General features: G+C 39.0%; 1 protein-coding gene across 5 annotated transcripts; it reads left to right on the plus strand.

Moving 5' to 3' along the window:
- Positions 1 to 1,671: 1,671 nt before the first annotated feature.
- disp3.2 (dispatched RND transporter family member 3, gene 2) lies at positions 1,672 to 116,237 on the plus strand. Of its 5 annotated transcripts, XM_031905828.1 has the most exons (22): positions 1,936 to 2,017; positions 24,085 to 24,204; positions 27,270 to 28,188; positions 29,242 to 29,461; positions 51,655 to 51,791; positions 52,576 to 52,710; positions 53,685 to 53,845; positions 57,317 to 57,456; positions 58,933 to 59,078; positions 75,946 to 76,101; positions 77,721 to 77,882; positions 81,954 to 82,076; positions 82,448 to 82,584; positions 84,819 to 85,000; positions 86,157 to 86,278; positions 89,020 to 89,192; positions 89,292 to 89,418; positions 100,392 to 100,537; positions 106,640 to 106,799; positions 108,853 to 108,966; positions 113,578 to 113,744; positions 114,760 to 116,237. In XM_031905828.1, exons 3-22 carry the CDS (start codon positions 27,273 to 27,275, stop codon positions 115,120 to 115,122), a joined length of 3,987 nt encoding a protein of 1,328 aa, XP_031761688.1. In that variant the 5' UTR covers positions 1,936 to 2,017; positions 24,085 to 24,204; positions 27,270 to 27,272; the 3' UTR covers positions 115,123 to 116,237. The 5 variants fall into 5 exon arrangements, with proteins under 5 accessions (XP_031761689.1, XP_031761687.1, XP_031761688.1 ...); XM_031905827.1 differs by lacking the exon at positions 24,085 to 24,204 and having other exon boundaries at positions 1,934 to 2,017; XM_031905826.1 differs by lacking the exon at positions 24,085 to 24,204 and having other exon boundaries at positions 1,938 to 2,017; positions 27,267 to 28,188.
- Positions 116,238 to 144,179: the final 27,942 nt, after the last annotated feature.

Here is a 144,179-nt window from a genome sequence, read left to right on the forward strand (position 1 = left end):
CCAACCAAAGGTGGCCATACACATTTGCCCATGTATGGGGCCTTCCCTGAGCGATATCTGGCCAAAAGTTGATTGGGCAGGCTTGAATTTCCAATTGGATCAAGGACTGTATCTGCTCATTGATGTGGTGCTCTGGCTCCAACCCCCGTTGTTGAAATTCAATTGTTTGACCAATGGCCAAACAATCAAATATGGCCACCTTTATTCTCACAGCCACTTACAAACAACAGTCTTTAACTCACAATGTTACCACCTATAGAATTTAAAGGCTGAACTCTAAATACTGTACCTGTCCTCTTGGCCCAATTTGCATCAATGTGCTTTGCTTTCCTTCATTTTACCCATTCCAGTGCATCCATCCCTTGCTTCCACTTTTACACTTTTGTAACCCTTTCTTGGCACACTCACTTATTTTGGGCTGTATACTTGCTTAAACAGGAAATTTAGTTCTCTTTTGCAGATAAAAGGTACTGGGAACTGGGATTTTAGCGCAGTGCCTCCACCTAGTGGACACTGAGGAGCACACCTCAGGGAAATTTCCACTAGGAAAATAATCACACACAGTTTGCAGCAAATATAAACGTTATATATATCAGTGTGGAAATGGAATAACTATAACATGCAACAGTATTAAACCCTGCTTTGGGAAACCTGTGTGGTTTTAGCCACTACTGGCTCAGTCTCTCTGAGGACACAGTTCCACTGTCCACTCCTGGAAGAAATACCCTTTCCCAGTTCAGTCCTGGCAAAGTCCCTTCCCCAGAGCTCTTTCAATTTCCCCAGGTAGCACTACCTGCCCCAAAGTACCTCTCCCTTTGGAATAAGCAGTTGCTCCCATGTAGCAGGCCACGAAAAACACCTGTCCTCACCCAGGGGGACACACACACAGACTCTATACCTTTTCCTCAGATGGATCAGGCACTGGGGATCCGCAGGGGTAAGACATCCAACTGCAGTGTAGCAGATCTCTCTTTACAGGCACTCAATCCTTCCCCCTGTCACTGCTTTCTGGATGGTCTCTGTCTCAATTGCTGGCTACCTTTATAAGCTGTGGGCCGCCCCTGATCTTTGGCTCCAAACCTAGGCACACCTTTCTCTTCCAACAGCACTTGGACACCCAGCCAATCGGGTTTCTCCCCAGTGTGTAGCCGGTTGTGATGATGTCACAGACAGAAAAATAGGGGAAAGAGTTCTCTGATCCCTTACACTATGTTCATAAAATTATTATTACATAAAATATTGTTCATGGCAAAATAATTTAATCTGCTTTATTGCCATGTGCCCCCCCATGGCTCCTCCTGCCAACTCTAGTAATCAGAACTAAGGAGCTTCAGATATGCACAGAAATATGCACCATTGCATGCAGTCAAGCATGAGTACATGTGCTAAGAAAATAGCACAAAAAATATATCATTTAAAAGCATCACACACAAAATATGTTATAAAGTACATGCCAACAATTTATCTTTACAGATACTGGAGAACGGAACGGAGCTTTTTGGCAGAGTTCAAAATTAAAAATACTGGCAGGGGGCTAGTTGAAAGTGAATGCTCTAACATCTCCTGCATGCACTCGAATTCCCTGGCCAGCGCAGGACTTTGTACACCAGCTGTATTCACCAGCAGAATATATAGAAGGTTTGTACCAACCTCTAGGAGAGCAGGGAGATCTTAACTATGCAGGGACTGCATAGAAAGAGCTTGTGCTGCGTAGCTGTGCTAAACATCTGCGCTGAAGATACAGTATTGGAGGAATTAGTCAGGTCTCCAAGAAATGTAGTGTTTGAATATTATATTACTGAATCGTGACCCCTATGCCATTTACCTGAATGGTAGATGCCGATATCTAAACAAAGGAGAGCGCCACATAAAAGGATCTGTTCCGTTCTTGTAGACGGAGATTTAAGCAGCAGTCAGTGGGATGTGTGGAGGGGGAAGCCTGGCACTCTCAGTCATAGGGATATTACATGGTATCTTGCATTGTTCCAGGGAGCAGCACAAAAAGAACGAATAAGAGGTGAGATTCAGTCCCTCATCTGTTTTGTCACATGGTTGAGTCTACTGTGAACGGTCTGATATAGTCATCTTAGTTAAAGATTTAAAGCTTTTTTAAAAAAAAAAATGATGCTGAATCTTTACAACATTCTAGTGGAATTTTTCAATGGTTCATTTATACAAATGTAGTTGTTGTCAGCAGGGTTTTAGTAGATTGGTAAGGTGTGTGTGTATGTACATGGGTTGGAAGGGTGCACGCATGGTTTTGCAAATGCATATAGTATGAAGTCTATTTGCTTATGTCTGGGTTTGGGTATGTGTGCCCTTAAGTATGGTTATTTGTGAACGCACAGCTCCTTCACCATCGGAAGCTTACTTTTTTCATAGGGCCTTATATGAGTTCAAAACTTGGGGCCAGCTGCGCAATAATAAACATTAGTCGTTGGTTTCAGGGCCCCTGTAATATTTAGACTGCCTACAGTTACACTGGCTATAACTCCTTATGGCTACAGAGTTGGGGTATGTTCATGGGTTGGCGGGTGTGTAAGTATTTGTATGCATTGGTTAGCGGGTGTATGTGGATTTTTAGGTGTTCAAATACGTGGGTTGGCAGTTGCATGTGTGTGCACTTGCGGGTTTGGATATATTTCCAGAGGTTTGTGAATGTGTGCGGGTGGGTTTGTGTGTATGTGTGTGGCATGGATTATGTATACAAGGTTTATGGGTATGTGTAGGAGCAGTGGTGAGGGACAAATGACAATGTAGTACTAAGTGTTATATCAAGTTGAGTAGGAGGAAGGGTAATTGCAGGCACATATAACAAGGAATCATGGAGTGGGGTAGAAGGAAACAAAGGCTTTTTTGAGGTCCTGCTATCCTCTGATATCCAGCTGCCAAAGATCAGAGAGTAGCAGTTAATCTATAGCTGTAGGATATCTGTTGTTTAAAGTGTACTTGTTTTTGTCTTATTGTTGAAATCCAGTTCCCAGAATCACCTGATATTGGAGCTGTAGTTAACAACAGCCCCAACCCATCTACTCACAATGATGTTGTGGCTAATGATCATTGGTGGGGTAAGTTGGTAGAAAAAGGATGCATGGTACATGGCAATGCTGTGGCTAGACACCACATAAAGCAGGCTACAGAATTGCGCTGGGAACCAGGCTTCACAGTTTGCTAATTTTCAGAGCTCTGCTGCTTCTTCATCTCTCCCTCCAAAATGACAGATGCTGGTGGGGAGTGGGTTTTTACTGTGATTTATTCAATGAAGCTTAAAAGCTGACACCTTGCTTCTTTGTACCGATCAGCCACAATTCAGTAATGTCAATTTGTATAGAGAGAATGGTTAAGACAATGAATACAGTCTGTCTAACAGATAAGGTTAGGCTCTAATTGCACCCTCAAGAATCCAAAACTATCAAATGACTTCTTTTCCTGGAGCATTCACTTGCCTAACAACTACTACTTTTAACATTATACACTTCTACAGAATGTTTTCTTGCCTGTCTTGCTTGCAGAAAAGATCAGCAGTAGAGCTGGGAAGAAAAGTGGTGCAGATGTCTATTTACTGTCTACATGTCACATAGCCTGTCCTAGTGCGCATTATTGGGGCAGGCAAAACGTGTTAATGCCAATGGAAGTAGCAGCACGTGTACCTGAGTTTGGGGGGGAAGATACAACCGCATATGAACACACTACACTTGTATGGGAGAAGGGAGGGTGGAAGGAAAAAGCCACATTTAGGACATATACTGGAGTGGAGGGGCATAGGTACTGACTGTCATGGACTGGGGAGCAGCTTCAAAAAGGGACCAGCAGTCATGTACTATACATGTATGTAACCTATGATTAAGTACCTCTAGGCATGAAACACATAAGAATCCCCTAAAGCAGTGCTGTCCAACTGGCGGCCCGCGGGCCGCATGCGGCCCGCGACCCCCCTCTGTGTGGCCCCCACCTGTCTGGCTGCTTTGATGGCTTACTCTTGTGTAAGCTTTAAATGGTATCAGTACTGTGATTAACTGCCCCTGCATGGTTCTCACCTCAGATTCAGGCTGTAATCCCCCTGTATTGTTTAAAAATGTAATCCCCTGTGTTTTTCACACTTTTTAATCCCTGCATTGTTCACCCCCTGCATTGTTCACACCTCAGGCTCAGGTTGTAATCTCCCACATTGTTCCCCTGTTCACACCTCAGAGCAGTAGAAACCCACAAATAAACCCTACACACTACAAAAAGAACATATACTGAAGTGGTACTGCAATTAAAAAGTTTTTGTTAATATATACAGTAGTTATTGTGCAGACTGTAGGAGCAGTGCCAGCATTGTGTCACTGTATGCTGCCTGTGTGTGCCATCACTGGGCAGGGTAGGGCAGGCTGAGTATGGCACATACAGGCAGGGTAGGGCAGGAAGAGTATGGCACATACAGGCAGGGTAGGGCAGGCAGAGTATGGCACATACAGGCAGGGTAGGGCAGGCAGAGTATGGCACATACAGGCAGGGTAGGGCAGGCTGAGTATGGCACACACAGGCAGGGTAGGGAAGGCAGAGTTCGGCACATACAGGCAGGGTATGGCAGGCAGAGTATGGCAGGCTTTTGCTGTACCATTGCGTATGGTCATGTGATAACATGGGTGTGGTTTCAAGGGGGTGTGGTTTAAAAAGGGAGTGGTCAAAACTGGCTTCCATTATCGGCCCTCCACCACGTAGGTCGGAAAAATTCCGGCCCTCGGTACCACAGAAGTTGGACAGCACTGCCCTAAAGGGCTGTTATTTCTTTACTAAACATAGTAACATAGGAACATAGTAAGTTGGGTTGAAAAAAGACATACGTCCATCACGTTCAACCATAATGCCTATATATAACCTGCCTAACTACTAGTTGAAACATTATTTAATTTGCACTACATTTATTCTATGTGTGGAATTTATTGAGTTCCAGACTCCTGTTTCAATATACTTGGGCTAGTAATATATATAATAATTAAACAGTGAATTTTTTTTAGTAGTGTGATAATGTAACCAAATAAATACAATGCAACAGAATCAGTTAGAATGAGTTTTTTTTTTCAACCTTACCATCTATGTTACTTTGTCCCCAGTATACTTTAGTCTGGAATTGAAACATAGTGGTGACCTGTGAAGAATTTAAATTATTGGAAATCAGTGCGTGTATTAGGGCTCTGGCATGCCTGCGTTTTTTCCCCCTGGTGCTTTGGCGACAAGTCGCCACGACAATACCCACGAAGAGATTTCATGCGAGTTGAGCTCCAGGCGATCTGCTACCCATGGTACACTCAACAGTTAACCCCCCCTCATGTTTACTGAAGTCGCTCAGAAAAGGGTCTGTGTGCGATTTGAAACAGCAGGCGATTTGAAGTAGCCTAGTATGTTTTGACGCTGGCGATTTCCATTGATTTAGCATTGGCGTCTTGTCGCCAAATCTCTTTTTTAAAAATCGCCGGTGACAAATCTCCTCGTGTGCCAGAGCCCTTATGACAGCCTGTAGCTTCTATATGAAAGGCTACATCTATAGAAATAAAGACATCCCTACAGACTGCGGTGTCTTTTTATTTGTATTGTTATATGATACAATTCGCTGCTTCCAAGGGACACTTTATTGATCCTGGTATATACAGGATCAGCAGTGTTCTGCGGTCTGGTAAATAATAGCACATCACTTTCAACATCAAATAAACAGAGGCATTTTGAATTTGTGTAGAATGGCATATTTTACCCTTGTTAACTTGAATAACCTATTTAATCTGCTATTGTAATATTTTTCCATCCTTTGTCTCATTTGGTTCTGTATATTACACACTAATTTTGCATAACCAATACTTTTTAATGCAAAATATAATAACTGTTTAACATAAAGAGTAGAATTCAGACCATAAACATAATTAAAACATTATGTTTTAATATGTGTGAGTAACTGCATTGGCATCAGGCATCAAGCTGGAAAAGGCATTTTCTGTTATTATTTGATGAGATGGCCCACAACTCTCACCTTTGGTGTAATAAATATATTTTGCTTTAATTGTTATATTACCATAGACTGTAGAAATATAACCTGCTTTTGCATGTACAGGTACGGGACCCCTTATCCGGAAACCCATTATACAGAAAGTTCCAAATTACAGGAAGGCCATCTCCCATAGACTCCATTATAAGCAAATAATTCTAATTTTTCAACATGATTTCCTTTTTCTCTGTAATAATAAAACTGTACCTTGTACTTGATCCCAACTAAGATATAATTAATCCTTATTGGAGCCAAAGCAAGCCTATTGGGTTTCATTACTGTTTAAATAATTTTTTTAGTAGATCTGATTTACGAAAAGACCCCTTATCATGAAGACCCCAGGTCCCGAGCATTCTGGATAACGGGTCCCATACCTGTACTGTATTTCGCGTTAGGTCTTAAATTAACTACAAACCTTCTCTTTTCAGTCCTCTTATACACAGTTTAGGATTGAAGTCATTTGCACAAAGAAGAGGCCCTGTTTCATAAAAGTTTATAACATATTCTTTCCTATAGGACAGTGCTGTCCAACTGGCGGCCCGCGACCCCCCTCTGTGTGGCCCTCCACCTGTCTGGCTGCTTTGATGGCTTACTCTTGTGTAAGCTTTAAATGGTATCAGTACTGTGATTAACTGCCCCCCTGCATTGCTCACACCTCAGATTCAGGCTGTAATCCCTCTGTATTGTTTAAATATGTAATCCCCTGTGTTGTTCACACCTTTTAATCTCTGCATTGTTCACCCCCTGCAGTGTTCACACCTCAGGCTCAGATTGTAATCACCCACATTGTTTACCTGTTCACACCTCAGACAGTAGTAGAAAACCACAAATAAACCCTACATACTACAAAAAGAACATATACTGTGGTGGTACTGCAATTAAAAAGTTTTTTTTTAATATATAGTTATTGTGCAGACTGTAGGAGCAGTGCCAGCATTGTGTCACTGTATGCTGCCTGTGTGTGCCATACAGGGCAGAGAGAGTATGGCACACGCAGGCAGGGTAGGGCAGGCAGAGTATGGCACACGCAGGCAGGGTAGGGCAGGCAGAGTATGGCACACGCAGGCAGGGTAGGGCAGGCAGAGTATGGCACACGCAGGCAGGGTAGGGCAGGCAGAGTATGGCACACGCAGGCAGGGTAGGGCAGGCAGAGTATGGCACATGCAGGCAGGGTAGGGAAGGCAGAGTGTGGCACACACAGGCAGGGTAGGGAAGGCAGAGTATGGCACACACAGGCAGGGTAGGGCAGGCAGAGTATGGCACACAGGCAGGGTAGGGAAGGCAGAGTATGGCAGATGCAGGGTAGGGAAGGCAGAGTATGGCACACACAGGCAGGGTAGGGAAGGCAGAGTATGGCACACAGAGGCAGGGTAGGGAAGGCAGAGTATGGCAGGTATTTGCTGTACTACAACCATTAATATGGGTATGGTCATGTGATAACATGGGTGTGGTTTCAAGTGGGTGCAGTTTCAAAAAGGGGAGTGGTCAAAACTGGCTTCCATTATCGGCCCTCTACCACGTAGGTCGGAAAAATTCCGGCCCTCGGTACCACAGAAGTTGGACAGCACTGCTATAGGATATTTAAAAGCGTATTTATCAGTGGGTGAAAGTTAGAGTTTACCATTCACACTATTCAGACTGTGGGTGAATTTTTCTTTGGTGAGCTCTAATCTCACAACACTTATCCAATTTAAAGCTTTACAAGCAACTGTACTTATTGATAACTGGTTTCAGTAAGTTTGCAGGTGTGTTTGTGGATTTGTGTAGTTTGATGTATGGGTCTGCATATATTATAAAATATATTTAAATACTTAATGGAGGTTATAATTGTTTACCTCATTAAGTGCCAGAATTTCTTTTTTTACATTTTGTGCTCTTTCACTTTAGGGACATTTGCTGGGGGGGATTTTAGTTTATTTAGGAAATATATACATTGTTTTTGTGTAATTCTAATTCTGTAATAAGATATTAGTCTCTAAATACCAAATAAAAAGTAGAAAATTGTTGCTTTTTATAATATAGGTATATCATTCATATCAAACATATACCAGATATGTATCATTTTATAGGGGGGAAAAAAAAAACCTTAAAACCCTCTTTCTACTCCAAACTAACAGTTTTCATAAAAATGTATGAAAAAAAAAAAATCACATCACCTCAATTTGCATCTTTGTATCTTCCACATGTCATTAGGTACCAAAATAAAACATCATATATATGAATGCCAGAGGTCCATCAAACAGTTTAATGTCCAGTATGTTTAGGCTCTTGCGAGCAAGGCCCTCTGATCCTATTGTTACTCCGTATAACCTTGTCTGTTAAACTTTTTAAGATCCCTGTTTGTTTAAATTTATTGTGAAGCGCTGCATATTTTGCTGGCCCTATATAAATAAATGATGATGATGATATAGTAGCAAAGTATAGGCCCCTAAATTACAACCGTGCATGCAAATTGTCATTGTAATGACTTCAGCTAGAGCAAAATCAGGACATTTACTGATTTGGAAAGAACACATTCTTCTGAACCAAACTTAATGAGTAAATACAGTATGTGTCTCTACCCCATACTAACAAGCCGCAAAGCTTTCCTAAAGCAAGCTTTTTTTGTAAAAAAAAAAAATCAGAATACTGCCTCATTTTAAAGCAGTTTATTTCCCACATATTATTATGTACCTAGTTAAAACATCATATAAAAAAAAATAATATCTTTCTACTCCAAACTAACAAACTGCAAAGCTGCTATGTTTAGTGGTCTGTAAAATTTCTGAAAATTTCTGCTTGCATTTTACAACATTATTTGCCACCCATATCGTAACGTACCAACATAGGACATAACAATTATAAATGGAATGAGTCTGAACAGTTAGATACCCAGTATGCATAAATATACTAAGCTATGTTAAATGTAAAGACCCCTAAGTGAGTCTGGAGCAAGGCCCCATCATGGGCAGGATTGTGGGGGGGGGTCATGCTGGAGAACACAGTAAGTATAGGCCAGTTTTGATGCAGTTTTGTGCTAACGGGAGCACCTGCCCAGGATATCAGGTAAGTGATTACAATCACTGGGGGGTGCCTAACATCTGGCACCACCCCCAGTGATTTCTCCTTAATTCCTCCTTTAAGAATAAAGGATAGTATACAATATATACTGTAGCCCTTTAGATTTGAGATGACTGTAGCCCTAAATATTTTAATTTACTGTATGCAAGAATTCCACAGCCTCATCATGGTGAAAAACTATTTGCGTTGCTTCAGCTGAAAATTCTGTCCCTCAACTTTAAAACAGGCATTTTTGATGGGACAGCAGCAACTCTGATAGTCTTTCCTCATAGAGTAATTGTTCCATTCCATTTACCTGCATGCTCAAGGCCTTACCAGGGATGTACAATTATATTTTCTTCCTGCGAATCAATGCTCTTTTTTATATAACAGTGTGTACTTTAATAGCTTGGTAGACACTGCTTAGAGTTGCTAAGAAACAGAATGCCACAAATCCTCCAAATGCTTTTTAATTACAGATATTCCCCCCAACATAGGCACATTTATTGTAAAACTAGCATTCTATTAAAGTAATTATTAAAGGCAGCAAATCTCCTGAAAATACTATTCCACCAGCAATAATTTAAATCACTGGTGGGAAAACTAACGTGTTGCTTCATTTTCCAAAGTCGCCCAAAGTCTCCTCGTGGGACAATTTATTATTTACCTTTTATTTACCTTTCATCCTCTAAAGGTCCCCTACCTTGGCCCCTGGGGCCAAACGATCAAATTATATTGGCGACAATAGGGCAGTCGGTTCGGGGGCCGCATCAACGAGCTGATGTGGTCCCCGATCCGACTGAATTTTTTAACCTGGCCGATCGATATCTGGCCAATTTCAGGCCAGATATTGGTCTGGCAGGCCCCTCGTTTCTGCCCCTACACGGGCCGTTAAGCTGCTGAATCGGTCCACAGGACCGATATCGGCAGCTACAATCGGCCTGTGTATGGGGACCTTTACAGGCTGAAAACTGGATCCCTCTGGCACCACAATGGTGATTTGCACCATTGCAGACATCCTTTAGAACCTAGATCCTGGAGCTTTGTTTACTTTTTCAAAGATCCTCATAAGTCCCAGTTACCTAACCTCATTAAGTGGGCAGCATGGTGGCTCAGTGAGTAGCACTTCTGAATAATCTTTGTGCTGTATAAATACGTCTTTATGAATAACAGGAAGTAAATTAATTAACTGAATTTTGTCTGTTAAAATTAAGCCTTCATTAAAAGAGAACAATCCCCAAAATGAAAAACTAACTAACCTCAGCAATTTCTCTCTCTTCATTTAAGAGTTATAATCTGATTTTGATTTTGACAACTAACGGAAAGACAGTAATGCTAATACATTTTATAATGTAGTTAACCTACTTTATCTGTCAATTGTAACCTGATTCCTACATGAGAGGACAGATTGCGAGGGGAATAGTAAAGAGTAAATATATTACTCATATGCCAAGGGTACCACACCCTGTTGCTACATTTTTTTTATTTATATATATATATATATATATGTGTGTGTGTGTATATATATATATATATATATATATATATATATATATATATATATATATATATATATATATATATATATATATATGTATATATGTGTATATATATATATATATGTATATACAAATAATTATATTTATATATCTTTTAGGGATTAGCGGTACCAGGATGTTGGTCTCCTGAGACAGACTCTTGCTCAGACAAAATAAGACTGTCCCAATATTGGGTACAACTGACCTACGGTTTATTTATTTATTTATTTAAAATAAAAACACAAAATAACTTTAATTTTTCTTTCTGGTTTGACACTGGTTTTTTGACTTCACCTTCACCTAATCAATTAATATTATATACTTTTTTGACTTTTGTAGTGTGTCATGATTGAATGATTGCTTTTTTGTTGACCAACTTGTACATAATACAGTTTTAAGCTGAACCACCTTATTTGAATACTTTTCCCCTATTAGCCTTAATAAACCAAGAAAAAATATACAAAGAGGCAGCTGTATATTCACCATATACATAAGGGCCCGTGCCTAGGGTGGTGGCTTTAGGGGGGTGACCCTAGGGTGACTATATGGCAAATTAATTTTTTTGCCAAAAAAAATCTCCCCCGCCATCGTTGAATACTTCCCCACTAAATCTGGCAGATAAAGAGGTGGGATACCTGGTGGAACCACGCGGAACCAAAAGTGAAGTAACGCTCACTCACATGATTTCACCGTAATTCAGATGTGCTGAGGGATGCACTGATGTCTTGGGTGTAACTGGACCAAATTATAGCCCTGCAAAGAGGAATATTTGTTAAGTAGCATTAGAAAGACAATTTATTTACATTCTTTGTTTAACCCTGGGAACAACCCTGTTACAGAGATGCCCTTATACTTCCAAAGTTTAGTCTTAGTCACTCTGTTATACGATCGTCACTTCCCATACCTTAATGGAGATGAGTTCAGTATTTTAGTTATTACCAGATTAAAAAGAGTATCTTTCCTGCTGGGTTTGTGAATGCAGAATAACATCCAAATTGCAAACCCATCAATATAAGTGAAACCATTTGCTGACCTGTACACATGGACATATATACCAGCTCACATGCATACTAACCAACCCATAACAAAGAATTATGCATTCTGCATTATTTTTATGACCCAAAAGGTACCCAATTAGAGGATAGAAGGCAATTGGTCTCTTTCCAGCAAAGTCTCATGGCTCATTTACATTATGCTGTCTTCACTTTATTTTGTCCAGCACAAACATATTTCCCTCTGCTGCCCAGGTTAATGGACATCTTCTCTTCAGACTTGCAAAATTGCCAGGTGAGAATTTCACACAAGTAATTAGTTTCATAGCTCTATAAGGACATTATCACAATACACTTATAAAGGAACAGCATGTTTTACATGGGGGTTTATTCACAATCACAGCAAGCAGGTGCCCATGGAATTTTGAGATGATGTTATGCTTGCCTTAAAGGACATGTAAAGCCTACATTTGCCTACACTGTATATCAGTTGGGCATGCCTCCCCCACCCAAATGGCATTATTTGTACTGCATATATCCCCTCCGCTTGCCAGTACCATCACATTTTTCTAAACCAAATAGCAGCTTTCACCTGGTGGCCATTTTTCCTTTGATACATAATCAGATACATTTAAATCTGCAAACAGCATAGACACACACAGACCCTTATTCAGCGTACATTTCATCAAGAATTCAGGCTCACACAGGCACAACTATCTTTGATAAAAGTTCTGCTTTTTTGAGCTGAACTCAGGCGAGTTGGTTGGAAGAAAAATAAATTGAAGCAGATAGCTAGAGCTGAGTTTCTATGGGAACCAGCAATGCCATCTCTTTACTGGCTGCTAGACTGGGGGGCGTGTTTGGTAATCTGAGCTTAGAATAAATGAGCATGCCCACAAGCCAACAGCAAAAGCAAATTCCTGAGGGTTAGGGCCGAATGGGTTACAGGAAGAGACGGAAATCTAAGTGATTAAGAGGATGCTGCAGCCTTACTATTAACCTCTGGACAACCAGTGTGGCAGGTATTGAAAGATTTCAAAGAGGCTGTTCACTGATTAAATTTTTGTGTGTGTGGTTTACATGTCCTTTAATAATTGGGACTTCAGCCAGGATTCAAACACTGGTTGATGTGTTTCTTGTCACACTCCTGGTGTTCTCTGTCTGCTCCCTTTCTTCCACCCACCTTATTATTCTCATGTGTTTCCTAGTTTCATATCTAGCAAGCTTGTCCCTAACCTTGCTTGGTCATTGAGTTTCTTAAAGTGGACCTGTCACCCAGACATAAAAAGCGGTATAATAAAAGTCCTTTTCAAATTAAACATGTAACCCAAAGTCATTTTTATATTAACACATCCATACACATTATAAAGGCATTTAAAAATCCCAGCTGTCAATCATATATTGCTTGCCCCACCTCTATGCCTTAGGCATAGAGGCGGGGCAGGCAATAACTTTAGCTTTCCATTCAGCACTACCTAGATGTCACTGCACATCTCACTTTCCCCCTCCCACCTCAGCATCTAATTATGTAGCCAGCGCAAGGGCATGAGCATCTGGTCCCCCTATACTGGCACATACAGAAGATTTTGGCATGATACAAAGTTTGCCTTCAGAACAGTGCTTACTAACAGGCTGGTGGCTGGTTGAATCAACTTGCTTTTCAATTCAACAAAAAAGGGATAAGTATTCTTTATTAGCTTTATTCCAAATCATTGTGTTTTTTAACTGTTGAGTTAAATTTTTTCAAAAGTAATTGTTGTTTTTGGTGCTAATTTACAAAGTTTGGTGAACTATAAAGCTTACAGCAGGTTTGCCAGAAGTTCCTTTGTAATTAACCTCAGTTTGAGGTGGGTGGGGTTTGATTAGTTGACCTTAACAGACTGTATAAATAGAACCACTGGCATTCCAGTGGAGCTTGCTCTTGTGGTAGGTGCTCTGTAAGTGCTTGCTCTTTAAGTGGGGGCTCTGTAAGTGGAGTTAAAAGCACAGGAGTTAGTGGGGCTCTGTAAGTGGAGTTAAAAACACAGGAGTTGCAAACTAAGGGAGTTTAAAACAAGGTACTAAGTTTGTATTTACTACAAGTCTTTTCACCTAGTTTTGTTTAACTGTTCCTGTAACTGGGAGAATGAGTGGCAGCAACATTGAAGGTCTGACACAGTGCACAGCCTGCCACATGTATGCAGTTGTAGAACAACAGTTCCAAAGTGCATACCTCTGTTGTGGATGTGAGCGAATTGCCACTTTAGAGGCTCGCATTAGAGCACTAGAGGAACAAGTTGCAACACTGCGTTCGATTGACAATCTTGAGAGAAGTCTCTTGCTTACTGAACAAGAGCTAGCGGGGTCAGATAGTATGGGGGAAGGGGAGCAACGAAAGGATGATAGGGCAGTAAGCTGGGTGACAGTTAGACAATCTAGTGTGGGGAAAAGGAAAAGGGAGGCTGCTCCAGGGTTTGCGCATCCCAACAGATTTGCCAGATTGTGTGAAGAAGATGGGAGTGTGAACTCTGGATTGGCGGTTCTAGGTGAGGCTGATCTCTCTAACAGCCGGGAGACCAGTTTCTGTAGTAGTGGTGGGGAGGAGAGCAGAGCTAGGCCTAAACAGATGGTGGTTATAGGGGATTCAATCATTAGGAAAGTGGACAGGGTAATCTGTCGAGCGGATCGCTTCAACCGAACAGTTTGCTGTGTTCCTGGTGCCAGGGTTCGGCATTTGGTTGATCGGGTTGACAAATTATTGGGAGGGGCTGGGCATGACCCGGCTGTCTTGGTACATATCGGTACTAATGACAAAATGAACGGTAGGTGGGGGACCTTAAAGAGTGAGTTCAGGGATCTAGGCTCTAAGATTAAGGAAAGGTCCTCCAATGTCATTTTTTCGGAAATTTTGCCGGTGCCACGTGCAAGTTTAGGGAGACAGCGGGAGCTTAGGGAGCTAAATGCGTGGCTAAAGTCTTGGTGTAGGAAGGAAGGATTTGGGTTCCTAGAGCACTGGGCTGACTTTTCTTTGGGGTACAATCTATACAGCCGTGACGGATTGCACCTCAATGGAAGGGGGTTTGCTGTGCTAGGGGAGAGAGTGGTTAAGAGGCTGGAGGAGTGTTTAAACTAGACAAGGGGGGGGTGTGCGAGCTAGAGTTCCATAGGAAAGCTAGTGTAGACGGGGCAGTGGGACTAGCAAAGGGTTGTGGGGGAGGAGTGAGGGGGGCATATAGTTTATCAGATAAGGAGCTTCTGTTACAAGGAAAACAGTCTAATATTTGCCTTAGCTCTAACTCTCAGTTAGCTAATGTAAACATCAGAGGGAGAAGTAGTAATCTCCAGTGCATGCTGGCTAATGCGCAAAGCTTGTCGGGTAAATTAGGGGAGCTGCAAGCTATTGCATGTATTGAAAACTATGGTATTGGTATCACTGAGACCTGGTGGGATGAAAAATGCGACTGGGCCGTGAATTTAAATGGTTATACACTTTTTAGGAGGGACAGAGAGATTAAAAAGGGTGGAGGGGTTTATCTTTATATAAAGTCAGATTAAAAGCCATGTAATAAAGCCATTACCAATGAAAATGTGAAATCTCTTTGGGTAGAAATTTCAGTAGGGCTGAAGGTCACAATGAAAATGATCATTGGTGTATGCTATAAACCACCCCGTATATATGAGGGGGATGAGACCCAGCTATTGTTGCAAATGGAGGAGGCTTCACAACTGGGTCAAGTTGTTATTATGGGGGACTTTAATTATCCGGACATTGACTGGAGTAATGGGGTGGCTAAGTCAGTGACAACTTTTTATTTCAGGCGGTTCAAGAACCTACTAGGAATGACTCTATTTTGGACCTGGTAATATCTAATAATACTGAACTCATCTCTAACAATTGTGTGGGTGAGCATTTGGGGAACAGTGATCACAACATGGTCTCCTTTGAGATAATGCTGCAGAGACAGCTCTATAAGGGAGTAACTAAAACACTTGATTTTAGACGTGCAGACTTTGCCAGTATAAGGGCATCTCTGCAATGTGTCAACTGGGAAAGGCTTTTCAGGATTCGTTGAGGTCTGGCATGGTGCCAAGAGACTGGCGAATTGCTAATGTGGTGCTGTTATTTAAAAAGGGATCCCGTTCTCAGCCTGAAAACTATAGGCCTGTTAGTCTGACATCAGTAGTAGGAAAACTTTTGGAAGGGGTAACAAGGGATAGGGTACTTGAATACATTGCAGTTGATGTCATCTACTTGGACTTTGCTAAAGCGTTTGATACAGTACCTCACAGAAGGTTAATGATCAAATTGAGGAATATTGGCCTAGAACATAATATTTATAATTGGATAGAGAACTGGCTGAAGGATAGATTACAAAGAGTGGTGGGAAATGGAACATTTTCTAATTGGACCAGTGTGGTTAGTGGAGTACCGCAGGGGTCAGTCCTTTGCTTTTTAACTTGTTTATTAATGACCTGGAGGTGGGCATAGACAGTACTGTTTCTATTTTTGCTGATGACACTAAATTGTGCAAAACTATAATTTCCATGCAGGATGTTGCTGCTTTGCAGAGCAATTTGAAAAAATTGGAAAACTGGGCAGCAAACTGGAAAATGAGGTTTAATGTTGATAAGTGCAAAGTGATGCACTTTGGTAGAAATAATATAAACGCGAACTATCTTCTGAATGGTAGTTTGTTGGGGGTATCCTTAATGGAGAAGGATCTAGGGGATTTTGTAGATAACAAGTTGTCTAATTCCAGGCAGTGTCATTCTGTGGCTACTAAAGCAAATAAAGTGTTGTCTTGTATAAAAAAAGGCATTGACTCAAGGGATGAGAAAATAGGTCCTTGGTAAGGCCTCACCTTGAGTATGCAGTGCAGTTTTGGGCTCCAGTCCTTAAGAAGGATATTAATGAGCTGGAGAGAGTGCAGAGACATGCAACTAAACTGGTAAAGAGGATGGAAGATTTAAGCTATGAGGTTAGACTGTCGAGGTTGGGGTTGTTTTCTCTGGAAAAGAGGCGCTTGCGAGGGGACATGATTACTCTGTACAAGTACATTAGAGGGGATTATAGGCAGATGGGGATGTTCTTTTTTCCCATAAAAACAATCAACGCACCAGAGGCCACCCTTTTAGATTAGAGGAACGGAGCTTCCATTTGAAGCAGCGTAGGTGGTTTTTCACATTGAGGGCAGTGAGGTTGTGGAATGCCCTTCCTAGAGATGTGGTAATGGCAGATTCTGTTAATGCCTTTAAGAGGCGCCTGGTTGAGTTCTTGAACAGTCAGAATATCCAAGGCTATTGTGAAACTAATATCTACAGTTACTATTAGTGGTTGTATATATAGTTTATGTATGTGAGTGTATAGATTGGTAGCTGTGGGTTGTGTGTGCTGGGTTTACGTGGATGGGTTGATGGACTCTGGTCTTTTTTCAACTTTATGTAACTATGTAACTATAACAGTGTCCACAAAATGGTGCCTGCCTGCTTGCTTTGAGTAATTCCAAGACGGAAGATTTATATTATTTATATAGCGTAAGTAACATTTATTTTGCTTAACCAACAATATAGAAAATAATTTGGAGTTATGTCTTGGGGTGACAGGTCCCCTTTAACCCTTTTAGTGCCACAGGACGTAGAATCTACGTCCTGGGTACCTAAGTGCTACAGGACGTAGATTCTACGTCCTGCTGCACTTCCGGATTTGGGAGCGGAGAAGCGGCTTTTCAAGCCGCTCCTTCGCTCCCCGCTCGTTCCCCAGCCTCCAGACAATAGTCAGAGGTGGGGAACGAGTGGCCCCTGGGGCGCGATCGCCCAGGGGCCCCATAAGAAAAGGCAGGCACGTGAAATCCATGCCTGGATTTCACGATCGCCTTCTGCCTTTCTCTGCTCCCCCATCTGCTGGCCCCCCTGCTTCCTGCTGCTCCTACTCACTGCCGGACTGGTGCTGGTGCTGTCTCCCTGCAGCTCCACGATCTCCTACACAAGTAAGTGGCAAATACACACAAAAACACACATAATACACTAATAATACACTAATACACACTTATACTCACATTTACACACAAACATATACATTTTAGGGGAGTTGGGAGATTTCAGACATTCACAACACTTACACTTACACACACTTACTTGCATACATGCACACAAAACACATTTTACAATGTGTACACACTCACTTACACACTTATGTCATTTTGTATTTTTTTTTTTTTATCGCATCGTTTTTATTCTTGCCTGAAAAAAATGTTTTATTGCCATTGTGGATAGCGTATTTGCTAACAGTACTGTGCAATACCTTTTGTGTATTATTTTTGTGTTTCTACTACATTTTCTGTGATTTTGGTGCATTTTTAGGTATTTTGGTGCATTTTTAGCCATTTATTATTGCATTTTCACTTATGCATAATTGTTGTTCACTTGACTTTGTCTGTAAAACTTATTTGCCCTAGCCAAAATACTCAAACTGTTATTCTGACCACAGATATTATTAGGCAAAAAAAGAAAATGATTTTAGTGATTTTTATCAATTATATTGCATTTCACATTGTTTTTTTTATTACTTGTCTTTGCACATGGATATTTTGTCTGCTGTATTTCAATTTGGCATCCTGTGTACCCCACATAGTTTTGTAAATCTATGCATATTGGGCATCAAACTGTTCAGTAGACCCCTGGCGTTCATGCTTAGAGTGTTTTATGTTGGTACGTTACTAAACGTGGGGTACATAATGGGGCAACATGCAAGCTTTGTGCCGATTTTCAGAAATGTCACATAAAACCGTTCTGTTTAGCATAGCTTTGTAGTTTGGTAGTTTGCAGTAGAAAGTTGTATTTGTCCATTTTTGTTTTGTCAGAATGTGAACTTTCGGAAAATACATGGTTTTCTAGGGTCTTCGTACTGTTAGGGGTTCTTATGCCACATAATACACATATCGGGTGCAAAAATTGTATGAGCCGGAGTGTCTTATGTGAAAATTCATATGCAATTTTTTTTATTTGGGTGCCCCTGTATGGCACGTAGTTTGGCCAATATATGCATATAGGGCATCAAACTGTTCAGTATACCCCTGGCGTTCATATTTAGAAAGTTTTATGTTGATACATTACAAAATGTGGGGGTACATAATGAGGTAACGTGCAAGCTTTGTGACAATTTTCAGAAATGCCATAAAAACTGTTCTGTTTAGCATAGCTTCGTAGTTTGGTAGTTTGCAGTAGAAAGTTGTATTTGCCCATTTTTGTTTTGTCAGAATGTGTACTTTCGGAAAATTTATGGTTTTCTAGGGTCTCGGTACTGTTAGAGGGTCTTATGGCACATAATGCACATGCCGGTAGCTTATATTGCAGCGTATACACTTTGTATGCACTAACTTACTTTTGGGGTCTCTAAATGCCAGATACATTAGTGATCCTATGCACAATGGGCATCAAACTGTTCAGCGAACCCTTGGCTTTCATATTTAGGGTGTGTTCTTTTGGTACCTAATGTTATGTGGGAGATAAGATGTTTGAAAGTGGAAGATTTGATGTGATTTTCAGGTATTTTACCAAAACTGGCCATTTTGGGAAAGCACTGCGACTCTGTAGTTTTGAGTAGAAAGACATGGGTACCAATTTTGAATTCGTCCGAATGTGTACTTTCCAAAAATATATGGTTTGGGGGGTCAATGTATTTTTTTGTGTTTTTATCCCACAGAAAATGCAGTAAATGTGTTGAATTTTCAGTAGCTAAAGAGACCTCTGGGGCAATTTCTATGCACTAACTTCCTTTTGGGGTCTCTAAATGCCAGATACATTGGTGATCCTATGCACAATGGGCATCAAACTGTTCAGCGGACCCTTGGCTTTCATATTTAGGGTGTGTTCTTTTGGTACCTAATGTTATGTGGGAGATAAGGTGCTTGAAAGTGGAAGATTTGACGTGATTTTTAGGTATTTCATCAAAACTTTCAATTTTGGGAAAGCATTGCAACTCAGTAGTTTGGAATAGAAAGACATGGGTACCAATTTTGAATTCGTCCGAATGTGTACTTTCCAAAAATATATGGTTTGGGGGGTCAATGTATTTTTTTGTGATTTTATCCCACAGAAAATGCAGTAAACGTGTTGAATTTTCAGTAGCTAAAGAGACCTCTGGGGCAATTTCTATGCACTAACTTCCTTTTGGAGTCTCTAAATGCCAGATACATTGGTGATCCTATGCACAATGGGCATCAAACTGTTCAGCGGACCCTAGGCTTTCATATTTAGGGTGTGTTCTTTTGGTACCTAATGTTATGTGGGAGATAAGGTGCTTGAAAGTGGAAGATTTGATGTGATTTTTAGGTATTTCATCAAAACTGGCAATTTTGGGAAAGCATTGCAACTCAGTAGTTTGGAATAGAAAGACATGGGTACCAATTTTGAATTCGTCCGAATGTGTACTTTCCAAAAATATATGGTTTGGGGGGTCAATGTATTTTTTTGTGATTTTATCCCACAGAAAATGCAGTAAACGTGTTGAATTTTCAGTAGCTAAAGAGACCTCTGGGGCAATTTCTATGCACTAACTTCCTTATGGGGTCTCTAAATGCCAGATACATTGGTGATCCTATGCACAATGGGCATCAAACCGTTCAGTGGACCCCTGGCTTTCATATTTATGGTGTGTTTTCTTGGTACCTAATGTTATGTGGGAGATATGATGCTTGAAAGTGGAAGATTTGAGGTGATTTTTTAGAATTTTCATAATTTTTTATAGAAAATGCTAAATTCAGTAAAGCATTGCCGTTTGGTACTTAGGAGTTGGAAGACATAGTTACCCATTTCGGATTCGTCAGAATGTGTAGTTTTCAAAAATGTATGGTTTCCTGGGGTAAACCTAATGTTCCAGGATTTTTGGCTTTGGAATGTAAAGTATACCGTATTCTGCTGTAATGCTTTGAAAATTTAGTAATTTACTGCTGGGAGTTTTTGATCTATAGAAGTCAGAAATCTCCATAAAACTATACATATCAGGTATTGGCACGTTCGGGAGACATGAGGCTTTCCAAATCAGTTGAATTTTTGTCCATAAAATAAAATATGTTTCTGGTAGAAATCCTTATATCATGAAAAATAGCATTTTTTCTTTTTTTTTTTTTGTATTTCAAGCTCTAAATCTTGTTCCAGAAGTGGAAATACACAAAAACTCAGGTAGATTTGGAAAGCTCAGGTTCTCCTGAAAAAAACAATATATAGTTTGCCTACCTAAACTTAACCCTGCCCCCAGTAAAAGCCCCTAAATTGAGAGAGCACAGAATGTTTACAAAACGTCTGGCACTGGGGGGAACTGAAATGACGAATTCGTCTGGCACTTAAAGGGTTAAGCTGTTTCTGTGATCTTGCCTCTGGTATTCTGTCCTGTTCCTGGTCCCTGCCTTCCAAAGTGCTGTTCCGTGGCACCAACCTTGTTCCTTCGCTCCTGGTCCCTCCTTGTCCTGTTCTTTGGATTCCACGTTACTGACCCTGGCCTGTTCATAACTTTGATTGCTGCTGGACCCGACCATGGCCTGATTCTGGATTGTGTCTCTGCCTGCTGTTTTGAACTATTCAAGTCTGTATATCCATAGTGTCCACTGTTACTTGTTTTGACTTCACTATGTTTATTAAAGTTTTCTTTTATTGATCATCATGGCCCCTGACATAAGTTCCGTGGTATATGTTTACACTTGGGGTTACCCTGTCTTTAGGCTTCCAACTTCCTGGTATTTCACAGCGTCTCCACAGGGAGATTGTGAGAGGGACCTAATGCCCATTAAAAGGATGAATATGGATAGACATTGAGTAGATAGGGGGAATGTCAGGAGTCCAATGACATCTAGACATCAAGATTTCTTAGAAAAATACAGACTAGTCTCTACCATTACTGTTTGATATTGCTGCAAAGTCAATGCATGAAAGGACTTTAGACCACAACCCACTGAAACACATGATTTTTTCTTAAATATTTTTCAGATACTTTTCTCAGCTCCTATTCAGGGTTTCATTTAATGTTGGAATTGTTGTTTTCACTGGTCATTGCTTGATTTTTTAACAAGTCTAAATATATGCCTGTATTTACCCGTTAGTAAGATGGACGAAAAATGGGAGGGAATTGTTGAACAAAACATACTCTGTTAGTTGGTATGTTACCTATCACTGCAGGCAACTCAGCACCCAATCAAAAAAAAACAGTAATACCAGTAATGGTTGAGGCCTCAACCACTTACAGTAGAGGTGATTTCTGGTCAGACCTCTGGTACATTTGTAACTTGCTCAGTTACATCCCCAGCACATCCAGTTAAACCCTAACATGCCCCATTAAGTCCTAACAAAGCGTTATGCTCTTCAAGAGACCAGTATATAAAGGAGGAGTCTTTCAGAAAATGCAGGAGAGTTGTCAGTTCTGATAATGGCACATGAAATTAGACCCCTGATTAGTAAGTAGGGAGCACACAATTTTAAATAAATTAAAAAAAAAACTAAACATTGGTAAAACAGCATATTTTTGTGTAAAAAGGAGTGTCTTTAAACAAAATGGTTAGAGACAATTTTCTACAATACATAAGCTTGGTGTGCTGAGAATTGTTTCATCAATATCTGTACTTTTTAAACCATTGTGATTAAATGGGAATCCTAATACTAAACCTGGAGAACAAATGGTATTTTTTTATCTAAAATCTGTCTTTACATTTATCCTGAGCATATAAAATCTATAAATTATTGTAATGCAGTAGCACTATAATAAAACAGTAAAAATAATTGGAAAATTAGCATTATCAAAAAAATTATATGTTCAGCTATTATCTTTATTGCACAGTTGAGAAACTTTAAAACATCTCATGTGAGTGATTACAGGCATGTTCAGGTAGTGCAAAATGTATTTTTCTCCTGATGATTGTAAAAATCAGTAACAAATCAATGATTAGTAATCTGGATTGTTCTCGTGTTGCTTTATAATAAAAATACATTTACTTTAATATATACAGTAGAAGAGGCAGAGATTTAAAGTTCAAGTTGAATTTAATGAATATGGCTTATGCTTATCATACTGCTAACCTTTTGTTTTAATCATTGAAAATCTATGTTTTTGTTGTTTCATGAGCTAAATGAGCAAATGTAGAAATTAAAGCTACTGCATGTTTGACGATATACTATTAATTTATATCACAAGAACCAACTTAGAATAACTTAAATTTTCCTGTTTGTCCTGTTTTAGAAAAAAAACTGATTGTTGAGATTGAAACAGGCAAAAATGATATTATATAGAACATTAAGATATTCTGTACATTAAGCTTCTAAAAGACCTTCAGTTCTCTCAATAGTGCCCTTAAGTCTCCCCATATTTCTCCCGTTCAGAGGATCAGAAGCCAAACAGTAAGGAAAAACGCTGAGCTGGGTAGAGAAGATTCCCATAATGCATCGCTGCTCCCCAGACTCGGCGACTTAGAACTGTAGGTGGCGCATGCGCAGAAACAGGAGGCTCCCCCTAGAAGCGACAGCATGAGACACAGGTGCTGGTAGGGGGAGAGGCAAGGGGGGACGCGAGCAGAGCGGGTGGCAATGGAGGAGAGAGGCACTCTGAAGGGTAAAGGCGGCGGGGGCAGCGGCGGCGGCGGACAGGAGAGAGGCAGCTCCTGTCAAGGTAGAAAGCGGCGGCAGGGGGTTTGGGGTCGGGTGCTGCTGGACACAACACAGGAGAGAGGCACTGTGAAAGTAGCCGCCGCCGGCTGCCGTGGCGGGAGGGGGCGGGGGATTTGGGGTCGGGTGCTGCTGGACACAACACAGGAGAGAGGCACTGTGAAGGTAGCCGCCGCCGGCTGCCACGGCGGGGGGGTTGGGGTCGTGTGCTGCTGGACACAACACAGGAGAAGGCACTGTGAAGGTAGGCGGCGGCGGCGGGGGGGGGGGTGGGTTGGTGCTGCTGGACACAACACAGCTCCAGATAGGAGAGAGGCAGCTCCAGACAGGAAAGAGGCAGCTCCAGACAGGAGAGAGGCACTGTAAAGGTAGAAGCCTGCTGGGGGGTTGACACAGAAGGACGCAGGGGGAGAGGGGGGGAGTAAAGATGGTGGCGCCCTTCACTGAAACAAGTATGTAGAATGTAGCTGGTGTATCTCTATAAATCTTTCATTAGGCAAGCTAGAAATATAGCATTTTTACATAGCAATAGTACTGTTTAATAGTGTGGTTAATAGATTTTGACTTTCCTTCTCCTTTAAGCAAAACAGGTATTTTTTGTTCATATATCACAATATATTCAAGCGAGCCAACTACATCAAAGTAATCCCCGGTCTGGCCAGTCCTACACTCACTGTTTAAAGGGAATGGCATTTTTTTGTAGCTGCACACCCTGTCTCAATATCCTATATATATACAGTATATTGATAATGGGTGAGTGCAGAGGGCCTTTTGTCTTTGTATGAATTTTGTGGTCACAGCCTCATTGCACCCCCACCTAATGGTTTAAATTGTAGTGGTGAGCACAACTTTCACTTTTTTTCTAAAGTTTATACAGGAGCAGCGGCCAGATTCTTTTTGTAGCTCCCATCAGTTCCAGTTCCAGTCTGGTGATCCAAGGGGTGGCAACCATTTGGGAGTCTCTACCTTGAAAGCAAGCGAGTTGCAGGTAAATTTTAGTTCATATAAAATGTATAATAAAATAGTAGAATTCTTAGTTAATCAAATTAAAGTGGGTTTAGGACTGGCCAGACCAGGCATGACTGAGATAGTTGGCCAACTTGAATATATTGCAGTATATAGACAAACAATCCCTGTTTTGTTCAAAGGGAAGGGCATTTTTAGTAGCATGAAGCTAAACTGTCTGTATGAATTTTATGGTCACATCCTCATTGCACCCCTAATGAGCACAACTTTTCTCTTTTGATATACACACGTAACCCTTTCTAATGAATGTGAGCACAACTTTCTCCTTTTTATGTTTTGTGGATAAACGTACTAAAGTGCCAAAGAATGTAGATTCTACATTGTGCTGCATTTCTGGGTTTGGGAGTTTTACGTTGGTACGTTACAAAATGTAGGCTATAGAATAGGGTAAAATGCAAGCTTTAAGACAATTTTCAGAAATTACATAAAAAATTTGCTACATTTAGCCTAGCTTTGCTGTTTACCCATTTTACATTCAACAGAATGTGTATTTTCTGAAAATATGAGGTTTTCTGTGGTCAGCTTACTTATTTCCCACATTTATTTCTACTACCAAAAAATTCACCGCCCGATTTATATGCCATGAAATGGGGTCTATAAATGCCAGTTACTTTCATAATCCTATGCCCAATGGGCATCAAACTGTTCAGTGGACCCTTGGCTTTCATATTTACAATGGTTTTTCTTGGTACCTAATGTTATGTGGGAGATAAGGTACTTCAAATGGAAGGTTTGATGAGATTTTCAGGTATTTCATCAAAACCGCTAAATTTTGGGAAAGCATTATGACTCCGTAGTTTGGAGTAGTTTTGAACATGTGCACTCAGCAAGATGCATGAGAACAGGAAGATTGCAGTATTAAGTACCCTGGGCTGTTGCAGTTCTCAGCTAACCCAGGGTATCAGGTAAACGATTATAATACTATTGTTTGGCACCCCCCAGTGGGTGGGGGGAAATGAGTGGAGTGGGCAGGGAAATGGGCAAGGGTATAAGCAAGTCTGTACTTATAAGGAGTTATCCTTTAGCGGGAAGTGTCAGGAAAGGGAGGGATATGTAGGGTATTATAAATGTATTACCGGTAGCTGGTGATTTACCGGCTGGGCTGGTCAAATGCCAGCCGGTGGCAATGCTAGTCTAGACTTTATGGCCTTTTCTAATAAAGGGGGTGAACCTTTATTAATATTAATAATTTGTATTAATTGACATTAATGACAAATGTTAATACATATGCAGGATCAATGATTAAACCTTCTGATATACTGTTAGTGAGCAATAACTTACACGCACACAAGTAATAATACAATTAAATAGATTTACTTATCTTTGTATGATTATAGTTACAAGCATAGCCAGTTCTGCATCAATCCAACACAATCGGGGAGCCCCACAACCTTTGGTGCAAGACCTTAAGGTTCCTGATAACCAAGCGATGATCCAAATGTCCCGGCACTCGTTCAGGAGTCCTAGGCGAAGCTACTGACAGATTGTGGAGGTTCCCTTTTATACCAGAGTTCTTAGCAAACCCCCAACACCAAGTGATGACTTTTGTCATGAACAAAACCTATTAACTAGACTTTGTAGAAGGCCTTATTTGTTGCTCAAATAAGTTGTACATAGAGTGTATTGTCCATATGCTGTCTGTTTGTTTATTCCAAGGATATTTGCTAGGTAACAATACCTGTGTTTACTGTTTACCCAGCAATATACATAGAACAAAGACATTGTACCTTGAACAATGGACAATAGCTGTCCCAAAATCTGCTGCTTTTACTTGACTCAAACCTAAGATGATTCATATGTCAAAGCAGATGTATATATTGTAAATCATTATAAAATCAATAGAAAATCCACCGTGCTACACATTTGAAGCACAGAAAAGTATCAAAAATACTTGGCTGTGTTTGGTAAGCAGAGGCACATTAATTTAACAAATCTTACATGCAAGATAAAGTATTTTTAGTGTTTTGGCTGCTTCCCCTGGGCTTATATATCTCTTACCTTGCAATAACTTAAGTAATTTCCATTACTAGCCATGCATGCAAATGATTATTGTTTTCTTATTCTTATTCTTAGCATATTTAATGTGTTTGTTGTACATTTCCCTGAAGCTGGTTTTAGACTATCCAGGTGTATGAAACAGCTTTGTTTTTATCTTCTCTATTCATCCATATAAATAAATCTTTTGAGATGTAGCTTTTAGACGTCTGACAAATACAGTAGAGACAGCAAACATGACATACTGTTATCACAAATATTTTTTAAAAAGCCCATGCATGTAATTCTGCATTTTAAAGACAGTATTTTCATTTTTTAAAGTAAAGTATTTAATCACAAAATAGATTTTATTTGATGTCAGGGATTTCTCAAACATAGACCTTTTTTGTTTAGGGGGTGTGATTTCACATCATGCCCCTGCACTCAACCAATTCACCATGGTATATTGAAAGTTTTGAAGTCAACAGTACTATGCGTCAGACAACATGGGCCTGTAATTTTCTTGTACTCCCCTTCTCTGGTTCCACTGGTTCCAAGTAAGTGTGGCCCTGTTACCTGTCCTTAAAATGTTTCTATATTTCTTTGGTTCCATTGGTTCCACAAATGTGAGTGTGGCCCCATGTTACTATATATGTGTGTGTGTGTAGTATTTAAACACTTTATCTGAGCATAAAGCATAAATTCAGTTTTCTCTGTAATTATGTGCTTAACTGTTTTTTATAATTTTAGGCTATTATTCACTGATTTTATGCACAATAGTTATTATTTGTTTAATGCCTATTGCACTTGCTGAACTAGAGGAGCCAAATTTCCATTTTAAAAAACAGAAATTCGGCTATTAAAGTAACCAGAGGCGGCTGGCCGCTTGCTGCAAACAATTGAAAAACAACCAAACAAAGGTTAGAGAATGAAACAGGGTTAAGGACATTTTTGCAATGTTTTAAAACAAAACTAATCATATACAATAGAATTTACTTTTCTTTGCATAACAATTCTGTCGTATATTACAGGTTTTTTTTTGCCTTTTAGCAGAATATGGACTCAGATGACCCTCTGTTACAAGATGCTTGGTTTGATGACAGTGAACATGAGGAATCCCTGAGGTCTCCAATATGCACTAGCTGCCATTCAAAGTCTAGACCTTTAAAGCATATCATTCCTACTTGTGGATTTTGGAACATAGTAGGCTGGATTTTTACCAATTCTTATTGTGCAGCATTCTTGCTGGCCTTAGGATGCTTGGTTCCAGTGATACTCTCCATTGTTATGTTCCTTTATTATCCTACTCTAGACATTGATATTTCTTATAATGCATTTGAAATTCAAAACCACAAATCCTCTCAGCGATTTGATGCACTCACTCTTGCTCTAAAGTCCCAGTTTGGAACTTGGGGGAGAAACAGAAGAGATGTAGCAGACCTTACATCTGAAACATTGCAGAGATTGATCTTTGAACAGCTGCAGCAGCTCCACCAGAATGCCTCTCAGCAAGGCACTACTGTGAGAGTGAAACGCAGCTCTACTAGGCACAACACAACACAAAGTATCAATGATACAAAAACAGAGACATCGGTGTGCATTGCTGGGAATCAGTCTCGTCACCCAAGAGGAGATTCTAAAAGGGATAGTGCAGTAAATTTTGTGACTCCTATTACCCAAAGCCGTGTCCATTGGCGCATTGAGCTTATATTTTTAGCAAGAGGAGATTCTGAGAATAATATATTTACAAAAGAACGCCTCATGACTATTCACAGTATTGAAAGGAAGATCATGGATCATCCACACTTCAGAGAATTTTGTTGGAAACCTCATGAGACACTAAAGGACCTTCCACTTGGATCTTACTCATATTGCTCACCTCCCAGCTCTTTACTAACATATTTCTTCCCCACTGAAAAAGGTGGAAAAATCTATTACGATGGAATGGGTCAGGACTTGGCTGATGTTTATGGTATGTTTAAAAAGATGAACAATAAACCAAATCTGTGGGCAGATTTAGCTACTGTTAACTTTTTAGAAGCAGCACTAATGTTAAAGGACAAGGAAAGTCAAAATCTATGAAGCACACTATTAAATAGTACTACTATTGCTGTGTAAAAACGCTATAATTCTGGCTTGCCTAATGAAAGATTTACAGAGATACACCTGCTACATTCTACATACTTGTTTCAGTGAACGGCGCCGCCATTTTGTCAGCACCCCCCTTCCGCTCAATCTCTCTCTCTGGTCCGCTCCTTCCTTGCCTCTCCCCCCACCAGCACCCACTTGCTTTGTTTCATCAGGACCCTACCCCCCCCGTCCGATCTCTCTCTCCGGTCCGCTCCCCCTTTGCCTCTCCCCCCACCAGCATCTGCTTGCCGCTGCCACACACCACCCGCTCGCCGCTTGCCTCTCTCCCCCCTGCCTCTCCCCACCTTGCCTCTCTCCCCCTGCCTCCCCCCACCTTGCCTCTCTCACCCCACCAGCACCTGCTTGCCAGCTGTCTGTTCTTCTGTGCCGCTTCTGTTCTGTGCCGCTGCTGCTGCCATGGCAACCAGATGCTAGGGGGGGTGTGCATGCGCCGCCTAAGGTCTCAAGTCGCCAAGTCTGGGAAGGAGCGAGGCATCTTCTCTACCCTGCTCAGCGTTTTTTCTAATTGTTTGGCTTCAGATTTTCTGAATGGGAGAAATATGGGGAGACTTAAGGGCACTATTGAGACAACAGAAGGTATGCCTGCAGCTTGAGATTAACTCTTTACTAGCCTTTCCTTCTCCTTTAAAAATGTTAACTGACTGTAGTTTTAGATATAACATTACATTTTCCACTTTTTGTTTCATTATGGAATATAATTGCCTAAATTATTAATCCCCCTATGTGATTTGCATTAGTAATTATGAGAGGTGGAAGTTCTGTTCTGCTCGATGCCGCCCAAAGAAAATGAACGCATTTGACTGCTCATATCTGTTGAACACATTGAGACGGCATATGCTGGCAATTCAAACTAACATTTTTATTTGTATTGCAGGGTCTTTAAAACTGGCAATGACCCATCCTGAATTTTATTGGTATGTGGATGAAGGACTTACTACTGAAAATCTTAAAAGCTCTCTTCTTCGCAGTGAAATATTGTTTGGGGCACCACTGCCTAATTATTATTCAGTAGAAGATCGATGGGAGGAGCAACACAGGAAGTTTCAAAATTTTGTCACTTCTTATATTAATATCTTGTCAAAAGAATCCACAAGGTAAAACATACTATCTATGCTTTCTTTTTTACATTTCGTAAATTATTGGAGCAAATTGGAGAATATGGGTTTGCAGTGTATACACGTTTAGTTGGTGTGGTGCTAGCATTATTGTAGGAGCTGTTAATCAGACTGCTGGGAGATGAAAAAAGAGGAGTATGTTAGTGGTTTAGGTAAAATTAGGTTTATGAAATGTACTGTATGTGCTTTAATTTTGGGGGGGAATTCACAAAAGTGGAGAGATGCCTTTTTTGGAGTAAAAGTGGTGGAAAAACTGGTGGAAAACACTTTCTCCAGATTCACAAACAGAAATCCGCCTAAATTTCGACTCAACCGCCACTTTTTCGTTTTTGGTGAAAGAAAGAGACAGTTTACAGACACTTTTGTGAATTTGTCGTTTAAACGACATTTATACAACATTTTCCCGACATTTTCAAAATGGAGTAAAGGTCAGTTTAACTCTGTCAGACCAATTTTAAGCTCTTCTGTTTTGTTTCACCCAGCCTCCATAGGGGCTCATTAACATATTAATGGGGATTAGCAGCCTATTGTTAGGGGACAAGTTTCTGTCTAAAAAGCGTCGTTAACATTTTATAAACAAGTTAAACGCTGATTAAAAGAAAAGTTTAATTTATATCATATATAAAGTTTTTACCTCACATTTGCATGATTATGCTAGTTTTGGCTTAATCGATGAGGCAATAATAACATTTTGTGTGAATATATTGTAACCATTTTTATTCAAAGGAAAAGTAAAGCCTCCCAGGCAAATTTTTAGTTTCAGCAGCAGTGTGCTTCACTGACATTTGCCCCACACTTCTTCACCCTATAGCGGAGCAGGTTGCTTGTGCTTTTCTAAGCGATCCCACCCCCTGTCTTTTTGTGGTGACTTTGACAGGGAGGATTTTCAAACTGCTGCCATGCTTACAGCTTTGAAGCTACACTCCCTAAACTTAAATAACGTAATCATGGGGTCACCTTGAATAAAATAGCAACTTTGTTGGATGACTCCAAAGTGGGAGGGGCCAACAACAGCCAATCAAATTTCACCCATTGAATCACATAGTCATGGGATCAGCCTGAATGAAAATATGATGATTGTTGGATGCCCAAAAGTGGGGGGAGCTGTGAACAGCCAATCAGATTTTACCTATTGACTTGGTGGAAATCCAACCTGCTGCCATTCTCACAGTAATAACACCGAGGTCCCCAAACTTTGCAGATTTAGGCACCAGGTAACTGTGGTTCAAGCTTAGGAAAAGTGGGCGGAGTCACCAACAGCCAATCAGGGTTTACGTATTGACTTTTAATAGGTCAATTCAACCTGCTGCCATTCTCACAGTATTAACCCCAGGGTCCCCAAACTTTGCAGATTTAGGCACCAGGTAACTGCGGTTCAAGGTTAGAAAAAAGTGGGCAGAGCCAATAACAGCCAATCAGATTTCACCTATTGGGCCCGATTCACTAAAGTCCGAAATAAGGAGTGCTATTTATAGCATGCGTTAAAAATCTTATCACTTCTTATTTTTCGCTCGATTCACTAAAAGGACACTTGTCATAATTAAGAAGCGATGTTCTTGGCGTTATTTATCTTGCGACGACATATTTTCAAGCAATATATTACGCAGCGCACAACATATTACGCAGCGTGCGATATTTTACGCAGAGCGCAATATATTACCCACGTAACCATTACTTTCTGAAGACTACCGTTCTGCGTAAAATATCGCGTGCTGCATAATATGTTGTATATGTATGAAAAAGTGGGCGGAGTCAACAAAAAATGAGATTTCAACCCAACTTGAAGTTTGTTCTCAAACTTCCCTTTCAAGTTACAAGTGTAGCTTTAAACTTAAAAGTATTTCCATACCTATGAACCAGCTGGTGTGGTGGCTTCCACCTCTAAGAGGCAGGCCAGCAGCACTTCTTGGAATTTAAAGGGAATATTGCAGTGCATTGTGGGAGCTCTGACTTCTATAAAAGGCTGGAGGGCTCTGCAGGCACGAGAGTCATTGTAAAGTGTAAATGGGAAGTGCTGGTTCTCAGAAGAGCTGCTGTATGTTGTGAATAGCAGGGTTTTTTTTGTTTTATTTTTCTTTTTTGTAACAAAGTCTGCTTTGCTTTGCAAGTCTCTGATATATGTGTAAATAAGAGCCTTGCTTATTTGTTTTTTTTATGGAGGTCTTATGAAATAACATAAACCTCTGATTTTTACATCAAGACAAGAATTATCTTTGTAAAAAATTCCCTATGCCTCACACTTTTTAATTACTACTGATTGTAAGTGCTATCCACCCGTGGCTGACATGTAAATTTATTGTAACTATAAGTGCTATAATTATATAAAGAGAAAAAAATGAGAGCCTAAAGGGTTGGCCTCTCAATGAATGAGAATATTTTGATTATAAGTACATATCTGTCTATGTTGGGCCTATTCTGAAGAAGAGAAGTTCTGGCCAGGGTACATATTCAGTGCATAGTACCTGTAAGTTTTCTGGACTTTCAGACTTCTCTTAATGTGGATCTCTATGTCTTGAGGTAGCTAATACACATTTAAAAAAAATTTAAAGTAAAATATAATTGTTATGCCATCAAAATGAATTTATGCTAACATAGTTAATTAGATGCAATAGCTTTCCTACTGCCTAATTAGATGCCATAGCTTATTATGTATGCATAGTTGTAATTACGGCTTATAAGAAATAAGACTTTCTAAGGTACAGGAAGTGCATTTTTCTTAAGATGGCACATATCCACAAAAAGCTTGGTTTAATTTTTTTTTTTATATCCGTCTTAGATACTCTCATTTATGTACAGTGCCAGCACAAAGTCTAGGGGATAATACTAAATAGTAGTCAGTGTGGATTTACAACATTTACAGTGGAATATAACAAAAATCGCAAACAAACAAAAAAAAATCCACACAAATAAGAATAAATGTTTGTAATGTAATATTCTTCATTAGACAGTTATTGCACTGCAAATTTTAATTGTGCATTGCAAATTTCAAGGCATGCTTGAAGGGAGTGTAATCTTCTGGAGCAAACATAACTCTTTCATTAAGAAGTTTTATTACAAACACTCCGCAATGGTGCAAACAATAAAATTAGCGATCTTTTTTCCACTGTCATAAATGGTCGTTAAACAGTTTCTGCGTTTGCAAAAGCTTTGTAAAATTCATGCAAACGTAAATTTGTTCACACAGATGCATACATTTTTGCATTTTGAATATATTTTCCATTACCAACTTACAAGTACATTTCCGCCTTACATCTTGTTAAACAAGTTCAATAGATTTTTTTTATGAATTGAATAGAGTAGTGAGAAATTAGATACTAATTCAGATTAATAATGCAAACTGCATACAGAGCCAGTGTTTGAAATGATGCACCCCTAGGTGCTGCTTATGAAAATTTGGAATGTTCCATCCCCACTCGCACTCATTTCCCCCCTGCCTGTTACTCGGTTCAATAGAAACTCATCCCCTAGTTGTCCTCCACAAAACTAAGAGTGGAGGATGAAGCTGCACATTAGCAGAAGCTTATGCTTGCAAAATGTAATACAAGGTATTTGAATTAAAGTGGGCAAATATTTTTTAGAATACTCCAGACCTGATTTATGCTAAGGATAAGATCATTGGCTGCCTGTAACTGCATGGGTTTGTACCTCTATTTAATGATTCAACCTATGTGTTTTTCATCTTACAATTTCTAAATATGAATAAAGAACCTGAAAGGTGCTTTGGGCTTGGAATACTTGCAGAAATCTGTGCAACATTATCACAAATATTTTAATATATATATATATATATATATATATATATATATAATATATATATATATATATATATTGCAAAAAAGACCAGCAACACCGGATCTATTGTGAATAGTAGATTCTCATGGTTGCCTTGAGAAAGGTCCCGATGGGGATCGAAACGTAACGTTGGCTGTTCATGCATTTTTTAATATAATCTACTATTCACAATAGATCCGGTGTTGCTGGTCTTTTTTGCAATATTTAAATCTTTTACCGTGCACCCGGGACAAGAATTGAAGCGGTGTACCATCCTTGGTTCGAGATATATATATATATATATATATATATATATAGACAAGCAGAGTACTGCACACATAGGGACTTTAAGAAAATAAAAACGTTTATTGAAAAAAATCCGACGTTTCGAGCAACAAACTGTGCTCTTCCTCAGGGACAACCAGTTTGTCCCTGAGGAAGAGCACAGTTTGTTGCTCGAAACGTCGGATTTTTTTCAATAAACCTTTTTATTTTCTTAAAGTCCCTATGTGTGCGGTACTCTGCTTGTTTATTGAATCTTTTGACCAGCACCAAGGGCATTTGATTTTGTTGGATGGGTGTGCTCCTTTCTGTTCTTGTATGTATGTATGTATATATATATATATATATATAGACAGTGTACAGGCCCAGATTTGTGGCAAGGCTGTCGTATGCTTATCTGATCTTAACTATTCCACCCAGTGTGGAAGGTCTGCTTTCATTTATCATTTGGTGAAATCAATATTCACTTACTGGGTAAAAATCTACAAATCTTTCTGGTATAAAGCATATGTTATATATAAAGCTTATTCCTACAAATGTTGTATTTCTTAATGTTTTGTAAACAACTTGCATAACTATATGTATATTGAATTCTTTAACCCTTTCCCTGCCAAGCACGTAGCTCCTACGTGCTGGCATCAAAAGATGTTAACCGCCAAGCATGTAGGAGCTACGTTTTCTTTACCTTGCGCTCGTTCTCTGTGTCGTTGCTTAATCCGAGTGCAGAGAATGAGCGCAAGGTAAAGAACCCCCTAGAGAACGAGCAGAGGGGGGTTACTAGTGGCCCCTGGGGCTTGATCGCCCAGGGACCCCATAGAAAAAGTCGGGCACGTAGATTCTACGTGTCAGACTTTTTCTGCTCTCTCCCTCCCTTCCTGCGCTCTCCCCTCCACCCCCCCGCTTCCTGTGCTGCCTACTCACCACTGCAGCTGCTGTCCCTGCATCTCCTGTCTCTCTCCAGCAATCTTCAGCTCCTTTGACCCCAGGTAAGTGCCACATACACACACATACACACACATATTACACTAATACACACTTATACTCACACTTACACACACACACACACACACACTTTTTGGGGGGGGTTTGGGGGTTTCACACATTTACAGCACTTACAGCACTCACACTTACTTGCATACTCACACACATGCACACAAAACACTTTGCCACACACTTATGTAATTTTGTAAAATGTATTTATTTTTTTATCGCATCATTTTTATTCTTGCCTGAAAAAAATGTTTTATTGCTGATAGCGTATTCGCTAACTGCACTGCACAATACCTTTTGTGCATTTTTAGCCATTTTATTGCATTTTCGGTTATGCATAGTTGTTGTTTGCTTGACTTTGTCTGTAAAACTAATTTGCCCAAACCAGAATACTCAAACTGTGATTCTGACTGCAGATATCACTAGGAAAAAAAAACCATTGATTTAGTTTTTTGGGGGGGGAATTTTAGCGATTTTATTGCATTTCATATTGTTCTTTGTTACTTGTCTTGCACATGGACATTTTGTCTGCTGTATTTCAATTTGGCTTCCTCTGTACCCCACATAGTTTGGTAAATCTATGCATATTGGGAATCAAACTTTTCAGTAGACCCCTGGCGTTCATATTTAGGGTGTTTTATGTTGGTACGTTATGAAGTGTGGGGTACATAATGGGGTAAAATGCAAGCTTTGTGATGATATTCAGAAATGTCATAAAAACTGTTCTGTTTAGTATAGCTTTGTAGTTTGGTAGTTTGCAGTAGAAATATGTATTTACCCATTTTTGTTTTGTCAGAATGTGTACTTTCGGAAAATGTATGGTTTTCTAGGGTCTCCGTACTGTTAGGGGGTCTTATGGCACTTAATACACATACCGGGTGCAAAAACTGCACAAGCCGGAGTATAGTTCATGAAAATTCATATGCACTATTTTTATTTGGATGCCCCTGTACTCCGCATAGTTTGGTAAATCTATGCATATAGTGCATCAAACTGTTCAGTAGAAATGTCATAAAATCGGCAAATTTAGGAAACCTTTGCGGCTTGGTACTTTGGAGTAGAAAGACATGGAATGTGTTCTTTCAAAAAATATATGACTTTCTGGGGTGAGTGTACTTTTTACTAACTTTATCCCACATAAAATGATGTAAATGTGTTGATTTTGCAGAAGCTGAAATGACAGAAATGACGGATCATTTGGGGTACGTTCACATTGGGGCCCCTACATGCCACATACTTAGATAAACCTAAACATATTGGGCATCATACTGTTCAGTGGACCCCTGGCGTTCAAATTTTGGATGTTTTATCTTGGTACCTAATGCTATGTGGGAGATAAGATGCTGCAAAGTGGAAGCTTTGAGGGGATTTTTGGAATTGTCATCAAAATTGCTAACTTTAGAAATGCTTTGCGGCTTGGTACTTTGGAGTAGAAAGACACAGGTACCCATTTTAGATTTGGGGGAATGTGTACTTTCCAAAAATATATGGCTTTCTGGGGTGAGCGTACTGTTTTTGTAGCGTTGTCGCACACAAAATGATGTAAATGTGTTGATTTTGCAGAAGCTGAAATTACAGAAATGGCAGATCATATGGGGTATGTTCACATTGGGGCCCCTACATGCCACATACTTAGGTAAACCTATACATATTGGGCATCAAACTGTTCAGTGGACCCCTGGCGTTCAGATTCAGGGTGTTTTATCTTGGTACCTAATGCTATTTTTTGGAAATGTTATCAAAAATGCCAAATTTAGGAAAGCTTTGCGGCTTGGTACTTTGAAAGAGAAAGACATGGGTACCCATTTTAGATTCGGGGAATGTCTACTTTCCAAAAATATATGGCTTTCTGGGGTGAGTGTACTTTTTGTAGCTTTATTCTACATAAAATTATGTAAATGTGTTGATTTTGCAGAAGCTGGAATGACAGAAATAATAGATCATATGGGGGCATGTTCACATTGAGGCTCCTTCATGCCACATACTTAGGTAAACCTATACATATTGGGCATCAAACTGTTCAGTGGACCCCTGGCGTTCAGATTCAGGGTGTTTTATCTTGGTACCTAATGCTATTTTTTGGAAATGTTATCAAAAATTCCAAATTTAGGAAAGCTTTGCGGCTTGGTACTTTGAAAGAGAAAGACATGGGTACCCATTTTAGATTCGGGGAATGTCTACTTTCCAAAAATATATGGCTTTCTGGGGTGAGTGTACTTTTTGTAGCTTTATTCTACATAAAATTATGTAAATGTGTTGATTTTGCAGAAGCTGGAATGACAGAAATAATAGATCATATGGGGGCATGTTCACATTGAGGCTCCTTCATGCCACATACTTAGGTAAACCTATACATTTTGGGCATCAAACTGTTCAGTGGACCCCTGGCATTCATATTTAGGGTGTTTTATCTGGTTACTTTATGACCTGTAGGAGATAAGATACTATAGACAGGAAGCTTTGAAGCAATTTTTAAGAAATTTCACAAATTTTGATAAAAACCAATAACTTTAGGAAAGCATTGCAACTTGGTAGTTTGGAGTAGACAGGCAGTTCTACCTATTATTTTGTTGAATTTGTTCTTTCTAAAAATGTATAATTTTCGGGGATAAACCTTCTGTTAGTGGAATTTTTGGCCTTGAAATCTAAAGTATGCCGCTTTCTGGAGCAGTGCTTTGGAAATTTGGTAGTGTACTGCTGGGAGTTTTTGACCTATACAAGTGAGAAATCTCCATAAAACTATATATATTTGGTATTGGCATGTTCAGGAGACATGGGATTTTTTTTTTTTTGTATGTATGTGTTTATATTATGGAAAAAATCCATTTTGTAGATATTAAGAAGCCTATATCTTGTTACAGAATTGGAATTACACAAAAATTAGCTTAGGTTGTCCTAAAAAAAATGATATATCGTTTTCCTGGGTAAACTAAAAGTCCCCCCGAGGAAAAGCCCCTAAAGTGAAACAGTGCAAAATGTTCAAAAACTGTCTGGCAGTAGAAGTTCCACTTTGTTCAAAACGTCTGGCAGTGAAAGAGTTAATGCAATAAAATACATTTTGAATGCAAAAAAGATAGTGGGGGGGGGGGGGGGGCGGCTTGAGCAGACCTGTGCTACGGAGCTCCTCAATAGCCTGTTTATCCTGAGCACTACAACAGCAGGAAAGACACTCAACTAAATAAAAAAAAATCAAGGCAGGAAAGATGGGAAAACATAGCCAAAGAGGGAAGGCAGACCAGTCGCAGAAACTGGACAAATATTTGCTTCCCCACGGGGAAGCCCCTGAGTGAGTACCAAGCAGAACAACCTACACGCAACTCAACTATACTAGCTGGATTATCATCGGCGCCCAGCGGAGTCACTGAGACACCAAAAATATTAAATTTCAAGTACAACAGCCATACTTTTAACTACCCACCTCAAGAACGTGAGACCCAGATTACACTGCACTCGCTGGTTGGACACTTGCAGAACTGCAGCAATAACACCGCAAAAGAGTCTCAGAGACAGCTTAAAGGGGTGTCTTCCACAGTTACAAATTTGCACAGGCTATTGGGAAACTATCTCGGCAAGTAATATGCACCTCAAAAAAAATTACTGTTCAGGGTATAGGCTCACCCAGGTTTGGGGGGTAGGCAGGGTGGGCGGGAGCAAAGTCCAAAAGCAAAAGCTGAGACCTGATGTCACATTACTACAGGAAACACATTTAACGGGGCTAAAACTAAAAGCTAAAAGACACTGGGTGAGACACACCTATCATGCCCCCTATTTAACGCACTCCAGGGGAGTATCTATCTTGATAAGAAAAGGAGTACCATTTGAGTTACTAACTCTGCATACAGATTTCTTTAGGAGGTACATCATCCTACACTGTAATATACAAAACCAGCCGCTCATCCCGGTAAATGTATTATTTTCCATTACTTTACTGGAACAAATCAAACAAAAGGTGATGACTCTGCCCACAGACCCCCTTAGTTTTATAGGGGACTTCAGTTGTACAGTGAATCCCACAATAGATAGGCTGACAGGAATAGACCCAAAGTCAACACACCTGCAGGGGTGGATGACAGCCTTAGTACTCAATGACTTATGGCGCAGCAAACACCCAGCTGACCAACAGTTCTCATGCCACTCAGCAACCCATAACACACTATCAAGAATTGATCTAGCCCTCTAGACTTTGCTCAACTCCTCCAGGATATCCAAATTTTGCCAAGGGTACACTCTGACCACTCCCCTTTAATAGTCAAAATTTCATGGGGCCCCAATACTCAGCATAGAATATGAAGACTATCATCCCTATGGTTAAAAATGATGCAATAGCAGATAAATGTACGGCTGACTAAGAGCAGTACTGGGACACCATAAAAAACTCAATTTTTGGCAATATTTGGAATCCCCTATCACACCACAAGAAATTGAGTTAGCTATTAACGGACTGCCAGCTAACAAAACCCCTGGGCCAGATGGGCTGCCTGCAGCTTAGTATAAGCTGTTAGAAAAGCAAGTCGTACCCCCATTAACAAAAATATTTAATGAAGCACTCCCTCCCTGATAAATTCTGTGACGCAATTATAACCCTAATTCATAAGCAGGGCAAAGACCCAACGAACTGTGATTCTTATTGCCCAATTTCATTAATCAATACGGACGCAAATATCCTGGCAAAAGTACTAGCTTATAGACTACTCAAAGTCATTATGGTACTGATACATATACCCACTTACAGAATGCGAAGCTGAGGCAGGGGGAGGGGCGGAATTTCTGGCATCCCTTGATATAACTAAAGCCTTCGACACAGTTAACTGGAACTTTCTTTGGGCAGTGCTGGAGAAGTTTGGGTTTGGCCCTAACTTTGTCGCATGGATCCAATTATTATAAAAAAAAAACAGCGCCCGGGTCCGTGTGAATACTATACTATCAGAGAAAATAGAACTACACAACGGAACCAGACAGAGATGCCCGATGTCCCCCTTACTCTTCGCCTTAGTGTGTGACAAGCTCAGCTCCGTTGTCTATATGTAATGGGGAGGGGGGAGGGAGAGCCCTTAGAAGCAGGCAGACACAGGAAAGCTTAAGCTGGCCTGCTATTTAAATTCTTTGTGCGAAGAGCAAAGAGGGGGGGCAGCCTTTGAAGCAGGCAGGCAATGGAAAGAGCAAGCCTGCCTGCTATTTAGTTCACAATGCGATGCGAGGAGCTAGGGAGGGAGCAAACGGCAAATGACGTAATCCTTTTGACAGATTGAAAAGATACAGCCAGGTTGTCAGACAGTCATTGAGCCATTGGCCGCGGCAGTCCGCATGGACCCAGAAATAAAAGGTCTGAAGGTCGGCCAAATAGAAAAAAAGATTGCACTATACGCTGACGACCTAATCCTGTTCCTGGCAGACCATAACATCTCACTTACCCAAGCCCTCAAAATCCTAGATATATATAGCAACTACAGTGGTCTTAAAATTAATAGACAAAAATGCCACCTTTTCGCACTATCAGGGCTGGAGCATGAAGGTACCCTGCAAGGTCTGCAGTGGGTCCAGCATTTCAGATATTTAGGTATCGAGATTACCAGAGACTTGTCCAGATACTATGACACAAATATAGAACCAATTCTGACAAAGTTCAAGAAAGATGTTACACACTGGGTAAAGCTACCACTAGTCTGGGGGAGAATCAACTTGTTTAAAATGGTGTATCTTCCCAAATTTATATATATCCATTACACAATTCCCCTGTACACATTTCTAATAAGTTTTTTGACCAAGTGAACAGTGTATTGCGATCCTTTATATGGGCCAACAAGTCCCCAATGTGGGGTGGCGTACACTTACAGCACCATACCCACTGGGAGGCCTAGCGCTTCCTAATATGCAACTATATTATATAGCTAGCCAGTTAACCTATTTACATAATTGGTTTAACCCAGACCAGGTTAACCCGCTTACGGCACTGAAAGGAAATATAATTGGCTCACTGGAAGCACTCCGCAATGCGCCAAATAGGAAAAAAAAGGATATGCCCAGAAGTACTCACTGCCCCAATGAAAGCCTGGTCTAAACTGATAACGCAAAATGGGGCAAATACAAAGGATCACTCATTACATACAGTGGAGGAAATAATTATTTGACCGCTCACTGATTTTGTAAGTTTGTCCAATGACAAAGAAATGAAAAGTCTCAGAACAGTATCATTTCAATGGTAGGTTTATTTTAACAGTGGCAGATAGCACATCAAAAGGAAAATCGAAAAAATAACTTTAAATAAAAGATAGCAACTGATTTGCATTTCATTGAGTGAAATAAGTTTTTGAACCCTCTAACAAAAAAAGACTTAATACTTAGTGGAAAAACCCTAGTTTGCAAGCACAGAGGTCAAACGTTTCTTGTAATTGATGACCAAGTTTGCGCACATTTTAGGAGGAATGTTGGTCCACTCCTCTTTGCAGATCATCTCTAAATCCCTAAGGTTTCGAGGCTGTCTCTGTGCAACTCTGAGCTTGAGCTCCCTCCATAGGTTTTCTATTGGATTAAGGTCCGGAGACTGACTAGGCCACTCCATGACCTTAATGTGCTTCTTCTTGAGCCACTCCTTTGTTGCCTTTGCTGTATGTTTTGGGTCATTGTCGTGCTGGAACACCCATCCACGACCCATTTTCAGTTTCCTGGCAGAGGGAAGGAGGTTTTCGTTCAGGATTTCACTATACATGGCTCCGTCCATTTTCCCGTTAATGCGAATAAGTTGTCCTGTGCCCTTAGCAGAAAAACACCCCCAAAGCAAAATGTTTCCACCCCCATGTTTGACGGTGGGGACGGTGTTTTGGGGGTCATAGGCAGCATTTTTTTTTAATGCCAAAGAGCTCTATTTTGGTCTCATCAGACCACAGCACCTTCTCCCAGTCACTCACAGAATCATTCAGGTGTTCATTGGCAAACTTCAGTCGGGCCTGCACATGTGCCTTCTTGAGCAGGGGGACCTTGCGAGCCCTGCAGGATTTTAATCCATTGCGGTGTAATGTGTTTCCAATGGTTTTCTTGGTGACTGTGGTCCCTGCTAATTTGAGGTCATTAACTAACTCCTCCCGTGTAGTTCTAGGATGCTTTTTCACCTTTCTCAGAATCATTGACACCCCACGAGGTGAGATCTTGTGTGGAGCCCCAGAGCGAGGTCGATTGATGGTCATTTTGTGCTCCTGCCATTTTCGAACAATCGCACCAACAGTTGTCACCTTCTCTCCCAGCTTCTTGCTAATGGTTTTGTAGCCCATTCCAGCCTTGTGCAGGTCTACAATTTTGTCTCTGACATCCTTGGACAGCTCTTTGGTCTTTCCCATGTTGGAGAGTTTGGAGTCTGCTTGATTGATTGATTCTGTGGACAGGTGTCTTTTATACAGGTGACTAGTTAAGACAGGTGTCCTTAATGAGGTTGACTAATTGAGTAGAAGTGTCTAACCACTCTGTGGGAGCCAGAACTCTTAATGGTTGGTAGGGGTTCAAAAACTTATTTCACTCAATGAAATGCAAATCAGTTGCTATCTTTTATTTAAAGTTATTTTTTCGATTTTCCTTTTGATGTGCTATCTGCCACTGTTAAAATAAACCTACCATTGAAATGATACTGTTCTGAGACTTTTCATTTTCTTTGTCATTGGACAAACTTACAAAATCAGTGAGGGGTCAAATAAATATTTCCTCCACTGTATGCAGCTTTGGAAAAATGTCAGTTTACAACACTTTAAAGAACTTGCAGACTTTCATTACTGGCCAACTAATGGGGTGAAATGGCTTTCTGACATGGTAATAGATCGCAAATTCATGCAATTTAACACACTTAAAGAAAAAATTGGGAGAAACCAAATCTACTATTGCACCCACAATAGCAGAATGGATAGCAATGGTCAATAAAATTAACGTATGTCGCAAGAGGCACCCTGTTGAAATTTGACAGAATATGAACCCCCTAGTTAGATGATAACCTTACTCTAAACCTAGCAGAGGCACCCCCTAACGAATGAGCCTTAAAGAGCAATGCATTCAAGCCCAAATGGTAAACACCGCCTATGGGATGTTGACGAGTCCAAACCAATAGTAAACTATGCTAACTGACTACTGATAACATGTTATGTTACAATGAAATATTGGTATTGTACCCTGTACTTAGACTGCAAAATGTTATTACTTATACTTTTTTGCAGTTAAAGCGATACTGAAATTTTTTTTTACACCTGCTTTTGTGTTTTAATTTGTATCAGCTTTAAATTCCTTATAAACTAAATCTGCAAAGTTTTTTCGCTTCATAGTTATGGTAGCACGAATTAGAGACCCACGGAGCAGCCATGTTTGTTCCCCTCTTCCGGATTTTAATTTAAATGCCCCCCACGAGAATAAATATGCCCAATCACAAACCTGCAAAGCCCCTTCTGCTTTCAGTGTGTGACAAGCTCAGCTCCGTTGTCTATATGTAATGGGGAGGGGGGAGGGAGAGCCCTTAGAGGCAGGCACGGGAAAGCTTAAGCTGGCCTGCTATTTTAATTCTTTGTGCGAAGAGCAAAGAGGGGGGGCAGCCCTTTGAAGCAGGCAGGCAATGGAAAGAGCAAGCCTGCCTGCTATTTAGTTCACAGTGCGATGCGAGGAGCTAGGGAGGGAGCAAACGGCAAGCTGAATCCTCCCAGTTTATGACATAGTCCTTTTGACAGATTGAAAAGATACAGTCGGGTTGTCAGACAGTCGGGTTCAGGATCTTCAGTAGGATTTATGTAGAGAAACAGGACTTTTAGGAAAGAACAGTCAGCATGACCTATAGATAGGTTTGGAAGTAGGTTTATATTTGTAAAAAATTTTTTGGTGTCAGTATCACTTTAATGTTTGTGTGTGTTTGTATTTCTTTTGTACAAAAAAAGATAGTGGGATAAACAGACTTGTGGGATATATAGTTACGGTTTTGTTAATTTGCTCGCCATGAATACCCTCTTTGGGAACAAAGTAAATTAAAAAATTGTGGACATTGTTATCTTTAGGTTAGAGGGTTATTAAAGGTCCCTGTGAATTTAATAATGAGAAATAATGGAAAATGTCATGGTGAGACAAATACATTACATCTGCATGTGGTAAGGTTATACTGTCCCTCTCAAACTAAAAGGGTTGTGGGGAGAAATTTCCCTGCTAGAAACAAAATAGTTTAATACATAATCTAATAGGACTGCATTATTATTGCCTGGAGACACGATAATCCACATGCTCTATTGCAAAGATTGTGTGTGTGGTTGTGGAGGGCTTAGTCAAAATAAATTGAAATGCTCCATGCAGGGCTCAAGAGCTGTTGATTTACCAGTACCCTGCTGGAAATGCCACACACATTTTACAAATAAAAAGATGTATCTGTTTAGGCTTTAGGCTTTTTTATGTTGAAAAACATTAGATAAAAACAATTTCTTACAGACTACATTTTTCCTTTTTCTTCAAAGACATTGCCCTTAACTCAGCAATAGGTTTGTTTCCCTAATGCGACATGTAGAGTGTAGAGTTAGTACTCTCCAGGTGACACCTGCTTAGTGTTGGGACCAAAGTGGGAAAGGGGCACAGGCTATTTTTATTATTCATCCATGAGAGGTTTCCACTGGAGGGGACTGATTTCACTGAGAGGTTCTTGATTAGGTGAGATCCTGCAGATAATGGTATATGAGCCTTTGTTAAACTAATGTGAAACTTGATTATTTGTTACCTCTGATTGTGTGTACCAAGTGTGGGCAAAAATGTTTGTGCACTTTTTTTTTTTAACAAACTGTATGTACAGCATTTAAAATCTCATGGGTTGGTCTGAGCAATGTTTTATGTATCATGCTTGACTGGCAATGGAATTTGATGTTAATTGTGTGTGGTAAGCCTGGAGGGAACATGGTTCAGCATTTGCAAAGGACATTTGCAAAGGACTCTTTATGACTATTTATGACAGTAAATTAAATACATTTACTAAAATAAGGTACATACTGTATGAGCTATAGCAAATTATGATAGCTCTGTGAGTTGTGAATAAATCTACAGTACTTTAAAATATAATTATAATCATCTTGGAATTGCATTGTTTAGTAATTTGCATTGTTCAGTAATAATAGATATGCATATGTATGTAACATTTAAAAGAGTCTGAAACAATAAATAATCTTATCCTGCTGACAAAGCATTATAAACCTCACCTTCCTCTGACTGACATGTTATTATTTACCTAAGTAGTACTGACTTCCACTGGCATCCCACATTCTCAAAAGAAACATGTTCAGCACATTTCTGAGAGAAGGTAAAAACATATTGATAGATTTGACAGTACTGTAAAACAGCAACAATAATAATAATAAAAGATGGTGTATTTGGCAAGGGAGTAAAACATATGAATAAAAATTAAAAATTCAGTAGCCAACTATTTTATTTGTATTGCTTTTTAAAAAAAAATTCAACCAAAATCCTCTGGAACAACTGTAAAGTAGGGGTTACTCACCAGTTTAATGAAGAGTACAGCAGGAATGGTTGGTACTTTAAGATGTTTAGCTCGTAACTGAAAAATTATTTTTTAGAGCAACCATATAAAAAGTATGACAGGTACTCAAGAAGATCATTACAACCCCAGGCTTGTAACAAGTATTTAATGGAAAAAATATTTGCATAAACTTGCTCTCCATTGTCTAAGTAAATGTGGATAGGCTTGGCCCTATCCACATTTATAAATCAAAGGAATCATGCTGATTTGTGAAGCGCTTGCATCACAATTTGACATACCCTTTAACACAATCAGTAAGTCAATAATAAAACGTGTATGTTTCAGTGTGAGCGTTAGACCATAAACCTTGATATGAGATGTATCACACTTAATAACACAGATATCACATAGACAGACATTATAGCACTGCCACTTTTATCTATGTTATAGTAACAATATGGTTACATCGGATACAGAAAAGGCAGATGTGCTTAACCAGTTCTTTTCTTCTGTGTATACAGTAGAGGAGCCAGAGTGCCAAGTCCCACCCAATAGCTGCACTGTTGCCTCAGCTCCAACTACACAGTGGTTGACACTGCTTAACCCTTTAAGTGCCAGCCGAATTCGTCATTTCAGTTCCCCCCAGTGCCAGACGTTTTGTAAACATTCTGTGCTCTCTCAATGTAGGGGCTTTTACTGGGGGCAGGGTTAAGTTTAGGTAGGCAAACTATATATTGTTTTTTTCAGGAGAACCTGAGCTTTCCAAATCTACCTGAGTTTTTGTGTATTTCCACTTCTGGAACAAGATTTAGAGCTTGAAATACAAAAAAAAAAAGAAAAAATGCTATTTTTCATGATATAAGGATTTCTACCAGAAACATATTTTATTTTATGGACAAAAATTCAACTGATTTGGAAAGCCTCATGTCTCCCGAACGTGCCAATACCGGATATGTATAGTTTTATTGAGATTTCTGACTTCTATAGATCAAAAACTCCCAGCAGTAAATTACTAAATTTTCAAAGCATTACAGCAGAATACGGTATACTTTACATTCCAAAGCCAAAAATCCTGGAACATTAGGTTTACCCCAGGAAACCATACATTTTTGAAAACTACACATTCTGACGAATCCGAAATGGGTAACTATGTCTTCAAACTCCAAAGTACCAAACAGCAATGCTTTACTGAATTTAGCATTTTCTATAAAAAATTATGAAAATTCTAAAAAATCACCTCAAATTTTCCACTTTCAAGCACCTTATCTCCCACATAACATTAGGTACCAAGAAAACACACCCTAAATATGAAAGCCAGGGGTCCACTGAACAGTTTGATGCCCATTGTGCATAGGATCACCAATGTATCTGGAATTTAGAAACCCCAAAAGGAAGTTAGTACATACAAATTGCCCAGGAGATCTCTTTTGCTACTGAAAATTCAACACGTTTACTTCATTTTCTGTGGGGTAAAAACACAAAAAAATACATTGACCCCCCAAAACCATATATTTTTGGAAAGTACACATTCGGGCGAATTCAAAATTGGTACCCATGTCTTTCTACTCCAAACTACAGAGTCGCAGTGCTTTCCCAAAATTGCTAGTTTTGGTGAAATACCTGAAAATCACATCAAATCTTCCACTTTCAAGCACCTTATCTCCCACATAACATTAGGTACCAAGAAAACACACCCTAAATATGAAAGCCAAGGGTCCGCTGAACAGTTTGATGCCCATTGTGCATAGGATCACTGATGTATCTGGAATTTAGAGACCCCAAAAGGAAGTTAGTGCATACAAAGTGTATATACTGCAATATAAGCTACCAGCATGTGCATTATGCGGCATAAGACCCCCTAACAGTAAGGAGACCCTAGAAAACTATACATTTTCCAAAAGTACACAATCTGACAAAACAAAAATGGGCAAATACAACTTTCTACTGCAAACTACCAAACTAAAAAGCTATGCTAAACAGAACGGTTTTTATGACATGTCTGAAAATTGTCACAAAGCTTGCATTTTACCCCATTATGTACCCCCACATTTTGTACCGTATCAACATAATTCATTCTAAATAAGAACGCCAGGGGCCTACTGAACAGTTTGATGCCCTATATGCATAGATTTACCAAACTATGTGGGGTACAGGGGCACCCAAGTAAAAATAGTGCATATGAATTTTCACTTAAGATGCTTCGGCTTATGCAGTTTTTGCACCCAGTATGTGTATTATGTGCCATACGACCCCCTAACAGTTAGGAGACCATAGAAAACCATACATTTTCCGAAAGTACACATTCTGACAAAACAAAAATGGGCAAATACAACTTTCTACTGCAAACTACCAAACTAAAAAGCTATGCTAAACAGAACGGTTTTTATGGCATTTCTGAAAATTGTCACAAAGCTTGCATGTTACCTCATTATGTACCCCCACATTTTGTAACATATCAACATAAAACTTTCTAAATATGAACGCAAGGGGCCTACTGAACAGTTTGATGCCCTATATGCATATATTGGCCAAACTGCGTGCCGTACAGGGGCACCCAAATAAAAATAGTGCATATGAATTTTCACATAAGACGCTCCAGCTCATGCAATTTTTGCACCCGGTATGTGTATTATGTGGCATAAGACCCCCTAACAGTACCGAGACCATAGAAAACCATACATTTTCCGAAAGTACACATTCTGACAAAACAAAAATGGGCAAATACAACTTTCTACTGCAAACTACCAAACTACAAAGCTATGCTAAACAGAACGGTTTTTATGACATTTCTGAAAATCGTCACAAAGCTTGCATTTTACCCCATTATGTACCCCCACATTTTGTAATGTATCAACATAAAACTTTCTAAATATGAACGCCAGGGGCCTACTGAACAGTTTGATGCCCTATATGCATATATTGGCCAAACTGCGTGCCGTACAGGGGCACCCAAATAAAAATAGTGCATATGAATTTTCACATAAGACGCTCCAGCTCATGCAATTTTTGCACCCGGTATGTGTATTATGTGGCATAAGACCCCCTAACAGTACCGAGACCATAGAAAACCATACATTTTCCGAAAGTACACATTCTGACAAAACAAAAATGGGCAAATACAGCTTTCTACTGCAAACTACCAAACTACAAAGCTATGCTAAACAGAACGGTTTTTATGGCATTTCTGAAAATTGTCACAAAGCTTGCATGTTACCTCATTATGTACCCCCACATTTTGTAACGTATCAACATAAAACTTTCTAAATATGAACGCCAGGGGCCTACTGAACAGTTTGATGCCCTATATGTATATATTGGCCAAACTGCGTGCCGTACAGGGGCACCCAAATAAAAATAGTGCATATGAATTTTCACATAAGACGCTCCGGCTCATGCAATTTTTGCACCCGGTATGTGTATTATGTGGCATAAGACCCCCTAACAGTATGAAGACCCTAGAAAACCATATATTTTCCGAAAGTACACATTCTGACAAAACAAAAATGGGCAAATACAACTTTCTACTGCAAACTACCAAACTACAAAGCTATGCTAAACAGAACGGTTTATGTGACATTTCTGAAAATCGTCACAAAGCTTGAATGTTGCCCCATTATGTACCCCCACATTTAGTAACTTACCAACATAAAACACTCTAAGTATGAACGCCAGGGGTCTACTGAACAGTTTGATGCCCATATATGCATAGATTTACCAAACTAAGTGGGGTACTCAGGATGCCAAATTGAAATACAGCAGACAAAATATCCATGTGCAAAGACAAGTAATAAAGAACAATATGAAAAGCAAAAAAATTGATAAAAATAAAGAAAAAATCACTAAAATCATTTTTTTTTTTTTTTGCCTAATAATATCTGCGGTCAGAATAACAGTTTGAGTATTCTGGCTTGGGCAAATAGGTTTTACAGACAAAGGTCAAGCGAACAACAACTATGCATAACTGAAAATGCAATAACATGGCTAAACATGCAATAAAATACCCCAAAATGCACCGAAATCACAGAAAATGTAGTAGAAACACCAAAATAATACACAAAAGGTATTGCGCAGTGCGGTTAGCGAATACACTATCCGCAATGGCAATAAAACATTTTTTTCAGGCAAGAATAAAAACGATGCGATAGAAAAAAAAAAAAATTACAAAAATACATAAGTGTGTAAGTGAGTGTGTACACATGGTAAAATGTGTTTTGTGTGCATGTGTGCAAGTAAGTGTGACTATGAATGTGTGTGTGCAAGTAAGTTTGAGTGTGAATGTGTGAAAACCACCCCAAAAATGCATGTTTGTGTGTGTAAGTGTGAGTATAAGTGTGTATTAGTGTAATAAGTGTGTGATTGTGTGTGTATGTGGCACTTACCTGGCAGAAGAATCTGGAAAGACACAGCAGAGGCAGCTGCACACAACGATCTGTGTGTAGGCGTGACAGGAAGCAGGGGGGCCAGAGGGGGAAGCTGCAGAAGGCAGAGGCACTGGAAGGGAAAACATCGTGGACTCCAGGTATTTCCCATGGGGCCCCTGGGCGATCGCACCCCAGGGGCCACTCGTTCCCCACCTCTGACTATTGTCTGGAGGCTGGGGAACGAGCGGGGAGCGAAGAAGCGGCTTGAAAAGCCGCTTCTCCGCTCCCAAACCCGGAAGTGCCCCAGGACGTAGAATCTACGTTCTGTGGCACTTTGGTCCTTCAGTACCCAGGACGTAGATTCTACGTCCTGTGGCACTAAAAAGGTTAAAGGGTTACACAAGATAAATGTAAACAAGGCACCTGGGCCAGATGGAATACACCCTCGGGTACTGAGAGAGCTAGGGTCAGAATTACAGTGGCCCTTGTTATTCTCAGACTCGCTTTCATCAGGTATGGTACCTAGGGATTGGAAGAAGGCGAATGTCATTCCTGTATTTAAAAAGGTAGTAAGATCTCAGCCTGGCAATTATAGGCCTGTAAGTTTGATATCCGTGGTGGGCAAGTTATTTGAAAGCTTGTTAAGGGATTACATACAAAATTATGTACTGGAGAATGCCATTATGAGCAGTAATCAGCATGGCTTTATGAAGGACAGGTCATGTCAGACCAATTTAATTGCTTTTTATGATGAGGTAAGTAAGAAGCTGGACAGTGGGGATGCAGTAGATATAATCTATTTGGATTTTGCCAAAGCATGTGATACCGTTCCCCACAAACGACTGCTTTCTAAACTAAGGTCTATTGGTCTTAGTGAATTCATTTGCACATGGATAAAAAACTGGCTACAGGATCGGGTACAGAGGGTGTTTATTAATGGTACATTCTCTACTTGGAATAAGGTTCTCAGTGGGGTCCCTCAGGGTTCTGTACTGGGTCCACTTTTGTTTAATTTGTTCATAAATGACTTGGGGGAGGGTATTATAAGTAATGTATAAGTGTTTGCAGATGACACAAAACTCTGCAGACCAGTCAATTCTATCCAGGATGTGGCATCCTTGCAGCAGGATTTTGACCAACTGGCAATCTGGGTGGCTAAGTGGCAGATGAGATTTAATATGGATAAATGTATGGTCATGCACCTGGGATGTAAAAATATGCAAGCCACTTATACCCTTAATGGGACTGCACTAGGCCAATCCATAATGGAGAAGGACCTTGGAGTCCTTGTAGATAATAAACTTGGCTATAGCAAGCAATGCCAGGCAGCAGCTGCAAGGGCAAACAAGGTTTTGAGCTGTATTAAAAGGGGTTTAGATTCATGGGGGGAGGGGGTTATTCTTCCCCTTTACAGAGCGCTGGTAAGGCCCCATCTAGAATATGCTGTTCAGTTCTGGTCTCCAGTGCTCAAACGGGACATGATTGAGTTAGAGAGGGTCCAGAGAAGGGCAACTAAGTTGGTAAAGGGTATGGAAAGTCTCAGTTATGAAGAAAGACTGGCCAAGTTGGGTCTGTTTACACTGGAGAAGAGGCGCTTAAGAGGTGACATGATAACTATGTATAAATATATAAGGGGATCATATAATAATCTTTATAATGTTTTATTTACCAGTAGGTCCTTCCAACGGACACGGGGGCACCCACTCCGTTTAGAAGAAGGGAGGTTCCGTTTAAATATTCGGAAAGGATTTTTTACTGTGAGAGCTGTGAAGTTGTGGAATACCCTCCCCGAATCAGTCGTACCGCCTGATACATTATATAACTTTAAGAAGGGGCTGGATGGATTCTTAGCAAGTGAGGGAATACAGGGTTATGGGAGATAGCTCTTAGTACAAGTTGATCCAGGGACTGGTCCGATTGCCATCTTGGAGTCAGGAAGGATTTTTTTCCCCTCTGCGGCAAATTATAGAGGCTTCAGATGGGTTTGCCTTCCTCTGGATCAACTAGAAGTTAGGCAGGTTATATATAGGCATTGTGGTTGAACGTGATGGACGTATGTCTTTTTTCAATCCAACTTACTATGTATGTAATCAAGGGCAATATGGAAATGCTTGCTATGTTTTTTCAGTGAAATTATGCTAAGATGCTATAATTAAGGTGATATCATAGAATGCACTTCTGAGACAGAGCTAATCCAGAAGATAAAATACTGGCATTTTATTTAATGCATAGAATAGATGGTTTGTGAAAACATAAATCTATTCCAGGTGTTAAAATTAGATTTTCAATATATTTTACAGTAAAGTGCAGGTACTTTATGGTGGAACAGATCTCTTTGATTATGAAGTAAGAACAACTTTCAACAATGATATGCTGTTAGCCTTCATCAGCAGTAGCTGCATTGCTGTGCTAGTTTACATCCTTACATCTTGTTCAGGTAAGCCATCTTAATTTTTTCTGCATCCATATTGTATTGACAGATAAGAATTGCCATAAAATAAAAGACAAGGGAAGGTAATTTCACCAGGGGTTGCCAATACATAAAACCCAACCCAGGGATATTTCTGTTGTAGTTCCATGTCACCATCTTACCTGACTTTCTCATGTTTTCCTTGTGTAGACTAAACGTGCTATACTGTGCAAAGTCTAGATTAGTGTACCCTGAACAGATTTTTGGTGAAAAAAAAATTCACAATTTTATTCACTGGGGGTGTCTAACATATTGGCACATTCCCAGTAAATTAATCTTTCCCTGTTCAAATATTTATTTAAAACTTGTTACAGTGGGGCATAGTGTGCTAAGCCTGCCATAGAAGACATGCCATATAGGCATGATTATTACAGTTTAGTATGTTATACCTTTAGAGACATATTAGATTGGATAGAGAGACAAACTAGTTTTTAAGGTTGAAAAAATATGTGCACACCAGAAAAAAAACAAAAACAAAACACGACAGAATATTCAGATGAGTGTTTTGTCACAGAAAGAAGTTGCATGCCAGAAAAAATTATATTATTACATTCATTCTCAGTGAGGCTAAAAACTTGAATGTTTTAATGACTGAGAAAAGAAGATTCTTGAGACAAAAGTTCAAATACTGGCAAATACAGTATCTACTACCTCTGTGTCTTTTTAAAATAAATTTTAATCCAAAACATAGGCCAGTAATTGCAATTTGACATTCATTTCTGTTCTCTTCATTCCTATCTGCTCTCTACAGTGTTCCTATCCTTCTTTGGGATTGCCAGCATTGGCCTGAGTTGCCTTGTTGCCCTGTTCCTGTATCATGTTGCTTTTGAGAAACAGTACCTTGGAATTCTGAATGGCGTGGCTGCATTTGTCATTGTGGGCATTGGTAAGCTATGTTAACAGGAAGCCAAAACATGTTGGCACATCTCTGCCACATCTAAATATGGTGTGATGATCTGAAGCTAAGGGGCACATTTACTAATCCACGAATGTCCGAAAAGCGTCCGAATGCGTTTTTTTCGTAATGATCAGTATTTTGCGACTTTTTTGTGAATTGTCGCAAATTTTTCGAGCGCTCAATACGAAAAAAAAAAAACCTCAAAAAATACGAAAAAGTCCCAAAATGTTCGTGTTAAAAAACACATTTTATAGAGTCAAAATACAACTTATTTGGAAAGCCCTGTGTGTACTGATGAACCAATAACAAATAATATATTCATAGTAGTATATGTATGTAGATTTCTGACATATTTTACTCCAAATATCAGTATACTTTAGATTGCAATGCTAAAAAGTCCTATAACAGTAGGTTTACCACAGAAAGCCATATATGTTTGAAAAGTACACATTCCGAAGAGTCCAAAATGGTTACATATGTATTTCTACTTCAAGCTACCTAACTGAATTGCTTTGCTAAATTGATCAGTTTATCTAAACTTTTATATATGTGTGTGCTGTAAGTGTGCAGAACCCCCTGACAAGTATGTAAAAATAAATATAGGTGTGTGTTATCAGAAGACCCCTGGAACTGGAGAGAGGCTGCCATGATAGGTAGAAATGCCAGGGCAGACACTGGGTGGCTCAGGAAGTGGCTTCAGCAGACAACATGTCTGGATGATTACAGTTCAAATACAACAATATACAAGTAATAAAATATACCCAAAGTGATTCCTGCAATTGTTTTGCTATACTAAGCATTTATGATTCAGATGTTTTTGGTGAGAAATACTTGGATTTGAATGACTGCTAGACATATTCATTGTAATGTAACTGTCAATGCCTTATAAGCTTCTGATATGCATGAAATCATTATTGTAAATTATCTATTTTTTACATATGTGTTCCTTATCTCTCTTGTAGGTGTGGATGATGTATTTGTTTTTATAAACACTTATAGACAAGCTAACCAGTTTGAGGACCCCCAGCTTCGTATGATTCACACTGTGAAAACTGCTGGAAAAGCAACATTTTTTACCTCATTAACCACAGCATCTGCCTATGCTGCAAATATATTTTCCCAGGTAAGAAATTAACACTATCACTTTAATCAGAAATTGCTGAAAAAGGTGTGGCTGGAGAAAATTGCATTTATGGTGACTGAGATTGATTTTTTAATACAGGCACAGATTAGTGGCCATATTGGTAAACTGGGCACAGGGAGTGTTTGCTACATTAGGAGCAAGTCAGGTATGTGTGTAGGCTCAACATGCAAAGTGAGCCCTGCTAATGACACATTCTTAATGTGGTTGCTAATTCCATGGCTCTCTTGCATTCTTGTCCCCCCCATTTAAAAAACAGAGGACCATGGTTTTAAAACATGGACAAAATGTTGCACGATTTTGAGCTTTGCATTTTGAGCTTTGCAGATTTTAATGGCATATAGTTTATCAGATAAGGAGCTTCCGTTACAAGGAAAGCAGTCTCATAATTGCCTTAGCTCTAATTCTCCCTTAGCTAATGTAAACATCAGAGGGAGAAGTAATAATCTCCGCTGCATGCTGGCTAATGCGCGTAGCTTGTCGGGTAAATTAGGGGAGCTACAAGCTATTGCATGTATTGAAAATTATGATTTAATAGGTATCACTGAGACCTGGTGGGATGATAAATGTGACTGGGCTGTGAATTTAAATGGTTATACACTTTTTAGGAGGGACAGAGAGATTAAAAAGGGTGGAGGGGTTTGTCTTTACGTAAAGTCAGACTTAAAGCCATGTAATAAAGACATTACCAATGAAAACGTCGAATCTCTTTGGGTAGAAATTTCAGTAGGGCTGAAGGTCACAAAGAAAATGATCATTGGTGTATGTTATAAACCACCCCGTATAGATGAGGGGGATGAGGCCCAGCTATTGTTGCAAATGGAGGAGGCTTCAAAACTGGGTCAAGTTGTTGTTATGGGGGACTTTAATTATCCGGACATTGACTGGAGTAATGGGGTGGCTAAGTCAGAAAAAGCTAGTAGGTTTGTAAATATGCTAAATGACAACTTTTTATTTCAGGCAGTTCAAGAACCCACTAGGAATGACGCTATTTTGGACCTGGTGATTTCTAATAATAATGAACTTATCTCTAACATTTGTGTGGGTGAGCATTTGGGGAACAGTGATCACAACATGGTCTCCTTTGAGATAATGCTGCAGAGACAGCGCTATAAGGGAGTAACTAAAACACTCAATTTTAGACGTGCAGACTTTGCCAGTATAAGGGCATCTCTGCAATGTGTCAACTGGGAAAGGCTTTTCATGGGGTTAGGCACAGAAGGAAAATGGAACATCTTTAAAACATTGCTTTGTAGGTATACACAACAGTATATCCCCCTTGTAAGCAAGGAGAGGCATCGCAAAGCAAAACCTTTATGGCTGAATAAAAGTGTTATTGTCGAGGTTGGTAAGAAAAAACGTGCTTTTAGGGCATTCAAGTTAGCTGGGACAGCGGAAACTTTCATCAGGTACAAGGAAGCAAATAAAGCATGCAAAAAAGCTATCAGGCAAGCTAAAATAGAGATGGAAAGGGATATTGCAGCTAGGAGTAAAAAGAATCCAAAATTATTTTTTAATTATGTGAATAGTAAAAAAATGAAGCAAGAAGGGGTGGGAACTTTATTATCACGGGGGGGTACGTTGGTTGATGAAAACGGGGAAAAAGCTGAAATTTTGAACTCTTATTTTTCATCTGTCTATACATCTGAGGAGCCAGATAATGAAGGCTTCCCTTGTAATATGCCCAGTTCTAGTAATTTAGCTACTGACGCATGGGTCACTCGGGAGGAAATTCAAAAGAGACTTGAACATGTAAAGGTAAACAAAGGTCCAGGGCCGGATGGGATTCATCCCAGGGTATTAAATGAGCTGAGCGCTGTGATTGCCAAACCTCTTCACTTAATTTTTCAGGATTCATTGAGGTCTGGCATGGTGCCAAGAGACTGGCGGATTGCTAATGTGGTGCCGTTATTTAAAAAGGGATCCCGTTCTCAGCCTGAAAACTATAGGCCTGTTAGTCTGACATCAGTAGTAGGAAAACTTTTGGAAGGGGTAATAAGGGATAGGGTACTTGAATACATTGCAGTTCACAATACTATTAGTTTGTGCCAGCATGGTTTTATGCGTAACAGATCTTGCCAGACTAATTTAGTTGCCTTTTATGAGGAGGTGAGTAGGAACCTTGATGCTGGAATGGCAGTTGATGTCATCTACTTGGACTTTGCTAAAGCGTTTGATACAGTACCTCACAGAAGGTTAATGATCAAATTAAGGAATATTGGCCTAGAACATAATATTTGTAATTGGATAGAGAACTGGCTGAAGGATAGAGTACAAAGAGTGGTGGTAAATGGAACATTTTCTAATTGGACCAGTGTGGTTAGTGGAGTACCGCAGGGGTCAGTCCTTGGGCCTTTGCTGTTTAACTTGTTTATTAATGACCTGGAGGTGGGCATAGACAGTATTGTTTCTATTTTTGCTGATGACACTAAATTGTGCAAAACTGTAAGTTCCATGCAGGATGCTGCCGCTTTGCAGAGCGATTTGACAAAATTAGATAACTGGGCAGCAAACTGGAAAATGAGGTTCAATGTTGATAAGTGCAAAGTTATGCACTTTGGTAGAAATAATATAAACGCAAACTATCTACTGAATGGTAGTGTGTTGGGGGTATCCTTAATGGAGAAGGATCTAGGGGTTTTTGTTGATAACAAGTTGTCTAATTCCAGGCAGTGTCATTCTGTGGCTACTAAAGCAAATAAAGTGCTGTCTTGTATAAAAAAGGGCATTGACTCAAGGGATGAGAACATAATTTTGCCCCTTTATAGGTCCCTGGTAAGGCCTCACCTTGAGTATGCAGTGCAGTTTTGGGCTCCAGTCCTTAAGAAGGATATTAATGAGCTGGAGAGAGTGCAGAGACGTGCAACTAAACTGGTTAAGGGGATGGAAGATTTAAACTATGAGGTGAGACTGTCGAGGTTGGGGTTGTTTTCTCTGGAAAAGAGGCGCTTGCGAGGGGACATGATTACTCTGTACAAGTACATTAGAGGGGATTATAGGCAGTTGGGGGATGTTCTTTTTTCCCATAAAAACAATCAACGCACCAGAGGTCACCCCTTTAGATTAGAGGAAAGGAGTTTCCATTTGAAGCAGCGTAGGTGGTTTTTCACGGTGAGGGCAGTGAGGTTATGGAATGCCCTTCCTAGTGATGTGGTAATGGCAGATTCTGTTAATGCCTTTAAGAGGGGCCTGGATGAGTTCTTGATCAATCAGAATATCCAAGGCTATTGTGATACTAATATCTACAGTTAGTACTAGTGGTTGTATTTATAGTTTATGTATGTGAGTGTATAGATTGGTAGGTGTGGGTTAGGTGTGCTGGGTTTACTTGGATGGGTTGAACTTGATGGACACAGGTCTTTTTTCAACCCTATGTAACTATGTAACTATGTAACTATTTAGTATTGTGGAACACTTTTTATTACTTACTCACATGCATCCTTATATCTGCAGATTCCTGCTGTCCATGACTTTGGCCTTTTTATGTCCTTGATAGTCTCTTGTTGTTGGGTGGCAGTCCTGTTTGTAATGCCAGCTGCTCTTGGAATATGGAGCATCTACATTTCACCCCTGGAGAGTTCATGCCATTCCAAGTGAGTCACAAAATGTAATATACGGTGACAAAATAGTTTATCCTTTTTTTAATATACTAGTTATTATTATATACTTAAATAAAGGTTTATAATGTTCTGTTAAAATACATAGTTTTATAAAATTAGATGTTTTAAAATTGTTTTAAGATGTGTGTACAATATGGGTTCACTGAGTACAACTTTTGCTGAAAATAAATTTTGCCTTTTGTTATTTATTGAGATAAATAGGGAAAACAGGGAAATTGAAGCTACTTTGTTTGGTCCTTGTGAGATTTTCCGGTAAAACTATTAAACCACAGGCAAGAATTATCTTCAGCACAAACCTTTTTCACTGAACCAGCTGAACAAGTTCCTAAGTTTCTGGGTCTCATCTACTCTTAAAGGAGTTTGTTATCTTCCATTTTCTGTTCAGTTATTTTCAGGACATTATACTGCCTATTACACCTCTTGTTTATGGAGTACATATACTGCTTGTGGTAATTATATACTGGTTATTGGATAGACATAAGGGGGCTCATTGATGAGATGCCAAAAATAAATTTTAATCACTATGTTCATTACCCACAATTAAGCTCCCCCTCCCAAAAAAAGTCCTCCAATAGGTGCTGTTTTTTTCTTAGAATGGGTGCAAATGACAATATTTCTAATGCACCATTCCACATGGTGCCAGATAACCATCATGCAATTTATTACGTACATGCCAGCATTTGTAGGGGATAACATGCAGAGGGAGAATTGGAAGTAACACCTCCTCAAAGCAGGTGTAATTTTCAGGGTTCTATTGCATTTGTGTGCCTGTAGTTTACACCTTATACTCAGTTTGGAGGAACCAGTTTAGAATTGCTAGGCAAAAGTTGCAAGGAACATGAATGCTGAAGTACCCTTGTCAATAGCATTTATATGCTTAAAATTTTTGACTTGATCCACGAATTCAAATGACAAATGTTTATGTCACCAATATCGTTCTATGGTATTATAACAAATTTTACATTATAAGTGAAGTTACCCCATTGGGGCCGATTAATTAAAACACGAGTTCGAATCCCGAATGGGAAAAATTCAGATTGGATACGATAATTTCTGAAGATCGCAAATATCCCGAAAATGCTTACGAAAAAATCGTATTAGTCACCATAATATCGTATTGGCGATCCGAAAGTCACGAAATTTTCATACCGAACGATTGTAAACAGCGGCAGAACCTTTCCGAATTTTTCGTGCAAAAGTATGAAATCGCGCGGGCGTACGAAAAAGCCGCGCAAGCATGAAAAAAATCGGCGAAAGTACGCTTGGAGCGTTCGTGTCTTAATAAATCTTCCCCATTTTGTCAGTTGAGCAGTTTGTTGCATCTCTCTTCCATGCTGCTGTACCTCCCTGCTCATAGGTTAGGTGTTATGGTTAATGGTCTGAATGATTCATTTTAAGCACACTATTGTAATTCAGTTGACAAGCTGAATTTGTTTCTCTTTTGTTCAGTTGTAGTGAAAAATGTCTAAGGGGTAACAGTTTGGACATTTATGAGGATCTGCTATTGGCACAGGATCCACCGTCCAGGTCGGTTCAGAGCACAGCCCAGTACATAGATGATGATATCCCTCTCTTAACAGTAGAAGATGAGTCTGGTAGGTTGATCATATAATGTGCATTGTTTATTTACATTTATATTGGTGTAATAAAATTATACTCAAATTTTAGGTCAAAAGTTTTTTGATCTCTCAATAAGATCTCCCAAGACTTATTTTGTGGGCACACATAAATGGTGCTACTGTCAAAAAACATATTTTTGAATTTTGTGAACAGGCTAAGTGTACTACGCTGTATAGCACTGCTGTTCCAAATAAAGTCTAAAATCTTAAAATCTTAAAGTTTCTTATGAAGATGTTGGGAGATCGGGAGCAACTGGAGGGCACATAAATACTACCTGCTGTTTGCTCTTGTGAGTAGAAATCATCGCCTAAAGGGCCAGGGCCTAAAACATTGTCTAGGATTTGTAGGATTTAAGGGTTAAACAAAATATCTCAAAATCCCAAAACAGTCTCAAAGTTTTAGTAGTTTGGCATAAAAGCACCAATGACCAGTTAATTTCATTGAAATATCCCAAAATCCTTCTCAGTTTTGGTCAATGGTTATGTAATCCCAGCAAGTAAAGTGGTAGTTTTAATATATTGTAAATGCATATTTAGAACATAAAAATGTATCATCTTGCATTTAAAAAAAAAATGCAGATTTGAATGCTGGTGGGTACATCCAGGTAGTATGTTATAAAATCAGTTAGCTTATGTGCATAGGTGCACTCAAACCTGCCATGATTAAACTCAATACCAGGCCCCTTATTAGTTTGCTTCATTTTTAAATCATAATCATGGTTCTGAGTCTGATATTGTTTACCTAAGCAAGTATCAAGGGATTCTGACATGATTTTTATACTATAGCTGTTAATGTAAAATTACACTGTGTACAATTAATTTATTCTACCATTTAAAATGTTGAACCAACAAATTTATTTTTTTAGTAATATTTAGTAATATTTAATAATAATAAGTAATATTTAATAATACTGGTGTGTAGAAAGCCATTGTCATGCCAGGCACCATGGCCCTGGCTTGGGAAATTGTTAAACCGGGCAACCTTTTGCTTTGTCCACCAGACACCTCTAATTAAACCCTATCACCATCTAATCTCCCGCAGAGGCCCCTAATTAAATATGCACCCAGAGACTGCTGGAAGGTGACAACTTCAGCAGAGGGAGCAGACAAGGCGAATCCAGCCATTTGGAGGGTGGGAAACCTGGGGCTATTGCTTTTCTTTGATCTGTGATCAAAGAGGTCAGTTGGGGACCTAGGAGCAGCAGGGGGGGTGCAGCTATCAGAAAATATGGATTATAGAATTGGATCCATATCTCCGCTGCTTTAAGGTCCACATCCTCAGAAATCACGTAGGATTTATGAGGAGGCCCCAGGCTTTCCAATGATACCAAACAGGGGTGGCCTAAACCCGCCAGTTAGGAGGAATGGGTTCTGGGGGACTGGGACATGAGACCCCCCTCATGTTTGGTTTCATTTTGATCCTCCCCATATGGGTTAAGACAAACCCCTATTGTCATAATAATATTGGGTACTGGCAAGTACAGGTATGGGATCCCTTATCCAGAAACCCGTTATCCAGAATGCTCCGAATTACGGAATGCCCATCTCTCATAGACTCCATTTTAATCAAATAATTCATAATTTTAAAACTGATTTCCTTTTTCTTTGTAGTAGTAAAACAGTACCTTGTAATTGATCCCAACTAAGATATAAATAATCCTTATTGGATGCAAAACAATCCCATAGGGTTTAATTAATGTTTTATTGATTCTTTAGTAGCCTTAAGGTATGGAGATCCAAATTACGTTAAGACCCCTTATCCGGAATACCCTTGGTCCCGAGCATTCTGGATAACGGGCCCTATACCTGTACCAATTTTATATGACCAGAAACGGGCAGGAGAAGTACAGCTCTACAGGGGAGGTCCTGTGACACACCCCTGGGCACTCCCTCCTCATGAATACAGTAATGAGGGAGGGTCCCAGCAGTAGGATAAAAAAGGGCACAGACCCAGGTGCCAGTTAACTCATATTGTGAGGCTCCATGTTCTTTTTGGATTGTGAGTTCACTGTTTCAAACTCTTGCCTCAGGAGGGCACAACAGATCACTCGGTAATGTACTTAGAGTTTTCTCTGTATTTTTATCCCCGTTTATTTTATTTACTGTTTTGCATGTATGTTTCTCTTTTGTAACATCTTTTTAAAATTGCACTGTTTACCCTGGTAATATTAAATATAAAATTTAATAAGTTATGTCCTTTGGCTCTATATCAATTTCCACGTACCTGGTATGACTGCTCAGGCCTAGAGGTGTATTAACTGCTTGGCTGTGTGTATGCTAATTAGCTAGTGGACTGGCAGTAGGACAGTGTGTATGTAAATTAACCGTGGTTGCTGGTGTGTGTGTGGAAGTAGTAGAACTATCCCTCTCTGCAGCAGGAAAGTTTGTGTATGAAATATTTGGGTAATTAGGTTTCTATCGCCTGTTAATGATAATGATAATTGATGTTAGTCTAACCGGTGTGAAAGGTGACTGAGTGTAACCCCTTGGTTTCCCGTCCCGGTGTCAGGCGCGTCTGTGAGTGGCGTTTCCCTGACAGCCATCTTAGGTCATTCTACGTGATCCTGAGCTTTCAGAAAAAGCCAACACTTTACAATGCTTTCAGATGAGTTATTGCTTCTCCTACTCAATGTTACTGTAGGAGTCATGGTTGGACTTGGGTGTTTTAATATTGAGTGCTATTCTTTTATCTATCACTAGGTGGTCCATGAGAGACCATAATTTTTAGCAATTTTGCATACCTACCCATTTTTCTGCTGATAGGATGCTGGAGGGGTAGGGGAGAGGGTGGTGATATCACCCCAACTTGCAGCACAGCAGTAAAGAGAGACTGACATTTATCAGAGCACAAGTCACATGGCTGAGGGGACCTGGGAAACTAAGAATATGTCTAGCCCCTCGTCAAATTTCAAAATTAGATATGAAAAAAATTTCCTTCTTTGAAACATGCATAATTCTACTGTAGCCACACTTTTAGCTGATGAGCTTTGTTACAAAAACATATTTACACCAGCTTTTGTCCTAAACTATTCTGACAAATGGTATTATTCTTAAATGGTACTCCAAATTCATAAAAGTGGTGCCTAGAATGATAAATTATTGTCAAGTAGAAATGTACTTTTCCAGTTTTCTTAGGTAAAATTAGGTACCTTGGCTTATATTTGGATTGGCTTATACTCGAGTATATGTGGTAATGCCACCTTTGTTAATTGCTTTCCAGGTCCAATATGGTGTTTTTATTTAGGGGCCTTTTGGTTTAATTTTTTTTTTTTCGGATATAGCTTCTAAATTGGTGGTTTTATTAAGTTGTATGTAAGGTGTGCTAATTCACTATTGAATCCAACCATTTAAGCTATAAAGTGTCTGAGTTCAGAGTCCTTCCCAGAATCCATTATATCCCACATTTGAGAAAGACTGTCCATATTTGTATAATGCAGTGCAAGACAGCACCACACACTGCTACACTTTATTTAATAGAGGGAGTGTTATTAAGTGGGTTTATTTGTTATTTGTGTAGATATACAATGCTTAATTCACATCATGACTGTACTAAACTTCATGGTTTCAAAAATGCTTTAACTTCATGACAAAAATGTATGCTGCAAACCTGAAAAAAACAGATCTAATTTTATCTTTGCACTTTTCCCCAAATGAAGATAAAACATTTACACTCCATTGCAGCTCAGCTGATTTCTTTTTTTCTATAGTAGCCACCAGTCAGATGAGCTGGTAACTCTGGCCTTGTAGTATATTACAGTAATTAAGCAATTAATTAATCCTAAATTGGTCTTAACGCCGTCATCAATTCTTGTGCAGTAGATTATAGTTGCAAAAAAGGCCTTTGATTTTTGGTACAGCAATGCAGGAAAATACCAGTGTTGTGCAGCATTATTTTTTTTTTATTTTTTTATTAATAATGTCTCTTTGTCCTCAAGGTAAAATAAGGCCACTGTATTTTACCTTTATCTGTTTGACAAATTTGTCATTGATTGCAGCTAAATAATTATCATAGATGCATGATGCAATAAAAAAAAACATGCAGCACAATTTTGAGCTGATTGCTAATCACAACTGTGTAGCTATATTATTTGGGTGATAGTGGACCACACTGGGCATTTTTGAGACCTCATTTTGTATTACCATCTATAGACTGATTTATTAAGCATGGCCAACATGCAAAGTGCAAAAAAAAAGTAGAGTGCCTAGAATGGAGTTCTGCCCCCAGAGTCGCCCAAGCACCAATGTCTGCTTTTAGCAATGCTGCATATAAAGGTTGTGGTTGTTGAGTTGGCATATGTGTATCACCTGGCATGCCCCATAGCTTGCTCAGCACCTTGCTCTAGGTAATAAATCTGGCCTGAAATGCAGAGCACAAATTTAGCAGGTTTAAGGTACCCTTGTGCAAAAGCTTCTAATCTTGTGCATGTGAATGATAAGCAAATGAAGGGGCAGGTAGATGCCAGTATGGGGGATGCCTATCTGCTTCCTTCAGTCAACCCTCATGAATACAGCACTTCCTAAAATAGGCAATACTATATTTGTCAGGAAAAGTGCAGGCCTTTGTCCTCCATTTTGGAACACTAGGGCCTGCCTCCAGAGGTATTTGTGGTAGGGAAGGGTGCAATATGCAAAAAAAAACCAAAACAGGCGAAGATGCCATGTTTTCACTCTTTGTACCCTTCATTGACATTTGCAAATGAGCCCTTTCTTTAGGGGTTTTCTATAGAATACATACAATTATAAAAACTATGTAGTTCTTATAACAACTACCTGTCAGTCAGCAATCAGTGTTGTATCAAGATAGCAAAGATAAATGTGGTGTTAAAATTTGTTAGTAACAGCCTCTAACATATGTAGTTTGACAATTGAGTATGCCAGTTTTTATAAATCTTTTTCTTGGCAATAATTATTTAAAGCTATTTTGTTTGGCCAAAACACCATTCTATGAGTTTTGACTGTAATTTGAGGTGCATGTATAGGAAATACACTGTATACTTATTTTGAAGTTTAAGACATTTACACTATGTAAATCATGCATAGAGTTTTTGTTTGGAGGCCCCAAAATCTCTAAATCAATTACCATTAAGCTGGCTGGGGTCTGTTTAAGGCCTATACCTGAATAAACCATTATATGAGTACTATCACTGTACAAAGGAAAAACATGGGATTAAAAATTGTTATTATTCCAATTTGTTTCTGTCGGATTTCTGACTGGTTTCTGGTTCTCTGTTGTTGGTACGGACTTCCTCTTTCAAAAAAATGTTAATTTTTTAATTTGTTAACAGGTACTGAATTAGGGCATTGGAACCTTTTATTTTGAGGCCCATAAAGCTGACATATGACTGAAAATAATGATGTGATGATTGTGAATTGAGGCCACTAATTTACCAGCTTACCTGGAATAAATGTATTTAGAATAAATCAAAAGAGAGGTCATATTACATTTTTTTCTATGGGATATGTAAGATTCAAATATTTTCTCTTAATAGAGAAACTGGCTATGTCTAATCACCATAAGAGTGAGGTGCAGATTTATAAACCCTCTAGCTCGGTTTCAGCTGATTACTTTGGCTTGCTTCTTAACCAGTTTTAAAAAAAATCTTGTGTCTTTTTACCTCAGGGCATTAAGGGAGCTTAGCTTGGTGGTTGCCAGACAAATTTGGTTAATGTAAGGGCATTCACCGGCACTGCCGCTGGCGAGTCCCCATCCAGGTGCATGGTACACGGCGAGTGGAACACAGCTCCATTTGCGCTCCAGCACGCGCGCGTGCGCCACTTACGTTTGGACGCGCACGCGCGCAATTACGCCGCGGCTGACGTCATGACGGCCACTTAGTCGGCAGGATGCTTTAAAAAGACACTGAAAGTAGCCGGTTATCGCTTTTAGTGTGCCCAGCGTTTAATTCTACCTAAAACTTCCAATATTGGCCTTCTGCCTGACCTTCTTGCTTGTGAACCCTGCTGCCTGCCTCGACCCGGACCTGTTTTGACTACGACATTGCTTACTCCCTGGTACTTTGCTATTTGGCCTTCCAACCTCTCTCCACTGCTGTGCTTCCTGTCTCACTTTCAGTTTAAAGGACAAGGAAAGTCAAAATCTATTAAAGGACAAGGCAACGCAAAATATAATTTTTTGCCTTATAAAAAAAAAACAAAATTCTAAGCGACTTTGCAATATACATTTATTACAAGTTTGTAATGGTTTTTGAGTTATTTGTATTTATAATTGCTGTTAGAAGCAGTAAAGCTTGCCTGTCCTTTTCTATTCTCTGCCCTGGTGGCTCAGACTGTTGAGACAATGTAACACAAGGCAGCAGCCTGACAGACCTGTATTGCTGGAGAAGCAAGAGCTTTGCTGGTTCAAAGCTTGTACAAACCAACAGATTTGCCGCGTTAGGTGAAGATGCTGGGGAAGGCAGCTCTGAGCTGGCGTGTATGGAGCAGGCTGACTCTCAGAGCACCCTGGGAGCCGGCACCTCTAATACAGGTGGGGGGAATAGTGCTAGGAAGGGAAGGCAGGTTATAGTTGTAGGGGATTCAATTATTAGAAAGGTGGATAGGGTAATTTGTCGCAAAGACCCTACATGCCGAACTGTGTGTTGCTTGCCTGGTGCTAGGGTTCGGCATGTGGTGGAACGAGTGGACAGATTGTTGGGAGGGGCTGGGGAAGACCCGGCGGTCTTGGTACACATAGGTACCAATGACAAAGTTAGAGGAGGGGGGGAAGTCCTCAAGAACGATTTTAAAAAGCTAGGTGCAAAGTTGAGGGCGAGGACTTCCAAGGTAATTTTCTCAGAGATATTACCTGTGCCACGAGCAACATTAAGAAGGCAGCGGGAGCTTAGGGAGATTAATGCGTGGCTGAGAGATTGGTGCAGGGAGGAGGGCTTTGGGTTTCTCCAGAACTGGGCTGATTTCTCAATCGGCTACAGGCTCTTTGCCAGGGATGGGCTGCACCTCAATGATGATGGGGCAGCTGCTTTGGGGGAAAAGATGGCTAGAGGGTTGGAGGAGATTTTAAACTAGGAGTGGGGGGGGAGGGTGCAGCGGGAAATTCTGTGGTAGACAGGATAGATGAGGTAGTGGGCATAGTAAGGAAAATTGGGGGAGGAGACTTGCTTCGGGATACTGATAATGGCAGGGAGGCCCATAAGTTGTTTACACGTCATTCTCACGCCGGAACCAGTATTAAATGTATGTTTACCAATGCAAGGAGTCTGACTGGTAAAATGGGAGAGCTGGAGGTACTGGCGTTGGAGCGGAAATATGATGTGATTGGTGTTGCTGAAACTTGGTTGAATGAGTCTCATGACTGGGCTGTTAATATTGGGGGGTATACATTGTTTCGGAGGGACAGGGGCAATAGAAAAGGAGGAGGAGTGTGTCTGTTCATTAAGCACGACTTAAAAGCAAATATTAAGGAGGAAGTGATGGGGTTAACAGAGGGAGCTGAATCCTTATGGGTTGAGCTTCTCACAGATAGTAAAGAATCTACCAAGCTAATTGTAGGGGTATGCTATAGACCCCCTAATGTAAGCGAAGAGGAGGAGGCCCAGCTCCTGTTGCAAATAGAAAAGGCTGCTAGTTTGGGGCAAGTGATAATAATGGGGGATTTTAATTACCCTGATATTGACTGGGGCAATAGTACTGCCAGGACAGTAAATGGGAACAAGTTTATAAACTTGCTGCACGACAACTTTATGTCACAGGTTGTTGAGGAGCCAACCAGGAACCATGCTATACTAGATCTAGTGATCTCTAATGACCCAGAACGTATAGCAAATGTGCAAGTGGTTGAACCCCTGGGTAATAGTGACCATAATGTTATTTCATTTGATGTTTGGTGCAGGAAACAAATTTACACGGGGGCAACAAAGACACTGAATTTTAGGAAGGCAAATTTTAGCTCCTTAAGGGCAGCGCTTCAGGGCATAGATTGGGGCATTATGTTTTCTGATAAAAATACAGAGCAGAAATGGTTGTCATTTATAATGATATTAAATCATTACTGTTCTCAATTCATTCCATTAATAAGAAAAAGTAGAAGTGTTAAGAATCACCCCATGTGGCTTAACTCTGAGGTAAAGAAGTTAATAGGGAAAAAAAGGAAAGCTTTTAAGAAATATAAGTCAGAGGGGACAGTAGCTGCGTTTAATGATTATAAACACTATAACAAGTGTTGTAAAACAGCAATCCGGAAGGCAAAGATAGAAAATGAGGAGCGCATCGCGGCCGAGGCCAAGACTAACCCCAAAAAGTTTTTTAAGTATATTAATAGTAAAAAGATGCAGGTTGAGGGTGTGGCCCCATTGAGTTATAATAACAATATGGTTACAGCGGATGCAGAAAAGGCAGATGTGCTTAACCAGTTCTTTTCTTCTGTGTATACAGTAGAGGAGCCAGTGGGCCAAGTCTCACCCAATAGCTTCACTGTTGCCTCAGCTCCAACTACACAGTGGTTGGCACAGGATATGGTGCTTAAAGGGTTACACACGATAAATGTAAACAAGGCACCTGGGCCAGATGGAATACACCCTCGGGTACTGAGAGAGCTAGGGGCAGAATTGCAGTGGCCCTTGTTTCTGATATTCTCAGACTCGCTTTCATCAGGTATGGTACCTAGTGATTGGAAGAAAGCGAATGTCACTCCCATATTTAAAAAGGGAATAAGATCTCAGCCTGGCAATTATAGGCCTGTAAGTTTGACATCTGTGGTGGGCAAGTTATTTGAAGGCTTGTTAAGGGATCACATTCAAAATTATGTAGTGGAGAATGGCATTATGAGCAGTAATCAGCATGGCTTTATGAAGGACAGGTCATGTCAGACCAATTTAATTGCTTTTTATGATGAGGTAAGTAAGAAGCTGGACAGTGGGGATGCAGTAGATATAATCTATTTGGATTTTGCCAAAGCATTTGATACCGTTCCCCACAAACGACTGCTTTCTAAGCTAAGGTCTATTGGTCTTAGTGAAGTCGTTTGCACATGGATAGAAAACTGGCTACAGGATCGGGTACAGAGGGTGGTTGTTAATGGCACATTCTCTACTTGGAATAAGGTCCTCAGTGGGGTCCCTCAGGGTTCTGTACTGGGTCCACTTTTGTTTAATTTGTTCATAAATGACTTAGGGGAGGGTATTATGAGTAATGTATCAGTGTTTGCAGATGACACAAAACTCTGCAGACCAGTCAATTCTATCCAGGATGTGACATCCCTGCAGCAGGATCTTGACCAACTGGCAATCTGGGCAGCTAAGTGGCAGATGAGATTTAATGTGGATAAATGTAAGGTCATGCACCTGGGATGTAAAAATATGCAAGCCCCGTATAACCTTAATGGGACTGCACTAGGCAAATCCATAATGGAGAAGGACCTTGGAGTCCTTGTAGATAATAAACTTGGCTGTAGCAAGCAATGCCAGGCAGCAGCTGCAAGGGCAAACAAGGTTCTGAGCTGTATTAAAAGGGGTATAGATTCACGGGAGGAGGGGGTTATTCTTCCCCTTTACAGAGCGCTGGTAAGGCCCCATCTAGAATATGCTGTTCAGTTTTGGTCTCCAGTGCTCAAACGGGACATTATTGAGTTAGAGAGGGTCCAGAGAAGGGCAACTAAGCTGGTAAAGGGTATGGAAAGTCTCAGTTATGAAGAAAGACTGGCCAAGTTGGGTCTGTTTACACTGGAGAAGAGGCGCTTAAGAGGTGACATGATAACTATGTATAAATATATAAGGGGATCATATAATAACCTTTCTAATGTTTTATTTACCAGTAGGTCCTTCCAACGGACACGAGGGCACCCACTCCGTTTAGAAGAAGGGAGGTTCCATTTAAATATTCGGAAAGGATTTTTTACAGTGAGAGCTGTGAAGTTCTGGAATTCCCTCCCCGAATCAGTCGTGCTGGCTGATACATTATATAGCTTTAAGAAGGGGCTGGATGGATTCTTAGCAAGTGAGGGAATTCACGGTTATGGGAGATAGCTCTTAGTACAAGTTGATACAGGGACTGGTCCGATTGCCATCTTGGAGTCAGGAAGGAATTTTTTCCCCTCTGAGGCAAATTAGAGAGGTTTCAGATGGGGTTTTTTGCCTTCCTCTGGATCAACTTGTAGTTAGGCAGGTTAGGTATAGGCATTATGGTTGAACTTGATGGACGTATGTCTTTTTTCAACCCAACTTACTATGTTACTATGTTACTATGTTTGCAACATTGTTTAAAATATAACAACCAGGAGTTCAGCAAAATGCTGCTTTCAATAGCAATTACATTTACAAATAACATTTAAAGCGCTACAAATTTTTAATTATTTCATATTGGAAAGTTGCTTAGAATTATGTTTTCTTTCATTATGCAAAAAATTATTTTGGGGGTTGACATGCCCTTTAAGCACACTATAAAATAGTACTACTATTGCTGTGTAATAACGCTATATTTCTGGCTTGCCTAATGAAAGATTTACAGAGATACACATACTAGAACCTACATGCTTGTTTCAGTGAACGGCACCTCCATCTTGTCCAGTATGTCTGTATGGGCTATTGCAGAAAAGCACAAGCCAGCCCCCCCTCCGATCCCCGCACCTGCTCACAAGCCCCTCCCTTCATATGTTTGCCTGACACTTGCATTTGCCTTCTGCCACAACCAACCCCCCCCCCCCCCCCGCACTTGCCGGGTCTGCATGTCACAAAGTTTTGCAGAGTTTAGAATCGCCCCCCCCCAGCTCCCCACACCTGCCACAAACCCCCCCCCCGGCTCCTGCCACTAACCCCCCCACTCCCCGCTCCTGCCACAAACCCTCCGCCGCTCCCCGCACCTGCCCCCCCCGCTCCCCCACCTGCCAGGTCTGTATGTCACAGAGCAGAGTTCTCCTGTTGGCTGCATCGCCATGGCAACCAGACGCTCCTGCTGAGTGCGCATGTGCACGCTATGGATTTGGTCAGTGCAGGAGCGTTGCATTATGGGAATCTTCTGTACCCTGCTCAGCATTTTTTTTTCCTGTTTGGCTTCTGATCTTCTGAACAGGTGAAGTATGGGGAGACTTAAGGGCACTATTGAGACAAATGAAGGTATGCCTGCATTTTGAGATTAACTCTTTATTAGCCTTTCCTTCTCCTTTAAGCCTCTAGCCCAGTGTGAGGTGGTTGTGGGTGGCAATCTCGTCGGACCTGCCTGGCTTGACAGTATAACCAAGCCATGGATTGAGAGGAAGATTCATCTCCTCTTGCTGCCTTGACCCAGCAGATGGCAGCCCTTGCCCACGCTGTGAGAGAGCTTCAAGCTGATTATAATCAAGTTCAAGAGCAATTACAGGCCGTCCAGTTCCCGGCTCCACCTCCTACTCCTGCGGTGTTGCCTCCGCCTCCTGTAGGTGCCTCAGCCGGTCCGCTGCTGGACAAGTTCTCTGGGGATCGCAGTGCCTTCAGAACTTTTGTTAATGCCTGCAAACTACTGTTTATGCTCCAGCCACAGACCTATTCCACTGAACAAGTAAAAGTCGGTGTGGTTATTTCTCTACTACGGGGGCAGCCTCAGTCCTGGGCTTTCCGATTGATGGAGCAACAAAGCCCGGTCCTCCAAACTGTTGATGCTTTTTTCCAAGCAATGGCTGTCCTGTACGATGATCCCCATCGCGATGGTACAGCTGAAGCGGCCCTAAGGAACGTCAAGGGTCCCCTCCTGTGGAGGATTATACCATTGAAGTTCTCGGCTGATACAGACTGGAACCAAGCAGCACTCAAACATCAGTTTTGTCTCAGCCTCTCCTCCATCTTGAAAGATGAGCTGGTGAGGATAGGAATACCAGACTCTTTGGAAGGTCTGATCCAATTATCCATCCAAATTGACCAACGTCTTAGAGAAATGAGGTCGGAAAAAGCTAGTCAATTCCAGTCGTCTTGGGTTTTACCAAAGGCTTCACCACTAATTCGAGTTGACTCCGGGTTTCCCACGTCTGCAGAACCCGAACCCATGCAAATTGGTTCTCTTCGGCCGTCTTTACCCCCTGAGGAACGCATTCGACAAAGGAGATTGAACCTTTGCCTCTATTGCGGGCTGTCAGGTCATCTACTCAACGGTTGCCCTACTTGCCCATCTCCTCCTCGTAAGGGTACTTTCCTAAGTACCTCTGAGCCACAGCTATTTTTCTCTCTCTTGCTCACTATCTCTCTCTCTCTCTACAGTGGGAAGACAAGGTCCTAGTGCTCCCGTCCATCCTGGACTCCGGAGCTAGTTTTTTGGACTCTAAGATTGCGGACTGTCACAAGATCCCCTTATTGCCCAAGTCACTCCCTCTCCTCATCCGAGTTGCGGATAGTTCACCAATCAGCTCCGGTCCTCTCCTGAAAGAGTCCATTCCCTTACGTGTCCTTGTAAATAAAGTTCACTGGGAAGAATTAAGTTTTGATGTGGTGACTTCCCCTCTCTCGCCTATTATCATTGGGTTACCGTGGTTACGCAAACACAACCCTGTAGTGGACTGGGATTAAGGCAGCATTACATTTTCTTCTAGCTTCTGCCGCACTAATTGCCTTCCTCCTCCTGATCTCCAAAAGTTGTGCTGCGTTTCTTCAGAGAGACTCTCAGAGAAATTTCCCAATTTAACCCCCAAATATTATAACTTTCTAGATGTTTTTGACAAAAATGGGGCCGATTCTCTACCTCCTCATTGGAAGTATGACTGTCCTATTGATCTTCTTCCGGGATCTCAAATACCTTTTGGGCAAATTTATCCCCTGGCTGAGCCTGAGTTAAAGGTTCTACGTAATTATTTGCAAGAGAACCTAACCAAAGGTTTCATTCGCCCATCAACCTCCCCTGCTGGGGCAGGAATCTTCTTCATGGAGAAGAAGGACCATACATTGAGGCCTTGCATTGACCACCGGAATCTTAATTCCATAACAATTAAGAACAGGTATCCTTTACCTCTGATCCCGGAACTCTTTCAAAGACTCAGGGAAGCAAAAATCTTTTCTAAACTCTAATTGAGAGGGGCCTATAACCTGGTCAGAATAAGAGAAGGGGACGAATGGAAGGCAGATTTCCGTACTAGATATGGACATTTTGAATATCTAGTTGTGCCTTTCGGCCTTTGTAACGCTCCAGAAACTTTTCAGCACTTCGTCAACAACGTCTTTAGGGACTATTTCGACGTTTTTGTTATTATTTACTTATGATGACATCCTAGTTTTTCCAATTCTGTGGCAGAACATCGAGTCCATATGGAAAAGAAATTCTCTTGGCTCCGTTCTCATCAATTATTTGTTAAATTTGAAAAGTGTGAATTCGACAAAACTTCTATTGAATTCCTTGGATTTGTTATCTCCGCTGATGGAATTCAGATGGACCAGAATAAGATCTCCACCATTCTGGACTGGCCGGTTCCTGTGTCCCGAAAAGACGTCCAACATTTTATTGGATTTGCAAACTTCTACAGGAAGTTTATTAAAGGCTTACACAAATTATCCTGCCTATTACTCGATTAACCAGCTTAAACACTAAATTCTTTTGAACATCACAGGCACAAGCTGCCTTTGAGACTTAAACTCTATTTACTTCAGCACCTATCCTTCAACACCCAGACCCAGCAAAACCTTTCATTTCGATGCTTCAGAATTTGCAGTAGGGGCTGTACTCTCCCAGAGGTTTCCTACTTCTGGAGCCCTTCATCCGGTTGCCTTTTTCTCTCGAAAAAATGAATAAATTTGAACAGAATTACGATGTGGCCAATAGAGAACTCCAAGCCATCAAACTTGCTTTAGAAGAGTGGCGGTACCTCCTGGAGGGTGGCCCTCATCCCATCTTGATCTATACTGATCATAAGAATCTGGAGTATCTCCGTGTCGACAAGAGACTCAGACCTCAACAAGCACGATGGGCGCTTTTCTTCAAGCGGTTCAATTTTCATCTTACCTATCATCCTGGCTCTAAGAACTTCAAAGCGGACGCCTTATCCAGGATCCACTGTTCTCAAGAGACTACTCCAACCTTACATGAAACAGTCCCAATTTTTTGTCCATTCAATGCTCCTTGATTGACCAGATTAAACAAGCCTCAGTTTCTATTCCCTCTGGTTTGGATCTAACTCCTAAAGATGGACTATTCCTTTTTAATGGTAAAATCTTTGTACCCGAAAGCCTTCATATAGAAGTTCTTCGTACCATTCATGACTCTAAGTTGGCAGGTCACTCTGGTATTAAAAAAAACTATCATTCTAGCCAAAAGACTTTTTTTGGTGGCCAAGATTAACTTCGGACTGCACTAAATATACAAGGTCCTGTGAGATCTGTGCTAGATCCAAGGACTCACGTACTAAGCCTTTGGGCTTACTGCTCCCCCTTCCAGTTCCTTCCAGACCACGGGGCTCTATTTCTATGGATTTTCAGACTTACCTCCATCTTCAAGACGAACTACCATTTTTGTCATAGTGGATCATTTAACCAAGATCGCTTATTTTATTTCCCTTCCCAAGCTTCCTTCTGCTGGCTGCACCGCTGAATACTTTGTTAAGGAAATTTTTAGACTACATGGGGTACCCGATGAGCTAGTTTAATTTACGTCTCAATTTTGGAGGTCGTTATGCCGGGCCTTGCAATTTTTCTCTGCTTTTCATTCTCAATCTAATGGGCAGATGGGGAGGACCAATCAGACCCTAGAACAGTATCTGAGGTGTTTCACTTCCTATTGCCAAGACGATTGGGCTTCCTTGTTGCCCCTTGCAGAATTTGCCTACAATAACAATTTTCATCACTCCATTCAACAATCTCCTTTTTTTTGCCAATTACGGGTTGCACCCTGCCATCCTTCCTTCCTCTTTTAATGAGACCTTGGTTTCTGCTGTGAAAGATTATTATTTTTAAAATAGAACTTCAAGACTCTTCAGGAAGCTGTCAAAAAGGCCCAAAAGAGCTTCAAGACATATGCAGATAAAAAGAGACGCAGGGATCCCGAATTTAAAGTAGGTGATAAAGTTTGACTCTCTTCTGCAAACCTTAAATTATCTTGTCCTACACAGAAGCTGGGTCACCGTTTTCTTGGTCCTTTCGAGATTCTCAAGCAAATCAATCCCGTGGTATTCCAGCTAAAGCTTCCTAATTCATGGCGTATTCATCCAGTTTTTCATTCCGCCTTATTAAAATCACATGGATGGAATTAATTGGGTTTATAGTTTTGTATCATCTGAAAACACTGATACATTACTAACAATGCCCTTATTAACAAACAACGAATTAAGGTAGACCCAATACAGAACCCCGGATCACCCCACCAAGAACTTTACTCCAAGTAATCAAATTTGTCTGACATGATCTATCCTTCATAAAGCTAAACTCATAATTTCATTCTCCAGAACATAATCTACAATGTAATCTGTTAACCAGCCTTTAAATATCTTACCCAGCTTTGTCAAATTTATGGGCCTATAATTGCCAGGCAGAGATTCTAATCCCTTTTTAAATACTGGAGTTACATCAGCTTTCCTTCAATCCATAGGTACCATACCAGATGAAAATAAGTGAGAAAATAATAAAAATATACATGGCTAAGCTTTCCTAGTAGCCAAGGGTGTATTCCATCTGTCTTGTTTATGTTTGTTTTTAAATAAGCATTTATGTACTGTATCATATTCTGCTTCAGAGCCTGACTTGATTAAGCTGAGCAATCTGTGCCCCTATTGAGTAGGATTTAGAAACTCTGACCCCTCTATTGTATACACTGAAGAAAACAACTGATTAAGCACTTTTGTTTTTTCTGCATCCTTTAGAACCGAATAATTTCCTTTATTTAATGAAGCCTCACTCTCAACCTAAATCTTTTTTTCTATTCTTACTGCTGCAATCAGTTTCTCATTTTCTACCTTAAGCTTCCTGATTGCTGTTTTACAAATCATGTTATAGTATTTATAGTCTTGAAACACAGCTTTTGTACCCTCTGACTTTTTGTTTTTATAAGGATTTCTAATTGCACAGTTGGGTTAACAAAAGTTGAAAGAAACCAAACAGATAACTGGCCCCACACACCCATTTTTAATAGATGTGGTCAATTTCTGATTCACGGCTTGTTTACTAAAAGGGAGCAAGGTGTCAACAGAGCAACTTGCTACCCATTTTATTGTTATTGCCAATATCTTCCACATACATAACTTAGGCACAACGCTTGTCAGGAGCTCTGTAATTACCCCCGGTTCTAGGCAGGATTATGTACAGGGCACTGCATCTTGTGCAAGGTGGTCCAATAAAAGGAACATTGTGCAGAGGGCACTTTGTTTATTCAAGGGATATGTGCAAATGCTTTGCGAATGGGCCCCCTAATGCGCTGGCACTAGCATCTACCCCATAGTACCACTATGAAGGGTTCCACTTTATTTGGTTTAATTATGAAGATTTAATTATGGTAACTCACTAAGAAAGCTTAGTCTTCATCCATTTTCTGTTTACCTAGCGATTCTTTTGGCACCATGAAAAAGAAACTTGTTTGGTTGTCATACACAGGCAAATAAAAGCTGCAACTTATTGGCCTTTGTAAGGGTCCCAACAACCAACTAGATATTAACTAGTCAGGCTTAAAGCACAGGCTTAAAGATGTTGTCCCTCTGTAGGACCCCATGGATGATGGATTAGGGCCAACGTTCAGATAAGGGCAATTAGGCCAGCATGTGGAGGGCCGAATCAGGCCCAGATCTGCTATTTTGTGCTTTGCCAAACGAGGGTATCTGGGCATGTTATTGCCCCCATTATGTATGTATTGTAACAGCAAGTAATATAATAATATAAGAAGCATGTCTTAAAGAGAAAATATCTAGCTTTTTTCTATTCCCTTAATATAAATGATAATACTGTTTTATATCCAGTGACTCTGGAATATGAAGATGTTCCTTTGGTTTCTGTCCATCCTGTGGAACAAAAGACTGGCAGAGACAGAAGAGATCATTTGATATGGTGGCTGCAAAACATTCTGCATCACAGTGTGCTGTGGACTACAGCTAAAGGTCGATATATCACTATTGGTAAGACTTTTTTCCCAGTCATATTATACATGATGTGCTATATTAGAAAAAATACTTCAGCATCTCTCTCTATAACCATCACATTTATTACAATTAACTTAGCACATTTTAAACAGGGTGCTCACAATATTTTTTTAAAATTTGGCAAACAAAGCCTAAATAAAATCACACACTGATCAGTTAAACATTAGACAAGGAAACTAATCATCAATAAGCCTTAAAATAAAAAGGTTTTGTCAATAACTTATCTTTCGTAAAAATGTGAGCTCTAGATGTAACAATTGTTTTCTATCACCCCAGGTATTTTTTTATATTATACCGAGTAAAGGCAAAAGGGGTGATTTAGCTAATTGGTACAGTCCACCATGTTTTTTGAACTTTTGCCTTCTGCATCCCATGTTAAATAAATTGTGTCAGGTCTCTGTGTTCTATTTTGCACTTCTTTCTGGGTTCTTCATAAATGACCTAAATATTCTGATTTGTACTGATCATTTTATCTGAAACATATCTTGCCTGTGAACAGTTCTGTTTTATATGCATGTTTTGTATTATTGGTCAACCCAAACAGTTTGACAATACACTAAAGTTACTGGTTGTAAAATTAAAATAAAGATTGGTTTATGTTTAAAACTCATTTTTATTTGAGCGAAAAAATAATTTTGATTTGATGTAGTAATTTGTTAATTCGTCATAGATTTGCATTGTTAATATTAATGCAGCACAATTTTTTCAAGGTACCTATCAAATCAATCAGGTATCATTGTTCAGCTCAACCAATAGAAGAAGGCAAAATTGCTATTAGGAACTGGCGTATTTAGATACACCTAAAAGTATCAGTTTATTAATACATTTTCCCGCCAGGACATTTTGATCATAGTTAGGAAAATATTAAGAACTGACTGGTGGGCATGATAAGGATACCCAAGATCAAATAGTCAGACATTAAATCTTGCAAAACTGCAAGAGTGTACCCCTTAGTTAATTCATGGAGTAGTTCTGTCAAGGGAATGTATACGTTATGCACTTTCTGTGCATTGGTGCACAGCACAGTGTGAGGGGTCGCAGGCCAGCCCTGTCCTTATCCCCTGCATACGGGCAGGCTGTGGCCTGTGTCCTCTGCATTTCACTAACTTGCATGTCTGAATCATGTGCAAGTAAGTGGAAGGAGATATTCCAGCTCTTTTGGGCAGGGCCCTCTTCACCTCTTGTATCGGTTACTGATTGTTTTATATGTTACTCTGTATGTCCAATATATGTAACCCACTTATTGTACAGCGCTGCGGAATATGTTGGCGTTTTATAAATAAATGTTAATGTAATGTAATACCTACGTTCCTCATGAACTGTCAAATGCAGGCAGTTCTGTATTTATGGGGGTAGTTACAGTCTCTGTAATCCAGAATGAAGTTTAGAGACCTGTGACAATTCTTTATACAAAGAAGGCAGTTTTCAAAGGCACATAACCCCTCATTTTTTGGTAAAAAAATGATGCAGGACCAAGAAAATAGGCGTTAAGGTCACAATGGAAATTCTTATTTTATTACTGACCACATTTTATTTATTTGTAAACCTCACACTTTTCTAATTTTCTTACCTAAATTAATGTTATGATTTTGCAGGTTGTTTTGTAGCAGTACTTATCTTTTCTATCGTTTTTGCCACTCGTCTTCATCCAGCGAGCAGGGCACCTATTTTATTCAGACCAGATACTAATATACAATTGCTACTGGACCTGAAATATAACTTAAGTGCTGAAGGAATATCCTGCATTACTTGCTCAGGTTAGTGCCAATAATACACTGTGTAAATATATATTATGCCTTGACTGCATAAAGCATGTGCCACTTTCTTTATAATAGGCAGAAGAGGTGTAAATAGAATCAGTGGTGCTACTTTTAAAACATTAAAAATGCTGACTAAATCAAAATAGTCACAACAATTTGTTATGTTTGTGGATTTTACCTTTTCTATAATATGCAATTTTTTCCTTTATCTCTGTTATGGGTAAATCAATACAGCAAGGGTTAACCTGCAAATTCATGCATCCCTTCATTGATCAGCCTGAATTCCTGAGTACATCTCCACAGCCCTGCAATAACCACAGAATCCCCTTGACTTGGATGGATTCAATTCTCAAGCTAGCCTTGGTTATTATCACCATGGCAGAACCACCTGTTTGGCTATAGAGCAGCTCTTTCTGGTTTCTGTGCTGTGAACAGATATCTCTATGCATGTAGAGTGGTAAACTAGTAATGTCTTTGTTCATACGTTTTCTATGACATATGCTAATATGTCACAAAGTGCTGTGTTTGATCTGTAGTTCTGACTCTTGGTTTTGTTCAGAACCCACGTACATGTCAAATAAATCTTACCTATTTACCTCAAACAACTTTGGAACTTTTTCCCTACACCAACCGTTACTGTACTGTCTGACATGTCATTAAAATAAAATATTTCTGCACTTTCTACTAATCACCTCCCCCAAAAATGGTGATGGTTTAATAACAGCTGTCCTATTGTGCCCAACCAGCAGTGTGTGTATTTTTGTGATATTATTGAATAACTATGTGAGTACGGGGTCTGTTCATCAAAGAGTTCGAATCCCAAATTGGGAAAAATTCGGATTAAATACGATAATTTCTGATGATCGCAAATATCAGGAAAATACTTACAAAAAAATCGTATTAGTCACGATAATATTGTATTGGCGATCTGAAAGTCACAAAATTTTCATATCCAAGCGATCGTAAACAGCAGGAAAACCTTTCTAACTTTGAGCTTTCTGTGCTTGATTTTGGAAGCCTCCCATAGGACTCAATGGCACTCTGCAGCTTCAACCTGGCCCAAAGCAAGTCACGATACCGAAGCTTGAATGAATCCGAAACTTTCAGTCTTGGTGCGACAATACGATTTTGTTGCACAAATTGTGTCGCAAAGTACGAAAAAGTCGCAGAAAATACGCACAGTTCGATCAAATAAAATTTTTTTGTAATTCGTACCTGTCGTACTTTAAAGAACAGCATTATGCAGTTTTTATGGGTTTTAGAACTAGTCCACATAAACACTCTTTGACGCTACTGTATTGTAGAAATGTTTTACCAAATGCAGTTTTCAATCATTTTAATATTTAGTACCATTACAGCCCTTTTATTAAAGAAGAACTAAACCCCCTATAGACAAAAGCCCCCATAGGCTGCTCTCCACTGCCCCCCACAATTTCTTTCTGCAGAGTTTATTAGATGCAAAAGTGTCCCTGTCTGGAAAGTTGACGTATAGATGCAGAGTAGCACAGCATAGCCCAGGTGCCATTTTATAGGTCTTTAGATTTTGTTGTCAAATTCACCAACACTGGTGCATGCACAGTCTACAGTGAAGTGAAAGAAGTGGATCCTAAGATCTAGATTCTAGATGTCCAACTTCTGTTGTACCGAGGGCCGGAATTTTTCCGACCTACGTGGTGGAGGGCCGATAATGGAAGCCAGTTTTGACCACTCCCCTTTTTGAAACCACACCCACTTGAAACCACACCCATGTTATCACATGATCATACCCATATTAATGGTTGTAGTACAGCAAAAACCTGCCATACTCTGCCTGCCCTACCCTGCCTGTGTGCCATACTCTGCCTGCCCTACCCTGCCTTTGTGTGTGCCATACTCTGCCTTCCCTACCCTGCCTGTGTGTGCCATACTCTGCCTGCCCTACCCTGCCTTTGTGTGTGCCATACTCTGCCTTCCCTACCCTGCCTGTGTGTGCCATACTCTGCCTGCCCTACCCTGCCAGCGTGCCATACTCTGCCTGCCCTACCCTGCCAGCGTGCCATACTTTCACTGTGTGTGCCATTCTTGGCTGGTTTGTGCCATACTTGGCCTGTGTGTGCCATACTCTGCCTGCCCTACCCTGCCAGCGTGCCATACTTTCACTGTGTGTGCCATTCTTGGCTGGTTTGTGCCATACTTGGCCTGTGTGTGCCATACTCTGCCTGCCCTACCCTGTCTGTGTGTGCCATACTCATACTATGGCACACACAGGCAGCCTACAGTGACACAATGCTGGCACTGCTCCTACAGTCTGCACAATAACTATATATTAAAAAACTTTTTAATTGCAGTACCACCTCAGTATATGTTCTTTTTGTAGTATGCAGGGATTATTTGTGGGTTTCTACTGCTCCTGAGGTGTGAACAGAGGAACAATGGGGGTGATTACAGCCTGAGCCTGAGGTGTGAACACTGCAGGGGTAGAACAATGCAGAGATTAAAAGGTGTGAACAGTACAGGGGATTACATATTTAAACAATACAGCCTGATTACAGCCTGAATCTGAGGTGAGAACCATGCAGGGGGGGGCAGTTAATCACAGTACTGATACCATTTAAAGCTTACACAAGAGTAAGCCATCAAAGCAGCCAGACAGGTGGGGGGCCACACAGAGGGGGGTTGCGGGCCGCCAGTTGGACAGCACTGATCTAGAAGATGGCCCCTATGAATGAAGGGCAGTCTATGGGGGCTTTTGCCTGTGGGGACAAACCCTTTTCGACATAGCCTTAAACTTAGAGAATGGATACCATTGTTTATGTATCGCAACCATTTAATAATTCCATACAAAACAAACTACATACAAAATTTATTTTTGTGTGACTATGTTAATATTAACTTGTGAAAAATGTTAAATCTTATGTCTCAATGTTATGCTGTCATTTTTCATATATGGATTTTGTTATGTGATTCTACTTTTGCCTTCTTAATAATCCACTTTGGATCATAGGTGTGGTTAGAAGCAAGAACTCTCCTTCTGTACTTGCAAAATGTAAACTTGACAAAAGATGCTGTGAACAGGAGGTTGTAGGTTATCTAAGCTCTCTTCTTTTCATTGCATTAATACAATCAGGATATCATTTATTGAAAGTGCTGGTGGCCTACAGCACCATTTTCTCTCTTTCTCAACCTCTTTAAATTTGCATCAAAAGAACTAGAATTGAAAATATTTTTGAGCCCAAAGGAGAAAAATTAAATTAAGTTATAATGACCGGCATAACTGAAACTTTATAAAGAGAAATGTGAGAGCATTCCGAGGCTGATTAAAGTAAACTATAATACAGATGTGATTTAATTTGCCCACTGTTGTTTCAGACATACAAAATTAAAACCTTACAAAGTCTTCTTTTTACTAGATTCTGGAGTCCTGGCAATAAATGTGTAATGCAATATTATACACACCTAAAATATTATGGTTCTTTAATGGAATAACTTAATTATGTTAGTTTAAAAAACCAACATACTGTTCTTCGACTTCAGTTTATTCTTCTGCTCTTTAATCTTCTTTTTCTTATTCTTAGCACCCCCCATTTTCGAAACGCTCCTACAGTTTTAGTACAACACCCAGACTCTCCACACTTCAGGTTAGAAAAAGTGGGGGGAGCCACCAAACGCCAATCAAATGTCACTGATTGACTTTCAATAGGGAAATTTAAATTAAATTGCTGTCGTTCTGACCCTATTAAAACCAGAGTTGCCAAACTTTGAAAAGTGATTTTTACTATATGACAGTGGTCCAAGGTTAGAAAAACTGTGTGGAACCAAAAACAGCCAATCAGATTTGATTTAGTGACTTCACATGTTTTTCAAACCAACATGAACTTTGTTCTCAATCTTCGTTTTCTAGTTTGTTTTATTTTTTTTAAAAATAGATGAGCAGGACAAACCACAACATATTGCAGCTAGGTAAATAAAAATGTAAAATTATTTGTTACATAAATATTAAGGATTTTTTCTGCCATCAAATGTTTACATTTTTTTGTCTGCATTCCTAAATTGCTGTTTTTATATTCTGTTTCTTTTTTCTGGAGAAAGGCTTATTTCAGGAGAAACCACACAGCCTTCAAAACAACATACGGACCTCATCAGAGAAAAAAAAAAGGGGCTCATTCTCACAGTTGAGCGCACGAGCAGCTAATAGTGACAATGTACATCAGGGTTAGTATATATACTAAAATATATAAACTAATTTTTACAGTTTAAGTATCTGTATAATATACATACAGTAACTATACCTGCTTTCAGTTTCCATGTTGTTTATTACCACTGTAGCACTCATATAATGATTTAGGTTTTTACCTGTAAATAAGCAATATCAGTTAAACTTAATCTTGATTTATTAATCTCACTTCTATCCATAAGCACTGTTACAGTTATATCTAGTCAATTTAAATAGTAATTTAGGGAAATAAAAGCACATAGTAATGTATTTTAATTTTTACTCATTTGGTACATACGGACATACTGTATAGTTGTGTAATTTTAATTGTTTGCATTGAAACTACTGAATTCCATTTTAAATTGTTTAGATTTGCAAAGAACTGTGTATATTACAAGATGCAAGTTAGAAGAACGGATTACAATATATAGGCTTTCTTACAATGCCTCTTCCATACCACCCTGGCAGCCAGTGCTTCCTGGAGAGGATGATGTCTCTACATTTCAGGTGAAAGGGCTTTCATTTGTAAGGTAGTGTTCTGAGCAATTATTTGAAGCCTTCTGAAGCCTACAATAAGTTTGAAGCCTACAATAAGTTAGTTCTGTAACTAAATGTGTAGTTGTCACACTCTCCTATACAGACATTTTATGGAACAAATTAACAAGTCTGGTTTTTTACTTAAATATACATTTGTCCTAACCAGTCAAATTTTAAATGTTTCCCAACCAGGGGAATTTTATTTAAAGGTGACATATAGCATAACTAAATCTTGTAGGTAATAATGAATACCTTATGGTGCTGGTTGCACTCACTTATTGTAGTTCCCTATCAATCTGCTACAGTCCCTTTCCATGTTATAACTGAGGGGTGGGTGTGTTCTAACAGTCCCTTGCAGAAGCATAGCAGGAGGTCAATCACAGGCCTGCAGTCACACAAGCACTAGCTTGTATATTCAATTGTATATTGAGTTGTATATTTTTTTTTTCAAAACATTTAAGTGTTCCTATGGTAGTTATCCAGAGTTTGCACCGTCACTCGCTGTAGGTTCTGGATTTGGCGTGCAAATTGATTCAGGTTTCACAGTAACATGACTTTGGAAACAATCAGCATGGCCCACTAGAAGTGAAAGTATGATGGTTAGATACACAAATGAGTTGTATGTTAAAAATCAAAGTGCTCAGTATCACAAATGTAATAAAAGTATATTGTCAGCCATACATGAACATAAGAAATCCTGGGATAATGCTCCTAATTTATAGGACCATCACGAGAAGCTGGTGGCCAGTCAAAGATATTGCAAAATATCAATTCATTGAATGCTGGAAAATGTTTTAAAAGTAATGGATATGAATTATATAGGAATAATTGTAATGCTAATGAATTAAAATGTTACTGTAACTGTATACCTCAAACAAACTTCTGCCATTCAATTGGGCCAATGTAGCTTAAAATATTATATAGTTATATAGATATATTATTATATTTATTTATATGGATTTAATATTAACAAATATGGGATCCCACCAAATTTTTGACTTAATACATATCTTGTCATGTAGTTTTAGAGCAACTGAGAATGATTTTATTTACACAGAAAAAGATATGTATACAGTCACAGTTGACAACATACAAATATTTATACACAAATTTTTGTGCAACAAAATGTGATCTAATCTACCACTGAACTGATAAGACCATCAAATGTAATTGCACAGCACAATCAGATCATGCAATTCCAATACAGCATGGGTGCAAATGTGATCTGAATATTTGGATTCACTGCACAAATCTCAAACTCAGATGCCAGGGGTAGGATTTTCTATTCTAAAATAAATATGTTAAGCATGACTACTTTAGTATGATTAAAAGTTACAGTGCATAAAGGAGAAAGATTTGCAATCTAGATAACAGATGGTAATCAGTGTTGACAATAGTGTAAGGCTGCTTCTAATCTCAAACCTCAACATCTATAGCTAAAGGTGGCCATACACAGGCCAACTGTAGCTGCCGATATCGGTCTCTTGGTACAGAAGAACAGGAACAGCACCTCTTGTCTTTGTAGATTAAAATGCCTTTATTGCAAAGTTTTTTGGGGCAAACAACAACAGCAGCAACGTTTCAGGTCACATAAGACCTTTTATTATGTGACCTGAAACGTTGCTGCTGTTGTTGTTTGCCCCAAAAAACTTTGCAATAAAGGCATTTTAATCTACAAAGACAAGAGGTGCTGTTCCTGTTCTTCTGTACCTGGATGTGCCGATGGAAAGTGGCCATTGGGGAACCTGCACTACTTCTAACTAATCACAAGGCTTGGTGCTGACTACTACTCTCCAGATATCGGTCTCTTGGACCGATTCAGCAGCTTATCAGCCCATGTAGGGGCAGAAACAACGCCCATATCTGGCCTGAAATTGGGCAGATATCGATCGGGCAGGTTAAAAGATTCAGCCGAAATGGGGGACTGCATCGGCTCGTTGATGCAGTCCCCGAACCAGCTGTGCCATCGCCGCTAGAATTCGATCGTTTGGCCCCAGGGCCAAATCCGTAGATGGGGATATCAGGAGAAGATCCGTTCGCTTGGCAACCTCGCCAAGCGAGCAGATCTTAACGTTTATGGGCACCTTAAGAGCTCAGTTTAACATATCGTTTGATATTACAAGATTGTCTTTTTTCATTTGGGCACTCTCCAGGGATAAGGGGGTAACTTTGTAAATACTTGTTTTCCTTGATCCATTGTTTAGGTATATAAGGTTCCTTATGGTAACTTCACTTGGAAGCTGACAGCTTGTATGTCCACCTTAGGCCTGAATAGGGGGATGTGCCCCAAGAAATGGATGTTAACATCAACTGCTTGTGACACCAAAAGAGGCTGGAAATTTGACTTCAGTTTCTATGCTGCAGAAAAAGAGCAGCACTATACAAGGTATTGTCCCTTCAAGGTTATCTCATGGGTGCTGAGTCATATATGGACTAACAAGTCCTACCTTTTACATATTATACTGCTCTTTCTGGTGACTGATAAAAGGCATTGTTTACAAATAGATCATTAATAATGTTATGGTTATATTTTTACTGATTACTTGAAAGCTGCAGTTAAACCTATGTGCAGATATTTATTTCAAACTACCTTGTTTTATTGTTATTTAACTGATGAAACCTAAAAAAAACATTGTGTGAACTTTAAAACTCTTTTCATATCAAAATTTTCATACCACATATAAATATGATTACCCAAGTATGTGATGTGTAAAGACCCCAAATTAAGAATATACATAAAATATTGCAACACTTTTAAAGAGGAAGCATTTGAAAATTCTCAGACACATGAATGTCCTGAAAAATATAACATTATAAACAGTGTTCTGTGTCCCTAAATAGTTTATAGTATAACTTATGTCACGTAACCAACCTAAACTTGTATTATTGGAAATATAGTACAGCTATCAGACCTCTTTATCGGAAACCCATTATACAGAAAGTTCCGAATTACGGAAATGCCATCTCCCATAGACTCCATTTTAATCATATAATTCACATTTTTAAAAAGGATTTTTTTTCTATAATAATAAAACAGTACCTTGTACTTGATCCCATAGATAGAAGTCACCCCTATTGGAGCCAAACAATCCTAATTTGTTTAATTACTGTTTAGATATTTTTTTTAGCACACTTACGGTAGGGGATCCGAATTACAGAAAGACCCCTTATCCAGAAACCCCAGGTCCCGAGCATTCTGGATAATGGGTCCCATACCTGTACCTATACCTACTTTAGAAACTTTAGAATTAGAATTTACTCCAGCATTCCATGACTTATGTAAAAGCATGTAGCCTTTGGCCTGCGACTTTATAATGGTTTTGGAATGCTTAGGTGACGTTTGACATTTTTATTTTTTACAATAAAGCTTGCAATATTTCCCATATAATTAGTAAAACCAGACAATTAAGATTAGCTCATCAGAATGATCCAATATATTTGATATTGATACAGTTTACAGAGATAATACCAATCATAAAACATTGTTTTTTTATGGTTTCAGGTTGAATAGATTAATTCAGTTTTTATTTCTCTTGTTTCAGAAAGCTCTATTTTTCTTTAATACATAAAAACCCTTCTCATGGTAAAATATGTTCATCTCCAGCAAATTGCCTTGGACCAGATGAAGCAAACAAAGGTTATTTTTATGTTCCCATTGATAAAGGTAAACTGTTTTAATATTATCATATTTAAATACAATACATAATTTGTTATGAAAATGCATTGCCTTTTTTCATTCAAACTTAATTTCATGGTTTTCTGTATGAGTTTTCCCTATAAACTGTGTGAAATTATATGCAACCAAATGTGACCAAATAAATGGGAACCACCTCACTCTTCATGTCTCCTTTGTATGAGTTTTTGATGATGATTTAGGGTTTTCATTGTGAGTCTATTGAACCCTTTCACTGCCAGCCATTTTGGACAAAGCCGAACTTCTACTGCCAGACAGTTTTTGAACATTTTGCACTGTTTCACTTTAGCGGCCTTTCCTCGGGGGGGCTTTTAGTTTACCCAGGAAAAAAATATGTTGTTGACAACCTAAGCTTTCAAAATTTGGTAGAATTTTTGTGTAATTCCAATTCTGTAACAAGATATAGGCTTCTAAATGTCTAAAAAATGAAAAAAAAGTAACATTTTCCATAATATAAACACTTACACCAGAAACAAAAATTGTTTTATGCATGAAAATACAACTGATTTGGAAAGTCTCATGTCTCCTGAACATGCCAATACCAAATATATATAGTTTTATGGAGATTTCACTTGTATAGGTCAAAAACTCCCAGCAGTACACTACCAAATTTCCAAAGCACTGCTCCAGAAAGTTGCATACTTTAGATTTCAAGGCCACAAATTCCACAGAAGGCTTCTCCCAGAAAATTATTATCCATTTTAGAAAGAACAGATTCTGGGGAATCCAGAATAGGTAGAACTGCCTGTCTACTCCAAACTACCAAGTTGCAATGCTTTCCTAAAGTTATTGGTTTTTATCATAATTTGTGAAATTTCTTAAAAATCGCTTCAAAGCTTCCACAGTTTGATGGCCAATATGTATAGGTTTACCTAAGTATGTGGCATGTAGGAGCCCCAATGTGAACATACCCCCATATGATCATTCCAGCTTCTGCATAATCAACACATTTACATCATTTTATGTAGGATAAGGCTACAAAAAGTACACTCACCACAGAAAGCCATATATTTTTGGAAAGTACACATTCCCCTGAATTCAAAATGGGTACCCATGTCTTTCTCCTCCAAAGTACTAAGCTGCAAAGCTTTCCTAAAGTTGGCAATTTTGATAACATTTAAAAAAAATCCTCTCAAAGCTTCCAGTTTGCAGCATCTAATCTCCCATGTATCATTAGGTACCAAGATAAAACACCCTGAATTTGAATGCCAGGGGTCCACTGAACAGTTTGATACCCAATATGTATAGGTTTACCTAAGTATGTGGCATGTAGGGGCCCCAATGTGAACATACCCCATATGATCTGCAATTTCAGCTTCTGCAAAATCAACACATTTACATCATTTTATGTAGGATAAAGCTAGTAAAAAGTACACTCACCTCAGAAAGTCATATATTTTTGGAAAGTACACATTCCCCAAAATCTAAAATGGGTACCCATGTCTTTCTACTCCAAAGTACCAAGCCGCAAAGGTTTCCTAAGTTTGCCGATTTTTATGGCATTTCCAAAAATCACCTCAAAACTTCCAATATACAGCATCTTATTTTCTATAGGTCATTAGGTACCAAAATAAAACACCCTAAATATGAACCCCAGAGGTCTACTGAACAGTTTGATGCCCACTGTACATAGGTTTATCAAAGCACATGGCACTTAGAGACCCCAAAATATACCTAGTGCACACTAATTTCATGGCTTACCTTTACCTAATTCATAAACACATGGCGGTTTTATGTGGGATAGAAGCTGCAGAAATGTAGGGTGGCCCCTGAAAGCCACATATTTTTGGCTTTGGAAAGTACACATTCTGACAAATCCAACATGGGTAGGGTCCTTTCTACAGCAAAGTACCAATCTGCAAAGCTTTCCTAAAGTTAGTGGTTTCTATGACATTTCTCACAAAATTTCTTGCATACAAAGGCAAATCACCCCAAATAGGGACACCAGAGATCCACTGAACAGTTTGATGCATCATATGCATAGATTTACCAAGCTATGTGGCAAATGGGGGGCACCCTTTTTGGCAGGGAAAGGGTTAAATAGACTCACTGGGGCTTATTTATAAACACTGGGCAACTTTGCACCTGGGCAGTAACCCATGGCAACCAATCAAATTGGTACTTTCGTTGCTTTTAACCTACAGTTGGTTGAAAAAAGCCAGTCACTGATTGGTTGCTATGGGTTACTGCATAAATAATAAACCCTGTATACGGTATATTGTATTTTGGCATGAAACCACACGTGATTAGTAAACCCGAGTGGGGGTTACCTTTATGATTGTCTGAGCACGTAAACTTGGGCAATCCTAAATGGACCCCTTTGTGTTTTTGAGATGAGCTAATTATTACAACTTCCACCATCACATGAAAGCTTGGCTTTTTTGTTTTAATCCAGGGGTGCAAACAATTGTATTACAATACAGGAAAAAATATTATTCCCAGGAAAACATGTTTTTTTTAATAACAATGCAAGAAAAAAAATGAAAAAAAGTATGACACACATATTTGTGAATCCTGGATCAATGTTTTAATATGTTTCTACATATTATGCTCTATGTTATTTAATGTACAATATCCATTATTGTTAATACATTATTGTTACATAAATTTGTTGATAATACATATGCTTTAACATTGTAATATCTTTCCTTTAATTTCTGTTCAAAATCTTGTTGTTTTCCAATTATATAACTGTTGATTTTTATTTCTAGGGAGTCGGGGAAAATTATCTCTGACCTATGGTTTTAACCCATGTTTAAATACAGGCTGTGGGAAACCTGCTGTTCGTCCTCTTGTAGATACTGGTGCTATGGTATTTGTAGTGTTTGGAATTAAAGGAGTAAATCGCACTAGAGCTCCAGATAATCATGTACTAGGAGAGCTGGTAGGTGACAATTTCAGATACTAGAAAAAATGTATATATAATAATGTAATCATTACACTTTGCCTCATGGAAAGGTTGTTTTCTCTTTCTTTCTGAAAGGGCAAAGTTATCTATGATGACAAATTTGACCTCTTCAAAGAGATAGGCCACCTCTGCCGGCTGTGTAAAGTAATTGCAAGCAATTTAGAGCTAGTGAAGCGTGGTGGTGCACAGTGTCTCCCATCAGGTGAGTGTAAAATTTCTAAAGAAGGCATAAGTTAGAAAACTGATAACCAATTTCTCCCTATTTCTTTGCCTCACATAATTATTGTCATCCTCTAAAAATTAAATTTTGAGCCAGATTCAATTTATTAAGAAAAATATATCTGATTCAATTCCTGATTTCCCCTTACACAGTGAAGTCTTAACAAGATAAATTATTCTCACCCAAGAGATACATTATTTTCAAGATATGTAATGCCCCAGAATTACACTTTCCTCCCATTAATATATACCCATTTTAATGAAGAACAATTTCTTGTGGGCTCTGACTGGAACAGAGTGGCATAGCTTGCTGCAGTTTAGTCTATAATCCAAAAGTATTCCATGATTTTCCATATAAACTTTTCACCTGAGTACCATATTTTTAACCCTAAATGCATATGTATTTATCTACTTTTAGAGGGTTATTTATCAAAATCCATATTTGTGAAATTTTAATATTTTTTCTACTTTGATTATCCTGATTTTTTTTAATATACCTTATATACAAAAACCAAATAAAAAATGTTATCAAGTAAAACCATTAAAAAAGAATACCTGAAATTCCATTTTTTTTGCACCATTTTAAATGGGTTGCAAAGCTCAAAAAAAAAATGAAAAAAACTTGAAAAACTCGATGGGAGGGCGTGCATGACTTTCTTTCTTTCTTTCTATACTCCATCCTAACATAGGGAATCTGCAAGAGGGCCTTAAATATAGGTAGGACACAGTAAAGGAGTCCAGTTCAAGTCTAAGGTACCCTGAGATCTTGATGAGTCAGGTAAAAGGACATTGTGAACTAGGTGTGGATAGGAGAATTGCATCACTCCCCGAGGAGCTTTGAGTTAGATAGGTTAGTTAGCACAAAAGCTAACTCCATAAAAGAGAAGCAGTAAGAGGGTAACTCTCCCATGATATCTGGGAGACACTTTACCAGTTTAGTTGCATGTTTCTGCACCCTTTTAAGCTCATTAAGATCCTTCTTGAGGGCTCAGGCCAGAAACTGCACTACATACTCAAGTTGAGGCCTTATTATTATGTTTATATTTCTCAAGTTTTTTTATTGCAAGACAAAACTAAATTCACTTTTATTGTCTAGAGTTACACAGTTTGTTATCCAGAAGAGTCCTCAAATCCTTCTTACTTAAAGGAAAACAATACACCCAAAATGAATACTTAATGAATACTTAACCAACAAATAGGTTATATTATGTTAATTTACCTGTTAAAGAATCTTGCCAAACTGAAATATATTTAGTAAATATTTCCCTTTTGCATCTTTTCATTTGGCCACCATTTTGTGATGGGCTCCCCCAGATATCACATTACCAGAAATAACGCAGCTCTAACTGTAACAGGAGGAAGTGTGAAAGCAAAAGACAAAGCTCTGTCAGTTAATTGGCTGATGTCGCCTAGCATGTATGTGTGCCATGATTTGTTTGTGTGCGCTGTTAATCCTATGATTCCAGGATGTGGACATTAATTCTCAAATTGGAAATTTTCTATTTAGGTTTACCCAATGGCACATACTACTATAAAGGTTTATTTATATTAAAATGGTTTATTTGGATGAAGCAGGGTTTTACATATGAGTTGGTTAATGTAATATATTTTTATATAGACCTACATTGTCCGGGATATAGTTTCCCTTTAAGGAGACCTCCAATACACTATGATTAAGTGTAACACTGGTTCAATTAGAAAATGTTTAATTTATCACTACTCTGCAATCTATCCTTTAGACAGTAACCTCCTGTGCTGTACTGTATGTATGTATATTTTTATTTAGATAGCGCTTCTTATGTACACAGCACTGTACAGCAGAACAGTACATTTATATATCTAACAGGAATCATTAGAATAATAAATGCAAAGTGCAGTTGCATTAAAGATTAAGAGCTAAGTGTCAAGAGACAAGAGGAAGGAGGTCCCTGGCCCATACAGCTTACAGTCTAAGTGGGAGGGTAACTTACAGACACAAAAAGGAGAATATTAAAGGAATTGTTCAGTGTAAAAATGAAACGAAGTGCCCCCCTAGACTCTCTGACTAACTAAGAGGTTAGAGAGCAGGATGGAGTAAGAAGTGTTTTGGTTATTACACGCCAGCCTTTATAGATTACATTTTTGGTTAACTAACTATATATTAGAAACATTTAGTTTTATTTTTACACTGAAATGTTCCTGAAGTGCTGCAGGTTTCAGTGGTTGACACGGCAATATAATTTCCCAGTTCAGGTGTTAAGTCTTTGAACTTATTTCTGAAGAGATTGATTGTGGCGTGCTACTCCATCAGTTTTTCTACCACCAGTGTCAAACAAACAGGTCTATAATTTTTAGTCTCAGAATGGGATCCCTTTTTGATTAATGGCACCACATTAGCCTATTTCAAATTTCATGGCAAACATTAAAGGAAAAATTAAGAGGTTTGGCAACCAGTTAATGAAGTTTTGCTCTTTAGTAGAACCAGGGCTTTGGCCTTGGGGGGCGGCCCTCAGGTGCCTTTGTAAAAGATTTTCTCCTTTAAAAATAAAATTAAACATTCCCCCAGCCTGGCCAAATAGTTTCTGCAAAAATCCACCACCAGAGCCGGCGGGGGTGAATGGGGTGAAGGGGTTAGGCTGTGTGACATGGAGTGTTAGATATCACTTGTACAGAAGTGATGTCACACGCTACTGGAGTTGGCATCATACTCTGGCTCTTGGCTCTGAAACACGGCGCAATGACGTCACGCTCTGATGCCTCACAATGATGTAATTGCACAGCCATGGGCAATGCCATCTTTATTACCAAGCAGAGTGCTCCGCAACAGACTGCTCCTGACATACCCTCTCCCCCAGAGTGGCCTAGTGGACCATCATGACCAGATTTCTGGGGAGACTGTTTGAAAAACTTTCGTATTAACCTCAACATCTGAATGCTGAACCCAGGAACATTCCTTAGGCCCAAACCCTTCCACTGGATTAGGAACTGTAAAACTCCTAAAATCTAGAGTCCATGATTCTCGTATTCTTGCTGACCATCCACATTAATAGGAGTGGGAAGAGATTGTCCAGAAGAGAAATAGTTAGAAATTGCAGGCTTAATAAGACACATGAAACACCTTTGGGATACGCATTTCAGGTGGAGTTGGAGTCAGGGTTAATAATCTCCAGAATAGGGAAAGGACCAATAAACTTAAGGCTCAACTTGAGAGAAAAAATTTTGAGATAAATATTTTGGGTGGGTAGCCAAACGTTTGCTCCAATAGTGTATTGGGGAGAGGATTTGTGCTTCCTGAAGGCGTCGTTCTTTTGAGCCAAAGAACTCTTCTGCAGATTTGATTTAGTGGTGCTCCAGATTGCAGACATATGGACCACTTAATCATTAGCTGCTGGAACATCAGAAAGGAGTAAGTACTGGGGAAAGGCTTTGGGATGTTGACCATACACACATTAGAAAAGTGATTTTCCAGAGGCATGAGAGGTATTGTTATGAGTAAACTCCACCCAGGGGAGAAGGTTGGACCTATCATCCTGGCAAAGAGACACATGACATCTTAAAAATTGTCTGAGCGCTTGGTATACTCGTTCAGCAGCTCCCTTAGACTTGGGGTGATATTCAGAGGAGAATTGGAGAGTTGTGCCAAGGGATTTGTACAAGGAATGCCAACATTTGCAAATGAATTGGTAGCTTCTATCAGACACAATATCTGCTGGAAATCCATGAAGGTGAAAAATGTGATGAATAAAAAGTTGAGACAGTTCCACAGCAGATGGGAGTTTTCGTAGATTGATGAAATGTGCCATCTTGCTGAAACGGTAAATTTCCACCCATATGGCTTGGAAGGTGGTAACTTAACAACAAAATCCATGGCTAAGTAAGTCCATGGTCGAGAGGGTACAGGAAGAGGCTGCAGTAACCCACATGGGAGAGAATGATGCCCAGATGAAGCAAGAAGAAAAAACTTTTTGACATCTTTCTGCATAGATGGCCACCATACAAGAAGATTCAACAAATCCATTGTCTTCTTTACACCTGAATGCCTGGCCTGTTTAGAACAATGAGTCTGCCAGTGGGAGTGTCAGGAGTTGCAGAAGATTGAACAGACTGAATTTTAGAGGCAAACTGTAAGTAGGGAAGGGAAGCAACAATCCTGTTAGAAGGAATGTCCTTACTCTCAGCAATGAGACTTTGAGAGAGAGCTTTTTTATTCTTGGAGCCTGGGTGGTAACATAGTAAGTTAGGTTTAAAAAGGACGTACATCCATCACGTTCAACCATAATGCCTATATATAACCTGCCTAACTTCTAGTTGATCCAGAGGAAGGCAAAAAACACCATCTTAAGCCTCTCTAATTTGCCACAGAGGGGAAAAAATTCCTTCCTGACTCCAAGATGGCAATCGGACCAGTCCCTGGATAAACTTGTACTAAGAGCTATCTCCCATAACCCTGTATTCCCTCACTTGCTAAGAAGCCATCCAACCCCTTTTTAAAGCTATATAATGTATCAGCCAGCACGACTGATTCGGGGAGGGAATTCCACAACTTCACAGCTCTCACAGTAAAAAATCCTTTCCGAATATTTAAATGGAACCTCCCTTCTTCTAAACGGAGTGGGTGCCCTTGTGTCTGTTGGAAGGACCTACTGGTAAATAAAGCATTAGAAAGGTTATTATATGATCCCCTTATATATTTATACATAGTTATCATGTCACCTCTTAAGCGCCTCTTCTCCAGTGTAAACTGACCCAACTTGGCCAGTCTTTATTCATAACTGAGATTTTCCATACCCTTTACCAGCTTAGTTGCCCTTCTCTGGACCCTCTCTAATTCAATAATGTCCAGTTTGAGCACTGGAGACCAAAACTGAACAGCATATTCTAGATGGGGCCTTACCAGTGCTCTGTAAAGGGGAAGAATAACCCCCTCCTCCCATGAATCTATACCCCTTTTAATACAGCTCAAAGCCTTGTTTGCCCTTGCAGCTGCTGCCTGTTATTACTTGCTACAGCCAGCTTTATTATCTACAAGGACTCCAAGGACCTTCTCAATTATGGATTTGCCTAGTGCAGTTCCATTAAGGGTATAAGTGGCTTGCATATTTTTACATCCCAGGTGCTTGACCTTACATTTATCCACATTAAATCTCATCTGCCACTTAGCCGCCCAGATTGCCAGTTGGTCAATATCCTGCTGCAACAATGCCACATCCTGGATAGAATTGACTGGTCTGCAGAGTTTTGTGTGATACATTGCGTATAACTTAGACCAGTGCTGTCCAACTGGCGGCCCGCGACCCCCCTCTGTGTGGGCCCCCCCCCCACCTGTCTGGCTGCTTTGATGGTTTACCTTTGTGTAAGCTTTAAATAGTATCAATACTGAGATTAATTGGCCCCCTGCATGGTTCTCACCTCAGATTCAGGCTGTAATCCCCCTGTATTGTTTAAACATGTAATCCCCTGTGTATTTCACACCTTTTAGTTTCTGCATTGTTCACCCCCTGCAGTGTTCACACCTCAGGCTCAGGCTGTAATCACCCACATTGTTCAACTGTTCACACCTCAGACATTGTATGTAGTGCCTGGACTATGCTGCCTGTGTATATGGCACACACAGACAGCATAGGGGAGGCAAAGTATGGCACATAGACAGTATATGGCAGGGAAAGTATGGAACACACAGTCAGCATAGGGTTGGCAGAGTATGGCACACACAGGCAGCATAGGGCAGGTAGAGTATGGCACACACAAGCAGCATAGGGGAGGCAAAGTATGGCACATAGGCAGTATAGGGAAAGGAAGGTATGGAACACACAGTCAGCATAGGGTAGGCAAAGTATGGCACTCACAGGCAGCTTGGGCAGGTAGAGTATGGCACACACAAGCAGCATAGGGGAGGCAAAGTATGGCACATAGTTAGTATAGGGCAGGGAAGGTATGGAACACACAGTCAGCATAGGGTAGGCAAAGTATTGCACACACCGGCAGCATAGGGCAGGTAGAGTATGGCACACATAGGCAGCATAAGGGAGGCAGAGTGCTGCCTGTGTGTGCCATACTCTGCCTGCCCTATGCTGCCTGTTGGAGGTGAACCTGGCAGGGGTGTGTTCTGGGAGTTTGTTAGTAGTTGGAAACAGCCATTAAATGGTCCCTAAGGTGTGTAGTTATGTTGCTGGGGGTTGCTGTGCTATCCACAGGGGAGGAGGCATTTGGATTTAAGAGTGTGTCTTAATATGACATAATATAATTCTTTCATATATGAATAACTGTTGATATCCCCGCAGTGAGGACCAAGCATTTGGGTTTTTGCTGCACTACCACCATTGTGATAAAATGGGTGTGGTTTAAGAAAAGGGGAGTGGCCAAAACTGGCTTCCATTAGCGGCCCTCCACCATGTATGCTAGAGAAATTCCGGCCCTCGGCACCACAGAAGTTGGACAGCACTGACTTAGACCAATAGACCTTAGTTTAAAAAGAAGTTGCTTGTGGGGAATGGTACCAAATGCTTTTGCAAAGTCCAAATAGATTATATGTACTGCATCCCCACTGTCCAGCTTTTTACTCACCTTATAATAAAAAGCAATTAAATTGGTCTGACAGGACCTGTCCTTCATAAAGCCATGCTGATTACTGCTCATAATGCCATTCTCCAGTATATAATTTTGTATGTGATCCCTTAAAAAGCCTTTAAATAACTTGCCCACCACGGATATCAAACTTACAGGCCTATAATTGCCAGACTGAGTTCTTACTCCCTTTTTAAATATAGGAATGACATTAGCCTTCTTCCGATCCTGAGGTACCATACCCGATGAAAGCGAGTCTGAGAATATCAGAAACAAAGGCCACTGTAAATCTGAGCCTAGCTCTCTCAGTATCCCAGGGTGTATACCATCTGGCCCAGGTGCCTTGTTCACATTTATCTTGTGTAACCCTTGAAGCACTATATCCTTTGTCAACCACTGTGTAGTTGGGTGGGACTTGGCACTCTGGCTCTTCTACTGTATTCACAAAAGAAAAGAACTGGTTTAGCACATCTGCCTTTTCTGTATCCGCTGTAACCATATTGTTACTATAACTCAATGGGCCACACCCTCAGTAAGTAATGACAAAATTAAACAGAGAGAAGAAGAGTGTCCACTGAGCCTGTTGAAGGTTCAATCTTTTGAGAGCCTGAATATATTCTAGGCTCTTATGGACTGTAAAGATTATGATGGGATGTGGTGTACCTTCCAAAAGATCTAGCTTTTGGGCGAGTAACTCTCAGTTACCAATGTCATAGTTCTGCTCACAAAGTAAGCACACAGTTTTAACTTCCCATCTGATGCTTGCCTCTGAGACCAGATGACTCCAGCTCCAATGTCGGTTTGCCTTTCAAGGCTTGTGAGTGCCAAATGTTTGGTTTTCCACCTTTTGTGATGAGAGCCAGGATTGGAGATATGTGAGAAGAGAATTTCTTGTTTCAGAAACGCATTTTTCCAGTTTAGGGTAAATAGAATTTTTCTTCAATCGTGAGAGCACTTCTTGGACCTGGGCTATATGGCTAATAACCTGTAAAAATTAGAATTTTACTTAAATATATAACCACAGACTGTCCCAGAAGATCTCGGAAGATATTGTTAACAAATTCCTGAAAGATTGCAGGGGCATTGCAGAGCCCAAAGGGCATTACTAGATACTTATAGTGCCTGTCTCTGGTGTTAAAGGATGCCTTCCACTTGTCCCCCTCACGTATCAGGTTGTATGCCCCACAAAGATCTAGTTTAGCGAAAACCCTAGCCCTTTTCAATTGGTCAAACAGCTCAGAAATGAGAGGTAGGGTATAACAGTTGGCCGGTGCTGTGGGAAGTGTTGAAACCACTAAGACTGAGGGACTACCATACACCAAAGGTGCAGCAGGAATCAGAGAGAGTAGGGCCTCCAGGACTTGCCCTATGCGAGCCTGCTCAGCTTCATAAGCCTCCATGTGGGTTGCCATGTTGTGTAAGGCTTTTCCTAAGTCGGGGATGCTTCCTCAATAGGGCCCATGGCCCCGTATATGCTGCCTAGTGGCTTATAAATTGGAGTTGGAACCAAGGAGGAAGCTGGTGGACAGACTAGGAAGGAAATAATTTAGTTTGTGGTTATCAAGAGAGTTTGTGGTCGTTTCCAGGTAAAAGATCAGGGCAGGAGTCAGGAGTCAAATCAGGAAGGTCAGGAACCAGAAATCAGTCAATTAGGAATTATGGCGCAACAAGAAGTTAAACCTACAGTATATATTCGGGCATTGAACTTCGCATCAGTTTATTTAAAAATTTTCATGGTTAAATGTGGCATGATGATGCCTTGAACCAACATGTCATGATGCAGCTTGATGACATCATTTTGTGGCCATGGGCGCCACTATTTTAACTGCAAAGTGAAGCTTGGCACAACGGAGTGCTCCTCACACTCTGTGATTGCCAAACAACAACAGAATTCTAGACACTAGGGTGCTAGTAAATGTAATCTACTTGGATTTTGCTAAAGCATTTGATACAGTACCACATAGGACGTAATTCAATTAAGGAATATTGGTCTTGAACATGTTTTTTGTACTTAAATAAGGAAATAGTTGAAGGACAGATTATAAAAAGGAGTGGTAAATTAAACATTTTCTAATTTGACCAGGGTGGTAGGGTGGTAGTGGAGTACAGCAAGGAGTACAGACTTCAAAGTTGAAGGAATTTTAGCATAGTAACAAACCTGTTACCACCATTACTCCAGTAAAACTCTGGATAACTGAAGTCACTCATAATAAAAACTTGACCTATTTAAGCTTCTTCTCTATTTGTGTAAGTAACTGGGCTTAATTTTTTCACTTATGATTGTTGGTTTGTAGCATACACCAATGATAATTTTCTTTATCCAGCTGAAATCTTTAAAATGATCTATCACAGAAACAACAGATAAGAGTATACTTTATGCAGTAGATTACTGATATAAGCTTCCATTATATTTTTGCCAATATTATACAATAATGTACAGTAATACTGTATAACAGTTTTGAGCATTATTATGACCCACTGTTAAAAAATTGTGCTTTTGAGAACACAACTTTTTTTGCATAAGTTAATATGGCAATAACTAAATCTGTATTACAAAGAGCAGAATAAATATAAACAAATACAACTGGGATATATTTTGTTTGGTAGGGATCCTTTAAGTAGTATATATAATTTATGATAATGACACATTCTCGCTTTACTGTTAGCTGTGAATGTTATTTCTGTATGAAACATTCCTATGACTTAACTGATGCTATCAAAGTTTAAAATGCTAATATTATAGCTCCCAAAATGTATGAAGACATCCAAGAGGAGAGGCAGCTGAACACTTTAGACATGACAGAGGAGCAAAAATCAACACGAGGAAGAGATTTGGGTATCATCAGCATATAGAAAGTATTGAAAGCCAAGTCGCTGATGAGTTGAATCTTGAGGGGTAGCAAGAGAGTTCAGTGGAGAGGAGTTTTATTCAAGGAAAAGAGAGAGAATGAGCAGTTAGCGAAGTATAACCAGATCCAGAAAGTGCTGTATGGTGATCCATTGTGTCAAAGATAGCAGAGAGGTCAAGGAGTAATAGCATACAGCATTGTCTAGACAGAAGGTCATTGGAGACTTTGTTTAGTGCCATCTCAGTTGAATGTAGTGGGTGGAAACCAGATTGGGTCAAGTAGGAAGAAAGTTGGTGAAATGGTTGTAAACAGGACATTCCAAAAGTTTAGTGGGATATAAAAGGTGAGACATAGGATAGTAGCTAAAAGAACAAAGAGGATTAAGAGAGTTTTTTGTGTAGATGATAACTGGCTGATAACTTGTGATGGGATTGGGTCAGGAGGGCAGGTTGTTGGATGTGACAATTGAAGCTGTCTCCTCTTTATTGAACAGGGAGAATTGTGACAGGGTAGCATGGCTGAAGCTGGGTGGTGTTTGTAATGTGGTGATGGCCTTTTAATTACAGGGGTGGTATTTGCCGCTAGCATCTTGTTTCTAAAGGTGTCTGTTTCATCTTGAACATATTCAGCAAGATCTTTGGCAATATTAGGGATTATATTCATTGGGGGTGCCTAACAAATTAACAAATTGGTGTGTAAATCAGTTCAAAAGATATTTTGGCACATTTTTCAGTTAAAACAAAAAAAACTCTTGCATTTAGGAAATTCCAAAATGAAATGTCTATTTTTGCAGAGTGTAGTATTTTACTGGTGAATTTTCTAACAGGCAGATGGTAAACTTTATAATCCTACAAATGTTCAGAATGAATCATTGAAGATGTCCAATTTGTTTTTTTAATATTTTCAGTACCGATGTTTAAGTTAAGTTTAAGTCATTTTTTGGGGGCGAATATCTCAACTTTTACATAAAATGCCAATTCTGCTGTAGTACTGAACTGTAGAACAGAGCTGTTATTGTAATGTATAAAGGTATAGACATTCAACTTTTAGGGGCTGATTTACTTACCCACGAACGGGTCGAATGGAGTCTGATTGCGTTTTTTTCGTAATGATCGGTATTTTGCGATTTTTTCGTATGTTTTGCGATTTTTTCGGATTCTTTACGAATTTTTCGTTACCAATACGATTTTTGCGTAAAAACGCGAGTTTTCGTATCCATTACGAAAGTTGCGTAAAAAGTTGCGCATTTTTCGTAGCGTTAAAACTTACGCGAAAAATGCGCAACTTTTCGCGTAAGTTTTAACGCTACGAAAAATGCGCAACTTTTTACGCAACTTTCGTAATGGATACGAAAAACTCGCGTTTTTACGCAAAAATCGTTTTGGTAACGAAAAATTCGTAAAGAATCCGAAAAAATCGCAAAACATACGAAAAAGTCGCAAAATGTTCGTTTTCAAGTCGGAACTTTTCCAATTCGGGTCGGATTCGTGGGTTAGTAAATCAGCCCCTTAGGTCTGTTCACTGGATTTTTATTACTTATCCAGCACCGCTTTTTTGTATCCAGGTTATAGCATATCATCCTTTCTTCAAATGTTACATCCGGAATGCAAAAACATTCCAGAACCAAACCTTCTTCCAGGTCAGCTCTCACATGGTGCTGTAGGATTGAAGGATGCAAAGGTCCAGTGGATCTCTATGGCCTTTGAATCAGTAAGTATTTTTTGCATTTTTAATTTTTTCTCTGTATCTGTAAATTATAAAAAAAGATCTGTAGAATTTCTGTCAGTAATTATAAATGCTTATTCAAGGGCTTAATGCACACTGTTTTATTCAATTCTATATAGTGTTCCATGTGATGACATTAAAATAGAATTTAAGTGGACCTGTCACCTAGACATTAAAAGCTGTATACTAAAAATTAAATACATTTATTTTTATTCATTTATTATTATTTATTTATTCCATACCTGTTAAATTAATTTAAAAACCTCAGCTGACAAAAATATATTGCTTTCCCCTCCTCTATCTCTTAGGTACAGCAATTGCTTTTACTTTCCATTCTGCAGTTCTTAGATGTTACTCTACTCCTCACTGGGCCAGCTTTAATCGCTGTCATCCCCAGTGTATTTATTATATAGAATGTGCAACAGGCCCCCATTCTGGTGCACACCCAAGATTTTGAGATAGGGGCAGATATAGGGGCAAGGTTGTACCTCACAAGCAGGGCCGGCTCCAGGACAAGGCTGGAGGTTCTGTGTGGCAAAATGGTAGGATTAAATGTTCCATGTCCTACTATTCATTTTGTCTGTCCCCCCACTGGGGCTCTGCTCTCCTGCTGGCTGCAGTTGTCTCTTGATACCATGGTTGAGACAGGGCAATCCAATTTAAACATAGGATATAATGGCAAATTACAATCCACAATACACAGCTGCCCCCTGTCCTGAAGTGTGACCCTGTGGCACATACTGTATATTGTAACCACCAGGTCAGGACAGTGAAATGAATGTGCTTGACAGCTGAACCCTGCCACTGTGCCTATCATCTCCTCAGTCTCTTCCCTGCAAGTGCAATCAAAGTAAAAATGAGAGGGGATTGGGGCAAAAGAAGAGATAGGAGACAGGTAACAAAATATAAAATAGAACAAGGGAATGTAGAGGAGAATGCGAAAAGCACATGATAAAATGAAGATGGCGAATGGAAGACATAGGGGGCAAAAAATGAACAGGCTACATGAACACTTTACATGAATAAGCTAATAAGAGACAAGAAGGAAACTGAGGACAGAAAAGTATAGGATATGATAAGTGAATATGTGGAGAAAAGAAAAAAAGAAAGGATGGAGAGGGAAATGTTTAGCTTGACCCAACAGTTTCTTTATCTGGGTGCATACTGATTGTACCCAGTGCACTCTGTACAGTTTCTGCTGCTAATTCACTTCTTCCTCCTCTTTGCCCCTCTTTGGTTTGGGGGGGCTTGGCCTCCCCAAACCTTTATTAAAATCTGCCAATGATTAACCCTCATGTATCTTCATCTACTTCTATATACAAACCGGATTCCAAAAAAGTTGGGACACTAAACAAATTGTGAATAAAAACTGAATGCAATGATGTGGAGGTGCCAACTTCTAATATTTTATTCAGAATAGAACATAAATCACGGAACAAAAGTTTAAACTGAGAAAATGTACCATTTTAAGGGAAAAATATGTTGATTCAGAATTTCATGGTGTCAACAAATCCCAAAAAAGTTGGGACAAGGCCATTTTCACCACTGTGTGGCATCTCCCCTTCTTCTTACAACACTCAACAGACATCTGGGGACCGAGGAGACCAGTTTCTCAAGTTTAGGAATAGGAATGCTCTCCCATTCTTGTCTAATACAGGCCTCTAACTGTTTAATCGTCTTGGGCCTTCTTTGTCGCACCTTCCTCTTTATGATTCACCAAATGTTCTCTATAGGTGAAAGATCTGGACTGCAGACTGGCCATTTCAGTACCCGGATCCTTCTCCTACGCAGCCATGATGCAGAATGTGGTCTGGCATTATCTTGTTGAAAAATGCAGGGTCTTCCCTGAAAGAGATGACGCCTGGATGGGAGCATATGTTGTTCTAGAACCTGAATATATTTTTCTGCATTGATGCTGCCTTTCCAGACATGCAAGCTGCCCATGCCACACGCACTCATGCAACCCCATACCATCAGAGATGAAGGCTTCTGAACGGAGCGTTGATAACAACTTGGGTTGTCCTTGTCCTCTTTGGTCCGGATGACATGGCGTCCCAGATTTCCAAAAAGAACTTCGAATCGTGACTCGTCTGACCACAGAACAGTCTTCCATTTTGCCACACTCCATTTTAAATGATCCCTGGCCCAGTGAAAACGCCTGAGCTTGTGGATCTTGCTTAGAAATGACTTCTTCTTTGCACTGTAGAGTTTCAGCTGGCAACAGCGGATGGCACAGTGGATTGTGTTCACTGACAATGGTTTCTGGAAGTATTCCTGAGCCCATTCTGTGATTTCCTTTACAGTAGCATTCCTGGTGGTGCAGTGTCGTTTAAGGGCCCTGAGATCACGGGCATCCAGTATGGTTTTACGGCCTTGACCCTTACGCACAGAGATTGTTCCAGATTCTCTGAATCTTCGGATGATGTTATGCACAGTTGATGATGATAGATGCAAAATCTTTGCAATTTTTCGCTGGGTAACACCTTTCTGATATTGCCACTATCTTTCTGCGCAACATTGTGGGAATTGGTGATCCTCTACCCATCTTGGCTTCTGAGAGACACTGCAACTCTGAGAAGCTCTTGTTATACCCAATCATGTTGCCAATTGACCTAACTAGTGTTAGTTGGTCTTCCAGCTCTTCGTTATGCTCAAATTTACTTTTTCCAGCCTCTTATTGCTACTTGTCCCAACTTTTTTGGGATTTGTTGACACCATGAAATTCTGAATCAACATAATTTTTCCCTTAAAATGGTACATTTTCTCAGTTTAAACTCTTGTTCTGTGATTTATGTTCTATTCTGAATAAAATATTAGAAGTTGGCACCTCCACATCATTGCGTTCAGTTTTAATTCACAATTTGTTTAGTGTCCCAACTTTTTTGGAATCCGGTTTGTATTTACACCTCTCACCCTTTCTTGTGCCCCTCTCCTTTTTCCACCAGTACTAACATTTCTTCCATTTAGTTGGCACTGGCAACCTTTAAACCCCATCCCTGCGGTGCAGCAGTGCCACTCTGAGAGCAATGTACTTTTTCCCTTAATTAAAACATGGTACATTGTTGTCATTCTGTTAACCACAATGTAGAATTTATAGTTAAAAGACATCTCCTATAATAGAATAATTATTTGGGAAGACACTACTATGCCCATTCACTGATAGATCTCTGTAACCTGACCATTGCATTTCATTGGATCACATGCTAATATGTGTGTGCACAAGGCACTAATTGCTTGCAAAGTTGATAAAGATGGCTACATTGACCTTTTTTTCCTGATGCATAGCAATTACTTTTACTTTCATGGCCTTTTAGGTTTCTGCACTCCTCAAATTTCCCTTTCCTCATTACTGGCTATTTTTGCTTATGCATAGGCATGTGCATCAGATTCGCCTTTCTTGGAATAATACACAGTTTAGCTTGATGTCCATGTTCTGAATGCTAGCTAGCTCATATAACAACTTTTTATTATTATATTTACTAGCTAGTGCATATTCCTGCAACATCAAAATCAAATACAGGGCACTTTGTGAGCACTCCAAAATATATCTCTATACTAAATCTATGAAATCGGCAATTTAACGCACTATAAAATCACATAAACACAAATAACTTTTTCAGTATACTACAGTACAAACTAACATGTAAACACACATTTACAATAAGCTAGCTTTCAAAATGTAGTAGAATCGCTATAAATAAGATTTTACTTTAAATCTTGTATAATAGAAAGAGCAACCCTGTCTTCCAAGACAGTAGTGATTATATCTTGTATGAACATAAATACAAAAGGGTAAGTTACTACATATACTTTCAACATTCCTCATAAAAAAATAACCTTTTTGGACCTCTTGAACAGAGCAGAACTTGAGTTTTCCGGTAGTTTATATATCTTCCTCCTTCAGATTTGAATTAAAAAAAATAAGATTCTGTAAATATTTACTCATTAATCATCAATGGAAAACATTGGCTAATATAGTTTCTTTTCAAGCAAGGCATATCATTTTGGATCATTTTGATTGTCGGTGTAGGTATTACAGTGTACTTTTAAAGGTTCACATATGAAAATGCCTCTTGTAGTTTTGGATGACACTTAAAGCGGACCTGTCACCCTAAGAAATAATTTCAGATTGTTTTCTATTGTGTTTGTCAAGCAAAATAAACTTCAATTACACTATATAAAATTTTTTAAACTTATTTCCTTCAGCACTGGCATTCACCATTGCAGAAAACAGCCAGGCTCCATTTTGTGGACACTGTTATTAAGGCAAGCTGTGCCTTCTGCTAAAATCTTGTTTCTGTGCCAGTATGGGGGGACCTGATACCCATATCCATGCACTGGTTACAAAATTAGATGGTAAGAAGGGAGGGGGAATGTGAGGAGTGCAGTGACATCTAGGAAGTTCTGAATTGAAAGTGAAAGTAACTGTCTGCCCCACCCCTATGCCTTAGGCATAGAGGCGGGTCAGGCAATATATTATTGACAGCTGGGACTTTTAAATGCTTTTATAATGGGTTTGGATGTGTTAATAAAAAAATGACTTTGGGTTACATGTTTAATTTGAAAAGGGCCTTTATTATACAGCCTTTTATGTCTGGGTGAAAGGTCCACTTTAATACAGGAAGAAATTTTCTAGTTGACAGTGAAGTGCTGCTACCACAGGACTGTGCTTTATTTGAACCCTCTATCTTAAACGCTGTATGCAGACCAGTAAATCAGCATTTACTGGTCAAATTGATTGCCAGGGATCACTAGACATGCACACAGTTTCCACCTTTTATTAAATAAATCCATACAGTATATCGATGGCACGTAAGTCAAAGTCAGCACTGTGATGATAGTACCCCAATAGCTCACAATGCAAGCCCTCACACTGTTCCTACATGATTTTTAGGGGCTTTACTGTGATCCCACACATTGCTACCCACATTACACTATACTACAGTTTGCTTCTCACCAGATGAGTTCTAATAGTCCCAATAGTCGAGTTGGCCACAAACCTAGTGATCTTGTCATGATATTCCATTAGTCTAAACTAAACTGCTCCCTATATTTCAGCTTTGATCTCAAAATACACTTCTTCATGCAACCAACCTACTCCATCCCATTTCCGACTGCAAGACTTCTCTCAGGATTTGTTTGTCTCTTGATCTATCTGCCTTGAGCTACAGTATCAGACTCTCTCTTCTTTTTTCAAACACTCCCTAAAGACGCCCCTGTTTAGGGAAGCTTAGTCAATGTATCTTGATTGATTAGACATTAGTTTATCATAAATCACCAATTATTTCCATATTTCTTAGGTTTCAAAAGTACCCTGGATTGTAAGCTGTTGCGAGTTGGGCTCTCTGGTCCTTTTTTTACTGTGCAAACCCTTGTTAGTTAAAAACCCCCTGTCTGTTATAAATGAATGTAAAATGCATAACTTGCTGGTGTTATAAAAATAAATGATAATGATGATAAAGATGACTGAACATCATTTAATGCATCAGACCCCCACATGATCATTGTGGACAATCAAAATTGGAAAATCTCTTTGGTCATTTAATGTTTTTTAAAAGATCATCACATGACTTGGATAATAACTCGCATTTATTTCTACCAAAATGTTAACCTTGCACTTATTAACATTGAACCTCCTTTTCCATTTTGCTACCCAGTTTTCCAACTTATATTTTTGCACAATTTAGAAATCACTAGCAAAAATAAAGACAGTAATTTCAATGGCATCCTTAAGGTCATTAATACAAAATTGAAAAAGCAAAGGGCCAAGGACTGACCCCTGCTGTACGCCACTAACAACACTGGTTCAGTTAGAAAATAATACATATGCCACTATCTTTGTAATCTATCTTTTATCCAAGTTCTCTTTTTAAGTACAAAGATTATATTCCACACCAATATTCTGTAATTTAATCACTAACCTTCTGTGTGGTATACTGTATTAAATGTTTTAGTAAACTAGATTACATTCACTGCCCATACTAGTATTTCAGTAAAAAGCATGCATGAACTGACTGTTGCTAACAGATCTATCAGCTGCCACTGTACATAGCATCTGCCTAATAAATTATGTATGTTTCTTTGCAGACAACCTACAAGGGCAAATCTTCCTTCCAGACATACAAAGATTACTTAAAATGGGAGTCATTTCTACAAGAGCAGCTTCTTCTTCTCCCTGCAGACTCTGCCTTAAAACACGGATTTCAAACATGCGAACACTGGAAACAGATTTTCATGGAGATAGTAGGCAAGTGACAAGTCTTTAGAAAGGATTGCAGTTAACTTGTTTTTGACAGCAAGCATCAAATGTTTTAGTGAGCTTAAATTATGTCATCAAATTTGATATGATTTTTCAAACCTCACAAAACTGTAATTTTTGGAAGCTAGTTGAGCCAACATTTTTGTGCTTCAGACATCATTTATATTTTAAGCACCGATGTTGGTGTTGTGCAGTAGCTTTGCTATTACTGATGTGTCTGAAGAAAGCTTCTCTCTAATTTGCATGTCTACTTTTTTATCTTAACTAAACCAAAAATATGTTTTCAGGCTTTTTTTTGCCTCTGTAACCTCTTTAATTTTCATGAAAAGAGAGTGTTCATATGCTATATTATTTCTATGGTCAAGTATAACCTATATTGCTATAAAACTAGATATTACCCTACTATGCCTTCATCATAAGTGACTGGACAAATAAGAAAAACAAATAAAAATCACTGTATAATAAAAGCAAGCTTAAAAACAATATTGCATCTGTAGACATTTCCTTCCAGAATTTACTGCACAAGGATTTCAACTCTGCACTGCACCATGCTTTTTACAATTATGGTTAGGACAGACATCTATTCTGATTTGCCTTTTTCTCTTTAGCCTTAATCCAAAGTGTCACATTTATCAAAAATGTATAACTTTCCTGCAGCAAGTAAAACACAACTGCGTAAAGTAATGTAGGAAAATTACATTATTAAGCATGCTAATATGCTCAACTCATGACTCTCTGTGATACCTAACACCACACCAAGATTCTGCTGAGGCAAAGCTGTTTATCCCGATTTTCGTGGGACAGACCCTCTTTTGAAAGCTCAACCCGCGGTCCCGGATTCTTACTGAAAAGTCCCTCATTTCCCTTTAATAAAAGAGTAGCTTTTGGCAGAGAGCCCAGAAATCTTAATGAGCTTTACCTGCACTTAGAAACATTGTTTCACACATTTAATTAAATAAGTAGGTTTTGGCAGAGAGCCCTGAAAACTTAAAAAGCTACGCCTGCATTTAGATACAATTGCAACTAATAACCTAAATATGTCTCTTGGGGGAACTGAGACTTGCAATAATAACACATAAAACAAGACCCCAAAACCCCCAGAAATGTGTTCAAACTTTAAATAAGCTGCCAAATTTAGTCAAATGGGAGTGGTATTTAGGGGGGGGTGTGGTTGCAAAAATTAGTCAAAAACTTTCCCCACGTTATGTTTATTTTTGTCCCTCTTTCCATTTTCAAAATGTTGGGAGGTATGGTTTATTTATTGGGAAAAGGGCCTATCATTAATATAGGTATATATAGCCTTGTATAGCCAGCTATCAGAATGAAGATTCATTTTTGACTGAATTTTTATTAGCACTTTTTTTGCAACTTGATAGTAAATTCCTAAAGCTCTTGGAGGATAGAATTCCTAGCATCTCACAAAGTCGTGGTATTGTTTCCTGTATGAAATGTGATTATTTACAAAGACAAATATATTCATACTATTAAATCTTGTAAAAGCCTTGGTAAACTACTGGTTATTATAGGGCAGGACTGGGCAGGGATTTTTTTTTTTAAAATGCTGTTTGGATGTTTAATTTTGTTAATTACATTTGTTAATTTTGTTAGCTTGAAATGATAACTAATATAGTCTTCAAAATGTGCAGGGTAACACTGGATGCAGATTTTTCTAATTCAGAAGCAAAATGAGAAATAAAAATATCGTAAAAAACAGCTATTTTAATTGAAGCAGTGAAAGCACACACTACGTGTACCTGTATCTGGCCTAGCCCGTTCTCAAGTATAAAGAATATGTGTCTGCATGAGCTCTTTGTAGATGTAACATGAAATTAGGCTTCAATGTTACAGGCATCTTTTATTGTTCTAGAAGACTGCCATTGTTCATTCTGCACCTTTCATAGTTTTGTGACAACTGAATAAATCACAAAGCAACAGCCCATTGTTATTAAGTTACATATACTCATGAACATAATGTACCAGACATTTCTCTTTCTAGGCTGTACTGACTATTGTGCTGTGCTGACTTTTTTTTTCTTTTCAGGAGTACAGAGTGCCCTGAATGGACTCATTCTGTCCCTTCTTATTTGTGTGGGTGCTGTAGCTATCTTTACCACTCATGTTTTGCTGCTGCTGCCAGTACTGCTTACTATCTTAGGTAAACAGAAGTCCTTGAAATGGTTACTTATAGAACAATAAATAATATTAATATCCTTACTTCAGTTACATGATATATACTTTGTTTTTTTTATTAATATTAATATTCCTTAGTTAATATATTTTGACCTGAGTCTCTTTTTTATGGTTAAAGAAGATCTAAACAACTTCACAGCTCTCACAGTAAAAAAATCCTTTCCGAATATTTAAACGGAACCTCCCTTCTTCTAAACGGAGTGGGTGCCCTTGTGTCCCTTGGAAGGACCTACTGTTAAATAAAGCATTAGAGAGGTTATTATATGATGCCCTTATATATTCATACATAGTTATCATGTCACCTCTTAAGTGCCTCTTCTCCAGTGTAAACAGACCCAACTTGGCCAGTCTTTCTTCATAACTGAGACTTTCCATACCCTTTACCAGCTTAGTTGCCCTTCTCTGGACCCTCTCTAACTCAATAATGTCCCGTTTGAGCACTGGAGACCAAAACTGAACAGCATATTCTAGATTGGGCCTTACCAGCGCTCTGTAAAGGGGAAGAATAACCCCCTCCTCCCGTGAATCTATATCCCTTTTAATACAGCTCAAAACCTTGTTTGCCCTTGCAGCTGCTGCCTGGCATTGCTTGCTACAGCCAACTTTATTATCTACAAGGACTCCAAGGTCCTTCTCCATTATGGATTTGCCTAGTGCAGTCCCATTAAGGGTATAAGTGGTTTGCATATTTTTACATCACAGGTGCATGACCTTATATTTATCCACATTAAATCTCATCTGCCACTTAGCCGCCCAGATTGCCAGTTGGTCAAGATCCTGCTGCAAGGATGCCACATCCTGGATAGAATTGACTGGTCTGCAGAGTTTTGTGTCATCTGCAAACACTGATATATTACTTATAATACCCTCCCCTAAGTCACTTATGAATTATGAAGTTAAACAAAAGTGGACCCAGTACAGAACCCTGAGGGACCCCACTGAGAATCTTACTCCAAGTAGAGAATGTGCCATTAACAACCACCCTCTATACCCGATCCTGTAGCCAGTTTCCTACCCATGTGCAAACAACTTCTCTAAGACCAATAGACCTTAGTTTAGAAAGCAGTCATTTGTGGGGAACAGTATCAAATGCTTTGGCAAAATCCAAATAGATTAAATCTACTGCATCCCCACTGTCCAGCGTCTTACTCACCTCATCATAACAAGCAATTAAATTGGTCTGACGTGACCTGTCCTTCATAAAGCCATGCTGATTGCTGCCTATAATTGCTAGGCTGAGATCTTACTCCCTTTTTAAATATAGGAACGACATTAGCCTTCTTCCAATCCCTAGGTACCATACCTGATGAAAGAGAGCCTGAGAATATCAGAAACAAAGGCCACTGTAAATCTGACCCTAGCTCTCTCAGTACCCGAGGGTGTATTCCATCTGGCCCAGGTGCCTTGTTCACATTTATCTTGTGTAACCCTTTAAGCACCATATCCTGTGTCAACCACTGCGTAGTTGGAGCTGAGGCAACAGTGCAGCTATTGGGTGGGACTTGGCACTCTGGCTCCTCTACTGTATACACAGAAGAAAAGAACTGGTTAAGCACATCTGCCTTTTCTGTATCTGCTGTAACTATATTGTTACTATAACTCAATGGGGCCACACCCTCAAATTGTATCTTTTTATTATTAATATATTTAAATAACATAGTAACATAGTAAGTTGGGTTGAAAAAAGACATACGTCCATCAAGTTCAACCATAATGCCTATACCTAACCTGCCTAACTACAAGTATAACTTTTTGGGGTTAGTCTTGGCCTCTGCCGTAATGCGCTCCTCATTTTCTATCTTAGCCTTCCGGATTGCTGTTTTACAACACTTGTTATAGTGTTTATATTCATTAAATGCAGCTACTGTCCCCTCTGACATATATTTCTCAAAAGCTTTCTGTTTTTTCCCTATTAACTTTGTTACCTCGGAGTTAAGCCACATAGGGTGATTATTAACACTTCTACTTTTTCTTATTAATGGAATAAATTGAGAACAGTAATGATTTAATATTATTTTAAATGATAACCATTTTTTCTCTGTGTTTTTATCAGAAAACATAATGCCCCAATATGCCCCAATCTATGCCCTGAAGTGCTGCCCTTATGGGGGTAAAATTTGCTTTTCTAAAATTCAGTGTCTTTGTTGCCCCAGTGTAAATTTGTTTCCTCCACCGAACATCAAATAAAATAACATTATGGTCACTGTTACCAAAGGGTTCAACCACTTGCAGATTTGCTGTATGTTCTGGGTGGTTAGAGAACACTAGATCCAATATAGCATGGGTCCTGGTTGGCTCCTCAACAACCTGTGACATAAAGTTGTCATGCAGCAAGTTTATAAACTTGTTCCCATTTACTGTCCTGGCAGTACTATAGCTCCAGTCAATATCAGGATAATTAAAATCCCCCATTATTATCACTTGCCCCAAACTAGCAGCCTTTTCTATTTGCAACAGGAGCTGAGCCTCCTCCTCTTCGCTTACTGTAGGGGGTCTATAGCATACCCCTACAATTAATTTGGTAGATTCTTTACTATCTGTGAGAAGCTCAACCCATAAGGATTCAGCTCCCTCTGTTACCCCCATCAATTCCTCCTTAATATTTGCTTTTAATTCCTGCTTAACGAACAGACACACTCCTCCTCCTTTTCTATTGCCCCTAACTTGAACAGTAAGTTATTTAATTTGAAACATTATTGCATGCTGTAAAAAGCTTAATTTTGTTCTGAATCAATATTTGTGATTTGTTGGTGGCACCCTGCTTTATAATTTATTTACAAATACAAAAATTGTGTGATGCACACTAAAACTTGTAAAGGTTTTCATGGTCATACCAGATCATGGTATATCTATAGTAATAAGTCAAATCAACTGGACTTGCTGTTTTTTTTATCATCATAAGGATGTTTTGCTAATTATCCAATTGGAGTTCTCTGTTCAGAATTACTTTTACAAAGCCCCTTCTGAAGTTAAATAACATGTAATCTTGCTCCAATTTGCATAATCTGTTTAGCATTAGCAGCAGCATGGGGTTAGAGACCTCACAGCGGTAAAGTGCTGACTGTATTAGCATGATTGGTGATACGAAGTGTTATTAAACCGTACAGAGAGAGGTGCCAAAACAGCATCATATGTGACAGCCCCCACTTCTAAGGAATCACATCCAGTCATTGGTTCAGATATGTGGACGACACCTGGGTTAAGATACATGCACACACACAAGGTACAGACTTTTACTGAACAAATTAACACAGTTGACCACAATTTCAGGTTTACACGTAAGATATGGAAGATAATACTGGCTTTTTTTGGACTACTTGGTAAGAGTCAGAGAAGGTGGAAAGCTGAAAATAGAGGTCTACAGGAAACCTACCCACATGGACCAGTATCTGCTATAACTGTGGGTTATAAGAACTCTTCACCAAAGAGCAGACCAGATCCTCACCAGCACAGAGACTAAGGCGAAAGAGTTGGAACATCTCAGATTCATTAAAACCAGAAGAAGGAAAAGCAATAACACAAAACTACTGGTGAAGGTAGAAAACAGGACAGGGTAAAAGAACTTGACCCTCCTTTATCTAGCACGAGTCTTTGAAAAAAATGAAAAATATCTTGAATAGACACTGCATCTAGGTCTGTTTGAAACCCAGCAAAACACTGAGGCCGCAACTGGATTACACAAAAGACCCAATCTCAAAGTATAAGAAGAATAATATTGTAACAGAATAACTTTGACTTGTATGCGGGAGAAACAGTTACACCAACACGCAGCACAGAAGATCCAGCTCCTCTGGTCAGGACTGTGTACATACATCTAAAGGAAAAAGGACACACGTTTGAAGACTGCTAAGTTTATATTTTGGACATGTGAAAATGGAAAAAACAAGTTTGAATAGAGGTCGGGGGATGCAACATCTATTGTATGCAATAGTTACATAGTTACATAGGGTTGAAAAAAGACCAGAGTCCATCAAGTTCAACCCATCCAAGTAAACCCAGCACACACAACCCACACCTACCAATCTATACACTCACATACATAAACTATATATACAACCACTAATACTAACTGTAGATATTAGTATCACAATAGCCTTGGATATTCTGATTGTTCAAGAACTCATCCAGGCCCCTCTTAAAGGCATTAACAGAATCTGCCATTACCACATCTCTAGGAAGGGCATTCCACAACCTCACTGCCCTTACCGTGAAAAACCACCTACGCTGCTTCAAATAGAAGCTCTGTTCCTCTAATCAAAAAAGGTGACCTCTGGTGCGTTGATTGTTTTTATGGGAAAAAAGAACATCCCCTATCTGCCTATAATCCCCTCTAATGTACTTGTACTGAGTAATCATGTTGATGCTATTACAATCAACAACTTACCTCCATGAGGTCTCTGACCCCATGCTTGTTATGCTACACAGCAAATTTCCAGGGTTGGATGACTAGAAAATGTCTACAAAAGAAAAAATACAGCAAGTCCAGTTGATTTTCCTACTAAATGATTGTTATACATAATAATTGCAATCATAATGGATGATTATAACATTACATGTATTTTTTTTTTATGTTTAGGCGTTGTCTGTCTGGTAGTGGCCATCATGTATTGGCTTGGGTGGGAAATGGGTGCAGTTGAAGCAATTTCCCTATCTATCCTTGTTGGCTCCTCGGTAGATTACTGCGTCCATTTGGTGGAAGGATATCTCCTAGCAGGGGAAAAACTCCCACAGCACCTGAATGAGGTGAGAAATGATTGACGATAGTGAGACCATCTTCTGAAGTTGTATTTTATATTTTTGGTTTTTCAATACTGTTTTCTTTTAGTCCCCTTAAAATAACTTCTTTTACTTAAGAAATTATACCTTACAAATAAATATTTACTAACCAAAATACCTTTGTTTCTCTGCTTCAATTTTTGCATAGCAACATTTTTTTGTTGTCTATGATGATGAGTACTATAGGAGTTTAGCATGTTGGTTTAGTCACAGGACAGAACTTTTACCATAGGGTATAGGGAGATAAATGTTAATGTATTAGGATGAATAAAGATACATTTTGGTTGGCATTTTGGCTGCTTTTGACAATAGATCTTCTGTCTAGATGGGCACTACTGGCACTACTGTCGTGATTTGATCATACTGAAAATGTGCATGAGGCACTTTGTCAGCAAATACATGGTTCATCAATGTATGAGTAGGTAAAAGTAGTCAAAACTCCTCTTTACTTCCTTTTTAGGCTTCTTGTTCAGGCATCTGGCTTCACTGTACTAAACAGTAGTTTCTGGCCTTCCATATGTATGAGCAATTGTACAGTCAGATACGATAAAGGCCAGCCAACGTATGGTCTGTGGATCAAATAGACAAAAATTATGCTGACAAGATTAGGGATGCACCAAATCCAGGATTCTGTTTGAGATTCAGCCTTTTTCAGCAGTACCGAATCTGAATCCTTAAAATCACATGACTTTTTTTCAAATAAACACAGAAGTTGAAAATTTTTTATCATGCGCAAAGCACACGGTTCCCATGAACGTTTCCTTATCCTAATTTACATATGCAAATTAGAATTCAGATTCTGTTTGCAAAGGATTTAGGGTTTGGCCGGAACTTAAAATAGTGGATTTGGTGCAAGATATACCCACTGTGGTACCCTGCGCAGATTGTTATTATTAAAGTGTCTGTACTTGCTTGCTTTGTTTCCTATATCTCTTAGAATGTATTCATTACTAATATAATATTTTTATTTGTTCTCTGTCAGGATCCACTTGCGTGCCGTCAGTGGAGAGCATTGGAAGCAGTCCGCCATGTTGGTGTTGCCATTGTATCCAGCGCACTAACAACCATTATATCTACCATCCCACTATTCTTTTGCATCATAGCCCCTTTTGCCAAATTTGGAAAGATTGTTGCATTGAACACAAGCATCTCCATTGTGTACACTTTGACAGTTAGTACAGCCCTTCTCAGCATAATGGGACCCTGCACCTTTGTACGGAGCCGGACTTCATTTCTCAAAGCAACATTATGGGTTGTCTTTTGTGCTGCTGGAATTTTTGCCCTTTATGTTTTATTGATGAAAGCTGGGCTGAATATCCCTGTTATCAGTGGGTCCCCTCATTAGTATAAATGCCCTTTGTACTGTGTATATATTAAGCTTTTTCTATACATTTTTCTGAAGGCTAATATTTCAGAGTGTAAACACAGACAACACTCTACTTTTTTTTTACTAAAATGCACTTTATTTTTCCTTGAAATGATGCATATGACAGCAGGCAAAGAGTTTCTAACTGTCTCTTTGAAAACACTAATCAACTAATCATATCTCTCATATTTTCATAGTAGTTTAATTAAATGCACAATATTTGTAGCCTTAATTAGCATCTATAATGAAAATAGAAAATTGCAAGCACAGATCACCTCTGTCAGTTTGTACCTGTTGCTTTTCTGACCTTACTAAAGCTATTTACAAATTATAAAGGCTTGCTAAAGCTGGTAAAATTGGATGGTAAAAGTTATAATTCATGTCAGACAAATCTGTCTGAATGGTCTGGTAGGAATTCAAAGGTATCCCCCTTTTATCACTAAAAACTTCACTTCCAGAGAATCAATAAGTAAAGCCCTTTTCCCATTTGCCCCCTTTATCTGAAGCTAGGAAAACACTAATTTAGCCACCCACATATTCAGCAAAAGTGCTTTTTTATTCCCTGGCTAATAATCTCATCATAACAGCATCCCAAGGGCATTGAAGTGGTGCTTTCCAGACAGGAATTTTTAACGACCCTGTTTACAGCTCTTTTACAGTTTATTATAAACACTGCTATTAAAAGAATAATTTGAGTATAGACTTAAAACATACACGATTAACATATAACAGATTAGATATAACAGATATTATTAAAAGAGCCAATCCATCACATATAGTTATCCAGATTGCTTTGCCAAAATATTTAAGAACGAAAACTCTAATAATGTAGTAAGTCTGTACTTATTGAACTTAATATAGCAGCCCAGAGGTTCAGCCTTATAATGTAATGATCCAGACCATCAAAGTTTAACAAAAGAGCATACCATCTTTTGAGCATCATTGAGTCTGAATATGCGCAGTGCTTAGTGTGCTCTAGGTTGCTGTTGAGAAGGTAAACATAGGTCTTGTTTGATTTGATTAAGTAACTAGCAGACAACATTTCAAAAATATTTTGATAACTATAACTTCTGAAGAGTTACAAAGTGCCATTGTGATTGTGGAAGAGTATATATGCTGAGGACTTCCCATACCAATCAGTTGAACTAAAGATGCTGCTCGGATGAGTAGTGAAACATCTTCAATGATTACTTAACAAGGCCAGTTGCTTTAGATTTATTTATACTAGATAAACTTTAATTAATCTTTTTAGTATTTCTAACACATTTTTTGCCCCTTTGAGTAAGTCAATTTATTTTGTAGTTTAGATTCCCTAAGTATCTACAATATAATTAAAAGTTTCCTTTGCAAATTTATAAGGAATATGTGTAGTTCTGGATTAGTAGAGCAGAGTTTAGAGCTAGATAATGTGCCTAAGGAGGGTGTAATACAGTTATTGTGAGGTTACTTCAAAAGCACAAAGCACATCAATTGTAAGGCACCCCCAGTAATTGTAATCACTTACCTAAGACCCTGGGTCAGTGCCCCTGTCAGCAGAAAACTGCACAGGCCTGGGGCCGGCACATGTGCTGTACAGTGAAAAAGCCATCTTTTTTTGCCTTTTCACTCTACTGTGCATGCGCAAGCGGCACAAAGACAGAAAAAGGAAGAGAATCACTCGCTCATTTCTGCTGACAGGGGCACTGGCCTGGGTTATGAGGTGTTAAGTGGTTACATTTTGGCACCCCCCCAGTGATTATACCTTTCCTTCTCCTTTAAGAAAAGTTATTAAAAGGGTGCTCATTAAGTTTTACCTGCCACAAAATCAGTTCCTGAAGCATTAATAACCTTTAAGAACTTCGTCTTTCCCAGTCCTATTACTCATTCTGTGGTGCTGAACAGAAAAGATTTATTATTGTATCACATCACATAAATTTATTTACAGATAAGGATAGTCCCTATATGTTACATTTAAAGCAGGCTTCTCTATGCCCTGTGAATTTAGATCTCAGTTTGATATGTTTGCTTACTATTACAGATAAATGTATTGCTGTTTAGGAAAAACAATATTCATATTGTTCATAAGTCACTACTTTAATTTATAGTTACTCAATTGGAGTTTTAAAGTGATACTGATATTTTGCTGATATTCTCTGCATTAGATTCCCTGTTCTAAAAAAAAAAAGTTGGAGTTTTGACAATGAACAATGTCAACCCTTTGCATATTGGTCCGGGGTTGAGATGGAAAAATGCAGGGTATTTTCGCAAGGTGCCATTTTTTGCTTTATGTATTGTTGTTTTTAAGATGCTTTAGTAAACAAATCTATTGCTTTTAAAAAATATTTTTACTGTGTATAAGGTAATACTATGTGCTAGACTCTTAAAATGTGTGTAGCACATTTGTTTTGTTTGATAAGGTACTCCCATTATGTTTGCACACTAGGGGGCTGATTTTCTAAGACTCGAATCCGAATTGGAAAAATTCCGATTGGAAAACGAACATTTTGTGACTTTTTCGTATTTTTTGCGGTTTTTTCGTAGCCATTACGACTTGCGCGAAAAAACGCGAGTTTTTCGTAGCCATTACGATTCGCTCGTATCTTGTCGCGACTTTTTCGTATTGAGCGCTTGTAAGCGGCGGGCGAAACTTTCAGACTTAGCATGATTTTGGAAGCCTCCCATAGGACTCAATGGCACCCTGCAGCTCCAACCTGGCCTAAGAAAAGTCACCATACTGAAGCTTGAATGAATCCGAATGTTTCGTACTCGGGCGAAAGCTGCGAAAAAGTCACGACTTTTCGCGCAAGTTTTAACGCTACGAAAAAATCGCAACATTTTGCGCAACATTCGGAATGGCTACGAAAAAGGGGCGACTTTTCGCGCAAGTTTTAACGCTACGAAAAAATAGCCAGATTTTGCGCAACATTCGGAATGGCAACGAAAAAGTCGCGGCAATTTTCCGAAAAATCGCCAAATACTGATCATTACGAAAAAAACGCAATCGGACGCATTTGGCCCGTTCGTGAGTAAGTAAATGAGCCCCTAGGTCTAGAGTGCCTGGAGGGGCCTCACTATTTGAATTTTCACATTTTTGTTTTCATAACAAAATGTAAGCGCTTGCTCCAAGATCAATTACAATTACAATCTATGGTCAAATTTGTGGACACAGGTAAGAAAATGTAAATGTGTATGATTAATTCTAATAGTGGACACTTTCTGCTTAGTAAAAAACCTTTTAAAACATTTTTTGTGGAAAAAAAAATACAAATAATAGTCCTCTTTAAACATACTACATTTGACGAGGAACTGTACAAAAGCAGGTGTGGGGGGGTGGGACAAGAAATGTGTTTCTTGCAAATATTTCCTGTAGCACACAAACTAGGTAAGACAGTCCCATAGGAGTCCCATAGACTTTTGCCTTATCAATGTAATCTGCTTTACTTTGTTGTCCAGCAATGGTTAAACACATTCTATATGCTTGCCAACAGTGTATTTCAATGTTTATTAGATCTTAAAAATATGCAGTTAATTACATACAAAGTAACACAGTAATTTAGGTTGATCCACTGAGTTCAAACTTTTGGTCCAAAAAATCTAAAGCCTTTCCAATTTGCCTCAGAGGGAAAATAATGCCTTCCAATAATAATTCCCTGCTAAAAAATAATTTCAGTAACCCTATATTTTCTTGCTTCCTAAAAAGCCATCCAACCCTTTTTACATTATCTAATGTATTTGCCAGTACACCAACTTCACGGAGATAAGTCCACAACTTCACAGCATTCACTGTAAAAAATATTTTCAAATATTTTGATGGAACCTCCTTTTTTCTAATCTCCACGGATGCCAACATCTCTGTCTACATTGTAAACAATCTTTGGACTCTCTTAAAAGCAACAATATCCCATTTGAGTACTTAAGGCCAAGACTGCACTGCATATTCCATATAAGGCCTTACCAATGCTTTGTAAAGGAAAGAATTACCTCTTCTCTCATAATTCAAAACACCTTTTAATACAGCTCAAAATCTTGTTTGCCCTGTTTGGCTCTTAAAGTTACCAGGAGCGGCTTTTTGATGCCCCTGGTAACTTTTAGGGACGCTACTGTCTGAGTTGAGTTTCTCGGCTCACCTCATGACAGCAGCACCCCTGCACTTGCAGCCGCTAGCTACAGCTAAATTGATTATCTACGAGTACCCCTAGTTCCTTCTCTATCATGGTTTTGCCTAACAAAGTCACATTAAGCATATAAGTAGCTTATAAGCATATAAGCTACTTATATGCTTAATGTGACTTTGTCCCAGAGTGCCAGTTTGTCCAGATCCTGTTGCATTCTGGATGGAACTAATTGGTCTGCATAATATTGTGTCATCTGAAAACATTGCTTACAATGGCTAAAACAGAACCAAGCTCTATATGCACTCAAGGGTATATTCTATCAGGACCTGGTGCCTTGTTCACATTAACTTTGAGTAAACCTTCAAGTACCATATCTCATGCCAGCCATTGACTTAATAGAGCTAAGCCATCTGCGCCCCAAACAAGTGGTTCTTGTATACAGTGGTATCGTATACACTGAACAAATGAACTGATTAAGCACATAGCGTTTTATTAGCCCTTTATAACCAAATTATTTAATTCTCTCTTTTTTACCATTGATATACTTAGGGGTAAAATTAGGGGATTAATTTTTGCCTACAAAGCAAGCAGATCCTCATTTTTTTATTTTTGCCTTACTAATTGCTAATTACTAATTTGTAGTATTTTTATTCTTGAAAAGAAGCAAGAGGACTTAAATTATTCTTTTAAGATTTGTTGAATAATTTCACTTACCAACATGTGCTCTATATCACAGTTTGTGTTGGTTCAACAGGATATTTTATTATGAGCGGTATTTTTTATTTATTTAAAGCTTTGGGAGCAGCCACTGTGATTTTATATTAAGTGTGTTACTCTTGCTTTTTGCTCTTTCAAATGTTCTATAAGTCTGTTTATATTAGTTGTTAACCAGAGGGTGACGATGCACTATGATATCCTGCGGTTAACTTGTGAGCATTGCAGGTTAGTTGTAAATAACCGAGCATGGGTCTCATCTGACACAGAAATTATTATTGCTTTAGATTAATCAAGTCTTCAGCTGCTGTACTTTACAATGCAGCCATTGTAACCAGTATTATTGTGGAAACTCTCTCCTCTGTGTATAATGAAATGGAAGAAAGCTATGAACTCTGTCAAAATTAGTAGCACTTAAGATCAGCAGAAACTGATTTCTTGTTGTACTAGCAGTTCAATGTAATGCTTGAGGCAACACATGGGTATTATATTTTGCTTAAGTACCATTTCTGTCATGTAAATTGTTTCTTAATCTGTCTGATTAGTCTCTGTCTTAATCTGTTTAAATTGTATATTTTTTTTCTAAGTGAAGGGAAGCTGCAAAGCATGTTACCTTATTTAAAAGTAATCTGTAATGTTACTTGCCCATTGACTTAACTTTACTATACTGTTTAAGAGAGACTACAGACTAGGAACTGGTTATTTCTAAAAGTATATGTTTCTTGTTTTTTGTGTGCAGATTAATAATAATTTGAGATGTTCTTTCTGTTGATCAATGTAAAATAAGTATCTCTCCACAGATCAATACAGAAAGTTTATTGCTACACAATGCAAAATTGATTTTATTAGAGTTCAGGAGGGAAGTGTTTTTGGCAGTGGCGATGGGTATACTTAGAGGATACAACATGAAGATGGAGAGAAGAAAACTGTAAAGTCACTTAAGAAAATACAAGATGGACCAGCTGTTTCTGCTACCATCAGAATATCTGTTTCTATTGGCAACCAAAGAAATGTTACATTTCTTTGAGCCTATTTATATTTTTAGGGTTAATGACAGACTGGATGCTCTGGGACCTGTTGCATGGGTTATCAACAAGTTGCTTTAAAACGCAACAACAAAGTCCCTGAGGATTGTTGGCCAGTCATTAATAAACTGTAGTATTTGATAAGCATTTAAATGTTAGTTAGTAATGAGACCTGGGTTATTGTACATACGATTCTGCATAACAAGCAAATATATCTGTTTAGTGAATCTAAATGCATATGGAAAAAAACCTCTATGATTTACTACTTTAGGATAAAAATGTACACCTCTTTTCCTATTTTCTTATGATTTCTCCATCCATGCTCTGGTTAAGCCACACACCACACTTATCGACTGGGAGAATTATATGACAACTGACTGACACTTTCACTATAAAGCAATATTCTTACATTCTTTCTGTCTTTAAAACACAAGTGGCTGGCTAGCTTATTTAATTAATAACCACATTATATAAATTAATATTCGTAGAAAAAGGTTCCATTTTCCAAAATACCCCAAAACTGTAGAAAGTATATTGTGAGAAAGACAGCATATTAAATACTCTGCGCAGGCACTAGTGTATTGGCAGGAAAACAATATAAAAATCTTTAGGATATTTGCAGGATTTTTAGACTACAGCATATTATTATATATTTGCATATAGCGCATAGGTGAACCTTTTGTTCCTCCCTAAGTTACCAGCTAATGTGTTTATAGAAATCCTGATTCAGTATCATCACATAGTTATCAGTTAACATTATTTTACAGAAATAGAGTTAAGCTGAAAAAGCTTCTTAATGCAAAGTATAGTAATTAAGCGTATTTAAAAAGTTGCTACATACATAGCAGTAAAGGATGTTATCTAAAACTTGCCGAGATCATGTAGAAGGTCCCTTCCCTTTCCTTGAAGATCCTAATTTTGTCTAGAAACTTTCGAAGTTTTGGATTTTTGACACAAGTTTTTTGTGTGACAATTCGATAAAGTTGAGGTTTTGGTGTGACAACTCGAAAATTTGCGTTCGCAACAACAATTCGAAAAAGACGCTTTTTTTTTTGCACAGACTTTTCATGTCAGATTTTTTTAGTAAATGTCAGACATTCGAGGAATGAGTTTAGTCGAATATTAAATTTAAAAAAATGAGAAATTATAGCGTTTAGTAAAGCTGCCCCATAGTTTCTGTAGTGGAAAGAGCAAATGTGGAAACAAAGAAAGGTGTGGGGCTTGTAGGCAAAAAGCTAAGAATAAAACTTAAACTGTAAATACTTTGTTTTTTTTGGTTTATATTATTCAAAAGTTAAGAGCATCGCTCTGGGTCAGAGTATTAAGCCATCTAATAGTGTCCTATTGAAACTGGATCTAGGAGTCACATCCCCAGGCCATGAGTATACTGTATACACTGTTGGTTCACCTTACTCTAACTAAACACCTAGGAGCACATTTACTAATCCACGAACACTCCGAATGCATTTTTTTCGAAATGAGCGTATTTTTTGTGACAATTTCGTACCTTGCGCGACTTTTTTGTACTTTTGCCGAGTGCGAAAGTTTCGGATTCATTCAAGCTTCATTATCGTGACTTTCCTTGGGCCAGGTTGGAGCTGCACAGTGCCATTGATTCCTATGGGAGGCTTCCAAAATCATGCACAGAAGGATCAAAGTCGGAAAGGTTTTCCTGCATTTTACGCTCGTTCAATACGAAAATTTTGTGATTTTCGGATCGCCAATACAATATTTTCGTGACTAATACGATTTTTCCGAAAGCATATTCGTAATATTTGCGATCTTCAGAAATGTTCGTATCCGATCCAAATTTATCCCGTTAGGGATTCAAACTCGCGTTTTCATCAATGTGCCCCCTAGTGTGATGCTCTGAAATTGTAAAGATGGTTTATGTTATTAAAAGTTAAGTTTCAGTTTTTTTAACAGAAGCTGATTTGTGGATCAGTGCTAGTGATGCGCATTTTGCTCCACCTTAAAATTTACAAAAGGCGAAAAATCCCCAAAGCGTAGTTGTCGCGCAACTTTTTTGCCGTCCGTGTCTTTTTTTCTTGGCCACATCTTTTTTTGTCGCCGCACCCATTTCTGATGCGACCGCAAACTTTTTTGATGCGTGGCAAAATTTCACAGACGTTTCCCGATACAATTTGCCAATGGCGAAATGGGAAATTCGCTGAGAATCCATGCCTGGTGAAAAAAGTCGCTCATCACTAGTGCAACTGAACTGAATTCTTATTAATTCTTTGGGCGCCTAATAAGCCAATTTTTAGTACCAAATAGAATTCCTTCAATACATACAGTAGGTACATTGCTAAAGGAAGGATTCAAAGAGTAACAATGATGGAGCAGTTGTGTTTCATGTTTTTTTGTCATCTGAACTTATTTATTAGTGATATAGAGCAACTTTAGTTATAATCCTTCTTCTCCTGGGAAAAAAATAACTAAATCATGAGAAAACCTAAAAGACTTGAGAAAATTGTCTTTTCAAATAAGGAAAATCAATGTTCTGGTTCTTTTTAAACTATCAGCACAGTTCAAAAGAGGGAATATGTAATTATGGCATGTAGCACTGTAGTGAAATACTTTTGTAAAAGTTATATTTCTCTGGTTGAAATGTTCCTACTTTATAATTGTAAATATATTTTTTTTCACAATCGCATTATTCTGTCTCTGTAATTTTTTGGTCCACCCGGTGCTATCTTGTTCTCTACACTTCTGCAGTACTGTTGCTAGCAAAGGGTCTTTTAAGTTTAATAAAAACTTAGGGAGGGTAACCAACACCTATGTTACTGGCACATAGTTTATCCTAGTATGTTATTTGTCATGCATTATGAATGGGATTTGTACTGTATTTATCATGTGATCTCAAAGTTTTTTTTTACTATAAAACAGCACTACATTTATCCTATCACGCGGCCACACAAAATGGACAAAGATGTTGCTAGGATTAATCCCATTCATTTAAGGCAGTGCTGTCCAACTGGCGGCCCGCGGGCCGCATGCGGCCCTCGACCCCCCTCTTTGTGGCCCCCCACCTGTCTGGCTGCTTTGATGTTTTACCCTTGTGTAAGCTTTAAATGGTATCAGTACTGAGATTAACTGCCCCCCCCCTGCATGGTTCTCACCTCAGATTCAGACTGTAATCCCCCTGTATTGTTTAAACATGTAATCCCCTGTACTGTTCACACCTTTTAATCTATGCATTGTTCACCCCCTGCAGTGTTCACACCTCAGGTTGGGCTGTAATCACCCACATTGTTCGTCTGTTCACACCTCAGACATTGTATGTACTGCCTGGCCTATGCTGCCTGTGTGTAGACAGCATAGGGTAGGCAGAGTATGGCACATAGGCAGCATAGGGCAGGGAGGGTATGGCACACACAGGCAGCATATGGCAGACACAGGCATCATAGGGCAGGCAGAGTATGGCACACACAGGTAGCGTAGTCCAGGCAGAGTGCTGCCTGTGTGTGCCATACTCTGCCTGCCCTATGCTGCCTGTGGGAGGTGAACCTGGCAGGGGTTTGTTCTGAGAGTTTGTTAGCAGTTGGAAATAGCCATTAAATGGTCCCTAAGGTGTGTAATTATATGCTGGGGGTTGCTGTGCTATCCACAGGGGAGGAGAAGTCATATGGATTTTAGGGTGTGTCTTAATATGACATAATATAATTATTTCACATATGAATGATGGTTGATATCCCTGCAGTGAGGACCAAGCATTTGGGTTTTTTCTGCACTAACACCATTGTGATAAAATGAGTGTGGTTTGAAGTGGGTGTGGTTTAAAAGGGGGGAGTGGTCAAAACTGGCTTCCATTAGCGGCCCTCCACCATGTATGCGCAAGAAATTCCGGCCCTCAGCACCGCAGAAGTTGGACAGCACTGATTTAAGGTACTGGTGGACAAATACTTTTCTTATACTTCTGTATAGTTACACTCTGCACCAATGTGTCTGCCCTGTTTCCTGTTCATGCCCAAGTGCACCTATTGATGAAGGGGAACCCCAAAGCTACCTTCACCTTCAAAATGGTATTAATTCAAGGGTTCTCTGTGAGAGTTGCATCAACAGGTCTTGTGCCTAAAGGATCCCATGCAGCTATCATTTTGACACCAGCTATCATTTTTGAACACCTGAAATTATGCTATTTCAAAAATTTTCACCGCAGTTACATCTGACGCAACTCCCCCTTGCAGCCACAATTATGCTGGAAATATGGGGAAAATACTGCATTCTAGGAAAAAAACATTGTGAATTGCATCTTAATTTGTGCTTTACGCACTGCACTTATGTAAGCATGTATTCTGGGATATTATACATGAAACTGACCTAGCATTTGACCTGCCCTGACTTTTTGAATACATCAAATTTGCTCTGAGACACCACAGATGATTATTTAAATTATAAAACGTGATATATAATAATTACCCCACCCCCATGTTCTTATCATTGTCACTTATATAAACCAAGTTGACCGCCTCTTTAAACAGATTCTGCAATGTGATTAATGACATTCCTGAAATTGGAATTCACCTGTGTCTGAAATTAGAGTAATTTCCTTTTTGTCCTTGATAGCACTGGAAAATTTAGCCAAGACCTCAGAGACAAAACTGTAACTTCTATAAAACTGGTTACTCTTTAGGAACAATTTTTTTTTCATGTCTTGTATAGGACAGTCCTTGCTTTTGATTTTTTTAAGTCTGGTACAGAGTAGTCCCCTGCTTTTTTCACATTAGGATGGCCACTGGCCCTGTAGGTTTCCAGGAGCTGTGATCAGAGCTCGTTTCAGGGGGATAGCATGAGATGCAAAATACAAAGGCTTCTAATTTAAAGGAGAAGGAAAGGCTAGTAAAGAGTTAATCTCAAGCTGCAGGCATACCTTCAGTTGTCTCAATAGTGCCCTTAAGTCTCCTCATATTTCACCTGTTTAGAAGATCTGAAGCCAAACAGGAAGAAAAACGCTGAGCTGTGTAAAGAAAGTTCCCATAATGCCTCACTCCTGCACAGAAACCCAGACCAAGTTAACATGCACAGTTAGTAAGACTATGGGGCACATTTACTTATCCACAAATGCTCTGACCGTTCGCACGATCGGTCCAATCGTATTTTCCACGACTTTTTCGTACCTTGCGTACCTTGCATGACTTTTTCGTATTTTTAGTGCGAAAAAATCGGATCGGTTTTGCCGCTGTTTACAATCGTTCAGTACGAAAATTTTGTGACTCTCGGATCGCCAATACAATATTATCGTGACTAATACAATTTTTTTCGGAAGCGTTTTCATGATATTTGCGATCTTCAGAAATTTTCGTTTCCAATCCGAATTTTTCCCATTCGGGATTCGAAGTGGAGTTTTGATAAATCTGCCCCTATGAGTCAGCTTCCTGCTGATTGGCTCAGATTCACATTCCTAAGGGGGGGAGTGAGTTCTTAGCATTCTTGAGGGAGGGGGGAGCAGGAAAGAGCAGAGAACAGAAAGCTGCGTGTCTGTGGCACAGAAATTACAGACACAACTAATCTTTTTTCGGAGAAGTCAGTGCAGCATTTCTGTGAGTGCTTATGGCTGTATTTACATAGAGCTTTCTTATAAAGCTTACTTAGTTTTTACCTTTCTTTCTCCTTTGAAAAACAGTAGAGATTTTTTAAACCTTGTGTGGGAGATTTGTAGACTGATTACAGATTTCTTTACTGGGGTTAATAGGAACTGTCTGTATGATTATTTTACAAAATTTCTTTACCTATTTTGAGCCTTCCCAATCAACACAAAAGAAATACAATCTTTCCAGAGGAACATCATGCAATTCATATGGAATAACAAAATGCACCGGATAAACAAAAATACACTATTTAGATATTATCATCAAGGTGGACAAAATATCCCACACCCCCTTTCATATTATAAATCTGCTAGACTCTCTCAGTTCAGTGGCATGCTTCTCCAAACACAATACCTTGGGTAGACCACCACCATTATTACACCACCATAAAACGTAATATATTAACACACCAAGCATATAGTAACTTACAACCCCTAAAGGAACAGTAATATAAAAAAATCTAAGTGTTTATAAAAACTATAGTAGTCTTTCTGAGGCAAACATACAGTACCAGCTGTACCAGTGCAGGGCAACAGTGCATTATACTGTAATTACTTTTATACACTTTCATTTTTTGGTGTTACTGTTCCTTTAACAGGGAACCCTGACTTTCCCCCAGGGCTATCCCCTAAGACTTTCTCTTGGTGGACACAACATAAAAAATCATAAGCTAAAAACCTCATCAAACGTCGAGACATGAAATTTCTCGAAACCCTAAATGAAAATGATAAAATTCCTCTCTCAGAACACTTTAACAGGGAACCCTGACTTTCCCCCAGGGCTATCCCCTAAGACTTTCTCTTGGTGGACACAACATAAAAAATCATAAGCTAAAAAACCTCATCAAACGTCGAGACATGAAATTTCTCGAAACCCTAAATGAAAATGATAAAATTCCTCTCTCAGAACACTTTTACTATACTCATATCCAAAAAGTCTTACACTAGAAACTTCTGTGTTTCTGTGTTCTCGTTCCAAGTCTCTGCATCATTTAGGATCTATCTCCAAGATATCTCCCCAATTAATGTCAGTAACACCAGATATCCTTTGCAGTTATATGCAAGCTTGTAAAACAGATATGCACGTTTCTTTCTCACTCCAGAAATGGCTTAAAGACAAATGCAAATATTGCAGTCACCATAACAAATCACAGACATTAATCCCACTGAAAATATGTAGATTGAAAATGAAAAAGTTGTATCAGAACAACAAGGCCCACAAACCTTATGGACTGACACCAGGGGGTAGATTTATCAAAATGTGAGTTTAGAGCTTAGTACATAAAAAGTCACCCACGTTCTATTCATTCCTATGGGATTTTTAGAAGCTTATTGATCAGTTGGTGAAAGTTAGAACTCACCATTTGATAAATACACTTCTAAAAATCCCATAGGAACGAATAGAACGTGGGTGACGTTTTATGTACTAAGCTGCCCCCAGGTGTTTTAGGAAAAAAGGTTTGCTGAAGGCTACCCTAACGCTACAGTCACAAATTAGATTAGGGTTTTCTAAAAGGTTTTGCAAAAGTCCTGGAAAATATTTTCCATCTATAAGCTTGCAAGTTCATGTAGAAGTCAATGGGAGTTGTCCTAGCAACATTTAAATGATTTTTGTTCAGTTTCAGTTTTGTTCAATTTTAACATTTTGAGTGTAGACACACTCAAAAAAAAAAGATGAGTAGAACAAGAATTTGCTGCATTCATGTTTTTCTTCATAATTTAATTTGATCAAATTTTTTATATAAGCATGTTTTCGAGTTTTACAAATTGAAATTTTGACAAATATGCATTAAAGTGGTTCTTAAAAATAAGTATTTGAACTTTTTTTTAACATAAGTGTATGTTAACTTTAGGATTCAAGTGTAAAGTCTGTGCAGCTTGTGTGGCTATACATAGGCCTTTTCCAATACTTCCATGTAAAGGTTCACTATGATTTGGGACACATATCACAATCATGTTTTTGTCTATAAAAACACTTCCTTTTACTTGAAGTGGTATTAAAGCATAGGTCTAGTTTGTTCTGCTGCCTAGGGTGGTGTCTTGTTTCAGCCATCTCCTTGCTGTTTCGATTGCCTCATGGTTAAGCATGTGACTAAAGATGTAACATCATAGGGCACCATTGTCTCATCTATCTCCAGTTTTACCTCATGCACCTTGTTGACAAAGTCCATGGAGTTCTACATGTGGTGTACTCTGCTGCCAGTTAAGGGAGCTAAGATGTTGGCCACAACATCTGTTTAACTGAATGTTACCTATCACTGAAGAAGCCACTCGGAAGAACTGAAGAAGCCACTGGGATGAGTGGTGAAATGTCTTGAAGAAAAGTCCAGTTGCTTTAAACTTAATTCTACTAGATACTGTATATTATGACCAGGATGGAAGATAATCTTCACATACATTTGTACATACAGTATATACGGTATATATATATATATATATATATATATATATATATATATATATATATATATCAAGTTCTTTCCTACAAAAATAAATCCACAACAAGAGAATTCCTTTTATAATATTTTATAAGTTCAAAACATCTCTCTGAATAAGCAATATGTTTTTACTTACAGAGTCTTAGCCACAAAATTAAATTTGCAAATCATTATAAAAGAAAAATCATGCAGGGAGCTTACAGAGCGACAAAGCTATTCTGTCTAGCAGAGTTCTGACCGACTCAGAGCTCAGAAGATTACACTTTGGGAAGATACAATAGATGATATTTGGTGTTCAATTCACAGAGGACAGTGTGAAATGTCATTTTTAGGAAGCCAATTAAAGTTTACTTAAAATATTAGCACATCAGTTTAAAGGCATTTTCAGTTTGATTGGTTACATCAAGGGACCATAGATCAAGTCTGCATTTCATAGGCAATCTCTCTTTTATCTACAAACAATCTGTCAAAACATCCAGGATGAAACGGATTCTGTAATAAGGGCATTGAAATAAATTCTCCCAAATCCAAATATGGCTCACTAAATTTCCAATGTGTCTATTGTACAAAATGTGCTTTGCAAAATGTATCTGGTGCTAAATGACTTTGAATTTAGTTTTTTTTCTGTAGCAGTATAGAATATTTGCAAAAAACAAAACATCCTCTATTTAGTACACAGTATTGTTACATAAGTATTACACCACTATAGATTTGCCCTTACTGCAAAGCAATTTCAGCAAATGCCATAAACATTAAGTTAACCATTTGGAAGAAGAGAATGAAATGGTAAGTGTCATTTTTGACAAAATTGGAAAACTGGGCAGCAAACTGGAAAATGAGGTTCAATGTTGATAAGTGCAAAGTTATGCACTTTGGTAGAAATAATATAAACTCGAACTATCTCCTGAATGGTAGTGTGTTGGGGGTATCCCTTAATGGAGAAGGATCTAGGGGTTTTTGTAGATAACAAGTTGTCTAATTCCAGGCAGTGTCATTCTGTGGCTACTAAAGCAAATAAAGTGCTGTCTTGTATAAAATAGGGCATTGACTCAAGGGATGAGAACATAATTTTGCCTCTTTATAGGTCCCTGGTAAGGCCTCACCTTGAGTATGTGGTGCAGTTTTGGGCTCCAGTCCTTAAGAAGGATATTAATAAGCTGGAGAGAGTGCAGAGACGTGCAACTAAACTGTTAAAGGGGATGGAAGATTTAAATTATGAGGTAAGACTGTTGAGGTTGGGGTTATTTTCTCTGGAAAAGAGGCACTTGCGAGGGGACATGATTACTCTGTACAAGTACATTAGAGGGGATTATAGGCATAAAAACAATCAACTCACCAGAGGTCACCCCTTTAGATTAGAGGAACGGAGCTTCCATTTGAAGCAGCGTAGGTGAAGCAGGGCAGTGAGGTTGTGGAATGCCCTTCCTAGAGATGTGGTAATGGCAGATTCGATTAATGCCTTTAAGAGGGGCCTGGATGAGTTCTTGAACAATCAGAATATCCAAGGCTATTGTGATACTAATATCTACAGTTAGTATTAGTGGTTGTATATATAGTTTATGTATGTGAGTGTATAGATTGGTAAGTATAGGTTGTGTGTGCTGGGTTTACTTGGATGGGTTGAACTTGATGGACTATGGTCTTTTTTTAACCCTATGTAACTATACTATATAGTGTCTATTTCCAATTTATTTTATGTATATACAGCACCACAAAATTATTTACAAACATTTTAATCTTGCAATTCATGCCTTGAAATTGCAATGCCCATCTTACAAAGTTGGACCAACAGGGTTAGAAAAACATACTGAAAATTGTTTTACTCATAAACATTATGGTTTCTAAAAATCAAAATTTTGAATGTGTGAATTTATAAAGCAATATAATTAATAAAAGAGGAGAATGGTCAGTAATTGTGCTAAAATAAACATCAGTAAAATGCGTCACTCATGAGGCCACATTCTAAACCAGGGGCGTCGACGCTTACCCGTGAGCAACATTTAAGTACAAAAAAAAATTTGGAAAGTAACACAAACATAAAAAAAGTTTCTAGGGGTGACCAATAAGGATTGTAATTGACTACTCATAGCCCCTATGTGAACTGGCAGACTACTAATAAACTTGCCTCCAAGTCAGAAGTTAATAAAGGAAACCTGCTTTAAGGCCACTGGGAGCAACATCCAAGGGGTTGGTGAGCAACATGTTGCTATTGAACCACTGGTTGGGGGCCAACTTTTAAACATTAGCCATACATTTATGTTGTTACAGAGATTAAGAGGGATGATTGGTGAATGCAACTGGGAGGCAATTCAATGGACCTTGAGTAGTGATGAGCGAATTTTTCAGCAGGTGTGGATTCACTGTGAAATGCCAAGAGGAGGACCCAGGGAGTGCTTTGCTTTGGAGCCAAATACACAGGTTGGAACTGAGGTTATAAAACATCCCCACTGCAGCATCCAGCCAGAACCAGTGTGAAAGAGACTGTCCAGGAGATCAGACGGGTTTCCTCTTAATCCGATGAGAAGCTTGGCCAGGAGGAAAGGGCTAGAGCCCCAGCTGTTCAGAGAGAGCCCATCCTGTTCCCTACCAAGCTGCTAGATAACCAAGAGGTGACTGGTGCCACTGTGGCAAGTGTCTGCCCTGCAGAGCTGTCTGTAAACTCCAGTGTGTCTGCCTCTGAGAACCCCCCAGTATGTGAGGCACCAAAGAAAGGATTTTAATTGTGGGACTGCGATATTAAAAGGACTGTGCTAGATAGACAGTGTGGTATCTGCTAGTGAGACAGATAAGTCCCTACGTGTTCTCGATGCAGGATTGTTATCTGTATTAGTTGCCCGTTCTTTATTTCTATATAAAGTTTATCTTTGTTGCTAAAAATTGTGTGTGTTTATTTTTCCTAGTGGAATTCCCTGAGGTGTACTCCTTAGTGCCCACTAGGTGAAGGCACTGCGCTGGAAATCCCAGTTCTCAGTATCTTTCATGCAAAGGTCTCAGGTCTTCTGGATTGAATTAACTGCCAAGAAAAGAGAATGTGATCCGATTCTAAAGGAGTGCGGTAAAAAAAGGGTTACAATGCTTTCATATAGCGTTGTGTCAAAACCTTTTGTTTGGCCCTGGTATTAATGGTTGCATATATGCGATAACAAAAGAGTAAAGCAAACCATCATTAAAAGCAATCTAAATTCAAATAGAAAAGAAAATGATAATGTAAATGCCTAGTGTGCTATTTTTTTATTACTGTTACTGTTGTTGTGTTGTGTTTTAAACTGTTGATATAAGTATTTTGAGGATTTTGACAGATCTCTTCTGTTGTGTCGACTGGCCTCTGTATTTTTTCCTTATTATAGTACTTAGTTGTATAGTTACTGTAAGTTGGGTTGAAAAAAGAGCAAAGTCCATCAAGTTCAACTGCTCCAAATGAACCCCACTGCACATATTTACACATACAGACCTATCTATACACTCCCATATATAAACTATAAATACCTGTGCTTCTATGGGAAAAAAACACCTCTCACTATCTGTCTATAATGTCCTCTGCACTCTCTCCAGCTCATTAATATCCTTCTTAAGGACTGGAGCCCAAAACTGCTCTGCATACTCAATAATAATGCATACTCAAGGTGACGCCTTACCAGGGTCCTATAAAGAGGCAATATTATGTTTCATCACTCATTTTATTGTCTTATTTTATGCAAGACAGCACATTATTTGCTTTAGTAGCCACTAAATGACACTGCCTAGAGTTACACAGCTTGTTATCCAGAAAAATCCCCACATCCTTCTCAATTAAGGAATCCCATAACACACTACCATCTATGCAGCCAGACAGGTGGAGGGCCATGCAGAGGGAGGCTGCCAGTTAGACAGCACTGATCTAGTGTATAATTTGCATTTTTAATTTTATTTTTCTGACTCTTTCTGAGTCATTCAGACTGTGGGCCACTAGTTGGTATCAAATTGTTATATTACACAGTTACATAACATATGAGATTGGAAAAAGGCACACTTCTGTCAACTTTTTGCCTAAGTGAAATCTGCTAAACTGTTAGTATAGCATTGCCTCGGATTTGCATCCAAACTCATTTCTTTGTGTAATGCTAGATTTCCTAAATGATGGGATCTCTCAACGATAACTGTCAAACCTCATGATTTGATTAACATCTACACATTACCCCGTGTCTCCTTACTGTTTCTTTTGTGTACAGCACAATAATAAATGTTTATGATAACAGTAAATTTGCTAATATATTTTTATGTTGAAGTCTTTATCTCACTTAACAAGATTTACTGGTGTGCCTTGCAGTATAGAATTTGTTCCCAGATAACTTTCTTTTTCCATGACAAATTTCAAATGAGGCTGCTTTGTTAGATCACTGTATGAGTTACAGTGTATGAGGATGCTAAATATAATTCCCTGTGGTGCACTGAAATATCATTACTTCAGTCAATTTATGGCTAATTTTAGACCAGCATTTATTATAGCTTGGAAAAACAGTCCTGTGATTCTTTAGGATTATCAGTACTAAGTGACTTTTTGTATATTTAACTACTGAAGTTTCCCTTTCCTTTTTCAGCAAATCACCAGGCATATTCAGAAAGGGTCTGCATGCCCTTAATATTCTGGCATTTACTCTATAATATAAAAAGTATTATTTATATGAATTTACCTGTATTCATGTTGAGGGCATTAAATGATAAACTGAAATAAGGTTTGGTTTTGATCAAGTGTGTTTTTTGCAAGAGGCAAAGCAGGATGGCATAGATTGAAAAGCTTTATTGATTTACTTCAAAACTAAAACTGCTGACTCTTTCTTTTGATGCTTCTAAAGTAGAACAAATCACAGTAAATATTGCCTAATTAGAGGAACATACTTTGCATTGTGCTAACTGGGATTACGCATTTCAATGAATCCAATTATAATGTACTGATAAATTACACTGCAATTTACATTGCTTTAAAACACCATCAATAGAGTTTTTAATCTAGAAAAACCAGCAATACTAAAAACCATATTAAACTTGCTAAACTCTCCATATACAGACATAAAAAGTTGTCAGACTACACCACCTTTGTCCCATATATAGGAACAGACAAATACCAGCCCTTGATAGTGACTGTAGGCCTAAGTAAATCCTGAACCCAATAAATTAATTAATAAATTATTTTTTTTAATTTTGCACTTTTGGAGATCAGTTTTTCTTGGAATAAAGATTTTTGGGCAAGATTTATTGAACTACCCATTGCTGAAAAGTTATATTTTATTCTTTTTACAACTGTGGGAAAAGTGCAAAAATTGGTGCCATTTGAACATTTTTTACCTCCCAAACTGAAGTATTTTGTCACTAAGTACAAATGTGCCTTCTGAGAAATGCCCATATGTAAGTGACATGATTTAGATGCAGGACTCAAAGGGGTTCCTTACTAACAGAGTTAACTGTTAGTATGAATTTAATAGATATTCTTAGACTATTTGTAATTGGTGTTCATTTTTATTTGTAGTTTTTTAATTATTCCAATTTTGTTTTGTTTAGATTAGCTTAGCAACCAGGTAGTGGTTTAAATGAGAGGACCTGATTAGAAAAATTAATTATAAAAAACAACAATAATAATAAAACTGTAGCCTGAGAGAGCAATAGTTTTTTTGGCTGCTGGATTCAGTGACCCTCATTTGAAAGCTCCAAAGAGTTATAAGAAAAAGTCAATTTAAAAACTATAAAAAATGAAATAAATAATGAATACCAATTAAAAAGTTGCTTAGAATTTCCATTCTATTACATACTAAAGCACACTTTTACATCCATGGAAGCAATGCACAATGGAGATCCTGTGATTTATGTCTGGCCAGAGGCAAGGGTAAAGATCGGGATTCCTTTGTGACCTATTGAAAAAAGAGGTGCAAAGCATTTTAAAGCATACAAATGTGCATCTCTGCATGTAGCAGTTGTGCTTGGATTGCCAAATGAAGTTCTTTTGGTTAAAAGGTACCACATTAACCAGCATTGCTTTGCACTTCTAACCCCATTTATTTAAAGACTTCCAATTAAAAACTATTTGTATGGAGTTCACCCTAAATGTGTATGTATATACTGTATATTAATGTTGTGTAATATTCTATTGATAGGCATTTTTTTCACTTCTTTTTATTATCACTTCTGCCACAAAACCAAAAGGTTAAAAAAATTATGTTTTGCATATCCTATTCCTTTGCACTGTGAAGGCTAAATAGAAAGGATATATAATTATCAGAAAAGTAACATTTATTAGCTGTAACTTCATGTAAATTAATTTTTGAGGCTGGACAGGCTGAAAGGTAGTGATGAGCGAATGGGAAAAGCAGTGAAAAATTGATGAACCTGAGCTACTGCATACCTTTTTTGATGAGTGCAACTCTTTTTGACGTGACCATTACTATTTTTGATGGGACCATGACTTATTTGATGCAACAGCAACTTTTTTTTATGTGTCTGTGACTTATTCAATGCAACTTTTTTGGACACTACCGAGGCAACAATTTTTTTATGCAACCGTGATTTTTTTGCCATTCCCACGAAATTTTTGTTGCACCAAATTTTTGTTGCAGTTCCGTGAAAAAAATTCACCAATGGCGAAATGGGAAATTTCACAGCAAATCCATGCCTGCTGAAAAATTTAGCTCATCACTAAAAGATTGTCATTCACATTACATTACATTCACAAGGTATTGTAAATCATACAAGAAGATCACATTTCAGCAGTCCATTGTTCTATACAAGTTCTATAAAATCCCATACTATAGGACTGATTACTAAGCACTTTTAATGCATAGTGCTGACTGCTCTGATTTCTATCCTTAATGCATATCTGAACTAATTACTATTTACACCCTGTGGCATATAGATTTAATAGGCATTTTCTTTTAAACCTATAGAGTTGACAAATCAACCTTACAACAGACCTTGTAACAACTTTACAACAAAAATATTTATCTTGTATGACTTGGCACTAATTAATATTTGTATCACAAATTAACATAAAGCCAGTGCAATTTAGAGCAGGGTCAGTAATAAAAATGCATTTTGTAGAGTAAAGCACTGATAATATACACTCTTCGAACAGCTGGTGCAGTCAAACTATACATAATGGCGTTCAGTGCAGGAGATAAAGGGAAATGAGGGACTTTTTAATAAGAGTCCGGGACTGCGGGCTGAGCTGTTAAAATCAGTACTGTAACGGGAAAATTGGGACAGTTGGGAGGTATGGGACTCGAACTGTTTAAGCAGGGGAATCCCAGGTCTTCACTGACACCCTTTTAGGGCCCCAGAACTTTCTGCAGGCAATTAGCAGTTAAAGTTTACTTTTGGGGGCACATTTACTAAGACACGAATCTGAACCGAACTGGAAAAATTCCGATTTGAAAACGAACATTTTGCGACTTTTTCGTATTTTTTGCGATTTTTTCTGCGTCTTTACGACTTTTCGGAAATTGTCACGACTTTTTCGTTACCAATACGATTTGCGCGAAAAAACACGAGTTTTTCGTAGCCATTCCGAAAGTTGCGCAAAATCTGGCGATTTTTTTCGTAGCGTTAAAACTTGCGCGAAAAGTTGCGCCTTTTTCATAGCGTTAAAACTTAAAAGGTGCAACGTTTCGCGCAAGTTTTAACGCTACGAAAAATTCGCAACTTTTTGCGCAAGTTTTAACGCTACGAAAAATCGCCAGATTTTGCGCAACTTTCGGAATGGCTACGAAAAACCCGCGTTTTTTCGCACAAATCGTATAAGTAACGAAAAAGTCGCGACAATTTTCCAAAAAAATCACAAAATACCGATCATTATGAAAAAACGCAATCGGACGCATTCGGCCCGTTCGTGAGTTAGTAAATGTGCCCCTTAGTATGGCATAGAAAGGCCAATTTTAAGAAACTTTTTTTAGTTGGCCTTAATTATTTTTATAGTTTTTGAATGATTTGCCTTATTCTTCTCTTTGTAGCTTTTTAATTGATTACTCTGTGAGGCTAAAGTTTACTTTTTACTGTGACTTTTTAAAACTTATATTTGTATTATGGTTGAACGTGATGAACGTATGTCTTTTTTCAACCCAACTTACTATGTTACTATTATAATTTCTATTATATTTATATTAAGGCCCTCTCCAATTCATATAGCAGTCTTTTATTTAAATGTATTTTTTATTTTATTTGGACCCTAGCAACCAGATAGCTGCTGAAACTTCAAACTGGAGAGCTGCTGAACAAAATTTGAAAAAAACTACAAATAATAAATAATGAAGACTAATAGCAAATTGCCAGAGAATAGCATTCTCATCATACTAAAAGTTAACTTAAAGGTGAACAACCCCTTTAAGCAGATTCCCATTCATGATAGTTCCCTTTTAAGTTAACTTTTAGTATTTTATTAAATATCCTATTTTAGCAACCTTTAAGTTTTATTTTATTTTTTGTATTTTCTAAATTATTTACCCTCTTCTGCCTATTCCCAGATTTAAAAACGGGGCCATTGACCCTGTTAGCCAAATAAATATTTTTCGATTAGGATATCATTTTATTGTTATTGTAACTTTTTATTGCTTATCTTTTTATACAAGACCATTTGACAGTTGTCTCAGAAAATTACTGTCTACATCATATTAAAATTTAATTTAAAGGTGAACTGCCCCTTTAAAAACTATAATTTAAAAAGTATTATGTTATTTTAGTCTCATCACTGCCAAGGCTTGTCTGCAGCTAGTTACAAAGAATGCATTGTTGTGGACTGAATTTATTTCACAATAACTAATGTTCTGTTCACACTAGTGTCCATATTTTGCTTTACATGGGTGCGTTTGTATGCATAGTGCCTGCATGAATCATCTATCACATTGTTTGCATATTAATCAGGTATTTTGTGATCAAGAATCCTGGAGCTGTGGTAGCAAACTTATTCCCATGCTCATCTAATATGCATTTCTATAAATAAACCTGCTAACCAGAACCTCCATGGTATTTTTCTCACCTCCATACTATTTTTTCACAGTGTAGTCTTACTCTTATGAGCAAACTCTCACAATTTCACAAATTGGTCTTACCCTTATAAGTAGAGATGAGTAAAACACTCACAATGTCAGAAATGATGTAACTACAATGTAGAAAAAATCCCCAGATCCACTGGAAGCATGGGCGTCCGCAGAAAATTTTCCAAGGGGGGGCAAGTAAGCTAGCATCATCCTGCAACAGACAAATATATATATATATATATATAAAAATATATATTTTTTTTTTTGCAGGATGATACTAGGGGAGGCTAAAGATGGCCCATACACAGACTGACCTACAGCTAATGTGACACTTAGTGGATTTGCTGCTGGCGTAAAAAGTTAACCTCCCAACTACCTCTTGCCGTTCCCACTGACTCCCAGGGATACTGTACAAAAGTGCGGGTGGGGGTGCTTTTTTTTTTTTACCCTAAAATGTTTAGGATGTAAAAGTATTCATACGCGCACTTCTGTTAGGGGATCTGCAAACATTTGTGTTTGTGATCAGTTAGCTTAAAGGGGTAGTTCGCATTCAATTCACTTTTATTTTTAATGGTTTTTCAGTTATTTAGCTTTTTGTTCAGCAGCTCTCCATTTGGTATTTCAGCAGCTATCTGGTTGCTAGGGTCTTATTTACCCTAGCAACCAGGTAGTGGTTTAAACAAGAGATGGGAATATGAATAGTTAAGGGGCCTACTTAGAAAAATAAGTAATACAAAATTATAATAATAATAAAATTGTAGCCTCACAGAGCAATATTTTTTGGCCCCCATTTGAAATCTGTATAGAGGCAGAAGAGAAAGGCAAATTATTCAAAAAAATTAATTAGAAAGACCAATTGCAAAGTTGCTAGGAATAGGCCATTTTATAACATACTAAAGGTTAACTTAAAAGTGAACCACCCCTTTAGATGTGTTTATGTTAGTTTTATAGCAAGAAAGGCAGTGGGTACTGACTCCCCATTATATACAGTGAGACGCAGTCCGTATTTACAAACCCAGCACATTATATACAGGGAGATGCAGTGGGTACTGATGGCAGATATTCAGGCCCTGGCACTATAACACTGGCACTGATACACAACATTGGCCCCACTGTAACTTACTATAAATGAACAAAACAATGACAAAAAAAAAAAAAATAGTAAGTGCAAAAAACAACAACAAATATATAAACACACAATGAGCTTTTTCAGAGGGAAAGAGTTAACTTACCCTCCATGTGTTAGGGTAGGGGATAGATTATAAATTATTATAGATGTCAGGTCAGGCAAAAAACAATTTAATGTCAGCTAGTGATTCTTTAGAACTGTATAGTGCCTGGGTATAGTACCTGTGTATAGTGCCTGTGTATAGTGCCTGTGTATAGTGCCTGGGTATAGTACCTGTGTATAGTGCCTGTGTATAGTGCCTGGGTATAGTGCCTGTGTATAGTGCCTGTGTATAGTGCCTGGGTATAGTACCTGGGTATAGTACCTGTGTATATAGTACCTGTGTATAGTACCTGTGTATAGTGCCTGGGTATAGTGCCTGTGTATAGTGCCTGTGTATAGTGCCTGGGTATAGTACCTGGGTATAGTGCCTGTGTATAGTGCCTGGGTATAGTACCTGTGTATAGTGCCTGTGTATAGTGCCTGGGTATAGTACCTGTGTATAGTGCCTGTGTATAGTGCCTGGGTATAGTACCTGTGTATAGTGCCTGGGTATAGTACCTGTGTATAGTACCTGTGTATAGTACCTGTGGGATGAAAACTGCAGCAAAAGTTGAGAGTTGGTGTAGTACCTGTGTATAGTGCCTGGGTATAGTGCCTGTGTATAGTGCCTGTGTATAGTGCCTGGGTATAGTACCTGGGTATAGTGCCTGTGTATAGTGCCTGGGTATAGTACCTGTGTATAGTGCCTGGGTATAGTGCCTGTGTATAGTGCCTGTGTATAGTACCTGGGTATAGTACCTGTGTATATAGTACCTGTGTATAGTACCTGTGTATAGTGCCTGGGTATAGTGCCTGTGTATAGTGCCTGTGTATAGTGCCTGGGTATAGTACCTGGGTATAGTGCCTGGGTATAGTACCTGGGTATAGTGCCTGTGTATAGTGCCTGGGTATAGCGCCTGTGTATAGCACCTGGGTATAGTACCTGTGTATAGTGCCTGGGTATAGTGCCTGGGTATAGTACCTGGGTATAGTGCCTGGGTATAGTACCTGTGTATAGTGCCTGTGTATAGTGCCTGGGTATAGTACCTGTGTATAGTGCCTGTGTATAGTACCTGTGTATAGTACCTGTGGGATGAAAACTGCAGCAAAAGTTGAGAGTTGGTTCTTAGGTAAAGTTACAGCTGCAGATTGTTCTTTTCAGTCTTTATTTCTGTTTCCAGTTTGCAAAATCTCCCGATCCCTGTGTGCATCTGTGCTCTGATTGGTCAATTTTACTGTCTGTCAAGGAAGCTGTGCTCTGATTGGAGAATCCACAAGAAGAAAGATCCAATCGGAGCACAGCAAAAACGGGCTTGAGAGGAAAGTGCAGAAACGGAGTAAGGTTTTTGTTTTTTTGCTACTTTTCCAGGGGGGGGGCAAGTGCCCCCTCTTGCCCCCTTCTGTGGACGCCCATGACTGGAAGTAAAGAGGCTCAACAGTAGGAACACTGGGTTTGGGTGACGAGGTACAGTAAAAGAAAAATGTTGTTCAAATAATCATGTCCACTAAAAGCCCTATGCGTTTTGTGACTCAAGAAACTTAATTATAGATTATGTTAAGTGCCTTCAGGCATAAAACACAGAGCAAAAAATTGGCAGTTTTGAGTTTTACCCCTTTGAAAGGACCCACAGCCACAATTCAATGAGCCATAATAGAAATCAAAATTACACAGTGTTTAGTTCTCAGCTCCTTAGAAAGCCACAGCTACCCCAACTTATTCTCAGGTCTGAGACAGCTTGCTGCCAAACCCCCTCTTTTAACTACAGGTTAGGTTAACAGGGCTACACACCTGACTAGGGTTTCATTTTCCCTGTCCTTTGAGCTGCTTCACAAAGAGTCTAAACAGAATATAGGAATATAAAATACCTATATATATGAGTTGCAACTCCAACGATGTAAATACTATAACAGAATTACAATGTTATTTGCATGTTTATCACATAAAGAACATCTTGTTTAAACCAGAGCAATATATTGTCATTTACTGAAAATTGTCTCTAAATTAAGTTTGAATAACACAATAGCAAGATATTGTAAAACAATAATGCCTTGTCATGTTACGTGTATCCTGTTTTTACCTACCCTTATCCTATTTCCCCTCCCCCTCTTTATTCTGTACCCCAAAACCTGAAAACTAATAAAAAGTTAATTGAAAAAAAAAAAAAAAAAAAGAATTTTTGGAGGGATATATCTACTTTTATCCACAATGGCATATTTTGTTTCACCAGATGTTCTGCTAAGGTACAGTACTTAATGTTCTTCTTTACTGACTTATTGATAGAACAGCTACAAGATTAACACCTAAGAAATCTCTATGAACCAGAAACTCTTAAATTTCGATTTAATCAACACTTGTCGCTTGTAAAGAAATCTCTTAAAGGGGAAGGAAAGGCAAAGTCACTTGGGGGTGCCAAAATGTTAAGCACCCCCAAATGACTTTAACCGCTTACCTTGTACCCCGGGCTGGTGCCCCTGTTAGGAGAAAATAGCACCAGCCCGGGGCACCTGGAGCGCAGCGCTTCCTCCTTCCGCCTTCCACTTCCTAAACTGCCGGTGGCCGGGCATGCACAGTAGAGCGAAAAAGCCGACTTAAATGTTTAAGTTCGGCTTTTCACTCTACTGCGCATGCGCACGCAGCGAAGCCGGAAGGAGGAAGCGCCGGCAGCTACCCCGGGCTGGTGCTGTTTTCTCCTGACAGCGGCACCAGCCCGGGGTAAAAGGTAGGCGGTTAAAGTCACTTGGGGGTGCCTAACATTTTGGCACCCCCAAGTGACTTTACCTTTCTTTTTCCTTTAAGCTGTTGGAAAGCTTTTTCTGCCTCATGGGTCTAGTTTATCATGAGAGACTTCCTACCCTTAGTGAGGTCTGTCATATAGCATAATTGACCCTCCCCCATCTTGTAAGCAATCATGAATAATATATGGTGCAGCTTTCACTCTGGACTAAACATTATAATTATCTTTAGGAATGGTTTGTTTCACATAAGAAGTGGGTGTGATCTAATCGTCCCTACTAGGAGCACAGTAGAAGGGAAATAGACAGATATTTTAAAGCACATTCCTTTAGTATTTACATAGTAACATAGTAAGTTGGGTTGAAAAAAGACACACGTCCATCACGTTCAACGATAATGCCTATATATAACCTGCCTAACTTCTAGTTGATCCAGAGGAAGGCAAAAAACCCCATCTGAAGCCTCTCTAATTTGCCGCAGAGGGGGAAAAATTCCTTCCTGACTCCAAGATGGCAATCGGACCAGTCCCTGGATCCCATTATCTCCCATAACCCTGTATTCCTTATTTAGAGGAATATATTGCAGTGGCACTTTGTTTTTTTAATCTCCTATAATATCCCACTATGCCAAAGAAGAGCTCTCATCTGCTTTTTATTTACTGGTTGAGCCTAACTTTTTATTGCCTCAATCTTGTCTACTTGGGACACCTCTGCCATGGTATTTCTTTTTTAGTTAACACAGCGTATTTTAGACTAATGTCTTTGCCAGTCTGTACTAAAGATTACTACATCATCTAAACAGGCAGATGCATAGCTATGGTATGACTTAAGGATATGGTCTATTTTTATTTGGAAGCCCAACAGGAAGCACTATAGATTGAAAAAGTCCACCTGGCAATAGCCCTTTGTCAAAGCAAGTATTATGTACCTGGCTGGTCCCAACTTTTGAAATCAATTCAATGATGTGTTTAAATGTGCAAGGGACTCACATTCCTCTGATGCGCTTTAAAATGTACCTCTCCAACCTGTTGTTCAGTCATTTAGCTAAGAACCTGCTTTCCATTGTGAGAACCAAAACTAGTATCCAGTCTCCTGGTTTCAAGATCTTGTCAGAACTAATATAAATCCTGGTTAGAGATTCTGGACCCTCTTTTTTTTTACAATTGCCATTAACTTTCTAATTTGTTCTTGTATTTGGGCTAAATGTTCTATTACACAATTATAAGGTCCTCTAGGATTCCTACCAAAGGGGATACCTTGGGCATGCCGCCTCCCCCTTGATGCTTTACATTTAGGTTTTTTGTGTCAAAGGGGGCAGAGAGGGGGGTGCATCACTAGAGCAAAGTGCACAATAGCACTCTCTGCACTAGATGAGACAAAATTCCAATTTATTATTGCTCTGTACACAAAAGAAAGACTAATGAGACACTGGGTAATATGTAGATGTTGATCAAAGCATTTGGTTTGACATTCATCCTTAAGAAATCCCATCATTTAGGAATCTAGCATCACGTAAAGAAATGAGTTTGGATGCAAATCCGAGGCAATTCTATACTAACAGTTAAGCAGGTTTCTGTTAAAAAGTTGACAGAAGTGTGCCTTTTTCCAATCCTATATGTTATGTTACTATGTAAAATTTGATACCAACTAGTGTCCCACATTGCTTTAAGTCAGAAAAATGAAATAACAGATGCGAGTAATACACTAGATGGTAGTGTGTTAAGGGCATTCTTACTTGAGAAGGATAACAAGCTGTGTAACTTTAGGCAGTGTCATTTAGTGTCTACTAAAGCAAATAAAATGCTGTCTTGCATAAAATAGGACAATAACATGAGGGATGAAAACATAATTTTGCCTCTTTATAGGTCTCTGGTAAGGCCTCACCTTGAGTATGCAGTGCAGTTTTGGGCTCCAGTCCTTAAGAAGGATATTAATGAGCTGGAGAAAGTGCAGAGACGTGCAAGGGATGGAAGATTTAAACTGCAAGGTTAGACTGGCATGTTTGGGGTTGTATGGTCTGGAAAAAAGGTGCTTGCGAGGGGACATGATTACTCTGTACAAGTACATAAGGGGAGATTATAGAAATAGGGGGTGTTATTTTTTCTCATAAAACGATCAGCACACCAGAGACCACCCCTTTAGATTAGAGGAACGGAACTTTCATTTGAAGCAGCGTAGGTGGTTTTTCATGGTGAGGGCAGTGAGGTTGTGGATACTAAAAATCTACAATCAGTAT

The sequence above is a fragment of the Xenopus tropicalis genome, chromosome 7 (genome assembly GCF_000004195.4).
Source record: "Xenopus tropicalis strain Nigerian chromosome 7, UCB_Xtro_10.0, whole genome shotgun sequence".
NCBI classification, from domain to species: Eukaryota; Metazoa; Chordata; class Amphibia; order Anura; family Pipidae; genus Xenopus; species Xenopus tropicalis.

What these genes read in the sequence shown, in the direction of transcription:
- disp3.2 (XM_031905827.1), top strand. Translation starts at nt 27,273, where the DNA reads ATGGACTCAGATGACCCTCTGTTACAAGATGCTTGGTTTGATGACAGT. An exon ending in CATCCTTACATCTTGTTCAG is followed by an intron (nt 51,792 to 52,575) that starts GTAAGCCATCTT and finishes TGCTCTCTACAG; the next exon opens with TGTTCCTATCCTTCTTTGGG. An exon ending in GAGAGTTCATGCCATTCCAA is followed by an intron (nt 57,457 to 58,932) that starts GTGAGTCACAAA and finishes TCTTTTGTTCAG; the next exon opens with TTGTAGTGAAAAATGTCTAA.